This window comes from Myotis nattereri (assembly GCF_964212035.1).
Source record: "Myotis nattereri genome assembly, chromosome: 15".
NCBI classification, from domain to species: Eukaryota; Metazoa; Chordata; class Mammalia; order Chiroptera; family Vespertilionidae; genus Myotis; species Myotis nattereri.
The window spans coordinates 37451195-37595373 of record NC_138090.1 but is presented as its reverse complement, the minus strand read 5'-3'; the positions used below and the strand labels follow the sequence as shown (position 1 = coordinate 37595373).

At 43.8% G+C, this 144179-nt stretch overlaps 1 protein-coding gene across 3 annotated transcripts; it reads left to right on the top strand.

Moving 5' to 3' along the window:
* The first annotated feature begins 46146 nt into the window (after window positions 1-46146).
* ZFP30 (ZFP30 zinc finger protein) lies at window positions 46147-105476 on the top strand. Of its 3 annotated transcripts, none has more exons than XM_081106679.1 (4): window positions 46147-46257; window positions 84959-85085; window positions 87366-87461; window positions 103119-105476. In XM_081106679.1, the coding sequence occupies exons 3-4, from the start codon at window positions 87425-87427 to the stop codon at window positions 104471-104473; spliced, it is 1392 nt and encodes a 463-aa protein (XP_080962805.1). In that variant the 5' UTR covers window positions 46147-46257; window positions 84959-85085; window positions 87366-87424; the 3' UTR covers window positions 104474-105476. The 3 variants fall into 3 exon arrangements, with proteins under 3 accessions (XP_080962805.1, XP_080962804.1, XP_080962806.1); XM_081106678.1 differs by lacking the exon at window positions 46147-46257 and adding an exon at window positions 46389-46536; XM_081106680.1 differs by lacking the exons at window positions 46147-46257; window positions 84959-85085; window positions 87366-87461 and adding an exon at window positions 89827-91007.
* Window positions 105477-144179: the final 38703 nt, after the last annotated feature.

The following is a 144179-nucleotide window of genomic DNA, read 5'->3' as shown; positions in this document are numbered from 1 at the left end:
CATCAAAATGTTCTCTGTATAATCTACACAATGGAATACTACTCACCCAGCTATAAAAAAGAAATAACTTACCATTTGCAACAGCATGGATGGAACTGGAGAGAATTATGCTAAGCAAAATAAGCCAGTCAGAGAAAGATAAGCATTATGATCTCACTCATATGTAGAATCTAAAAAACAACATAAACTGATGCACAAAAATAGATCCAGAGATACAGAAGCATCCAACAGACTGTCAAACATCAGAGGGAAGGCAGAGGATGGTGAGCGGGTGGGAAGAGATCAATCAATGAACTTGTATGCATATATGCATAACCCATGGACACAGATAATAGGGTGGTGAAGGCCTGGTGTGGGGGGCAAAATGAGGGACTTAGAAAGGTCAATGGGGGAAGAATGAGGTGTATATAAAACTTTCAACAATAAAAATTTTTTAAAAATGTTTTCTGTATATATGAATCTGTTTATGTTCTGCTTGTTTATTTATTTGGGTTTTTAGATTCAACTGTTGATATATATATTTATTACCATTTATTGTTCATATTTTTAATCTTTTTTTCTCCTTCTTAAAGAAGACTCTTTAACATTTCATGCAATACTGGATTGGTGGTAGTGAACTCCTTTTTTTTTTTTTTATTGTTTTATTGCTTAAAGTATTACAAGGTAGTGAACTCCTTTTCACAAGGATGCCAAAAACAGTTTATTGAGGGAAAGAATAGCCTTTTAAAAAATGGTTCGGAACAACTGGATAGAAACTTGCAAAATAATGAAGTTGGAATTTTACCTTATACCATACATATAAACTAACTCAAAATGGATCATAGATCAAAATGTTAGACATAAAGTCATAAAACCCCTAGAAAAAAAAAAACAGGACTAAATCATTGTGACCTTTGAACTACACCTGGCTTCTTTTATATTAATAATAATTAAAAAAACACACACAGAGAGAAAATAAATTGGTTTTAGTAAATAAAAAATTTTGTGCTTCATGGAACACCATAAAAAAGTGAAAATACAATCTATAAGAATATTTTTGAATCATATATTTGTTATGTTGCCAAAGGAGGAATGCACATGGCCAGAGTGGTGAGGGATTACAAATTTATTGGATCATACACACACCAAGTGGCTCACCCTGAATGGCTCTAGCACCCAGTGACAGGAGTCAGTGGCTTTTAAAGGACTTCTGGCAGGCTTTTCCCTGGGCGGGGACTTCTTTATGCATACCCGGAGGAGAGAGAATGGAATGTGGTCACCGAAATGAAATGTGGTATTCAGCAAAGGGAATGTGCATAGTGAAGTGACCTGAAAAGCCAGTTCCTGGGGGAGAGGTATCAACTCAATTGCTGGATCAAACCTAACATTCCAGCCTTTTGTTTTATGGAATATGGACGGAGGTCATATTTTCGGTAATTACTTCCTGCTGAGGTGGAATGTCAAGATCACAGGAAAATGGACTTTGATAGTAGTGGGCTGGACAAGGGATGCAGGAGCATGATCTCCCTGAGAGACTTGTTGGTGAAGGTTCCAGAGCGATCCTGTTGAGTGACTTGGAAGGTAAAAGCTGGTCCTGAGGCTGCCACAGCATCACTTGTCTGATTTTGCTGTTTTTCTGGGTCTGGAGCTGAAATACAACTGAGACCTAGATGTTATTTTTAGGGGGAAAAAGAATAGGGGTCATAGTTGCCTCACTAGTGATATGAAAGGGGAGAATAGGTTACCCTGGGGGTGAGGTTCTTGTTTTCCCAGTTTTGCCCTTTGCTGGGCATCCACATGTTTCTTGTAGGTCCTGAGACAGGGTTTCAAAATAGGTAGAGCAGTGGTTAAGCTCTCTATGGCAGTTCCAACCTCTGCTGTGATGCCCAGGGTTATTAGGAAGGGACTTTCCTTTTGAGTCAGATATGATGGGTTACAGGGACAGATTGGGGGCTACATCTACATTTGATGGGAGACGAGAGTACAGGTTTCTGTACAGCTGATGAGGAGACAGATGTGTTTTCCCCACAGAAGAAGAAAAATCCCTGATCATGGAGACAAGCTGAGAGGCGTAAGGAGAAGAGGTGGACTAAAGGGTATGAGGTTCTTTTTTCTAGTTCCGCACACCAAGCTGAGAGGGTAGTCACCATGGCACTAAGGGGTGATAGTTGAGTGGTTGAGATTTTATTGCAGTGAAAGTGGGAAGGGATGCTAGAATTGGGCTGTTATCCAAGGGAAAAGAGAAAGGGAAGGAAAGGAGCAGTTGAGGCCAGGGGCCAGGACGATTGGATAAGAAGTAAGACAGTGCATTCAGACCAGCCAAATTTAGTACTTTAAATTTCCTGAGGTTATAATCTGCCGCTTGCTGGCTTAACTTCTTATTTTTACTGAACCTTAATCCTTGCTGTTTTTTTTGAATATTCTGGTTTGGCTTAAGACAGTGGTCGGCCAGCCATGATCCGTCCTGACTGGGCGAGATGGCCCCGATAGGCCCTGATTGCTGGCTAGGCCTAGGGACCCCACCCATGCAAGAATCTGTGCACCTGGCCTCTAGTTTTTGATAAAAACTCTCAGAAAAATGGGAATAGAGGGAGCATATCTCAACATGATAAAGGCCATATATGACAAACCTATAGTTAACATCCCCTAAGAACAGGAACAAGACAGGAATGTCCACTCTCACCACCATAGATATATATATATATATATATATATATATATATATATATATATATACACACACACATATATATGTATATATATGTATACATATATGTATACATATATATGTATATATATGTATACATATATATGTGTATATATGTATACATATATATGTATACATATATATGTATATATATATGTATACACATATATATGTATGTATACATATATACACATATATATATTTAATCTTTTATTTTTTTTAAATTAAATCTTTATTGTTCAGATTATTACAGTTGTTCCTCTTTTTTCCCCCCATAGATCCCCTCCACCCGGTTCACACCCCACCCTCTGCCCTTACCCCTGCCACCCACTGTTCTCATCCATATGTGTACAATTTTTGTCCAGTCTCTTCCCACACCCCCCACACCTCCCCCCCCAAGAATAGTCAATCCACTCCCTTTCTATGCCCCTGATTCTATTATATTCACTGGTTTATTCTGTTCATCAGATTATTTATTCACTTGATTTTTAGATTCACTTGTTGATAGATGTGTATTTGTTGTTCATAATTTGTATCTTTACCTTTTTCTTCTTCTTCCTCTTCTTAAAGGATACCTTTCAGCATTTCATATAATACTGGTTTGGTGGTAATGAACCCCTTTAGCTTTTTCTTATCTGTGAAGCTCTTTATCTGACCTTCAATTCTGAATGATAGCTTTGCTGGGTAAAGTAATCTTGGTTGTAGGTTCTTGCTATTCATCACTTTGAATATTTCTTGCCACTCCCTTCTGGCATGCATAGTTTCTGTTGAGAAATCAGCTGACAGTCGTATGGGTACCCCCTTGTAAGTAACTAACTGTTGTTCTCTTGCTGCTTTTAAGATTCTCTCTTTGTCTTTTGCTCTTGGAATTTTGATTACGATGTGTCTTGGTGTGTTCCTCTTTGGATTCCTTTTGTTTGTGGTTCTCTGAACTTCCTGGACTTGTAAGTCTATTTCTTTCACTAGGTAGGGGAAGTTTTCTGTCATTATTTCTTCAAATAGTTTTTCAATATCTTGCTCTATCTCTTCTTCTGGCACCCCTATAATTCGGATGTTGGTATGCTTGAAGTTGTCCCAGAGACTCCTTACACTATCTTCATATTTTTGGATTCTTTTTTCTTTTGGTTTTTCCATTTGGGTGTTTTTTGCTACTTCGTATTTCAAATCTTTGACTTGATTCTTGGGATCCTCTAGTCTGCTGTTGGAACTCTGCATAATATCCTTTATTTCAGTCAGTGTATGCTTAATTTCTAGTTGGTCATTTTTCATAACCTCGAGGGTTTCACTAGATTTCTTGAGGATCTCACTAAATTTATTGGAGGTTTCTAGAAAATTCTTAGAGTTTTTAGAAAACTCTAAGGAGGTGCTAAATTAGCCTCTGCCTGAAGCTACCCAGAAGGAGCTATGGAGAGATTCCCTTTTTTGTTTGGGGTTTGGAGGTGCCAAGATGAGGCCCAGCTGTGAAGCAATGCAAGCTGCTGTGGGGCCTTGGACTTTCTTTTGGAAGTTCTGGGTCTCTCTAATTCAGCTGCAGTTTGTTAGGTAATTTTCAGGTTGCAAACCTTATAAGTGTGGTTTTGAACTCTATATCCAGTAGTTTGCTTTCTTCCATTTCTGTCATTTGTGACTTGTTTCTTTGTCTCCGCATTTTTTATGCTTCCCTGTTTTGATAGAGTGGCTTTCTGTGTTAGGTGTTCTATAGGGCTTAGTGGCTCAGCCTCCCTAATCACCTGAGGTGGACACTCTTGGTGCACCCCCTTGTGGGCTTTGTGCACAGTCATGTTGTAGTTAAGTCTTGATTGTTGTAGGTATCACTGGGAAGAATTGACCTCCAGGCTAATTGGCTGTGAGAATCAGCTGTGTGTGCAGTGGGAGAACTTCTGAGCTGGAGACACTCTTCTGGGGCAAGACTTGCTTCAGTGGGGCTTTGGTGCTCACTGAGTCTGCCCCCTGAGTGTCCCTTATGGATCTGAGGAGTTGTAATATGGATGGTCCCACCCTGACCACTGGGTACACTGGCTCTTGGATCTCTAAGGAGATGCTAATTTAGCCTCTGCCTGAGGCTACCCAGCAGGAGCTATGGAGAGATTCCCCTTCTTTGTCTGGGGTTTGGAGGTGCCCAGATGAGGCCCAGCTGTGAAGCAATGCAAGCTGCTGTGGGGCCTTGGGCCTTCTTTTGGAAGTTCTGGGTCTCTCTAATTCAGCTGCAGTTTGTTAGGTAATTTTCAGGTTGCAAAGGGCCAGGCCTTTCATATGCAAAAGCCTCTGTGCACAGCTTGGGTGGGGCAGGGTCTCAGGGGATCAACAGGGCAGAGCAAGCAGCTATGGCTGCTCCCCTGTCCGATCCTAAGAGGCCCCGCGTCTCAATGTCCCGGTAATCGCTGTAAGCATCTCTGAGAGAAAGCTGCCCTCAAGTTCTGCCTGATGCCAGACAGTCCAGTTTCTCCCCGTATGAATCTGGGTCCCCAGAGACTCATCTGGAACTGGAGTTCAGAGCAGTCGGGAGCTTGAGACTCCCTCCTGATTGAAAAAGACAACCGCATCCTCAGCTGCCAGCCGTCTCCATGTGTGCCACATCCTCAGCTGCCAGCCCTTTCCACGTGCACTGTGTCCTCAGCTGCCAGCCCTTTCCATGTGCACTGCGTCCTCATCTGCCAGCCCTTTCCACGTGCGCTGCATTCTCGTTGCCAGCCCTTTTGGCATGCACCTCCGTACCTCTGCACTTTACTTCCACACCTCCTCTGGGTCTCAGTACTTTTCTCTTTCCTTCTAGTTGTAGAATTTCCACTCAGCCAGCCTTCTTGTGGTCCTGGATGATGTCCGTTCCGTCTTTTAGTTGTATTTTTGAAGTGGTTGTACGAGGCAGCAATTTCCGGTGTTTACCTATGCCGCCATCTTGTTTTCTCCCTATTTTAAAATCTTAACTGTTTATATTATTACAGATGTCCTCTGCCCCCCTCCCCCCTGCCCAACTTTCTTCCACTCCATTCCCACCCTGCCCCGGGCCTTTACCACCTATTGTCTGTGACAATAGGTAATGCATATATATATATAAGGTCTTTTTTATTTATTTATTTATTTTAATAAATTTTTATTGATTTTAGAGAGGAAAGGAGAGAGAGAGAGAGAGAGAGAGAGAGAGAGAGAGAGAGAGAGAGGGAGAGAAACATCAATGATGAGAGAGAATCATTGATTGGCTGCCTTCTGCATGCCCTTTACTGGGGATCAAGCCCGCAACCTGGGCATATGCCCCTGACTGGAATCAAACTTGGGAACCTTCAGTCTGCAGGTCAATGCTCTATCCACTGAGCCAAATCAGCTGAGGTCATATAAGATCTTTTTTAAATCTCTTCCCATCGCCTACACAACTTCTCTCTGAGAATCACCAGTCTATTTCATTTCCATGCCTGTGATTCTATCTTATACAGCAGCTTATTCTGTTTATTAGATTTTTTATTTGTTTATTTTGTTTTTTAGATTCAATTATTGATATGTATGTATTTGTTGCCATTTAGTTGTTCATAATTTTTATCTTTACCTTTTTCTTCTTCTTTCTCTTCTTAAAGAATACCCTTCAACATTTCATATAATGCTGATTTGGTGGTGATGAACTTCTTTAGCTTTTTCTTATTTGTGAATCTCTTTATATGACCAATTCTAAATGATAGCTTTGCTGAGTAGAGTAATCTTGGTTGTAGGTCCTTGCTATTAACCACTTTGAATATTTCTTGCCACTCCCTTCTGGCCTGCATAGTTTCTGTTGAGAAGTCAGCTGATAGTCGTATGGGCATTCCCTTGTAGATAACTAACTGCTTTTCTCTTGCTGCTTTTAAGATTCTTTGTCTTTAGCCCTTGACATTTTAATTATGATGTATCTTTATGAGGTCCTCTTTGGGTTCCTCTTGTTTGGGACTATCTGTGCTTCCTGGACTTGGAAGTCTATTTCTTTCACCAGGTAGGGGAAGTTTTCTGTCATCATTTCTTCAAATAGGTTTTCAATATGTTGCTCTTGCTCTTCTTCTGGCACCCCCATAATGCGAATGTTGGTACTTTTGAAATCATCCCAGCTGCTCCTTACACTATCTTCATATTTTTGGATTCTTTTTGCTCTTCTGGTTGGGTGTTTTTTGCTTCCTCATATTTCAAATCATTGATTTGATTCTCAGAATCCTCTACTCTGTTGTTGAATCCCTGTATGTTATTCTTTATTTCAGTTAGTGCTTAATCTACACTAATAAAAGAGAAACATGGTAATTCGCGTATGATCGCTACCCTTTTCATTGGTTAATCAGCGAGATATGCAAATTAACTGTCAGGCAAGATGGCGGCCGGCAGCCAGGCAGCTTGAAACTAACATGAGGCTTGGTTGCCTCAGTGATGGAGGAAACCAATGTTCCCCGCCTGTGGCTGCAGGCCTCTGAGCTAGCAGTTTAAGAAACTCTGTAACAAATACCACCGGACTTCAGCCAGCAGATTCGCAACATTGTAAGCAAAGGCCAGAAACCTACTTTCAGCTGGAGGCCTAAGAGCTGGAGCCAAGCCTCCAAGCTAAAGCTGGCCCAGAATAAAAAAAAAAAGAAAAGAAAAAAAGGAGCAGTTGGGAGGTTCAGTCACCCCCAGCCTGAAAACAGCCCTCAGCCCCTCACCCAGACTGGCCAGGCACCCCAGTGGGGACCCCACCCTGAAGGGGGTGTGACCACCTGCAAACAGCCCTCAGTCCCTCACCCAGGCTGGCCAGGCACCCCAGTGGGGACCCCCACCCTGATCCAGGACACCCTTCAGGGCAAACCAGCCGGCCCCACCCATGCACCAGGCCTCTACCCTAGATAGTAAAAGGGTAATATGCCTCCCAGCACTGGGATCAGTGGAGCCAAGAGGCCTCCCGGCACCGGGATAAGCGTGACAGGGGGCAGCGCCCAAACCCCCTGATCACCCTGCGGCTCTGTGTGTGACAGGGGGTGGGGCCACAACCTCCCTATCCACCCTGCTCTGTTCATGACAGGGGAAGGTGCCCGAACCCCCTGATCAGACCTGCTCTGTGCCTGATGGGGGGAGCTCCCCAACCCCACCTCCCCCACGGGCCCTGCTCTGTGTGTGATGGGGTAGAGCCATAACCTCCCCATTGGCCCTGCCCTGAGTGTGAGAGTGGTGGCGCCCCAACCCCCTGATTGGCCCTGCTCTGTGGGTGATAGAGGGCGGTGCCCCAACCCCCTGATGGGCCCTGCTCTGTGTGTGACGGGGGCAGCGCCCCAACCCCCTGATTGGCCCTGCTCTGTGCGTGACAGGGTACAGAGCCCCAACCCCCCTGATGGGCCCTGCTCTGTGAGTGTTGGGGGGCAGTGCCCCAACCCCCTGATTGGCCCTGCTCTGTGCGTGACCGAGGGTGGCACCACAACCTCCCAATCTCCCTGCTCTGTGCATGACAGTGGGTGGCGCCCCAACTCCCCAATCGGCCATGCTCTGAGCCCGACCAGGGGCTGCATCTAGGGTTTGGGCCTGCCCTCTGCCACCCGGGAGCAGGCCTAAGCTAGCAGGTCGTTATCTCCTGAGGGGTCCCAGACTGCGAGAGGGCACAGGCCGGGCTGAGGGACCCCCCCTCCCCTCCGAGTGCACAAATTTTTGTGCACCGGGCCTCTAGTTAATTAATAATAAATTGATGCTTAATTTCTGACTGGTCCTTTTCCATTTTTTTTTTTAAGATTTCTTAACCTTATAACTGGTTTTGAACTCTATTTCCAGTTGTTTGCTTTCTTCCATTTCTTTCATTCGTGACATGTTCTTTGCTCTGCATTTTGTTTTTAGTTATGCTTTTTTCATTTTTTTATATATTTTATTGGGTTTTTTTCAGAGAGAAAGGGAGAGGGATAGAGAGTCAGAAACATCGATGAGAGAGAAACATCGATCAGCTGCCTCCTGCACACACCCTACTGGGAATGTGCCCACAACCAAGGTACATGCCCTTGACTGAAATCAAACCCAGGACCCTTGAGTCCACAGCCTGATGCTCTATCCACTGAGCCAAACCAGTTAGGGATTTGCTCTGTATTTTGGCTGCTTCCCTGTGTTTGTTTCTATGTATGGGGTAGAGCTGCTATGTCTCCTTGAGTTGGTAGAGTGGTCTTGTGTAGTAGGTTTTCTATAAGGCCTAGTGGCTCAGCCTCCTTAGTCTGGGAGCTCTGGGTGCACCCCTTTATGGGCTGTGAGCACAGTCTTGTTGTAGTTGAGACTTGTAGTTGAGACTTGATTGCTGTTGGTGTCAGTCGGAGGAATTTACTTCCAGGCCAATTGGCTGTGAGGACCAGCTGTGACTACAGTGGGAGAGCTGCTGTACAGGAGACACCCGTGTGGAGAAAAACTTGCTTCGATGGGGCTTTGGTGCTCACTGTGTCTGCTCCTTGAGTGTGTTACTTGCAGATGTGTAGAGTTGTAATCTGGTATGGTCTGACACTGACCACTGGGTACACTGGCTCCTGGGTATCTAGGGAAGGGCAAAGTCAGCCACTGCCTGGGGCCACCCAGAAGGAGCTACAAAGAGATCTGTAGAGTCCTCATTTTTGTATCAAGTTTGGAAGTGCCCAGAGAAGCCCAACAATGAAGCAACATAGGCTGGTGCTAGTGCCAGTAGTTGGGCCTTTTATTGATAGGTTTGGGGCTCCCTGACCCAGTTGCAGCTTGTTTGAGAGATTTTAACCTGATCAAGGGCAGCCCATTCATATGTAAAAGCCTTTGCACACAGCTTGGGTAGGATTGTAAATTGAATGAAGCAGGGTCTTAAGGAATCACCAGGGCTGAGAAAACAGAAATAGCTGTCAGTCAGCCCTGCTACCAGGGAGGTTCCAGCATAGGAACAATGAACCCTGTGAGTACCTCTGCCTGGGAGACAGCTGCCCCTGAGTTCCTGCCCTGATGCCAGACAATCCAGTTCCTCCCCACATGTGTCTCTGTTCCCCAGAGCCTTGCCCTGGTGCTGGAGCTCAGAGAAAGTGAGACCTTGTAAGTTCAATTTGTGGTGCCAGGCGTTTAAGAGGAAAAGCCGGGTCTCCAGCACCCTCAGTGTTCTTACTGCCCATAGGAACTTCTTTTCCCTGCTCTGGGACCTTGAGCTGGGTGTCTGGTGTGAGGCTGGGACCCCTTGCTCCTCTGGGTAGCTTCTGCAGAGATGATGTCCTTCCTAATTAAAAAAGCAGTACATGTGGATACCAGGCCAGCCCATTCTGCACCTCTGCACCTCCTACCAGTCTCCGTGTGCTTTCTTCTTTACTTCTCTAGTTGTAGGACTTCCATTCAGCCAGCTTACCAGCAGTTCTGGATGATGATTGGTCTGTATTTTAGTTGTAATTTTGTTTTTTTGTTTTTTGTTTTTTGTTTATATTTTTTATTGATTAAGATATTACATATGTGTACCCTCTACCCCCCCCCCCCCAGCTCATGCCCTCACCCCCCCGTTGTCCGTGTCCATTGGTTAGGCCTATATGCTTGCATATAAGTCCTTTGGTTGATCTTTCCTCCTTGCCCCCACCCTCCCCTACCTTCCCTCCAAGGCCCGACAGTCAAATCAATGCCTCTCCGTCTCTGGATCAGTCCTTGTTCATCAGTTTATGTTGTTCATTATATCCCACAAATGAGTGAGATCCTGTGGTATTTATCCGCTCTCCAGTTCCATCCATGCTGTGGCAAATGGTAAGAGTTCCTTTTTCTTCTTCCTCTTCTTAAAGAATACCTTTCAGCATTTCCGGCTGGTTTGGTGGTGATGAACTCCTTTAGCTTTTTCTTATCCGTGAAGCTCTTTATCTGACCTTCCATTCTGAATGATAGCTTTGCTGGATAAAGTAATCTTGGTTGCAGGTTCTTGCTATTCATCTCTTTGAATATTTCTTGCCACTCTCTTCTGGCCTGCATGGTCTCTGTTGAGAAATCAGCTGACAGTCATATGGGTACTCCCTTGTAGGTAACTGACTGTCTATCTCTTGCTGCTTTTAAGATTCTCTCTTTATCTTTTGCTCTTGGCATTTTAATTATGATGTGTCTTGGTGTGTTCCTCTTTGGATTCCTTTTGTTTGGGGTTCTCTGCGCTTCCTGGACTTGTAAGTCTATTTCTTTCACCAGGTGGGGGAAGTTTTCTGTCATTATTTCTTCAAAAAGGTTTTCAATATCTTGCCCTCTCTCTCCTTCTGGTACCCCTATAATTCTGATGTTGGTACGCTTGAAGTTGTCCCAGAGGTTCCTTACACTATCTTCATATTTTTTGAATCTCTTTTCTTTTTTCTTTTTCGGTTGGGTATTTTTTGTTTCTTTGTATTTCAAATCTTTGACTTGATTCTTGGGATCCTCTTGTCTGCTGTTGGATCTCTGTAAATTATTCTTTATTTCAGTCAGTGTATGCTTAATTTCTAGTTGGTCCTTTTTCATGTCCTCCATGGTCTCACTATACTCCTTGAGGGATTCATTAAATTTATCCGCGGTTTCCATAAAATTCTTGACAAACCTTATAAACGTGGCCTTAAACTCTATATCCAGTCGTTTGCTTTCCTCCATTTCTGCCATTTGTGACCTGTTTCTTTGTCTCCGCATTTTGGCTGCTTCCCTGTGTTGATAGAGTGGCCCTGCGCACCAGGTGTCCTGTAGGGCCCAGTGGCTCAGCCTCCCCAGTTACCTGGGGTGGACACTCTTGGTGCACTCTTGGTGCCTTGGTTGTTGTAGGATCACTGGGAGGAATTGACCTCCAGGCCAATTGGCTGTGGGAATCAGCTGTGTCTGAAGTGGGAGAATGGTCCCCCTCTGACCACTGGGTACAGTGGCTCCTGGATCTAAGGAGGTGCTAATTCAGCCTCTGCCTGAGGCCACACAGCAGGAGCCACGAAGAGGCTCAGCTGTGAAGCAATGCAAGCAGCTGCGGGGCCTTGGGCCTTCTCTTGGAAGTTCCGGGTCTGCCCGGCTGGGCTGTAGTTAGGTACATTCACATGCAAAAGCCTCTGCCGCAGCCTGGGTGGGGCGGGGTCTCAGGGAGTCAAAGGGCGGAGAAAGCACCTATGGTGATTCTCCGCGCCCGGAGTCGCGCGTCTCAGTGTCCCGGTAACAGCTGCAAGCACCTCTGAGGGAAAGCCACCCTCAAGTTCACCCGCTGTCACCTGACAGACCAGCTTCTCCCCGTATGAGACCTGGGTCCCCAGAGACTTGCTGGAACCGGAGTTCAGAGCAGTCGGGAGCTTGTGATTCAAAAAGACAGCCGCGTCCTCAGGTGCCACCCCCTTCCCGCGCGTGTGAGCCGCCGCCGTACCTCTGCACTTCACCTCCGCAGCTCCTCTGGCTCTCAGCGTGCTTTTCTTTTCTTCTAGTTGTAGAAATTACACTCAGCCAGCCTTCCTGTTGTTCTGGACGATGTTTGCTCCGACCTTTGGGGTATTTTTCAATTGTTGTGGGAGGCCACAATTTCCCGGTGTTTATCTATGCCGCCATCTTAGTTTCTCCCCCTAGTTGTAATTTTGATGTGGTTGTGAGAGGCAGCGAGTACAGGCATTTACCTATGCTGCCATCTTCCTGGATGCCTTTTATTTTTTTCTTGTCTGATCACTATAGCTATAACTCCCAGTAATACACTGATGAATAGTGGCAAAGGTAGATATCCCTGTTGTGGTCCAGATCATAAGGGAAACATTTTAGTTATTGTCCATTGAGTATGACATTGGCTGTAGGTTTGTCATATACAGCCTTTATTGTATTGAGGTATGATTCCTCCATTCTGACTTTGCTGAGAGTTTTTACCATAAATGGGTGCTGGATTTTATCAAATGCTTTTTCTGCATCTATTGATATGATCATGTAATTTTTATCTTTCATTTTGTTTACGTGATAAATCACATTTATTGATTTCCACATATTGAACCAAACTTACACCACTGAAATAAACCCAACTTGATTATGGTGTGTGATTTTTTAAAAATATATTGCTAGATCCACTACAATTTTCTAATATTTTGTTCAGGATTTTAGCATCTTATGGTCGTCAGGTATATTGGCCTATAATTTTATTTCTTTGTTGTGTCTTTATCTGGTTTTGTTTTCAGAATAATTTTGGCCTCGGAAAAAGGGCTTAGAAATCTTCCCTTTTCTTGAAGTTTTAGGGAAAGTGTTAGGAGGATGGGTGTTAGTTCTTACTTGAAGGTTTGGTGAAATTCACCTGTGAAGCCATCTGGTCTAGGAGTTTTGTTAGCTGGAAGTTTTTTTTTATTACTCTTTGATTTTATTAATTGTAATTGCTCTATTCATGTGTTCTGCTTCTTTCTGATTCAATTTTGGAGGAGTGTATGTTTCTAGGACTTTATCCATTTTTTCCCAGGTTGTCAATTTTGTTTGTGTTCATAATATTTTCATACCAGCATTTGTATTTTGGTGATGTCAGTTCTTACCTCACCTCGTCATTTTGATTTTATTTATTTGGATCTGCTCTCTTGTTTCTCAATGAGGCCGGCAAAGGTTCATAAGTCTTGTTTATCCTTTTAAAGAACCAGCTTTTGGGTTCACTAATCTTTTGCACTGTTGTTTTTTTAATTTCTGTGTCACTTATTTCTGCTCTGCTCTTTATTGATTCCTCCCTTCCCCTTACTCTGAGCAACCCTGCTGTTCTCTTCCCAATTCTTTTAGGCATAAGATTGTTTACTGGAGTTTTTTCTTGCACTTGACATAGGCCTTTACTGCAATGAAGTTTCCTTTCAGGACTGCTTTGGCTGTGTCTTATAGATATTTTTTTGTTCATTTTTGTTTGTTTCCCAGTAATTTCTGATTTCTTCTTTGATTTCATTGGTAACCCATTCCTTATTTAATAACATGCTATTTAGCTTCCATGTGTTTGAATATTTTTGAGCTTTTTAATCTTGGTTTATTTCTAATTGCATGCCATCATGGTTGAGAATATGTTGATATGATTTCAATCTTCTTAAATTTATTGAAACTTCTTTTGTGTCCTAACATGTGGTGGTCTATCTATGAGAATGTTCCATGTGCCTTTGAAAAGGATGTATATTCCGCAGTCTGAGGATAAAATGTTCTTTAAATATCAATTAAATCTATCTGATATAGTGTGTCACTTATTTTTTTATTTTTTTAATTATTACATATGTGTCCTTATCCCCATGTTACCCCCTATTTCCCCCACTCATGCCCTCACCTCCCCGTTGTCCATGTCCATTGGTTAGGACTATATGCTTGCATATAAGTCCTTTGATTGATCTCTCTCCCATACCCCCACCCTCCCCTACCTTCTTTCTGAGGCCCGACAGTCCAATCAATGCCTCTCTGTCTCTGGATCTGTCCTTGTTCATCAATTTATGTTGTTCATTATATTCCACAAATGAGTGAGATCATGTGGTATTTATCCTTTTCTGACTGGCTTATTTCACTTAGTATAATGCTCTCCAGTTCCATCCATGCTGTTGCAAATGGTAAGAACTTCTTTTTTACTGCAGCATAGTATTCCATTGTGTAGCTGTACCACAATTTTTTAATCCACTCATCTACTGATGGGCACTTAGGTTGTTTCCAAATCTTAGCTATAGTGAATTGTGCTGCTATGAACATAGGGGTGTATATATCCTTTATTTTTTATTTTTTAAAATAAATCTTTATTGTTCAGATTATTACAGTCGTTCCTCTTTTTTCCCCTCATAGCTCCCCTCCACACGGTTCCCACTCCAACCCATGCCCTAACCTCCCCCCACTCCACTGTCCTCATCCATAGGCATAAGATTTTTATCCAATCTCTTCCTGACTCCCCCCAGACCCCAACTCACACACACTCCCTTTCCCCGGAGAATTGTCAGTCCACTCCCTTAATATGCCCCTGATTCTATTAGATTCACCAGTTTATTCTGTTCATCAGATTTTTTATTCACTTGATTTTTAGATTCACTTGTTGATAGATATGTATTTGTTGGCACTTTGTTGTTCATAATTTTTCTATTTACCTTTTTCTTCTTCCTCCTCTTAAAGAATATACTTCAGCATTTCATGTAAAACTGGTTTGGTGGTGATGAATCCTTTAACTTTTTCTTATTTGTGAAGCTTTTCAGTTCTAAATGATAGCTTTGCTGGGTAGAGTAATCTTGGTTGTACGTTCTTGGCATTCATCACTTTGAATATTTCTTGACACTCCCTTCTGGCATGCATAGTTTCTGTTGAGAAATCAGCTGACAGTCGCATGGGTACCCCCCTTGTAGGTAAGTAACTGTTTTTCTCTTGCTGCTTTTAAGATTCTCTCTTTGTCTTTTGCTCTTGGCATTTTGATTATGATGTATCTTGGTGTATTCCTCTTTGGATTCCTCGTGTTTGGGATTCTCTGTGCTTCCTGGATTTGTAAGTCTATTTCTTTCACCAGGTAGGGAAAGTTTTCTGTCATTATTTCTTCAAATAGGTTTTCAATATCTTGCTCTCTCTCTTCTTCTGGCACCCCAATAATTCGGATGTTGGTACACTTGAAGTTGTCCCAGAGGGTCCTTACACTATATTCATATTTTTGGATTCCTTTTTCTTTTTGCTTTTGTGGTTGCGTGTTTTTTCTTCTTCGTATTTCAAATCTTTGACTTGATTCCTGCTATCCTCTAGTCTGCTGTTGGATCTCTGTATATTATTCTTTATTTCAGTCAGTCTATGCTTAATTTCTGATTGGTCCTTTTTTATATCTTTGAGGGTTTCACTAAATTTCTCAGAGGTTTCTAGAAGATTCTTGAGTAACCTTATAAATGTGGTTTTGAACTCTATATCAAGTAGTTTGCTTTCCTCCATTTCTTTCATTTATGACATGTTTCTTTGTCTCCACATTTTGGCTGCTTCCCTGTGTTGATAGAGTGGCCTTGCGTGCTAGGTGTCCTATAGGGCCCAGTGGCTCAGCCTCCCCAATCACCTGAGGTGGACACTCTTGGTGCACCCCTTTGTGGGTTCTGTGCACAGTCTTGCTCTAGTTAAGCCTTGATTGCTATTGGTATCACTGGGAAGAATTGACCTCCAGGCCAATTGGCTGTGAGGACCAGGTGTGTCTATAATGAAAGAATTGCTGAGCTGGAGACACCCTTATTGGGTAGTACTTGCTTCAGTTGGGCTTTGGTGCTCACTGAGTGTACCCCTTGAGTGTGTCGCTTATGAATATGGAGAGCTGTAATCTGGTATAGTCTCACACTCACCACTGAGTACACTGGCTCTTTGATCTCCAAGGAGATGCAAAGTCGGCCACTGCCTGAGGCCACCCAGCAGGAGCTACAGAGAAATATGCAGATTTCTCCTCTTTGTTTGGGGTTTGGAAGTGCCCAGATGAGGCTCAGCTGTGAAACAATGCAGACCACTGCTGCTGGGCCTTAGACCAGGGGTGGGCAAACTTGTTGACTCGAGGGCCACAATGGGTTCTTAAACTGGACCAGAGGGCCGGAACAAAAGCATGGATGGAGTGTTTGTGTGAACTAATATAAATTCAAAGTAAACATCATTACATAAAAGGGTACAGTCTTTTTTTTTCAATAGTTTTATTCATTTCAAACGGGCCGAATCCGGCCCGCAGGCCGTAGTTTGCCCACGGCTGGCCTTAGACCTTCTTTTGGAAGCTTTGGAGCTCTCTGACCCAGCCACAGTTTGTTAGGTTTTAGGTTGCAAAAGGACAGGGCATTCATATGCAAAAGCTGCTGCACAAAGCTTGGGTGGGGTTGTAAATTGGATGGGGCGGGTTCTCAGAAAATCACCAGGGCGGAGCAAACATCAATAGCTGCCAGTCAGCCCTGCCCCGGTGTGGTCCCCAGGTCTCTGTGTCCTGCTGCCCTGTGCAGGAACAATGATTGCTGTGAGCACCTCTGAGAGAAAGCCACCCTCGTGTTCTGGCCTGATACCAGACAGTCCAGTTTCTCCTGGTATGAATCTGGGTCCCCAGAGTCTTGCCCAGAACTGGAGTTCAGAGCAATCAGGAGCTTGTATCTCCCTCCCGATTGAAAAAACAACAACGCACTCATTTGCCAGCCCGTTTTGCACGTACCTCCGCACCTCCACACCTCCTACCAGTCTCAATGCGCTTTCTTCTTTCCTTCTAGTTGTAGAACTTCCACTCAGCCAGCTTTCCCGTGGTTCTGGATGATATTTGTTTTGTCTCTTAGTTGTAGTTTTGATGTGGTTGTGAGAGGCAGCAAGTACAGGTGTTTACCTATGCCACCATCTTGGTTGTTCTAGTGTGTCATTTATAGTAGCTGTTTCTTTGTTGATTTTTCTGTCTGGAATGTCTATCCATTGATGACAGTGGGGTTAAAGTCCTCTACCATGACTGTACTGATGTTGATCTTTCCCCCTTAAAGTCAACCAAAAGTTTTTGTTACATATTTAGGTGTTTCCTATATTGGGTGCATATATGTTTATAAACATTATATCCTCTTGGTTAATCCATCCCTTTATTATTATGTACTGACTTCTTTGTTTCATTTATGGACTTTGTTTTGAAGTCTGTTTTTTCAGATATAAGCATGGCTACCCCAGCTTTTTTTTTTTTTTTTCATTTCCATTTTCATGGAGTATTTTCCCCCATCACTTCACTTTCAGCCTGTAAGTATATCCTGTTTTGATGTGGGTCTCTTGTGGACAGCATATATATGGGTGTTTTCTTATCCATTCAGCATCTAAACCATTTAAATTAAGGTTATTATTAATAGCTACTTACCTATTGCTATTTTTATATCTAGGTTCCTCTCTTCATTTCTTCCTCTTTTTAAAGCAGTCCTTTTGCAATGCTGATTTGGTAGTAAGGAACTCCTTTAATCTTCATTTGGGAAGCTCTTTATTTTGCCTTCTATTTTAGATGATAGCCTTCTTGGTTAGAGCAGTGTTGGTTGCAGGTTATTGCCTTTCATTACTTTGAGTACTTCATGCCAATCCCTGCTGGCCTGAAGTGTTTCTGTTGAGAAATTAGTTGTCAGCTTATGAAAAGTTCCTTATAGGTAATTGGATGTTTCTCTCTTGTTGTCTTTAACATTCTCTCTTTGTGTTTAATCTTGGCTATTTTAATTAAGATGTGTCTTGGTTTGGGTCTATTTGTTTTTATTTTGTTTGGGACTCTGTGCTTTCTGAACCTGTGTGACATTTTTCTTCACCACATTAGAAAAATTTTCTGTCATAATTTCTTCAAACAGGTTCTCTATTCCATACTTGCTTTCTTCTTCTGGTACATATATGCTATGGATGTTGTTACTTTTCATGTAGTCCCAAAGTTTCTTTCCTGCTTTGTAACTACTTTGTCTTTTATCTGTTTTGTTGGAGTGATTTTTTTTCTATTTTGTCTTCTAAATCAATGATTTGATTCTTTGCCTCATCCAGCCTACTTCTTATTCCTTCCCAATGTGGCTGTCTCTTTGTGTTTGTTTCTGTGTTTTTGACAGCACTGCTATGACTCCCTTCTATAGTAGGTGTCCTGTGGCTTCCAGTGGTGTAATCTTTTTGGTCTCCAGACCTAGGTGCTCTAGGAATGTCTGTTGGGTTGGGTTGTTTGAACTCTCCTATTGTAATTGGGTCTTGATTACTGATGGCTCTTTCATGGTTTTTGATAGACCCTCAGGCTGGCTGACTATGAAGCTCAACCCAGACCATGAAATGTCAACTGCTGTTCAGGTGTAGCCTTGAGGTGTCTTGATTGGCTCAGTGGCACAGTCATTAGCCCTTCAGGCTGGGTATCTATTACCATGTATGAGATGCTGTGCAGCCCCTCAAGGTGGGGTTGTTCCCAGTAGGGTCTGCAGCTGGCCCTGATCTGCTTTTGGATGTGTTGTTTGTTTATCTAGTTGGGTTGAGCTCTGGTGTGATCTAAGACCCACCACTTGTGTGGATTTTAGGTCATTTAGGTAGGTTTCAGATAAAGGTCACTGTCAGAGATTGTGTATAACTGGCCTTGGGTTGCCTGTGTTTAATTACCACTGCATTCACTGTTTGTGTCTATGTCTGCTGGACCTGTGTGTTCATGGGAGGGACTAATCTGTGTAAATGGTCTGTATAGCTTAGAGCTGGGGGCAGATCTGTTGTTGGACTGAGGCTCCCAACAGTCTGCTTCAACCTGTCAGCTACTCTCCTCCTCACTGAGGTTGCCTGGTCTTTCTCTAGAGCAGTGGTTCTCAACCTTCTGGCCCTTTAAATACAGTTCCTCATGTTGTGACCCAACCATAAAATTATTTTCATTGCTACTTCATAACAGTAATGTTGCTACTGTTATGAATCATAGTGTAAATATCTGATATGCAAGATGGCCTTAGGCAACCCCTGTGAAAGTGTCGTTCAACCGCCAAAGGGGTCGCGACCCACAGGTTGAGAACCACTGCTCTAGAGCCTTCTGAAGAGACTCTTCAGGATGTGTCAAGGCTAGCCTAGCTCAGGCTAGTGTGCCTCTGCTGAGATATCATGCACCCAGGCACTCAATGAGAGGGAATTTGTCTCTGATTCAAAGCCAAACTCCTCAGTCTCTACTAGAGACTTCAACTCTAATTTATTCTAAGGGGGTTTGCTGCAGGTTAAGGTTGGGTTCATCCTGAAGTCCTCTTTACAGGAGTAGTCTTCCCTCTCATCCCCCTGGATTCAGGGAAATTGATCAAAAGAGTCTCTGGTTGAGGATGTTGCATGCCCAACCCCTTGCCTGCAGGAGGAGGCTAATCACTTCCTCCCTTTCACAGACAATTGTCTCTGAGTGTCTCCCACAGAACTGTGCTCAGCGGGAGTATCTGGGGCTTCACACAGCTGAACTGGACAGTCTCTTGTTAGGGGCTGTATTCATAGCTTGCAGGAAGGGGAGACATGCCCTATCTACCCCTCCTTCCTGAGGCTGCCTCTCAGAACTCACAGGGAGCTTGGATCAGCCTCCCCACAATGAAGTCACAGAACCCAGCACTCATCTGTCTGGTTCCCAAATAAAACCTCCCCAGGGGATACAGTCCAAAAATTCCAGCTCTGCTGCATGAAACCGGTACCTTTGCACTGCCAATTCAAGTGAGAAGGCTAAAAGGGGCTACTTCCAATGTAACCCTGATATTTGGGGAGCTAGCAATCTGAATCCATGCCAGCCAGCCCAGTGTACATTCTTGATAACCTATAATTAAGTTACTACCTCTTTCCCAGAAACTGGTCTTGCAGAACCTGTTACAGAGGCCATAAAACTGAGAATAGTGCACTGCCCCGGAGGGAGGGTTATTAACGCTGGCGCCAGGCCAGACTATCAGATATGGCCTGGAGACCCCCAACACCTGGGGGCTTCTTGCAAAGCCTGTTCAAAGGACCAGAAGTATAATCCATATTTGCTAGACAAAGACCCCAGGAAGATATAAAAGAGAAGCCCCTGCATGTTACTTTACTCAGATTTGGAAAGCTATTCCCTGAGTCCACTGGCATAAACGAAAAGTGTCACTCCTTTTCTTTAAAGCATTGCTTGGTTTTTCTTTGGTCTTCTGCAACACAAGCAGGAAAGATTAGAAAATACGTATCATGCAGGACTGAGATCTCTCCACATGGCTGATCTCAGCTAAGTGGGGGCTAAAGTGCCCAGCTCTGCTTGTGCTCCAAACTCTCTGTAGTGCAGACCAAAAATCCCTGCCCGGCACTGCTACACCATGCCACTGACCCAGCAGGATGGAGAAGTCCAGGAAGCTCCCCAGGTTGGGGGAAGGGTTCCACCCACACAGTTCAAGGTGGGAAAATCTTCCCCTTCTCCCAAGCCAAAGAGTTTAGTCACTGAATGGGGCCCTGGACAAATGCCTTTCAAGAGAAAAGGTCCCTCAAAGTCACTGCTGGGTGCAGCCTCCTGCTGGACTCAAACACTGAAGCACAGCCTTTCCAGCAAGTCAGAGCCCGAGCAAACTTCTTAGGCTGGGGCCACTAATAACAGGAGTACTCCTTCACTGGGAAGTTGTGGCCCCAGTCTCCCAGGCAGACAAAATTTCCCTGATTCCCTCTAAACCAGTGGTTCTCAACCTTCTAGCCCTTTAAATACAGTTCCTCATGTTGTGACCCAACCATAAAATTATTTTCATTGCTACTTCATAACTGTAATGTTGCTACTGTTATGAATCGTAATGTAAATATCTGATATGCAGGTTGGTCTTAGGCGACCCCTGTGAAAGGGTCGTTCGATTGCCGAAGGGGTCGCGACCCACAGGTTGAGAACCGCTGCTCTAACCGATGCTATGTGGTGTTAATGTAAAAAACAAACAAACACATTCAAACCTGTAAAGAATTTTTGTGAGTTTATTTGAGCCAAACTGTCAATTGCCAGGAATCAGAACCTCAATGAATTGAGATAATGCTCCTGAGAATAATGGGTTGTCATCTATTTGTATACATTGCAATCAAAGGAGGGACGTAGGTGGGTTACATGAAATCCATTGGAGATAGAATAGAGATGTGGGAGAAAGCAAAGTGGGGAAACCTCTGGGACTGGATAAAAAGTAAAATGATAGACATGTACTTAGGGGGGTGTAGGAACAATTAAGATGATAACAATGAAGGAATTTGTGGTATCTGTCTTGGCACCCAGGCACATTAGGTTGTTTCCCAAGGGGTCCGGGAAAAGGGAAATTACAAGTTACCCAGACATTTTAAGGATATGTTATTATGGATGCAAAAAGACAGATAGGCTCAGTTAAGGTAAAGGTTGGCCTTGTCACAGTGAAGATACCAGCCTAAGACGTAACTGTCCACCATAACTGCTTTAGTTAAAGTTTAATTTCAGACCATCCTTTGTGGTTATTTCAGGTCTTTGAGTTTGCAAGACCACCATGCAAGCCTTCCCTGAGCTTGTCAGGTTAGCATGTTGCCCCTTTTGTCCATAGTGGGGTCTTCTTCCAGTTTCTCCTGCTCTGTGTTTGGGATCCTATATGGGATTGAGACCCCACACTCAAAGAAGAGAGAGCTTTGTAGCTCATATTCGTCTGTCCTCCCAGCCACTTCATCTGTCCAGAGGGGCTTCCCCTTTCCATGACTCTCCTCCTCTGACCACTATCAACTATATTTCACTTGATTTTTCAATTTTATTGCATAGAATTATAGCTGTACAGTTCCTGGCTGTGAGCAAGTGTGCAGCCTACAGATATTCTGCAGCCATCTTGCCTCTCCTCCATGAGATTATTTGAGCCAAACTGATGAGACAACTACAGGAAAGCAAAATACCAACAGACTGAGACAATGCTTCAGAAAATGGCAATTTAACAATATATTTAATAGATCGAATCAAAGGGGAAATATAAGAGAGTTACGTGCAATTGATTGGTTATAGATTAGGGAGGCAGATTGTGCTAGGGTGAGGGACTGCAGCATGGAAGGGTTACAGAATGTTACAGAATGTGCTGGGAGGGGGGACTGACGTATGGAGGATTGTGTCAGGGTTAGGAACCATAGAAGAAAAATTGCTAGATTGTCTTAGAAAAACAATGTGTTATGATACGCTCCAGCCAGGTGTGACTCTGTTTACCCCCCCTTTGTTCTTATGAACTTTCTATGAACTTCTAGGGTAACACTGTTGTGCTATAAAGGATCATACTGCACCCTTGATCTCTGCCACATGCTCCGAGTCTCCCAGAGGGGGAGATAGGCGCTGTGGTCAGCTGGCCAGCTTAATAAAGGCTCTTAAATTTGGATTCTGAGTCGGTGGTCTATCTCATTGAGCCAACCCATAACATTTGGAGGCCCACAGCAAGATACCCGGCAGGGAGGAGAGGGACCCCTTATTCAAGGCAGGAGGCTCTCCCCCGGCAAGGGTGAGAGGGACCCCTTGTTTAGGGCTGGAGGCTCTCCCCTGGCAGGGGTGAGAGGGACCCCTTGTTTAGGGCTGGAGGCTCTCCCCTGGCAGGGGTGAGAGGGACCCCTTGTTTAGTGCAGGAGGCTCTCCCCCACTTGTCGCCGGGCACTCAGCGAGATACCCCACACCTGTGGAGAATGACTACCAAGGAGGCCTCCAGTCCACCCAAAAACTTTCAATTCGGAAACCGAGCCACCTGGACTCTCGAGAGAGGTAAGGACCGGTCATTAAACTGGAATTGGGACGTCCCACGGAAGGACCTATACGGAGGGCTGGACACAGAGGTACTCCTGGTCCTGACCCGCGGCCACGACGGTGGCTGGGGTCCCTGGTTCGTGCGGCTGTAGGCTGCACTGGGTTTGTCTGTCTGGTATTTGTTTGTCTTGGTGTTTATTGTCAAAAAGTTGTCTGCTTCTGTGTACAACCTGCTGCACTGTTTTTTGAAAAATTTTCAGGACTTCAAGTAGCAAGCTGCAGGTTCCGGGCAACCTTAGGTTGCATTTGGCTGATTTATTTTGTCTTTGTTCTTTGTTGTCTTTGTCTTTGTCAAATGGGATAGGGTCAGTCATCTTCATCGACCCCCTACCAGTCTGGCCCACTCCGAGTGAGTGGAAGGGAAGCTTGATCACCTCCCGGGAAGCTACAGAGCTCCCTCAGGAATTGGGAAATCGTTAGGAATTGGGTGGATTGTTTAAACTCTGAGTGAATGTCTGGTGAAAGCGTGTGAGTGTGGAGGGAGGGGGCCTGCCCTCTCCTCTCCTTTGTGTGGCTCCACAACTTCGGTTACAGAGTCCGAGTGGGCCCCAACCTGCGGTTCCACGATTCGTCATATGGCATAACGGTGACTCACCCCCATGTGGAGGTGACCAGGCCCGGGGTTTATACGGGTGCACCTTAGCTACGACGAATCTAAGCTCCCAAGGGAAGCGGCCAGGCGGGCATCTGCGTGAGGATCTGTGAAAACAGGTCACCACCTCCCTTGTCTGTCTCTCACCACCGATCATCATGGGGTCGAGAAAAAGTTTGTTTGTTTGGGACTAGCCAAATTACTACAGAGAAGGAGGACTAGATACAGCTCCAGCCTGGGCTGATCTACTAAGAAAGTGTAAATCATTACTGGTCTATGTAAAGTAAAAGCTACTTTGATTTATTCTGCTTTCTGTTGATGCGCTTGGCTGAACGTTTGGGCTGGCCCCTTTAATAGTCTTCAAAGCCTCTTGCAGCTGTGAGAATTATTTTTTCTCAGAGTCTTTTGCTCACTGTTAAAGGGAATCAGCCCACTTAGTTAATAAAGATTTCTGTCTATTAGTTGCTCTTACCTGGGTTGTAATTTACTGTATTAAACTGAAGTTCTGGGGTAGATTTAAAAGTTATAATGTTAATGCTTTTGATTTACAGTGATTCTGTGAATGGGAGTGGCCCACTTTCCAGGAGGGGTGGCCGGATGCAGGGTCTTTTGATCTGACTGCTGCCTACCGGGTCCATTATGTCATATGCAGCCGCCCAGGGCATCCTGACCAAATTCCTTATATTCAGGTTTGGGTTGACATATTGTCCAAGAAACCCCGGTAGATGAGGGCATGCCTCCCGAGGGGAAAATTGGGACAGAGACAGACAATTCTTTTGGCCGGGCCCCAGAAGGGAAAGGCTCCCCCGGTCCTTCAGGGAGAGCAGAAAGAACCCATTAGCCGGCTGCCCCCTATGATCCCCAGGCACCGGATCTGGGTGAGCCCTGGCCTCAGGCCCAGGCCACGCCACCAGCTCTTGACAGAGAGAGAGAGGGGAGAACCTGCAGGACCTTGCGACATCCGCCAGTCCTGCAGTTTCTATGTTGCCACTACAGCAGGCCGGCCCTCTAGATCTGGGGCTAGACAGGCAGCCCTCTGGGGATGCAAGGCAGATGGAGGCGCTATTCCCAAGCTCCAGACCAGATTGGGGAGTGAGTGATCAAAAAAGGGGGGCTAGATGCCTGAGCTGCCTGCAATGGCCCTAAAGAAAAAAAAAGAAGCAGCAGCAGCAGCGAGAAAGTACTTGGGCCTTTGGCTTGCAGGCTATAGCAGTTAAGCCATAAGCCAGTGACTGGTACTAGCCTTCCTACAGCCCCAGAAATAGAGTAGCAAGCCTGAGGTCTATGAAAACTGCAGATAGAGCTAGTAAAATCTCCCTGCTTGCAAATGTACTGAAAGGGTTTAGTACCTGTTGCTGCTGGAAGAGGAGGGGCTGATATCCCCTTCCAGTACACTCCCTTCAAAGAGGCCTGGTCGCTGCTCTGCCATAAAGGGGACTGGTGGGAAGACAAGGAAAGCAGGGCCCTGTAACTAATAAACAGAGTTAAGAAAAGGGCACTCTCCCTGGACCTGGGAGCCATCAGGACTTGGAAATTCTCCAAGAGAGGAGAAGTCTGAGTCAGAGACTAGCCGAAACCTCGTTGGGTTAGAAGGACCGGAGGCTGCATATTGAACTTATAGACTACAATTTGCTAGGCAGAGGTCCAAGCCCAGTTGTATAGGGGTTAAGCTACCTATGTACAGCAAAACAACTTTCTCCTGTGCCAGAATACATTTTAAAGAAATTGGACAAACTGCATTTGTAGCTAGAAAGAAGAACTGGCCTATGTGTAAACTGTCCTGGAAGAAGGCTATGTAGCGTGAACCCAAAAAGTAAAGGGTGTCTAGCTGCTGAGAGGGCAGTTGCCCAGGTGGGCAAAGAAGAATACCCATTAAATTTTGGTTTCTATTGAGAGAGAGTTGACAGTTAGCAACCTGTATACTGTCTTACAGGCCTGTGCGACCATGCCCATGTCAGGGGTGGCACAAAACCTCAACTGTAGGAAACTGGGGAAGGCCTGTCTAGAACAGAGGGGGTTAATGAAGTGATGAATACTAGCCCTCTGTTACAGGAATTACAGACCCTGTGATGTCCTGTGACATATAAGACCCTGTAGGGAAATAAAGCTCCTTTAGTCCGTTCTGAAAGAACAAATAAAAAAACGGATTAAAGGCTGTGTTTCCCTCCAAGCAACCCAACTGGAACCCCTATAGTGACAGGGGAAAGGAGGCTCTCGATCAGTATCGCCAGACTCTATTGGGGGCATCCGAGCTGCTGCTTGGAGACCCACAAACCTCTCTAAGGTGACAGAGACAGTCCAGGGGCTTAACCCTGATGCCCCGAAAAGTCAGAGGGCTGTCAATGTTGCATTTGTTTCCCAGTCGGCCCCAAATATTAGGAAAAAATGACAGAAGTTAGAAGGCTTTGAGGGGAAATCAATCTCTAAGTTGGTTGAGGTGGCCCAGAAGGTTTTTGACAATCGGGAGGACCCGATGGCAGATTTAAACACCCGGATGGCCAAGGTCCTCCTGGCCCTGAGCGAGGAGGGAGGCCCAAGGGGCCGGAGAGACAACAAGGGCAAATAAAAGCCTCACGGAAGAAAAGGAGTCCAACCCAGGCTTGGGAAAAATCAAAGTGCATTTTGCAGAAAGGAAGGACATTGGAAAAGGGAGTGCCCTGAACGTGCCTGGAACCGACTCCCTCCCATGCTGGTGGAGGAGGTGGATTGGGGTTGTCGGGGCTCAGCTGGCCCCCAGGAGCCCAGAATGACCCTGACAGTGGGGGGCCAAAAGGTGGACTTCCTTGTGGAACTCATAGCATTCACTCAGGCCCTCTGGTGGGGAAAGGGAAAAAGAGCAAACATTTCAGCTTCCTGAAAACAGCTGCCTTGAACCCTGCCACACTCCTCCCTGACGAGAAGGCAGAGGCCCCTTTGCATGACTGCGAGGAGACACTGACTACCCTCACTTCCCTCCGCGAGAACCTTGTGGACCAGCCCCTGCAGAATCCGAATGAGACCCTCTACACCGACGGGAGCAGCTTCGTAGAGGAAGGTACCTGGTATGCGGTATGTGGTATGTGGGGCGGCAGTAGTGACATGAGGAGGAGCCAGGGGAGATCTAAGAAGCCCTGGTGAGCGCCCCGGCACTCGTCCTGCCAGACCTACCCAGGGACTGCAAGGACATATCTCCTCACACTGCCCTTACAGAAGGTCAAGGAAATGGCTAAAAGACCAGTAGGGCCCCTGGAAGTTCTCGTAGCCCTGCCAGCACGAAGTCTCCTAGAGAAGCCTACTCATCTGCCAGAGGAGCAGTGGCTAGCTGAGAAACTAAGGGCCCGGGAAGGAGAGGCTGGATGGCTAATTCTGCCAGATGGGAGGCCTATAGTGCCAGAAGCCCTGGGGCGGACCATTGCTTCCCAGGCCCACTAGAGCACCCACCTGGGGGGAACGAAGCTATCAGTACTACTGGGAAGAGAATTTTACATCCCAGAGCTCCAGAAAATATCCCAAGACTTGGCTAGAGGGTGCCAAGTGTGTGCCCGGGTGATTCAAGGGCTCCCTGTTGTAGCCGCGCCAGGACAGCGATTCTGAGGTCAGAACCCTGGAGAACACTGGGAAGTGGACTTCACCGAGATACCAGGAGGACAAGGAGGGTATAAATACTTGCTGGTTTTCATTAATACCTTCTCTGGCTGGCCTGAAGCATACCCAACCAAGGCAGAGACAGCACAGGTAGTAGTTAGAAAACTCCTCACTAAAATTGTCCCCCAGTTTAGCCTACCACTATATATGGGGTCCGACGATGGCCCGGCATTTATCGCCAAAGTTGCAATCCATAGTTAAGGCCCTGAGAGTTACTTGGAAATTGCATTATGTTTATAGACCACAGAGTTCTGGACAGGTAGAGAGGATAAATCGGATCTTAAAGAAAACATTAACTAAGTTAAAATTAGAGACTGGCGAAAACTGGGTAAGTCTCCTTCCTTTTGCCCTCCTCAGAGCTAGATGTACTCCATATATAAAAGGACTCACCCCTTTTGAAATTATGTTTGACAGGCAGCCACCTCTTCTTCCCCGCCTAAGGGAGGAAAAAAAAAATTGCCTGGCTGTCTATCCAAAATTTGTTTAAGTCCTTATAGGCTTTGCAGAGCAGCGCCACGTCAGCACAACGGGTGATGAAAGCCATACGGGAGGAGGACGTGCTGAGATCCAGTCCAACACAGCCTGCCTTCTCTCTGGGTGATCTCGTCTGGGTGCAGCGCCACAACCCTAGCAGCCTGGAACCTAGATGGGATGGACCCTACCAGGTGGTGCTGAGCACTCCAACCGCCATCAAAGTCACAGGTAAGAGGCACTGGAAATTGTAACCCCGTCCTCCTCATGCCTCTTACCTGGTGAACTGACCAATGGGAAGGAGAAAGACATGGGAACTAAGACTCTATGTCAGCGGCCGAGCCAATTCTTCACCATCAAATGCTGGACTCTTCCCCGGTGGCTCGACCCCTACATTGCCAAATGCCTCCTCAATTTCATATCGTAGAGGAGGGCACTGAATCAAAGATTTGATTCGGGCATAAGACCAGTAGGGAATGTGCTAGGGTGATGGACTGCAGCATGGAAGGGTTACAGAATGTTACAGAATGTGCTGGGAGGGGGGACTGACGTATGGAGGATTGTGTCAGGGTTAGGAACCATAGAAGAAAAATTGCTAGATTGTCTTAGAAAAACAATGTGTTATGATACGCTCCAGCCAGGTGTGACTCTGTTTACCCCCCCTTTGTTCTTATGAACTTTCTATGAACTTCTAAGGTAACACTGTTGTGCTATAAAGGATCATACTGCACCCTTGATCTCTGCCACATGCTCCGAGTCTCCCAGAGGGGCAGATAGGCGCTGTGGTCAGCTGGCCAGCTTAATAAAGGCTCTTAAATTTGGATTCTGAGTCGGTGGTCTATCTCGTTGAGCCAACCCATAACAAGATGAATGCAAAGTGGGGAAATCTATGGGACTGGATGAGAAGTAAAAGAAATAGCCCTAGCCATTTTGACTCAGTGGATAGACATTGACCCTCTGACTGAAGGGTCCTGGGTTCGATTTCATTCAAGGGTATGTATCTAGGTTGCAGGCTTGATTTCCTTGGTGGGGCGTGTGTGGGAGGCAACCAATGGATGTGTCTCTCACATCAATGTTTCTCTCTCTCCAGCTCTCCCTCTCCCGTCTACTCTCTCTAGAAATCCATAGGGGGGAAAAAGTCAATGGTAAAATATCCTTGGGTGAGGATTAGCAAACAAAATAAAACAGATACTTCTTTTACTTGGGTAGGATATAGGAGAGTGAATAGTCAAAAATTTGGTCTCTGCTCTAGTGGGAGGTTGTATTTTGAGGGGTCTGGAAAAAAAGAAATTACTTTGACATTCCAAAGGTATGTTATTATTGATGCCAAAAAGACAACATACAGGGCCAGTTAAGGTAAAGATTGACCTTTGTCAGGAAAAATACAGGCCTAGGGCATAACTACCCATCATGAACTGCTTTTGGTTAGAAAGTTCTAATTTCATAATATCCTAGTAGTTACTTTTGGTCTTTATTTTTGTAAGGCCACCATGCAGGCCTCCCCTGAGCTTGTCAGGTTTAGTATGTGGCTGTTTCTTCACCCACAAAAACAAGGACCAGAAGTGCCAGCATATCAAAACCATCCCAGAAATAACACAGAATAGGGTTATAGAGGAGAAAAAATTTTACCACTACCCATCTTAGGTTTTCAGCTTGGATTCCTTATGAAAAAGACAGATTAACAAAAGAAAGACATTATTAATATTGGAGAAACCTGTGGATAAAAAGGGGCCACATACTAAACCTGACAAGCTCAGGGAAGGCCTGTGTGGCAGCCTTACAAAATAAACACATAGGATGGCCTGAAAATAAAACTTATTAACTAGGCCTAGCCAGTGTGGCTCAGTTGATTGAGCATGGTCCATGCACCAAAAGGTCACCGGTCCTATTCCCAGTCAGCGGACATGCCTGGTTTGCAGGCTCAAACCACAGTAGGAGGCATGTAGGAAGTAACCAAATGATGTTTCTCACATTGCTGTTTCTCCCTCTCTTCCTCTCACTCTCTAAAATAAATAAAAATCTATGTAAAAAAACAACAACAGTACTAACTACAGTTTATGGTGGGTATTCATGTCCTAGGCTAGAATCTTTCCTGACAAAGGTCAATTTTTCCCTTAATTAAGCCTGTCTATTGTCTTTTTACATCTATAACATACTTTTAAAATGTCAAAGTAATTTCTTTTTTCTGGACCCCTCAAAGCACAAGTACCACATAAGAACAAAGACCAAAACCACCCTCATTGTTATTGATTTAATTGTTGACTGTTAATTATCCTGCACCCACCTATGTAAAAGATATATATGTCAATCTTTTTACTTTTTATCCAGTCCCAGAGGTATCACTGCTTGCTTTCTCCCACCTCCGTAATCTCTATCATCAATGGATTTCATGTAGCCCACTTATGTCTTCTCTTTTGTTTGTAATTTATAAAATAAGGTGCAAAACTGCCATTCTGGAGCATAATCTCAATTTCCAAGAAATTGTCAGCAGTTTGGCTCAAATAAATTCAAAAAAATTCTCTACAGGTCTGAATGTTTCTTATGTTGACATTTACTTGGCATAGTGTGACAAGATTCCAAAGAAATTCACCCAGGACCTGGACCTGGTGTTAGGATCCGGCAAAGAGCCCATTGAGCCTGCCGGATCCCTGCCACATTGGGTGGACTTGAGTGAATTATCTTTTGGATCCAGGACCTTGTGGTAGAGGTTCTGACTTTATTTGAGCTGTATTTTTAAAATCTTGAGGTGTAACTAGGTTAAAGGTTGACAGAACCCTGGTTAACAGAAGACAGGAGGAAAAAAAATGGGTCACTGGTTTAACTTTGTCTTTTTAATTGGAGCTAGAGGCCCGGTGCATGAAATTTGTGCATGGGGGGCAGGTGGGGGGGGGTCCCTCAGCCTGTCCTGCACCCTCTCCAATCTGGGAGCCCTCAGGGGATATCCTACTGACAGCTTAGGCCCACTCCCTGTGGTTCTCTGCTGTCTGTGGGGCCCGCTCGGTTTAATTTTAGAGCTGGCATTTTTTTTTTCTTATTTTTGCATGCAAAAAAATTTAGATAGCCAAAAACAACTGTATTTTGGCCATTTAAAGTGTATATCATTTCTAGTTAGTTATTCCAGTTTCTGTAAAGCACTTGCAAGTGAAGGCTTCCTATCAGAAGTACTAACGAGGGTGGGTCAGGGAGTTTCTGGCCTTGGAGGCAAGGGCATGTACCTTGGTTGCAGGCACATCCCCAGTAGGAGGTGTGCAGGAGGCAGCTGATCGATGTTTCTCTCTCATCAATGTTTCTAACTCTCTATCTCTCTCCCTTCCTCTCTGTAAAAAAATCAATAAAATATATTTTAAAGTAAATAAATAAAAACAGGCTAGTCCTGGGCTGGGCTTGCTCTTCAGTCAGCAAGCTAAAAAAAGAAAGAAAGAAAGAAAGAAAGAAAGAAAGAAAGAAAGAAAGAAAGAAAGACCTCCCCCACAAAGGAACTAAATGTTCATTACAAGATGTTCCAAATGCAACTTCAGGCTTTTTCTAGTCACCAATATCCTTTACGCATGAGCTGTAATTAAGCCCAATATACAAGATTACTTTTTAAAGGGGGCTTATAATTCCATGTGTGAGCTCCTGTAAATCTATCCTTCCAGTAAAGAAACCAAGTGAAAAGGTGGAAATGTATACAAGATCTCAGCTATAAATAAGACAGTTATCCTAGACATCCTGTGATTCCAAACTCAAATACCTTATTATCAGCCATTTCTGTAGATGGCCAATATTTTCCAGTAATAGATTTATGCAGTGCCTTTTTTAGCATTCCAGTAAAGAAGTCAAGCCCTAGCTGGTTTGGCTCAGCAGATAGAATGTCAGCCTATGAACTGAAAGGTCTCCGGCTGGATTCCAGTCAAGGGCACATGCTGGGGTTGTGGGCTCAATCCCCAGCAAGAGGCATGCAGAAGGCAGCCAAGCAGTGATGTTTCTCTCTCCCTCTCCCTTACTGTCTGAAGTCAATAAAAAATATATTTTTTAAAAAGAGGACACATTCCTGGAAGATGGCGGCTGGCAGGATGGAGGTGAGGGAGAGGATGTGAGTGAGAGGGTAAAGGGAGAGTGTGTGTATACGTGTGGTGTGTGTGTGAGTGAGGGACAGTTAGATCCAACAGGAGTGCCAGGGGCCAGTGGACAGGGAGAGACTCCCCGGGACAGGGAGAGACAGCTGCCACTGCAGGCACACCCAGGACTGCAGGACTCGGGCACGGAGCCCACGCCATCTTGAAGGGGAGAGCGGCCATCTGGGAACTCATCGACACCACCACCCAGACAGGCCTTGGACGCTGACCCAGCAGCCACTCCAGCCAAGGTCCAGCTGTCCCACCCGCAGACTCCCAGACCCTGGGATCTCCACCTCCAGGAAGCATCACATCCGCAGTGGTGAGTCCAGCCTCCTCCTCCCCAGCGGCAGACCTCCCCAGGCCACATTCACGCGTTTCTGAAAGGCGCGCTGCCCGCCTCTCCGGGCGGTGTGGGAGGAGGAGTCTGGCCACTGGGCTCTGAAATCCCTCCCCGCCCGCCATAGGGCCTGGCCTCCCCAGAGCGGGTCCGAGTGTCCCGACCCGCTGCGTGGTGGCGGGCGGCGGGCCGAGGGGTGGGGCAGGGCGGCGACCGACCACGGGGGAGGTCATGGGAGTGGAAGGCCTCACCGCCTGGCTCTTTCCTCCCTTCCCCCGTGGGCGGCTCCCCGCTTGCCCGCGCTGGGGCCGGGGGTCCATGCGGCCCTTGGGGCCCGGTCGGGGGGACCGGGGCCTGCGTGGGCCGACCGCCGGGCCCCATGGGGGGGGACATTGGCTCCCCGGCCCACGGCGGGAGCCCGGCGCAGGCTGCCACCCGCCAGCTGCCCCCCGGACCGGGCCCAGTGCAGCAGCGGCGGCAGCGGAGTGGGGCGCGTGCACTAGCTCAGGGAGGCCGCCATGCTGCAGTGCACCGGCCCCATGGGCTGGGCCTGCTCTGAGTGGATGCCGCTCCTCCAGAGCTGGGCCACTCCACCGGCCGCACCCCGTTTGCTGGGCCTGTCCCGCCCAGACGTGCTGGAGTCCCAGTCTGCCCGCAGGCCAGCTGCAGGTGATGTGAGGGAGGGCCATCCTGCCTTGTGGCGAGTTCGAGCGGCAGCAGCAGGAGCCGGACAAGGACTGCGCTCTCCATCTTGCCTTGGGTCCTCCATCTTGGGACAGAGCCATGTGCGCTCTCCATCTTGCCTTGAGTCCTCCATTTTGGGACGGTGCCATGTGCTTCCTCACAGGAAGAAGCCGCTGCTAGCCACACCCAGGATTTCTCTGGACTAACCAATAATAATCAAGGGAAGTGCACGCCATCACTATGACCACATCCTGTACCGACCCGCGCCTGGCCAATCAGCGGGGCCCACAGTCCCCTCTCCTGCCCTCACTCCACCCCCCTTTAAAATCCCCTGTCCCATCAGGCCTCTCTCTCTCTTGGCCACTGGAGCTTACCGTTGCATCGGTGAGTGTGGCAGGGGAGCCAAACCTAGGTTTGAAATAAATGACTCTTTGCTTTTGCATCGGACTGACTGGCTCCCTGGAGGTCTTGGGAACTTTGAAATCTGGGCACAACAGTTTCCAGTGTGCAAACTTCTGGAGCCCACCACCCCACAGGCAGCCCCTGGAGGCCAATGCAGGCTCCCGCTGAGTGCAATACTGTGCAGATGGGGTGTACTGCCCCACAGGAGAAATTCTCTCCTGAATAACTGCCAATAGACACAGTCTCACAATTTCAATGCCAGGGTCCTTTAAGGTGCATCAGAGCTTTGCCTGCACCGCCAGAGCCGCAGTCTCCAGCTGACAGGCATCTGGAGACCACCACCTCACAGGCAGTCCCTGGGAGCCGCTGCGAGCCCTCCACTCGGTGCGAATGTACAGACAGTGGCGCACTGCCCCATTGGAGAAATTCTGAATTCACTCTCCTGAATAACTGCCAATAGACGCTGTCGCACAACTTCAACCCCAGGGCCCCTCAGCATAAATAGGAGATCCATGCTGCAAATGCACCACGGGTACCCCTGTGAGCTGCCACTGGGAGCCTGTGTATCCATCCACAGGCACAGCAGCAAAAACTGAGTCTTCCCACTCTACAGCTGCAGAACTCTGGATACTATAGTCGTGTTTTTTCAGTGCTCAGGCCTCCTGAGCCCACCGGGCCACAGGCGTGTTCTTATCCTATCAAGATTGCACTGTCCCAACAATAGAAATTCTGAATACCCTCATCCTGGATACCTGCCCACAGACACCTTGATTGCTTGGCTTCAACAGCGCCCTTCAGAGTGTGCCAGGGTGCCACACTGGCAAGCACACCATGGGTGCCCCTGTGAGCTACCACTGGGAGCGTGGGTATCCAACCACAAGCCCAGCAGCAAAAACTGAGTCTTCCCACTCTACAGCTACAGAACCCTGGACACCACAGTTGTGCCAGTGTGCAGGCCTCCTGAGACCTACCACCCTGACAGACAGCTCCTGGGTACCTCTGAGAGCCCCTGCTGGGCACAGGTGATTTTAGCCAAGTACGCAAGGCAGCAAAAATTGGAACATATCCCTCCCCAGCTGCTGACATCTGAACACCGTGGTTACACCTTACCAGCTCGCAGGCCTACATCAAGAAAACCCAAACAGCTTAAGTAGGGAGCTAAGCTAGACTACCAAACTCAGGAGATCCAAGAAATCACACAAGCAGCGCCCTCCTCAAAAGAACCGGGGTAGCAAAAATAGTCAGATCTAGGACACAGAAACAATTAAAACGTTAGAGCAAAACATGGGGAGACAAAAAAGCAACCCCCAAAGGAAAGAAAAAGAGGAATCACCAGAGAGGGAGTTAAATGAAACCGAGGCAAGTAACTTCTCAGAGACAGAATTCAGAGTAATGGTCATAAGAATGCTCAAATGGCTGGATGACAAATACACGCAACTCAATGACAAATACACACAACTCAATGAGAATTATAAGGAGCTGAATGAGAACATCACCAATATGAAAAGGAACCGAGAGGAAATGAAGAACGACATAGCTGCAATAAAGAACACAAAGGAAGGCTTGAACAATAGACTAGAAGAGGCTGAGGACCGCATAAGAGAGCTAGAAGACAAGGTAGGAAAATACACACAAACACAGCAACAACTGGAAAGAAAAATTAAAAAGCAAAAGCAGAGCCTAAGGGAGCTTTGAGACAACATGAAATGAAACAGCATCCACATAATAGGGGTACCAGAAGGAGAGGAAGAGAAGCAAGGAATACAAAACCTGTTCGGAGAAATAATGACAGAAAACTTCCCCGATATTGGCAAGAAAAGAACCATGCAAATCCAAGAAGCACAGAGAGTCCCAAACAAGATGAACCCAAAAAGACCAACACCAAGAAACATCATAATTAAATTGGCAAACATCAACGACAAAGTACGAACCTTAAAAGCTGCCAGAGAGAGACAGAAAGTTACATACAAGGGATCTCTCATTAGAATATCAATGGATTTCTCAACAGAAACACACCAGGCTAGAAGGGAATGGAATGAAATATACAAAGTGATGCAAACCAAGGGACTGAATCCCAGAATACTATACCCAGCAAGGCTATCATTCAAAATTTAAGGTGGAATCAGGAGCTTCACAGACAAAAAAGGACTAAGAGAGTTTATTATCACTGAACCAGCAATGCAAGAAATGCTAAAGGGACTGCTGTAAAAAGAAGAAACAGAAAGGCAAGAAGACACACAAACATTAAGAATAAAAGTGACGACAAACAAGTACTTACCAATAATAACATTAAACGTAAATGGATTAAATGCCCCAATCAAAAAAATATAGGGTAGCTGAATGGATAAGAAAACACGACCCATATATCTGCTGTCTACAAGAAACCCACCTGAGAACAAAGGATTCACACAGACTGATAGTGAAGGGATGGAAAAAATTTTTTCAGGCAAATGGAAATGAGAAAAAAGCTGGGGTTGCGATACTTATATCTGACAAAATAGACCTCAAAGTAAAGACCATAACAAGAGATAAGGAAGTCCGCTACATAATACTAAAGGGAGCAATCCAACAAGAAGATATAACTCTGGTAAATATATATGCACCCAATATAGGAGCCCCCAAATACATAAAACAACTTCTAGAAGATATCAAGGGAGAGATTGATAGCAATACAGTCATAGTGGGGGACCTTGATACCCCACTGACATCACTAGATAAATCCTCTAAACAAAAAAATCAGTAAGGAAACAGCAATCCTAAATGATTCACTAGATAAGATGGGCTTAATTGACATCTTCAGAATATTTCACCCCAAAGCAACAGAATATACATTCTTCTCCAGTGCACATGGAACATTTTCAAAGATAGACCACATATTAGGACATAGGCAAAGTCTCTTCAAATTCAAGAGGATAGAAATCATAACAAGCATCTTCTCAGATCACAGTGGCATAAAACTAGAAATCAACTACAATAAAAAACAATGGGAAAAAATCAAACACTTGGACGCTAAATAGCATGCTATTAAACAATGATTGGGTTACCAAAAAGATCAAAGAAGAAATAAAAAGCATCCTGGAAACAAATGACAATGAAAACACAACAATCCAAAATCTATGGGACACAATGAAAGCAGTCCTGAGAAGGAAGTTCATAGCTCTACAAACCTACCTCAAAAAACAAGAAAAAATGGTAATAAATTACCTGACCCTGAAACTTAAAGAATTAGAAAGAGAGCAACAGGAAAAGCCCACAGTAGCCAGAAGGAAGGAGATAATAAAGATTAGAGCAGAAATAAATGATATAGAGACCAAAAAAACAATACAAAAGATCAATGAAACCAAGAGCTGGTTCTTTGAAAGGATAAACAAGATTGATGAACCTCTAGCCAGACTCACCAAGAAACAAAGAGAGAGAACCCAAATAAATAAAATCAGAAATGAAAGAGGTGAAGTAACAACTGATCCCACTAATATACAAAGTATCGTTAAAAAAATACTACGAACACCTCTACTCCAACAAAATGGACAACCTCGATGAAATGGACACATTCCTAGAAAAATACAAGCTTCCAAAACTCAACCAGGAAGAATCAACAAACCTGAAAAGGCCAATAACTACTGATGAAATTGAAACAGGAATCAAAATACTTCCAGCAAACAAAAGTCCTGGACCAGAGGGCTTCACTGGGGAGTTTTACCAAACATTCAAAGAAGAACTAAAACCAATCCTTCTCAAACTATTCCAAAAAGATCAAGAGGAAAGCACACTTCTAAGCTCTTTCTATCAAGCCAGCATTACCCTAATCCCAAAACCAGATAAAGACACCACAAAGAAAGAGAATTTCAGGCCAATATCCCTGATGAACATAGATGCTAAAATCCTCAACAACATTCTAGCAAACAGAATCCAGCATTACATTAGAAAGATCATACACCATGACCAAGTGGGATTTATTCCAGGGATGCAAGGCTGGTACAATATCCGCAAATCAATAAATGTGATACACCATATAAACAAATTGAGAGACAAAAATCACATAATCATATCAATTGATGCAGAAAAGGCATTGGATAAAATCCAACACCCTTTTCTGATAATAAAGCTCAGCAAAGTGGGAATAGAAGGATCATACCTCAACATAATAAGAGCCTTATATGAAAAACCTACAGCCAACATCATACTCAATGGGCAAAAATTAAAACCATTTCCCTTAACAACAGGAACAAGACAGGATGTCCCCTTTCACCACTCCTATTCAACATAGTACTGGAAGTGCTAGCCAATGCAATCAGACAAGAAGAAGAAATAAAAGGTATCCAAATTGGTAAAGAAGAAGAGAGAGAACCAAGATGGCGGCATAGGGTGTAGACCTGTGCGTGCTGCCTCACACAACATCATTGAAACTACCAACTATAAGACAAACAACCACCATTCAGAACCATGGGAACGTTGGCCCAGTGGAAGTTCTACAACTGGAAGGAAAGAAAGAAGCGCAGTGAGACTGAGTAGGAGCTACAGAGGTGCCAAAAACAGAGGTACAGAGTCGCGTGCCAAGCAGGCTGCAACTGGATGTGCAGTTTTTTTTTCAATCGGAAGGGGTTACAAACTCTCGAATCCTCTGGGCTTGCTCGGGGCAGGTCTCTGAAGCCCCAGGCCCCACGGGGAGAGGCGGCACGGCCTTGCAGTGGTCGGAAAGCAAGGGAGGCTCTGGCGCATAGCTCCTCTCTGGCACTGGGGGGACACGAAGTCCCGGAGTCCCAGAGAGGAGAGGAGCTGCAGAGACGCCGCCATTGCTATTTGCTCCTCCCTGGCGACTCCCTGAGACCCCACCCTACTCAATTTACATACCATCCAAGCTGTGCCAGAGGCACAAGAGGAAACGCCTGTGCTTTTACAAGCTCTCGAATCCACTGAGCTGGTTCAGGGGGGATCATGAGGCACCAGACCCTACGGGGAGAGGCAGCACAGCCTTGCAGCAGTCGGAAAGCAAGGGAGGCTCTGGTGCACAGCTGCTCGCTGGCACTAGGGGGCGCGAAGTCCCAGAGTCCCAGAGAGGCGAGGAGCCTCGGAGACGCCATTGCTATTTGCTCCGCCCTGTGACTCCCTGAGACCCTGTCCTACTCAATTTACATCCCCATCCAAGCTGTGCCAGTGGCACAATAAGACCCACCTGTGCTTTTTCAGCCTAACCCAACAAACTGCAGACTTCAACTCCTCACACTCATGGGAGACACACTCAAGAACAGACCCAGGAGAACCAAGATATCAGCATAAGGTACAGACCTGTGCATGCTGCCTCCCACAACAACATCGAAACTACCAACTATAGGACAAACAGCTATCATACGGAACCATGGGAAAGCTGGCCCAGTGGAAGCTCTACAACTGGAAGGAAAGAAAGAAGAGCATTGAGACTGAGTAGGATGTGCAGAGACACCAAGTACAGAGCCCAACCCAACGAACTACAGATTTCAGCTCCTCGCATAGAAAGAAGAGCATTGAGACTGAGTAGGATGTGCAGAGGCACCAAGTACAGAGCCCAACCCAGCAGGCTGCAGATTTCGGCTCCTCGCATATGGGAGAGATGTGTTCGGGGGGGCGGAGTCGAGTTTGAGGGAGGCTGGGGCTGGGCCCGGCCTGGCCGGTGATGTGGAACCGTTGTACCAGCAGGCATACAAGCATGTCCACTGGTTCCAGTCTCACGTGGGACGCTGTGGGATGGCAGACGGGTAGTCTGTGCACTTGGTGGAGGGCGAAGTCCGAACAAGCATGCCGGATGTTCAGCCACCAGGAACTCCTGGAGATTTTGTTTGGCGGGAGCAGCCCGGCAGGGGACAGAGTGCCAAACTTCATGTTGCCCCAGTGAGGCCGGAATGGCCCCGGTGAGGTTGGGACGGCCCTGGTGTGGTTGAAACGGCCGCAGTGAGGTCGGGACAGCCTGGGCAAGGTCAGGACGGCCCTGGTGAGGTCAGACGGCCCCGGTGAGGTCGAGATGGCCCCGGTGAGGCTGAAATGACCCCAGTGAGGTCAAGACAGCCCCAGTGAGGTCGGGACGGCCCCGGTGAGGTTGAAATGGCCCCTGTAAGGTCAGGACAGCCCCAGTGAGGTCAGAATGGCTCTGTTGAGGTCTAGACTGCACAGGTGAGGCTGAAACGGCCCCGGTGAGGTTGGATGGCCCCGGTGAGGTCGAGATGGCCCCGGTGAGGTCGAGACGGCCCCAGTGAGGTTGAAACAGCGCCAGTGAGGTCAGGATGGCCCTGGTGAGGTTGTGATGGCCCCAGTGAGGACAAAACGGCCTCAGTGAGGTCGAGACGACCCTGGTGAGGTCGAGACTGCGCCAGTGAGGTTGGGATGGCCCCGGTGAGGCCGTGAAAGCCCCGGTGAGGCCGAAATGACCCCAGTGAGGTCGGGATGGCCCCAGTTAGGTTGGGACGGCCCTGGTGAGGTAAGTATGGCCCTAGTGAGGTTGAAACAGCCCCGGTGAGGTCAGGATGGCCCCGGTGAGGTTGAAACGGCCCTGGTGAGGCTGGGACAGCCCCGGTGAGGCCAAAACAGCCCCGGGGAGGTTGAAACGGCCCCGGGGAGGTTGAAACGGCCCCAGTGAGGTCGGGATGGCCTCGGTGAGGCCGTGACGGCCCTGGGGAGGTCGGGACGCCCCGGGTGAGGTTGCAGCAGCCCCGGTGAGGCTGAAATGCCTTCGGTAAGGTCAGAATGGCCCCGGTGAGGTTGAGACAGCACCTGTGAGGTCTAGATGGCCCCGGTGAGGTGGGGACGGTCCTGGTGAGGTTGGGACGGCCCCGGTGAAGCCAAATCTGCCCCAGTGAGGTTGAAACAGCCCAGGTGAGGTAGGGATAGACCCGGTTAGGTCAGGACGGCCCCAGTGAGGTTGGGACAGATAATGGGGACCAGTATAGACTGATGAACAGGGGTAGATGCAGAGGCAGAGCAGCATTGAACAGACTGTCAAACTACAGTGGGAAGCCTGGGTTTGTGGGCGGTTAAGAGATCAACTGAAGGACTTATATGCATGCATATAAGAATAACCAATGGACACAAGACACTAGGGGGCAGGGGAGGCTGGGGGAATGTCAAGCGGGGGGGAAGGAGACATATGTAATACTCTTTATAATGCTTCAAGAAATAAAAATTATTAAAAAAAAAAGAAGAAAAAAAAGAGGAAGTGAAATTGTCCCTATTCGCAGATGACATGATACTGTACATAGAAAACCCTAAAGACTCCATCAAAAAACTACTAGGATTAATAAATGAATTCGGCAATGTAGCAGGATACAACATTAATGCCAAGAAATCAATGGCCTTTTTATACACCAACAATGAACTTACAGAAAGAGAGATTAAAAAAACAATCCCATTTACCATTGCACAGAAAAAATTAAGATATCTAGGAATAAACTTAACTAAAGAGGTAAAAGACCTATATGCTGAAAACTACAGGATGTTGAAAAAAGAGATAGAAGAAGACATAAATAGATGGAAGAACATACCATGTTCATGGATTGGTAGAATCAACATCATTAAAATGTCCATACTATCCAAAGCAATCTATAAATTCAACGCACTTCCCATTAAAATACCAACGGCATATTTCACAGACCTAGAAAGAACTCTCCAAAAATTCATCTGGAATAAAAAAAGACCCCGAAGAGCTGCAGCGATCCTGAGAAAGAAGAACGAAGTAGGAAGGATCTCAATACCAGATATCAAGCTATATTACAAAGCCACTGTTCTCAAAACTGCCTGGTCCTGGCACAAGAACAGACCTATACATCAATGGAATAGAATAGAGAACCCCGAAATTGACCCAAACCAATATGCTCAATTAATATTTGACAAAGGAGGCAAGAACATACAATGGAATCAAGACAATCTCTTTAATAAATGGTGTTGGGAAAATTGGACAGATACATGCAAAAAAATGAAACTAGACCACCAACTTACACCATACACAAAAATAAAGTCAAAATGGATAAAGGACTTAAATGTAAGACAGGAAACCATAAAAATACTAGAGGACTCCAAAGGCAACAAAATCTCAGACATATGCCGAAGCAATTTCTTCACTGATCCAGCTCTTTGGGCATTGGAAACTAAAGAGAAAATAAACAAATGGGACTACATCAAAATAAAAAGCTTTTGTACAGCAAAAGAAACCATCAACAAAACAACAAGAACCCCCTACTGCATGGGAGAACATATTTGCTAATGTTATTTCTGATAAGGGTTTAATCTCCAACATTTATAGGGAACTCTTACAACTTAATAAAAGGAAGATAAACAATTCAATCAAAAAATGGGCAAAGGACCTAAATAGACACCTTTCAAAAGAGGACATTCAGAAAGCCAAGAGACATACGAAAACATGCTCAAAGTCACTAATCATCTGAGAGATGCAAACGAAAACAACAATGAGGTACCATCTCACACCTGTCAGAATGGCTATCATCAACAAATCAACAAATGACAAGTGCTGGAGAGGATGCAGAGAAAAAGGAACTCTCCTGCACTGCTTGTGGGAATGCACACTGGTGCAGCCACTATGGAAGATAGTATGGAGTTTCCTCAAAAAGTTAAAAATGGAACTCCCATTTGACCTAGTGATCCTACTTCTAGGAATATATCCCAGAAAACAGAAACACCAATCAGAAAGGATATATGCATCCCTATGTTCATAGCAGCACAATTTACCATAGCTAAGATTTGGAAACAGCCTAAGTGCCCATCCATAGATGAATGGATTAGAAAACTGTGGCACATCTACACAGTGGAATACTACGCTGCTGTAAAAAAGAAGGAATTCTTACCATTTGCGACAGCATGGATGGAACTGGAGAGCATTATGCTAAGTGAAATAAGCCAGTCAGAGAAGGATAAATACCACATGATCTCACTCATTTGTGGAATATAATGAACATCATAAACTGATGAACAAGGACTGATCCAGAGACAGAGAGGCATTGATTGGACTGTTGGGCCTTGGAGGGAAGGTAGGGGAGGGTGGGGGTAAGGGGGAGAGATCAACCAAAGGACTTATATGTAAGCATATAGGCCTAACCAATTTACACGGACAACGGGGTGGTGGGGGTGAGGGTATGAGCGGGGGGGGGGGTAGGGGGTAACGTGGGGATAAGGACACATATGTAATATCTTAATCAATAAAAAATATATTAAAAAAAAGAAGTGGAAAGAAAAAAGGACAGTCAATACCTCTTTGCTTTCAGCTGACAAGATTACAAGTTTACTTGGGCAGTAATGTATCAGGAATATACAGAGAATCCTACCTATTGTTTTAGAATTAAAAGCTGAATTAACTGATGTTAAATTTTCTAGAAATTCCACTCTAATCCAATATGTGAATGATTTAGTTTTATACTCTAGAAAATTATTAGATTCCCGAAAGAACACAATATACCTGTTACAACAGCTAGTTATAAAGAGACATGGATATCAAAGAATATGCTCTTATTCTGTTTACCCCAGGTAAAAAAACTTTGGTAATTTAATATCTAAAGATGGGCTACTAATTAACCCTGAATGACTCAGAGGAATCATATCTTTCCTCTTCTAAAAAAAAGAGCAGCTGCCCTGACTGGTTTGGCTCAGTGGATAGAGCATTGGCCTAGGGATTAAGGGGTCCCAGGTTTGATTCTGGTCAAGGGCATGTACCTTGGTTGCCGGCATATCCCCAATGGGGGATGTGCAGGAGGCAGCTGACCAATGTTTCTCTCTCATTGATTTTTCTAACTCTCTATCCCTCTCCCTTCCTCTCTGTAAAAAATCAATAAAATATATTTTAAAAAAATTGAATTGACCTGATACAATTTAGTGTATATTATATATATATATATATATATATATATAGAGAGAGAGAGAGAGAGAGAGAGAGAGAGAGAGAGAGAGAGAAAGAGAGAGTCTTTATGTGATTTGTGTTCATCTGTATATTATATGGGGTGCATTTTCTGCCTCCAAATGACATTACTAGGATATAATCCTTTAGTCACAGAAAGAAATTAAATACTAATATAAATTAAATAGAATCTTGTAGTCTGGACAAAATACTTAATATTAAAACTGTTTTGAGAAGTAGATGAGGAGAAACCAAGATGGCGGCATAGGTTAACGCTGGAGATTGCTGCCTCGAGCAACCACTTCAAAAAACAACTAAAAGACGGAACGGACATCATCAAGAACCACAGGAAGGCTGGCTGAGTGGAAATTCTACAACTAGGAGGAAAGAGAATATCATACCCAGACTCAGAGGAGGCGCAGTGCTGAAGTGAAATACTAAGGTGTGGAGTGCACGCGGAGCGGGCTGGAAGCAGAGGGCACGGTTGTTGTTTTCAATCAGGAGGGAGTTTCATACTCTGAGCTCCAGATCCGGGCGAGTCTCTAGCGATCCAGACTCAAACAGGAGAAGCGGGACTGTCTGGCTTTGGTCGGAACTCGAAGGCAGCTTTCTCTCTGAGTTTTGTAGCGGTTGCTGGGACTCTGTGAGTCAGAGCCCCTAGGGACAGAACTGAGAGCAGCCATAACTGCTCGCTCCGGCCGCCCTGTAGATCCCCAGGATCCCGCCCAGCCCAAGCCCTGTGCAGAGCCATTTGCTGGATAGCCTCAGGCAAACCCTAGATTAGCACCGCCCTAGAGATCCAGCACAGAAGCTCTCCCACTGCAGACACAGAGGACTCTCATAGCCAGTTAGCCTGGAGGTCAAATCACCGCCGGTATTGCTGACAACAATCAAGGCTTAACTACAACAAGACTGCGCACAAAGACCACTAGGGGGTGCACCAAGAAAGCATAAAAAATGCGGAGACAAAGAAACAGGACAAAACTGTCAATGGAGGATATTGAGTTCAGAACCACACTTTTAAGGTCTCTCAAGAACTGTCTAGAAGCCGCCGATAAAGTTATTGAGATCCTCAAGAAATCTAATGAGACCCTAGATGTTATGATAAAGAACCAACTAGAAATTAAGCATACACGGACTGAAATAACGAATACTATACAGACTCCCAACAGCAGACCAGAGGAGTGCAAGAATCAAGGCAAAGATTTGAAATGCAAAGAAGCAAAAAACACCCAACCGGAAAAGCAAAATGAAAAAAGAATCTGAAAATATGAAGATAGTGTAAGGAGCCTCTGGGACAGCTTCAAGCGTACCAACATCAGAATTATAGGGGTGCCAGAAAATGAGAGAGAGCAAGATATTGAAAAGCTATTTGGAGAAATAATGACAGAAAACTTCCCCCATCTGGTGAAAGAAATAGACTTACAGGTCCAGGAAGTGCAGAGAACCCCAAACACAAGGAATCCAAAGAGGACCACACCAAGACACATCATCATTAAAATGCCAAGAGCAAAAGACAAAGAGAGAATCTTAAAAGCAGCAAGAGAAAGAAACTCAGTTACCTACAAGGGAATACCCATACGACTGTCAGCTGATTTCTCAACAGAAACTTTGCAGGCCAGAAGGGAGTGGCAAGAAATATTCAAAGTGATGAATAGCAAGAACCTACAACCAAGATTACTTTATCCAGCAAAGCTATCATTCAGAATTGAAGGTCAGATAAAGAGCTTCAGAGATAAGGAAAAGCTAAAGGAGTTCATCACCACCAAACTAGTATTATATGAAATGCTGAAAGGTATCCTTTAAGAAGAGGAAGAAGAAGAAAAAGGTAAAGATACAAATTATGAACAACAAACATGCATCTATCAACAAGTGAATCTAAGAATCAAGTGAATAAATAATCTGGTGATCATAATAGAATCAGGGACATAGAAAGGGAATGGACTGACTATTCTTGGGGGGGAAAGGGGTGTGGGAGATGCGGGAAGAGACTGGACAAAAATCGTGCATCTATGGATGAGGACAGTGGGTGGGGAGTGAGGGCAGAGGGTGGGGCGGGAACTGGGAGGAGGGGAGTTATGGGGAGAAAAAAGAGGAACAAATGTAATAATCTGAACAATAAAGATTTAATTTAAAAAAAAACTGTTTTAAGTTTAACTGATGTCTTTTAAAATTATTACCATAAAAGTGTGTTTTCCTTCCTCAGGTTTACAAAATTTATGTTATAATATTTTGGTTATTTTTTTTTTTACAACCTTCCCAAAGTTTAAATTTCAAGAGACTTATTTTTATTTTTTAAAAATATTTTTTTATTGATTTCAGAGAGGAATGTAGAGGGAGAGAGAGAGAAACATCAATGATGAGAGAGAATCATTGATCAGCTACCTCCTGCATGTCCCATACCAGGATCAAGCCTGCAACTGGGGCATGTGTCCTGACCAGTAATGAACTGGTTCATAGGTGGATGCTAAACCACTGAGCCACGCTGGCCTGGCTTTAAGAGACTTTTTAAACCAAGAAATGACTGGGCTCTAGCTGGTTTGCTCAGTGGATAGAGCGTTGGCCTAGGGATTGGAGGGTCCTGGTTTGATTCTGGTCAAGGGCACATGCCTGGGGTTGTGGGCTTGACCACCAGTGGGGGGCATACAGCAAGCAGCCAATCAATGATTCTCTCTCATCATTGATGTTTCTATCTCTCCCTCTTCCTTCCTTTCTGAAATCAATCAATCTATATATCTATATCTATACCTATATCTACATATATATAACTATAAAACAACAACAGTCAGTAATGAAGAACACAATATCCAAAATGAAGACTGCATTACGAGTCAACAGTAGATTAAATAAAGCAGAAGACTGCACAGCAATTCACAGGACAAGGTAACAGAAAATACTCAAGCAGGAAACAGCTACAACCACGAAAACACAACCCTGTTTGCAATCACACACTCAGGCACACAGGGGACCACACCAAGATCTCAGCAAGGGTCACAAAGTACAGGTTAGAAACGCTGGGATATCGCTGTCAGGGTCACAGTTACAAGATCTGGACTGGACACCAGGTCCCAACCTGGGATTGGGCTCCAACCTCATTATACCCAGTCCTCTTTCTCCTCCTCTCCACCCTTGTCCTCCAAGCCCTCAGCTGATGAGACCCAAAAACCTCCTGGGCCCCCAGATCTCTGGTTTCGCACCCCTCCCCCGCCACCCCCAAAGCGCCTGCGCACTCTGGGCAGGGAAAAAAAAAAAAAAAAAAGGCAACTCCCAGGAGCCTCAGTGCTTGCGTTTTGGGGCCTGGCGATACTCGCTGCCTTCGCGGGTTGCAGAGTCTAGAAACCAGAGGAGAAACTGGAATATACAACTTTTCTGATTTTTGACTCAGTTCCAACAGGAGAGCACGCTTGGATTATCCTCGGTAGCGCCAGTCCGTCACGGGGTCATTTTTACAGGCAGGTATAAAAGGAACTGCACACCCTAGCCCTTCCGCCCCCGGCTTCTCTGCTAGGTCTGCCCCGCCTGGACCTCCCCATTCGCCCCGTGGAGCCGTCCCGGAGGAGCTGGGGGACTTGCCCCTGTGCACTCGGGACCGAGGCAGGCACCCTCCGAAATCCTGCGACGCGGACTTGAGGACCCGGCGCTCCTCGGAACCAGGCGAGGCGCGAGTGCGGTAGCAGCTTTTCTGAAGAAAACCAGCGCCGGACTGTTAAGTCTCAGCGGCCGAAATGGGGGTGGGTCCTGGAGCCTCAGGCCACCGTGCGCTTCCTCCCGAGCGAGGATCTGCAGTCCTGAGAGCCAGAGGGCGGGGAGCTCGGGGCGCGGAGGGCGCTGGCGGGGTTTGTGAGGAAGCCTGCAACGCTGGCAGCGCGAGTGAGGCCCTGCGCACCTCCATAAATCCTCAGCCACCGAGGCCCCGGGTGTAGGAAAAGGCTGGAGAGGGCTGGTGGAACCCCATAGTGAAGGGCGGGGGCTGGAGGTCGGGGTGGGGAGGAGGGCAGTTGTGTCTGAGTCTACTGAGAGCTGCGCACTCCCGCGCGGGTAACCGGGCCTTCTCCCATCTTCCTCTCGTTTTCATTTGTGCCTGCAGGTACGATGGTCTAGGCCAGTGATGGCAAACCTTTTGAGCTCGGCGTGTCAGCATTTTGAAAAACCCCAACTTAGCTCTGGTGCCGTGTCACATATAGAAATTTTTTGATATTTGCAACCATAGTAAAACAAAGATTTATATTTTTGATATTTATTTTATATATTTAAATGCCATTTAACAAAGAAAAATCAACCAAAAAAATGAGTTCATGTGTCACCTCTGACACGCGTGTCATAGGTTCGCCATCACTAGTCTAGGCCTAGGCCCTAGGGCGTTAGTGGTCAGCAAACTCATTAGTCAACAGATCCAAATATCAACAGTACAACGATTGAAATTTCTTTTGAGAGCCAAATTTTTTAAACTTAAACTATATAGGTAGGTACATTGTTATTAACTTAATTAGGGTACTCCTAAGGCTTAGGAAGAGCCACACTCAAGGGGCCAAAGAGCCACATGTGGCTCAAGAGCTGCAGTTTGCTGACCACAGGTAGGGGACATAGAGGTTGGGTTTTGACCGAGTCAAGAAAATCTGGTCCCCAGCCCTGCTGGTCTCCAGAAAAGGCCTTTTGAAGTGAAAGAGTCGCTGCTGCGCCTCTAAAAGTCAGGTTCTGTCTGATTATGTGCTGCTTCGTTGTTTCCGTGAAATGCACTGATTATCAGGACACAGGGCTTTTTTATTTCCTTCCCTTGAAATATCTTGCTTAAGAATATTCTCTTTAATATGGGCCCTAAAATTTCTCTACTTAGTCACTGGTAGGGACCTAATTAATGGCTTTCCTTTTCTAGTGTCCACTTACTGCCTTTCTATATTTAGTTAACTGTGTACTGTACATTCAGTTGCTCTAAGTAATATTTTTCTAAGGACTCTGATGACAGAAATACCCATTCTGGGTGTTAATGTTCATCCTTTGTTTTCAACTGTGATTTGTTAAAGAGTAGTTGTCCCAAGTAGATCCTGGGAAAAGATGTGGGGTAAACATTTATCTAACGCGTTCCTTGAGATAAACTTTAACCTTGCAGGTGTGGGACATTCAAGCAGTTGTTAGCGAAGAGGCTACTCTATGCAAGCAGGACCAAGGGCAGGCCTAGGACAGAAAACACCAGAAGCTTTAATTTTAAGCATATGCAAAATAATTCAATTAACTGCCAGAGGAATTACACCACATGAAACATATGCAGTTGCAAATCACACAGCGCTTTATTACACAATTCCTGATGCTGCGGGTGCAGGCTTAAAGGCGGACCCCGTCTGGGATCCCGTCCAGATGCAGAGGGCTGGTGTTCCTCACCCCAGAGCTCGGTTGCATCTCAATCGGGAGGTACTGGGCCTTCTGTAGTCTGGCAGGAAGAGGAGTGTGGAGTGGTGCTGACAAGAGGACGTGCCTTTGTGGCTGTCTCTACAGGTGAGCGCCGGGCTGGTCAGGATTCCTATTACATCAATGCACATATGTTAATCTCAAACAGGGCTAGGGGCTACATGTGGTTATCTAGGGAGAGTACAGCACTCACTCAAATGGTTATCTTGACAAGTCACTCCGAGTCAGTTACTGAAGTTCAAATCCTTATCTATGAGGGACACACACTTCAGGGCAGTGGGGAATGTGTCCTTAATATCACACTAAGTTTCAAGGAAAACATTTTAAAACCTTCTTAACATTTTTCAGACATTTTTAAAGCATTTTTAAACATTTCTATATATTACTACAACAGTAGTTTAGGATTTAGATATCTTTAATCATTCTAGAGTGGGGATTTTTTCCCTTCAAGGGAATTCATAAAGTGGAAATTTTTTTATACCAGCAGGATATGGCTAGAAGTTTGATAGCATGAGTTTTGTTAGGTCGGAGAGAGCTCAGGATCGGATACATGCAGATGTGTGATGAGATAATGGACCCTCCCTGGAATTTCTAACAGATCAGTGTGCCAGACACAGATACCGGCTTCTCCCTGATGACCCCCACATAGATACTGACTCCTTCCTGAATACCCTGCCGACCCCCTGTGGCGGAAACTTCCTGAGCTGAATACCTCAGCTCATGTCCCCGCCCCTCACCCAACTGCAGTATAAAAAAAGCTCCCCCTCCCTGTTGGTGCAAATCCACAGGCTCTGTCTTTGGGGTCGTGGGTCGCCCGGGGGCGCAGAATAAAACCTTTCCTTTCTTCCTTTTCTGATCGAGTCTCTTTATTTCCTGTGCTGCCTCCTGAGCCACCTAACCTAACAAGTTTGTTTTGTTTTGTTGATGTCAAAAACATCCAGACCTGTAGAGAATTTTATGAGTTTATTTGAGCCCAAACTGCCAACCTGTACTGGGAGTTTGGGCTCAAAAGATCCCAAATGCTCCAGAGAGTATAAGTTTTGCAGCTCAAATTCTGGGTGAAATCACACAGGAAGTTTCCTGTATTTATACTATTTTACCCTCTTTGTCTCCCCAATATGGGGTTTTTCCAGTTCCCTTTGCAAGTTCTTAAAGGGCCCTATGTGCTGGCGCTTTGAGACCTTGACCAAAGGCTTGGCCTGATGCCAGCACCGATAACTTCATCTGGGGAAGGTTTAATGGCCTCTCTGAAATGGGAGTAGTCTTATTTTCCTTATTATTTAAGCCAGCAAGCTTTTACAGAAGCCAGAAATAGCAGGGTTAAAATTTCAAACAGCAGTTTTTATATAAGATGGATGCTTCATTCCTTTTGTTAAGTTGTATGAGTTCCTTATATATTTTGGATATTAACCCTTTATCAAATGTATCATTGCTAAGTATGTTCTCCCATACAGCAGTTTCACGGTATGCACTGCCCAGGCACCCTTTTTGTTTTGTTGCTGGTTTCTTTTGCTGGGCAGAAGCTTTTTATTTTGATATAGTTCCATTTGTTTATTTTCTCCTTAGTTTCCTTTGCCCTAGGGGCTGAATCCATAAACATATTGCTAAAAGAGATATCTGACATTTTGCTGCCTGTGTTTTCTTTCAAGATTTTTATGGTTTCCTGACTTAGAGTTAAGCCTTTTATCCATTTTGAGTTTATTCTTGTATATGGTGTAAGTTGGTGGTCTAGTTTAATTTTTTGCATATATCTGTCCAATTTTCCCAACACTGTTTATTGAAGAGACTGTCTAGACTCCATTGTATGCTCTTGCCTGCTTTGTCAAGTAGTAATTTAGTGTAATGGTTTGTGTCGATTTCTGGGTTCTCTGTTCTGTTCCATTGATCTATGTGCCTGTTCTTGTACCAGTGCCAGGTTGTTGTTGTTGTTGTTTTTTTTTAATTTAAATTGTTTATTGTTTAAAGTATTATGTATATCTCTTTTTCCCCCCCATCGACCTCTCCACAGCTGCTCCCACTCCCCACCCCCGCACATGCCCTCGCCCTGCTACTGTCTGTGTCCACTGGTTATGCTTATATGCATGCATACAAGTCCTTTGGTTGATGTTTTACCTTCTCCCTCCCCTGCCTTCCCTCTGAAGTTTGATGGTCTGTTTGATGCTTCTATGTCTCTGGATCTATTTGTGTTATCAGTTTATGTTTTTCATTATATTCCACAAATGAGTGAGATCATGTGATACTGATCTTTCTCCAACTGGCTTATTTTGCTTAGCATAATGCTCTCCAGGTCCATGCATGCTGAAGCAAATGTTAAGAGTTCCTTCTTTGCCCTAACCGGTTTGGCTCAGTAGATAGAGTGTCGGCCTGCGGACGGGAGGGTCCCAGGTTCGATTCTGGTCAAGGGCATGTACCTTGGTTGCCGGCACATCCCCAGTAGGAGGTGTGCAGGAGGCAGCTGATCAATGTTTCTTTCTCATTGATGTTTCTATCTCTCTATCCCTCTCCCTTCCTCTCTGTAAAAAAATCAATAATATATATAGATATTTTTAAAAGGAGTTCCTTTTTTTTTTCTTTTTTCTTTCTTTCTTTTTTTTTTTTTTTTTACTGCAGCGTAGTATTCCATTGTGTAGATGTACCACAGTTTTTTAATCTACTCATCTGCTGATGGACATTAAGGCTGTTTCCAAATCTTAGCTATTACAAATTGTGCTGCTATGAACATAGGGGTGCATACATCTTTTCTGATTGGTGTTTCTGATTTCATAGGATATATTCCTAATATTGGGATTACTGGGTCAAACAGGAGTTCCATTTTTAATTTTTTTAGGAAACTCCATACTGTTTTCCACAGTGGCTGCACCTGTCTACATTCCCACTAGCAGTGAAGGAGGGTTCCTTTTTCTCCACATCCTCTCCAGCCCTTGGCGTTCGTTGATTTGTTGATGATAGCCATTCTGACAGGTGTGAGATGGTACCTCATTGTTGTTTTGATTTGCATCTCTCGGATGATAGTGACTTTGAGCATGTTTTCATATGTCTCTTGGCTTTCTGAATGTCCTCTTTTGAAAAGTGCCTATATAGGTCCTTTGCCCATTTTTTGATTGGATTGTTTGTCTTCCTTTTGTTAAGTTGTTAGAGTTCCCTATAAATGTTGGAGATTAAACCCTTATCAGAAATAACATTAGCAAATATGCTCTCCCATGCAGTGGGGGATTCTTGTTGTTTTGTTGATGGTTTCTTTTGCTGTACAAAAGCTTTTTATTTTGATGTAGTCCCATTTGTTTATTTCCTCTTTAGTTTCCAATGCCCTAGGAGCTGGATCAGTGAAGAAATTGCTTCGGCATATGTCTGAGATTTTGTTGCCTTTGGAGTCCTCTAGTATTTTTATGGTTTCCTGTCTTACATTTAAGTCCTTTATCCATTTGACTTTATTTTTGTGTATGATGTGAGTTGGTGGTCTAGTTTCATTTTTTTGCATGTATCTGCCCAATTTTCCCAACACCATTTATTAAAGAGATTGTCTTGATTCCATTGTATGTTCTTGCCTCCTTTGTCAAATATTAATTGAGCATATTGGTTTGGGTCAATTTCGGGGTTCTCTATTCTATTCCATTGATGTATATGTCTGTTCTTGTGCCAGGACCAGGCAGTTTTGAGAACAGTGGCTTTGTAATACAGCTTGATATCTGGTATTGAGATCCCTCCTACTTTGTTCTTCTTTCTCAGGATCGCTGCAGCTATTTGGGGTCTTTTTTTATTCCAGATGAATTTTTGGAGAGTTCTTTCTAGGTCTGTGAAATATGCCGTTGGTATTTTAATGGGAAGTGCGTTGAATTTATAGATTGCTTTGGGTAGTATGGACATTTTAATGATGTTGATTCTACCAATCCATGAACACGGTATGTTCTTCCATCTGTTTATGTCTTCTTCTCTCTCTCTTCTCAATGTCCTGTAGGTTTCAGAGTACAGTCTTTGCCTCCTCGGTTAAGTTTATTCCTAAGTATCTTAATTTTTTTGTTGCAATGGTAAATGAAATTGTTTAGTTTCTCTTTCTGAGCACTCATTATTGGTATATAAAAAAGCCATTGATTTTTCGGTGTTGATTTTGTATCCTACTGCATTGCCAAATTCATTTACTAAATCTAGTAGTTTTTTGGGGGAGTCTTTAGGGTTTTATTTGTACCATATGTCATTTGTGAATAATGAGAGTTTTACTTCCTCTTTTTTCAATATGGATACTTTTTGTTTCTTCTACTTGCCTGATCACTGTGGCTAGGACTTCTAGTATTGTATTGAATAAACATCGTGAAAGCGGCCATCCCTGTCTTGTTCCTATTAGGGGAAGTAGTTTTAATTTTTGCCCATTGACTGATATCCACAATAGGTTTATCATATATGGAATTTATCATGTTGTGATATGCTACCTCTATTCCCATTTTGCTGAGTTTTTATCAAAATCGGATGCTGGATTTTGTCGAATGCTTTTTCTGCGTCTATTGGTATGATCCTGTGATTTTTGTCTTTCCATTTGTTTATGTGATGTGTCACATTTATTGATTTGCAAACATTGTATGAGCCTTGCATCCCTGGAAAAAATCCCACTTGGTCATGGTGGATGATCTTTTTAATATATTTCTGGATCTGTTTTGCTAATATTTTATTGAGGATTTTAGTATGTATTAGGGAATATTGGCCTCTAATTCCAATTCTTTTTATCTGGTTATGGAATTAGGATAATGCTGGCCTCATAACAAGAGCTTGGAAGTGTTCCTTCCTCTTATGTTTTTCAAATAATTTGAGGACTATAGGTGTCAGTTCTTCTTTGAATGCTTGTTAAAACTCCCCTGTGAAGCTGTCCGGACCCGGGCTTTTGTTTGCTGGGAGTTTTTTGATTACTACTTCTATTTCATCAGTTGTTATTGGCCTCTCCAGGTTTTCTGATTCTTCCGGCTTCAGTTTTGGGAGTTTGTATTTTTCTAGGAATTTGTCCATTTCATTCACATTGTCCAGCTTGTTTGCATATAGTTGTTCATAGTATTTTCTTACAATCCTTTGTATTTCTGTGGTGTCAGTGGTTACTTCTGCACTTTCATTTCTGATTTTATTTATTTGGGTCCTCTCTTTTGTTTCTTGATGAGTCTGGCTAACACAGTGGTTCTCAACCTTCCTAATGCCGCGACCTTTAATACAGTTCTTCGTGTTGTGGTGACCCCCAACCATAAAATTATTTTCATTGCTACTTCATAACTGTAATTTTGCTACTGTTATGAATCGTAATGTAAATATCTGATATTTAGGATGTATTTTCATTGTTACAAATTGAACATAATTAAAGCATAGTGATTAATCACAAAAACAATATGTAATTATATATGTGTTTTCCGATGGTCTTAGGCAACTCCTGTGAAAGGGTCGTTTGACCCCCAAAGGGATCGCGACCCACAGGTTGAGAACCACTGGGCTAACAGGTTCATCAATGTTGATTATCCTTTCAATCATCCAGGTCTTGGTTTCATTGTGTGTGTGTGTGTGTGTGTGTGTGTGTTTTAGACTCTAATGTCATTTATTTCTGCTCTAATCTTTATTATTTCCTTCCTTCTACTTATTCTGGGCTTTTCCTGTTGTTCTCTTTCTAGTTCTTTAAGTTGTAGAGTTAAATAGTTGATTGTTAATATTTCTTGAGATAGGCCTGTAGTGCTATGAACTTCTCTCTCACAAATGCTTTTGCTGTGTCCCATTGATTTTGGGTTGTTGTGTGTTCATTTTCATTTGTTTCCAGGAAGCTTTTGATATCTTTCTTGATCTCACTGGTTACCCATTCATTGTTTAATAACATGCTATTTAGCCTCCACATGTTTGAATGTTTTGGGGTGTTTTTACTGTAGTTGATTTGTAATTTCATACCAGTGAAATCTGAGAAGTTGCTTTATATGATTTCAATCTTCTTGAACTTACAGAAACTTGTTTTGTGTCTTAACATGTGCTCTATCTTTGTGAATGATCCATGTGCACTTGAGAAGAATGTATATTCTTCAGCTTTGGAGTGAAATGCTTTATAAATGTCAATTATATCCATCTGATCCAGTGTGTCCTTTAGAGTCACTGTTTCCTTGTTATGTTTTTGTTTGGAAGAACTCTCCAGTGAAGTTAGCGGGATGTTAAAGTCCCCTACTCTGACTATATTGTTGTCCATCTCTCCTTTAAAGTCCTCTAGAAGTTTTTTATTATTTAGGTACTCCTATATTAGGGACATATATGTTTACCAGGGTTATATCCTCTTTTTGATTGATCCCTTTAGTATTATGTAGTGATCTTTGTTGTCTCTTGTGATGGACTTCATTTTAAAGGCTGTTTTGTCAGATATGAATATTGCTACTCTAGTTTTTTTTTTTTTTTTCCATTTGCGTGGAAATTTTTCCCCCATCCCTTTACTCTCATCTATCCCTTTACTCTCATCCTTTTGTTCTAAGGTGGGTCTATTGCAGGACAGTGTTAAACACTTTCTGACTAATTAGGTCAGTCAAAGACTTAAGGCCTCCAGAGACCTGCCTTTGCCTGCTGACTGATTGGATTCAGTCTTGAGTAGCCCTGAGGCAATCATCCATAGGTGTGGTGATAATTTTGCCAACAGGGTGTGGCAGTTGCTTCTGCCTGGTGGCTAATTGTTATTCTCAGTCTCTCACTGGGCCTCAGAAATTCCACACCAGGGGTCCTCAAACTACGGCCCCGCAGGCCACATGCAAATACAAATATTGTATTTATTCCCATTTTGTTTTTTTACTTCAAAATAAGATATGTGCAGTGTGCATAGGAATTTGTTCATAGTTTTTTTTTAAACTATAGTCTGGCCCTCCAGCGGTCTGAGGGACAGTGAACTGGCCCCCTGTTTAAAAAGTTTGAGGACCCCTGCTCCACACCATGGCGCAAGGTGTTTTCCCATAGGGTGGGGTGACTGGGCTGTCCCTTAGAAAACCATCTGGATTGCAAATGTCTATGTGAGAAAGTTGGCCTGTGCAGTGTGAGGGAATGACTCAACCAAGGAAACCTGGGTGTCTGCATTCTGAGCTCCAATCCCAGAGCCCCTAACCCTGGCTTCTGCTCACACAACTCCAGTCCACTCTGCCATTCTTCTGTTGGATCCCAAGGTGAGTGGCTCTACAGGGAATTTTGTGTTGGCCTTTTAAGTGGATGCCTGAATTTCCAGCTGTCTTTCTCTGGTACACAGATACACTGTTGCTTTTCACAGCCAGGTGTTATGTGGGCACCTTTCTCAGTTTTGATGCTCTCTATTTAGGGGCCCAGCTTGAGGATTAGATATCAGATTTCTCAGTGGCAACCCACACACAGCTGAGATATCTGTCTGGAACTTCAGCTGCTAACTATGGGAGTCCATCCAGCCCTTTAACGCCTCCACCCTTCCTACCAGTCTCTATGCAGTCTCCACTTTCCATCCTTGGTTAGCAGGGTTCTCTCTAGCTAGTCTTCAGTGGATTATTCAGGATGGTTTTTTTTTTTTGTATTTTAGGTGTAATTCCAGTTTGGTCCAGAGAGCATGTGTGTAGCATCCTCTTACTCTGCTGCCATTTTTTCTCCTTGAAAAATCTTTGATCTCCACTGTAGATGGAGGCCAATGTCAGAGACATAGGCAGATGTCCATTTGCCATTAGGTACCTGAGAAGGTAAGGTGCCTTTTAATACTGTTGGAGAGAGTCTTTAAATAATGTCTTTCTCAATGGACAAAAATCTCCTGGTTGTAAGTTGTGGTCTTTGAAATATTCTTCTCCTGGGAGTACTGTGAGATGAATGTTACTAATTTATAAGTCCCTATTACCTTGTTAATGAGTCCTTGATAATAATGCAGAATGTCTACTTTTAGTTTTTCTTAATTTGGAAAGCAAAAAGATTTTAAAATTAGCAATATTTGTAACAGAATTATAAGAACAGTAATCATCCTCAATGAAAGGTTAACATAGCAGTGTGCAGGCAGGCTAAATAGCCATCTCAAATAGTGATTAAAGAAAATTGAATTTATTTAAGGAGGGGGTTGAGGGATGGGATATCTGAAGGGAAGGGCTGCACAGCACCAAGCCAAGGGGACATTGGCAGCACCCAGTAGCTGGAATTTCATCCTTATATTCGGTCACTGGCGGGAAGCTCTTTTCTTCAATGGTTCTGAGGGCTGAGCTGGTAGGCTTGGAATGTGGATGGAATGCAGGTGTGCAATCAGATGTTTTCAGGACAGTTTCAGTTCCTGATAGGTTTGACTCCTTGTGTCCAGCAAGTTTTTCCTGGTATTTTGCTCTTCTGTGGTGGGAATCTTACAAATGGCCCTTACGGATTTTATTTTCCTATAGTCCTAACACTCTGTTAATTTAATCCTATAACCAAACTTTTGTTTATCCTGATAATTTGCCAGTATTTTCATGCATTCAGTTATTCCTTAGATTTCTATAACTCTTTTTTTAAATATATTTTTATTGATTTCAGAGAGGAAGGGAGAGGGAGAGAGAGATAGAAACATCAGTGATGGAAGAGAATAATTGATTAGCTGTCTCCTACATGTCCCCTCCTGGGGAAAAGCCAGCAACCCAGGCATGTGCCCTTGTCTGGAATCGAACCTGGGACCTTTCAGTCTGCAGGCCGATGCTCTATCCACTAAGTCAAACTGGCTAGGGCTATAAGTCTTTATACAGTTAAAAGATATGGCATGCTTAGATATCTGTAATTTAGAGTAAGTCGGAGAGTCTTTTTCGTAAGATGTAACATGCATCAGAGTAAAACAATGACTGTTGATGAATGACAAAACTTAAAGTGGCATGGTTAGAGATTTGATTATTAAAGAAAACTTGGCTTTTTTTGGAAAGATATAACATTCCAAGATAATAATTTTTGGTAAATAATAATAATGTAAAGTGACCTAGAGAATATTATAAAGTCTCTCTTTCTCTCCTCTCTCTCTCTCTCTCTCTGTATATATATATATATATATATATATATATATATATATATATATATATATACACACACACATATATATATATAGATATAGATATCGTATCTAATAAAAGAGAAACATGGTAATTGGCATATGACCGCTACCCTTCCCATTGGCTAATCAGGGCAATATGCAAATTAACTGTCAGCCAAGATGGCGGCCGGCAGCCAGGGAGCTTGAAACTAACATGAGGCTTGCTTGCTTCAGTGACGGAGGACTCCAACTTTCCCCGCCTGCTGCTGCAGGCCTCTGAGCTGTAGCAACTATGTAACAAACATAGAAGCTAAACAAAACCCCAGAAACCTGCCGGGCTTCAGCCAGCAGGATCGCAACATTGTAAGCAAAGGCCAGAAACCTACTTTCAGCAGCGGAGGCCTAAGAGCTGGAGCCAAGCCTTAAAGCTAAAGCTGGCCCAGAATAAAAAGAAGAAAAAAGAAAAAAAGGAGCGGTTGGGAGCTTCAGTCACCCCCAGCCTGAAAACAGCCCTCAGCTCCTCACCCAGACTGGCCAGGCACCCCAGTGGGGACCCCCACCCTGAAGGGTGTGTGAACAGCTGCAAACAGCCATCATCCCCTCACCCAGGCTGGCCAGGCACCCCAGTGAGGACCCCCACTCTGAAGGATGTGTGACCAGCTGCAAACTGCCATTATCCCCTCACCCAGGCTGGCCAGGCACCCCAGTGGGGACCCCCACCCTGATCCAGGACACCCTTCAGGGCAAACCAGCCGGCACCCACCCATGCACCAGGCCTCTACTCTATATAGTAAAAGGGTAATATGCCTCCCAGCACCGGGATCAGCGGAGCCGCGAGGCCTCCCGGCACTGGGATCAGCGTGACAGGGGGCAGTGCCCAAACCCCCTGATCGCCCTGCGGCTCTGTGTGTGACAGGGTGTGGCGCCCCAACCCCCTGATCAGCCCTGCCCTGAGTGTGACATGGTGCGGCACCCCAACCCCCTGATCGGCCCTGCTCTGTGGGTGATAGAGGGCGGCGCCCCAACCCCCTGATGGGCCCTGCTCTGTGCATGACAGGGGGCTGCGCCCCAACCCCCTGATTGGCCCTTCTCTGTGCGTGACAGGGTACAGAGCCCCAACCCCTCTGATGGGCCCTGCTCTGTGAGTGACAGGGGGAAATGCCCCAACCCCCTGATTGGCCCTTCTCTGTGCATGACAGGGGGTGGCCCCGCAACCTCCCCATCGACCCTGCCTTGAGTGTGACGGGACGGTGCCCCAACCCCCCAATCGGCCCTACCCTGAGCGTGACTGAGGGTGGAATCACAACCTCCCGATCGCCCTGCTCTGTGTATGACAGGGAGCGGCACCCCAACTCCCCAATCGGCCCTGCTCTGAGCCCGACCAGGGGCTGCACCTAGGGATTGGGCCTGCCCTCTGCCACCCAGGAGCAGGCCTAAGCCATCAGGTCATTATCTCCTGAGGGGTCCCAGACTGCGAGAGGGCACAGGCCGGGCTGAGGGGCCCCCCTCCCCCCTGAGTGCACAAATTTTTGTGCACCAGGCCTCTAGTATAGATATATAGATATAGATAGATTGATTCAATACACAATTTTAATAAAGAACAAATAATACGCATGATTTTAAAACATTGTACATGGCTTATTAGAAGTGTGTATTGAGCATTGATGATAATTCATAAACTCCCAATGTCTGAAGTACCTCTCCTGGACACCCCCATAGGGAATTATTAGGGAATCATTACTTTTGGCTTGCTCGGTGTCACTGAGAGCTCACTGTTTGAACTTGGCTTTGAATCTTTGTAAGTTCCTTCCTAGGGCAGGTTGAAATCTTTAGAACATCAATTTTAATAAAAATGTATGTACATAAATAGAACAATCATTTTTCATTTGGCAAAGCTTCCCATGTAATTTCAAGCATATTAAATAGGCTTGCTTTAGTTTAAAAATATTTCTTTTATAAGGAGAGAGAATATCCTTGAGGTATTTCAGGGCCCATTGGAGTGACTCAAAGTCATCTTTCAGTTAAAAAGTCTCTTAAAATATAAACTTTGGGAAGGTTTTCGAATATACTTAACCAAAAGATTATATCATAAACTATTTGTAAATCTAGGTAAAACAAACATTTTATTGTAATAACTCTAAAAGACATTAATCAAACTTTAACTGGTTTAAATATTAAATATTTTGTCCAGACGACAGAATTCTTCTTAATTTACATAAGTATTTAATCTTTTAGGCCAATAAAAGATTATACCCTAGTAATACCATCTGGAGGTTGAAAATTCACTACATATAGTATACAAACACATATCACATAAATACCTATATATAATTTGAATTGATTTTTTTCACAGAAAAAACTAATTTTTAAAAAATTTGCCATTGATAATTCTTAAGAAGACTGGAAAAGGGGAGGGAAGGTCCTAATTACCAAGCAGGAAGACCTGTTGAGACTCTCAAAAAGCCTCAAGGGTTGTGAATGAGCTGTGGAAATAGTCGTGGCTCCAGTCTAAGGAATTAAATAGCAGTTGAGAGCCACCCTCGTGTGTTCCTTTTTTTTTTCTTTATAAACTTAAAACTTTCACAAACTTTTATAGCCTTCACAATCTTTTACAAATCTTTCTACAACTTTCACAAACCTTCTGTTAGGGTCTTCAAAGGAAGTACACACAAAGCCGAAAGGGGTAAAGAATTATAAATTTATTAGGTCATCTGGGATCCGGGTGGGCTGAGCCCCAAAATTGTGTCAGCACCCAGGGACGGGGAGTCAGACATTTTAAAGGACTTTAGGTGGGCTTTTTCTGGGCAGAGAACTCGGTCTGGGGTAGGGGGTCCGGATCCTTGGAAAGTCCTGAGGGAAAAGATAATGGTCTTAGCAAGTGGAATGTGGTCTAAGCAAAAGGGAATGTCTGTTGTAAAGTGGTCTAAAGGTCGGTTCTCAGGGGAGGGAGTATTGATTCAATTATTTGATCAGACCTTACATTTCAGCCTTTTTGTTTTATGGAATAGGGATAAAAGTCATATCTTCCATACTTACTTCCTGCTGAGGGGGGATATGGAGGTCATAGGGGGATGGACTTTGTAGTAGGCTGGAACACTGTATATATTCCTCATGGTTGGAGCAAAGGGTTGCAGCAGTATGATTTCCCTGAGAGACTGGTTAGTGAAGGCTCAAAAGTGGTCCTGCAGGAAAGATGGAAAAATGGCGCAGAATACATGGGCCAAAAATGAGGATGGGGAATAGGAATGTCAATGGTCCTATGAAAGGAAGTAACCAGGTATACCAATTTATATTCTTTAGGCAGCAGTCCCATGAATTTGATTGACATTCTCTAATCTTTGCAGCCCTTTCTATTACTTTTTGGGCAACATCCCTGACTGAGCCAGACTGAATGACATAAAAACATTAAAAACAATACTTTTAAAGATAACGAACTGAACTAGAGAGTCTAAAATCCACAACTGCTTATATGGAGTCTATTGCAATACATTTTTCCCTCTAAAAATCACCCTTTTTAAAAATTTATATTTTTATTGATTTCAGAGAAGAAGGAAGAGGAAGAGACAGAAACATCCATGATGAAAGAGAGTCATTGATTGGCTGCCTCCTGTAAACCCCCCACTGGGGATCGAGCCCACAACCTGGGCATGTGCCCTTGACGGGAATCAAACCTGGGACCTTTCAGTTCGAAGGCCAACTCTGTATCTGCTGAGCCGAAGCAGCGAGGGCTAAAATCACCCTTATTTTTATTAAAGAGCCAAATTAAGACCAATTTATTCATTGCATTAAGTCTAGGTATTATATGTCCTGATTATTTGCATGAACACAATAAGAATAGCAATCTCATGATTGAGCTTTAATTAGCCCCTCAGAGCAAAGAAGCTGAGTCACCTAGTTGCCATCAGGTTTTTCTGCAATACCTGTAGACTTGGGTGAATTCCTCAAGTTCTTGAGGTCCCCAATGATGTCTTGAGGTTCTTTCCTTGCCATATCTCAGGAAAGCAGTTTTTGTTCCTTATCTGAAAACACTGCCATTAACCATGTGATCAAGCAAGGTACCAGGCTTTTTCTTGCAAGTGGCTTTTGATTGGCTTTGATCAGTTTTGAGGAATGCTTTCTCGTGGTGCCCAGAGTCCAGGTGCACATCTTTTTCAGACATGACATTCCAGTCAAAATCTTGGTTAATAAAATCACAATTAGAAACTGGTCTTAATGAATTCATGTATTGCCATGATTCACTCATAAAGAACTGCCAAATTCTAGAGGGATCAGGAAGGAAGAAAAATATGTAATTTACCAAGTTGTTTTAATATATACCAAAATGAGGTTTATTCTCTTAACTTTATTTGTCAGCACATGGCACTAATTGGATTTCCACTATCTTGTCTCCCTGAGTAGGTTGATTTAAGCTATTTGCCCTCTGGCTGGGGAAGAATAGTGCAAATCAAGGTAATTGTCTTTGGTTTAGGGAAAATAGGATTTACTAGATGGCTGTGGACTGCTTGGCATCTAGACTTTCTAGATGACTGCAAACTTCTTTTGAACTATCTCAGTTTCCCTATTCTGCTTGTCCTGGCTTACTGGCCTTGTCATTTATATAACCTCCTTTTAAAATTTCTCCTTATAACCCATCTATAACTTTTACAAACCTTTCTACAATTTTCACTTCTTACAGCTTTAACTCACTTTTCTTTTCCTTCAGAATGCATGTCCAGGCCTCATGCCTTCTGTTACCAAAACCATATAATTTTTTTCCAATTTAATTAGAATTCTTAACTAGATTGACATTTATGAACACTCTTGCTTTCAAGAAACACACCTTCAACAAAGCGTAAAACATTAACAGTTCTAGTTCTTCATAGATTTCCTGTAACAAAAGCTAAAATCAGGTAAACTTAAAATTTGTTGAAATACATAGATGTTTATCAGTTAACCCAGCAATGCTCCAAAGCTTTTAAGTGACCAAAGACTGGAAAATTATGTATAGGCATATGAGGTTGGAGAAAAGGCAGGGGGAGGAGGGAGCAGGCCCCACAGCCTATTCCTAGGCCTCCAGCTGCAATAGAAGATAATGCACTTTGGCCAGACCTCGTGGGAAGGTTAAGATTAAGGAGGAGACATCCCAGAGGAGTGTTTTTGGGAAGGACAGAAAAAGAATTCCCCATGGTGTAAGTTAGGAAGAGGAGGTAAGCAACAAAGGAATACCTGGGAGACTAGACTAGATGGAGGATGTCCCCACTGTCTAGTCAGGCTCTGGAGGGAGGAAGACAGTCTAATCCAGGGGTGGGCAAACTTTTTGACTCGAGGGCCACAATGGGTTCTTAAACTGGACCGGAGGGCCGGAACAAAAGCATGGATGGAGTGTTTGTGTGAACTAATATAAATTCAAAGTAAACATCATTACATAAAAGGGTACGGTCTTTTTTTTTAGTTTTATTCATTTCAAACGGGCCGGATTCGGCCCGGGGGCGGTAGTTTGCCCACGGCTGGACTCTAATCCATGTGAAGGGCATTCCTGTGATGAGGGAGACTGTGGGGCCTAGTCCTGGAGCCGAGGGCCTTACTGGAGAAGACTTCTGGCCTAAAGCTAGGTCTTTGTCAGAGATGGAAAATGGCAAATCGGAAATCTGGAAGGGTGATCCAATTGTTACCAGAGATGAAATGAGCTGGTGTTGAGTGTGGGTTCAACAATGAGAAGGAGAGGTTCCCTATCCAGTGTCCTCCTTGGCTGGTTTGGGAGGGCCCATAAGTGAGAGAGGCCTAGTCAAGGCCAGTGATCATGTCACCTGAGTAGGATTCAGAGGTAAGCCAGGTCGAGCTGCCACTGCTTACCATTCTCTGAGTAGTAGACTTGGGGTGCCCAAAGCCAGGGTGATGACTTCCCCTTCCCCATGGAATCCTCTGGGTTTGGGCACCAAATGATAGGGCTGCCAAAGGAGGAATACATGAGGCCAAACATTGTAATGATAACCGGAACGGTGAGCTGAGGTGTTTGTCCCGGGATTGTGTCGTAACACTGAAGAATGAGCTACACAAACCAGAGATTTAAGCAAAAGTGTGGAAAATTCATTATAAGCAGATTCAGACTCCCTTCAAGGGGAGGGGAACCCAATAATGGGCTGCCCGTTAAAGCCTTATAGTCCAGGGGTATATACTATAAGGATTTTTTTTCGATAGATGGAGTTACACATATGTTGATATATATGCGATTTAATGTGTATGCTATTTTGTTGTATTGACAACAAGCTTCAAAACTTCATATGTCAAATTTTCTGAAGGTGTTAACATCATAGATATTTTTACGCTTAAAAATGTTGAATTTCGTGCCAAAAAAAGAGCATTTGTGAGAAATTTTAATTCATTACTTTATTTTGAAGAAAAGTGCTTGCTGAAAGTTATCGTATATTTTGGGAAGCTTATGGTGAACATGCTCCATCTAAGATATTTGTGAACACTGGTTTAAACACTTTAAAAGTAATGATTTCGATGAGAAAGACAAAGAATGTCCAGATCAACTGAAAAAGTTTGAAGATCAACAATTACAAGCATTATTGTATGAAGATGCGTGTCAAACTCAAAAACAACTTGCAGAAAGATTAAATGTTACTCAGCAAACAATTTCTGATTGTTTACAAGCAATAGGAAAGATTTTAAAGGAAGGAAAATGGGTGCCACATCAACTGAATGAAAGACAAATGGAAAAACCGAAAAGTCATCAGTAAAACGTTGCTTCAACGGCATGAAAGAAAGTCTTTTTTTGCATGGAATTGTGACTGGCAATGAAAAGTGGATTTATTTTGAGAATCGCAAGTGCTCAAAATCATGGGTTGATCCAGGTCAACCATCAACTGCAAGGCCAAATCGCTTCAGAAAGAAGACAATGCTCTGCATTTGGTGGGATCAGGAAGGTGTGGTGTATTATGAGCTTCTAAAACCAGGTGAAACCATTAATACTGATTGCTACCGACCACAGATAATCAATTTGAACCACACTTTGATCGTAAAACGACCAGAATGGGCCAGAGGACACGGCAAAGTAATTTTGCTTCATGATAATACACTATCACATACTTCAAAACCAGTTAAAGACACATTAAGATCTTGCCTGGGAAGTATTAACCCACCCGCCATATTCACCAGATCTTGCTCCTTCAGATTACCACTTGTTCTGATCGATGGCACACGCACTTTCTGAGCAGCACTTCAAAACGTACGAAGAAGTAGAAAATTGGGTCTCTGAATGGTTTGCCTCAAAACAAGAAATGTTCTATTGGGATGGTATCCACAAATTACCTGAAAGATGGGGGAAATGTGTAGCTAGCAATGGACATTACTTTGAATAAAGCACTTTTGATGTTTCTCTTGAAATTATCTGTTTTCTTTGATTACAAAATCCGCATTATTAACTGGTCCACCTAGTAACCTGCGAGATTTAGGGTTCCCATAATGCCTCTTTGTGTGCGACCACAAAAGAGGATTTGCGGGACTTAATCGCACTTAATCGGCTAGATCTAGAGTGAGAAAACCTGTTAGTGTGAATCCACTAACAGATTTGACCTACTGGATTGTATGCACTTACCAGTGAGGTCCTACCAGGCACCCATCCTGCCTCAGATGTGGGGAAGCCTGTACTAACTCGTGTCTCTGATTGAAAGTGTCTAAGATGGTTCCAGTGTTTCTGAAGTACCCATTTAGTTTCTTAAAGGAGTTTAAAAAGAAGGGCCTCTAGGTCGAGAGCTTGGAGCATTCTTCAGTACCCGTAGCTTTAGACTGGCCAGTACCCAGAGCCCAGGGAGAGTACAAACAGCTCCAGCCTTATTTCTATGTGTGCTCTTACTATTAAAAGATTTATTTGTTTCATTCTGGTCTCCCCTATCTGTTAGTAATGAGGGATTTATGTGGAAAGCAAGGACTAGGACTTTATATTCACTGGTAAGGTAATTTCCTTGATAATAGATTGGAAAAGGACTAAACAAATCCTACATTAAAAGAGGTGACGTTTTTCTTCAGAGCCAGGAAATCTTTGTTCTCTGTCAGAGGGATGAGGCCTGGGCAAGGAAGGAGATGGCGATGGTATTTAGAGGTGGTATTCCCTGTGTGCAAGTAGGACTTGTAACCTGGTGGAGACAAATTGAACAACAAGAATTATGACACGTGATCTAGTGAAAGGAAAGGTGTTTTAGTGTTTAATGATTCCAAGACCAAGGATGGGAGAAAAGCAAGTATTAGTCTGGAGAGTTGTAGCTAAAAATTTAAGAAAACTAGACAAACAGAGGCTTCAGTTCAATTCATAGGTGTAAGACAAAACTTTGAAACAATTAATTGGAATCAACTGACAATTATGGAGTCTATTGAAATATAATTTTTCTCCCCCAGATTGCCCCCATTTTTATTAAAGACCAATTTATTTATTGTATTAAGCCTAGTTTCAGTTTGGCCTGTTTACATGAACACAACAAGAACAATAATTGACCTTATAGGCTCTTTCAGAATCTGCTTTTCTGGAATTTTATGATTGAGCTTAATGAGCTCCTCAGGGCAAAGAAGCCGAGCCACCCAGCTGCCATCAGGCTTGCCTGCAATACCTGCAGATTCGGGGTTCAGTCCTTAAGTTTTTTAAGTTCCGATGGGTGTCTTGAGGTCTTTTTCATGCCATTTCTCAGGAAAACAACCTTCGTTCCTTACCTGGAAAGATTGCCACAAACCAAGTGACCAAGAGAGGTACTGGGTGGTTCTTTAAGGTGCTTGCATTGGCTTCAAGTCTTCTGGTGACACCCAGAGTCCAGGCATGTCTCTTTCAGTGACACCCAGTAAAAGTTTTATTTAATAAAACTATTATTGGAAACTGGTCTTATTGAACCCATGCAAAGAAACACATTGCTATGACCTATTTATTATGGACTGCCAAATTGGAGGGATTAGGTAGGGAGAAAAATATACAATTTACCAAATTGTTTTGTTTCCTCATATTTGAAAATTAAAGTGTAAAAATTAGGAATACTTTTAACAAAAGTCACAAAACCTGAATTTTGGTTTTTTTATATAAATGAATTTATATGAGAGACCTTGACTGTATTTTGAAAAGCTAATCAATCAAAGCAATTAAAGTATGTATCTCTATTGAAAAAGCAAAGCAAGTAAACCCATTCATTTGGCCCATGAAGCATAGATGGGGCCCCCAGCCAATTCGAAGAGAAGGCTCGGTGAGGTTCCAAGGCATTATACACCCTCTGTCTTTAGGTCTTAAAAATTGTTCCGTTGAATATTTCGGTATAGATTAATTCCTAAGATTTCCTATTATTTTGTTGTAGTCTTTTCAGAAATTATGAGAAGTATTTGGCAACTTTACCTTGCCAAGCTTTGAGACTGCTGGCCTTTCTGCCAAGGGAGGAAAATGGCCTTTTATTATTATTTTTTTCTTTTCTCCTTCATCCCTTTCTTTCTGTAGGGAGGTTTTTATTTTTAACCATTTGCTTTGTGTCCTTGGCTGGGGAAGGTAATGGTTTGTTAGTTACAAGCTGGCTGCAAACTGCTTACATTGTGTGGCTTTGTTTTAACTTTTTAAAAACATTTTCCCTTATAAGCTTTTTATACTTTTTATAAACCTTTTTATAACTTTTGGGAATAATTAGTTTTTTAAATGCATTTCTATGCACCATGCCTTTTATTACCAAAATTATATGATTTCCAATTAATAATTTTTAGAAGCCTTAATTCTTAACCAAGAAAAGCAAACAACCAGCATTTCTTTGACACCCATGAACATATTTTAAACATTCTTAGTTTCAAAGCACATTTTCAACAAAGCAAAAGACAGTACTAGGTATAATAGCTTCAAATCCACCTTACAGACTTTTTGCAGTATAGATAAAAGCAAGCGATTTAGCAGTCAAAGCTGTAATGAGTTCACTTGATCTGTACAAATGGCCAAGTTTTTCCCAGAAACTTGGATTTTTAAAGATGACCCAGAATAGAGTTTTTGACCAGGTATTTGCATTTTAAAGGTCCTAAGGACAACAGGAGACCACTGCAGAAAGTGCTGATGGGCCTTGAGCACTGTTGTAAAGCCAAACGCTGCAGTCCTCCTTCATCCTGTCTGGTGATTTAATGCCCTAATGTAAGGAAAACGCCTTGATTTATTTTTCCATCTGGCCTTAAATACTTGCCAGCACATGGTGTTGTGTGAACACCAGGGGCAGGCTGTGCTCCTCAGGCAAGGGCATTCCTTCCTTTCCTCCCCTAACATTGTATTGAAGACCCAAGTCCCCTCTGGGCCCCACAAGGAGCTGGAAAAAATCAGGTCTGTGGTGGTCAGGTCCAAGGAGGCATTGAGGAGATGAGGGAACCTCTGTTCACTCATGGCTGGGTCCATCTGTGGTAGGGGATACCAAGAATGGCAGATCAACTAGCCTGGTCAGGATCCAAAGAACTTAGTGTCCCTCTACCCCCAACCTCGGGTAAGAGGAGGAAAAAGGAAGAAAAGTTTGAGCAAATCTCTGGTAATAGAAATTCTAACAAGGGAACAGGCCAGGGTTGGGCTATATGAGTGGGTCAAAGTGTGCTGCTTGTGGAGGGAACTCACAGGGCAGTGAAATTTTTGGCCATTTCCCTTCTCTTACATGCCTCAGTTTCTCTCCCCAGCTCTCTAAACAGCCGTGAGGACCAGCTCTTATTTGCACTTCCTGGACAGGTCAGAGTTTAATTACAGTTGTATTCTGGAGTCCCTAGGAGGCACCTGCATGTCTTAGAGTTCAACCCCAGACACCTCTGTGAGGTCCATACTCACGTAAGGATGTTGGAGATTCTCAAACCAGAGAGAGGTATTTGCCTCTTTGATCTTGGGAGCCTGGGTAGGGACCCAAGCACTCATTTTAGTCATTGGTTGGACTTTGTCTTGTAACTGGCAGGAAGCCTATTTCTAACCCAGTCTGACAACAGGTTATCCTTCCATGGGAGCCTTTTTATGGTTTTTATCTGGCTGTCCCAGGCCTGCTTTTAAATGGCCCGAAGGCTGGAGACTGCATTTGGAAAGTGAAAGAGAAAAATGCCCACTGGAGATGGCAGCCTGATTAAGTGGCAAATGGGCACCTGGAAATGCCTCCAAAATTACAAAGGAAACATCAAAAGAAGCGATAGGGTCCATAGGCTCACAGTTTGATGTGGAGATATTGATTCCCGGATGAGTCCCCAAAGCTGATAACCAGAACGTTGAACCGAGGTGTTTTTCCCGGGGTCGTGTTCGTGATCCGAAGAATGAGCTATGCAAAAGTGTGGAAAATTTATTATAAGCAGATTCAGACTCCCCACAAGGGGAAGGGGTCCCAATAATGCACTACCCATTAAAGCCTTGTAGTCCAGGGGTATATATTTGCCACAAGCCTGCTCTATGTCTACCTGTGTCGTCACCTGATTGATTCCCTCAATTGTTTTTGCCCAGCAACAGACCTGAACTTTCCCAGTTTCTATGTATTGTTTTTCTATTCCTATGCTGAACTTTTTCTATTTTTGTGTGTTTGTACATTTTGTTTACTGTAGGCCCTCCCTTGGTTTCCCATGCCTCCCGCTTTGAGTCCAAAACAGTTTAGGATTTCTGCTTGGTTGGTTTCTGTGGTTAGGCTGGCTTAAACTGCCATGTCTGCCCTTGTTTATGTTTTATCTGCCTTTGTTTTCCACTGACCCTTGCCCTATCTACCTGTGTTTCAAGTAAACCCTCTCAGTAAGGGATTATAAATTTACTAGAGGCCCGGTGCACAAAAATTCCGGCCTGTGCCCTCTCCCAGTCTGGGAACCCTCAGGGGATGACCACCTGCTGGCGTAGGCCCGCTCCCCGGGGAATTGGGCCCAAGATGGCAATCAGACATCCCTCTGGCAGCCGGGCAGCCCTCAGGGGATGTCCACTTGCCAGCAGGGAGCAAGCCTAAGCTGCAGTCAGACATCCTTAGCGCTGCTGAGGAGGCAGGGGAGGCTCCCACCACCACCGCTGTACTGGCAGCCATCAGCCTGGCTTGTGGCTGAGCAGAGCTCCCCCTGTGAGAGCGCCCTGACCACCTGAGGGCAGCTCCTGCATTGAGCGTCTGCCCCCTGGTGGTCAGTGTGTGTCATAGTGACCAGTCATTCCCAGTCCTTCTGCTGTTAGGGTCAGTTTGCATATTACCCTTTTACTATATAGGATAGAGGCCTGGTGCACGGGTGGGGGCCAGCTGGCTTGCCCTGAAGGGTGTCCCAGATCAGGGTGGGGTCCCGCTTAGGTGCCTGGCCAGCCTGGATGAGGGGATGATGGCTGTTTGCAGCTTGTCACACCCCCTTCAGGGTGGGGGTCCCCAATGGGGTGCCTGGCCAGTCTGGGTGAGGGGCTAAGGGCTGTTTTCAGGCTGGCGGGTGACTGAAGCTCCCAACCTCTCCTTTTTTTCTTTTCTTTTTTTATTCTGGGATTTATTTACCTTCTATGGCTGTCACTGGAACTGAGAGCCGGCTTTAGCTCTGAGGCTCGGCTCCAGCTCTGAGGCCTGGCTGGCTGAAAGCAGGTTTCTGGGGTTTGTTTAGCTTCTATAATTGCAACATTGTTTCTTAGAGTGCGGCTCAGAGGCCAGCAGCGGCAGGCGGGGAACCTTGGCTTCCTCCATCACTGGAGCAAGCAAGCCTCCTGTTCGCTTCAGCTGCCTGGCTGCCGGTCACCATCTTGGTTGGCAGTTAATTTGCATATTGCCCTGATTAGCCAATGGGAAGTGTGTCGGAGGTACGGTTAATTACCATGTTTGTCTATTATTAGATAGGATTTGGTCATCTGGAAAACCAGATGGGCTTAGCCTAAATAGGGTGCCAGCAGTGAGGAACTGGGGAGTCAGAGGTTAAAGGACTCTAGGCAGGCTTTTCCAGTGGGGAAGACATGACCTCCATCCCTATTCCATAAACAAAAAGACTGGAATGTTAGGTCTGATCAAATAATCGATTTGATACCTCCTCCCCTGGGAAACTGACATTTAGATAATTTCACAATTGGCATTCCCTTTCACTTAGACTATATTCCGTTTGCTAAGACCAGTATCTTTCCAATCCGGACTTGCCCAGGATCCAGCCCCACCCAGAGAATTTCCTACTGAAAAAGCCAACCTAGAGTCCTTTAAAACCTCTGACTCCTTGGTACCTGGATCCTGGCACCATGCTGGGGCCCAGCACATCTAGTTTTCCAGATGACCTAATAAATTTATAATACCTTATCATGTTTGGCCTCATGTATTCCTCCTTTGGCAACCCTAACACCCACTCAGAAAGAATTATCCTTATAAATTTCTCTCTTTTTTCCTTTAAAATGCATCTTTATACTTCATATTTTCTATTAGAGGCCTAGTGCATGAAAATTAGTGCACTCGGGGGAGGGAGGGTCCCTCAGCCAGGCCTGCGCCCTCTCACAGTCTGGGACCCCTTGGGGGATGTCCACCTCCCGGCTTAGGAATGGGCCTAAACTGGCAGTCAGACATCACTCTGGCAGCCCGGGAGCCCTTGGGGGATGTCTGACTAGCCATTAGTCAGATATCCTTAGCACTGCCATGGAGGCGGAGGCAGGAGAGGCTCCTGCCACCACTGCTCAGCTGGCCAAGCCGGCTTCTGGCTGAGCGGCGCTCCCCTTGTGGAAGCTCACTGACCACCAGGGGGCAGCTCCTGCATTGAGCGTCTGCCCCCTAGTGGTCAGTGCACATCATAGCAGTCGGTCATTCTCGGTCGTTCTGCTGTTAAGGTCAATTTGCATATTACCTTTTTATTATATATAAGATTACCAAAACCATGTAATTTCTTTCCAACTTATTAGAATTCTTAATTTTTAGTGGCCACTAAAAAGTAAGCAATGAGCATTCTTTAGATTGGCAAGTACGTTTTATAACTTCTAGAAACATGGTCTCCTCCATTGGCAAACACATATTTTTAAGAGATATATTTATAATAAAGTGTAAGACATTCATTAAAAGCTCCAAATCTATTTTCTAGTTTTTTGTTATAAAAGACCAAAAGTAGGTGAATGTAAGACTTGTCTAGCAATCAGCGTTTAACAGTGGAAATTTGTTAATTGATCTGCTCAAATGGTTATGATTATTTCCTTTCAATAAGGACGACCTCCCAGAAACTTGCATCTTTAAGAGATGTCCCAGATAAGAGTTCTTGAAGCAAGCTTTTCCTAGGAAAGCGCTTCTCAACCTGTGGGTCGCGACCCTTCTGGGGGTCAAACGACCCTTTCACAGGTGTCGCCTAAGACCATCAGAAAACACATATATAATTACATATTGTTTTTGTGATTAATCACTATGCTTTAATTATGTTCACTTTGTAACAATAAAATTGGGGGTCACCACAACGTGAGGAACTGTATTAAAGGGCCGCGGCATTAGGAAGGTTGAGAACCACTGTCCTAGGACATTGTCTTTATAAAGCCAATTACTTATATGCATGTAAAGCCAAATAGGGGAGGTTTGGGGGAAGGTAAAAGGATTTAGTGGCTTTGATGTTCTGGAGCCACACCTCTGGGCCTGTAAGACAGGACTGTCATTTTTAATACCTTAAAAACTGGCAAGTGCTGGCAAAGGACTAACAATTTTATTCATCCATTTTTGGAATGTTTCTTTCCATTTGGGTATATTTTTCTCTCAGGCTCTGTAGTAACAACAGAGATCTAGTTTACAGGTAGCATATAGCTGAGAGTTTTTTTCTGAGATCCATGTATGGAAAAGACACACTGATTTAATGAGGCCTCATCCTTCATTCACTTCCCTTGGAAATGGCAAACCAGGTCTAACTGCAGGATTGTATTAAGCTTAATGTTGCTATTAACTGGCCAAACCTCTTCATTGTCCACTTCCTAGGGGGGGTGGGGGGGGTGGGGGGCAGGCTATGTTGCAAAAGAAGCTTGAGGGATTTCAGTCAAATTTCACCCAGTTGTCATATTCACCCAATTGCATGTATACACCCCAAAAAGGGTATCTCTAGGCACCATGGACTGGTACGCTACCTACAGAGAGACATATGTAGCAAGCCAAGAGTTAGAGGCATCTCTATAAGTCTGTGGGCTGCTTTGAGCCATTCTGAGTAGGGTGGTGGTAGGAGCACTTGCTTCTGAGTCTACACGTATTCCTGAACCCTGCTCACTGTGCCAATTGTTGAGGAGTAATCGCTCCTTGAGCCTGCTTGCTGCAGAGCTATGGTAGCAAGTTCCTCATTGATCCTGCTTGACTATGCCAGCTATTGGGCCTTCGTTTTCCTGCTGGGAACTTGACCTCCTTGAATTCAGGGTATTAGACAGAGAAGTTATGAGAAGTCATGGGTATATAAGAGAGTCTTTATTGTAGACCAGGTAACCATTTCTAATAAGGAGCCATCAGACAAAACAGTTCTTTAAAGCAATCCCATAAAGCAGGCAGCCACACACCAGCTGGTTAACATTATATCTTTCCTACACAGGAGCCTACAACATAGGAACTATACAAACACAGTAGCCCTACTAAGCAGCTGCACACTGGCTGGTCTATAACATACTTTAGACCAGTGGTCGGCAAACCTCGGCTCGTGAGCCACATGCGGCTCTTTGGCCCCTTGAGTGTGGCTCTTCCACAAAATACCACATGCTGGTGCGCACATGCAGTGCAATTGAAACTTCGTGGCCAATGCGCAGAAGTCGGTTTTTGGCCTGGGCGAGTCTATTTTGAAGAAGTACTGTTGATATTTGGCTCTGTTGACTAAAGGGTTTGCCAACCACTAAGATAGACGAAATAAGTATACGAGTGTGGATGGGAGAGTTGGAAGGGGTTGACCTCAGCGAACGTACCTCAATCAGATTGAGGACGTTTTTAGCAAAGGCCAGCTTAAGAGTACCCTATTTAAGTTAATAACAATGTATCTACCTATGTAGTTTAAGTTTAAAAAATTTGGCTCTCAAAAGAAATTTTAATCATTGTAATGTTGATATTTGGCTCTGTTGACTAATGAGTTTGCCGACCACTGCTTTAGACTAACTTAGACAAAAGAGCTTCTTCCCCAAGTAGTGACATCAGTCTTTTGGGCCATAGAAGGGCATGGCTGTGCACTACAGCCCTTACTAATAAAAGCCTAAGTGGTCATCATGCTGTGATGCCCTCATGCCATCATGCTGCGTGCGCAGCGGGTGCGCACATGTGGGTGGGGCTGGGCTTGACATTGCGTGTGTGGCATGGAGGTGGGTCTCCTGGCTCCGCATGGTGAGGTCTGCCTGGAAGTCCGGTGAGGCCTGTCTTGGGGTCTGGTGAGGCCTGCCTGGGGGTTCCCAAGCTCCACACGGTGAGGCCCACCTGGGTCCTGGAGGTCCCGCCTCCTGGCTCCACATGGTGTGGAGGCAGGACCTCCAGCTCCGGCCTACCTCTTTGGGGCAATCCATCGAGGAGCCCCAGATGGGTGGGCAGGGCCTACCTCTTTGGGGCAATTGATTGTGGGGCTCCCGCACTATGGCAGGGCACAGGCCAGGCTGGGGGATGCCCCTACAAGTGCATGAATTTCATGCACAGGGCCTCTAGTCCTATCTAATAAAGAGGGAATATGCTAATTGACCCTCACACCACACAAAGATGGTGGTGCCCACTGGCAATAAGGAGGGAATATGCTAATTGACTGCCCTGCCCTCAAGGATGGCAGCACCCACAGACACAAGATAGTGGCGCCCAGTCCCCTCAGCCCCACCGGGGCAGCAGGCGCATGGCAAGGCCGGGCCTGCCCCCAGGCGGGCCCAGCCACTCCACATGCCTGCCTCCGGAATCCCTCAGTCCCCTCAGCCCCACAGCCACCCAGGTCCAACCCAAGGCGCAGGCAAGCCTCAGTTGGCAGCTGCCCAGCCACCCAAGGCCGCCCGAGGCTCAGGTAACCAGGGCTGGCTGAGGCTTGTGTTGCCGGCAGTGGCAACAACAGAGGTGTGATGGGGCATCGCCTTTCCCCGATCGCCGGGTTGCCTCCTGATCCTGAAGGCTTCTAGACTGTGAGGGGGCAGGCCGGGCTGAGGGAACCCCCCTCCAGTGCATGAATTTTCATGCACCGGGCTTCTAGTATAATATAAGGTAGCTGTGTCCTTGCTTTTGCACCTGCATCTGGGAAATTGGACTTGGCCTGGGACATCTGGCATACTCCAGACAGGGCCCCCACACTCAGATTGGCCTTGAACATTCGGCATACTTTGATTGGGTTCCCACAGGTGGGTACCCTATTAAGCTATCTCTCAGATTCTAATGGAAGTTAATAATGAAGAAAAGATGGTTAGCAAACATTCAGTCAGTCTCAAGATCATTTTCCTCTTAGGAAGTACCTTTAAAATCATCACTTCCCTTTTGTTTCAGTATCTCGTTCATTTAGTTCTAAATACATATTACCCTTCTGGAAAAAGCATATTTGGGCATCACTGATTAAAAAAACCCTGTCAGGTAAATTGGGGCAGATTTGATTATCACACACACACACACACACACACACACACACACACACATATATATGTATATATATATGTATATGTATATGTATATATATATATGTATGTATATGTATATGTATGTATATGTATGTATATGTGTATGTATATATATGTATATACACACACATATACATATACATGTATATATATATGTATATATATATAGCCAACTCTGGTTGGATGGGCGCATATATATATATATAAATATATATATATATATACACATACACTGGTGTGTGTGTATGTGTGTGTGTATACATACATATATATATGCATGTATACACACACACACACACACACACACACACACACACCAGTGGCCTGGTGCACGAATTCATGCACCTTGAAAGGAAATTAATTAGAAGAAATATTGCAATATTTCTTTCTCTATAATAGAAGCGTCAACCAAATTCATGATCGACAATGACAGATCAAAACACACACATGCGATTGGCGCCAGTGAGAGCTATATATGTATCTCACATGTGCAAGTCAACTTAGCCTTTTGTATATATAGAAGAAACTTGCTTAATTAGACCTGCTTTCTGATTTAAACTTTTTCCAGCCCAGAGAAGCACCCCAACTTCTCTTTCAGGTAATTGTCAGCAACACAGCAGTAAATATCAACATGAAATAAATTATTATTGCAGATCACGCAGGGAGAACAAAGGGTAAAATATTTAACTGCAGCAGTGTTTGACTATATTCTGCGCAGTGAGAAAACATGAAGTTATTTTCAAGGTCCACCATTTCTGACTTCTTTTCAGTTGAGTCAAGTTTCTAAACTTTCTAAATCTCCATTTTCCAGCTAATGAAAAGAAAATAGGATTCTACCGAGTCTACTATCTACCTACTCCAGGACTTCTGTGAGGATCAAATGAGATGAGGCATGGGAAAATGCTTCACAGACATTTGCTTAAAGTGTAAAATGCTTGCACCTAGCTATAAAGCAAGTCGTGTTTCTGGGCTGAAAAAACTCGGCAGTTAGGAGACAGCCAAGGAGACTAGTTGCTAGGGAGAGGAAGCCTGGCATTGCTATGTGATGTCTTACCCAGCACCCGCAGCCACTGTTTCTGGGCTGGACTGAGCTGTGGGCCACATTTTGCATCATGGGGTCTTGGCAGCGTTGGCTGTGATATGGTGGGGTGTCACTCCGGGGTGGAGGCGTGGCCTCTGTCCCACTTGGGGGAAGCCGAGTGTTTCTTTGTGGTTGCCAGGTTTGCGCTGCCATTTCTCTATAAATGGCCAGTGAGCGTCACAGCAGCTCCTGCATTGAGTGTCTCCCCCCTGGTGGTCAGTGCGCGTTATAGTGACTGGTTGGATGGGCAAAGGGACACTTAGCATATTAGCCTTTATATATATGTATCTCCTAACTAATTAAAGAGTAATATGCAAATAGACCATCACTCTAACACAGAAGATGGCCACCCCCATATGGTCAAAGACGGCCATCTTCATGTGGACACAAGATGACCAGCTGGGGAGGGCAGTTGGGGGCGACCAGGCCTGCAAGGGAGGGCAGTTAGCAGTGACCAGGCCGGCAGGGGAGAGCAGTTGGGAGGGAGAAGGCTGGCATGGGAGGGCAGTTAGAGGTGACCAGGTCAGCATGGGAGGGCAGTTGGGGGCAATTGGGCATGCAGGGGAGCAGTTAGGCATCGATCAGGCTGGCTGGGGAATGGTTAGAGGGTGATCAGGTTGGCAGGGGAGTGGTTAGGGGGTGGTCAGGCTGGCAGGGGAGTGGTTAGAGGGTGATCAGGTTGGCAGGGGCGTGGTTAGGGGCAGTCAGGCAGGCAAGCAGGCGAGTGGTTGGGAGCCAGCAGTCCTGGATTGTGAGAGGGATCCCAGATTAGAGAGAGTGCAGGTGGCTGAGGGGACCCTCCCCCTGCACAAATTTCATGCACCTGGCCTCTAGTATATAATAAAGAGATAATATGCAAGTTAACCCTCACACCCTCACAAGATAGCTGCCTGTGACCAGGCTGGCAGGGGGGTTAGTGAGGGACAACCAAACAACTGAAGAAGCAGGCTGCATGGGGCGACTAGGCTGGCAGGAAGGTTAGTGAGGGATGACCAAACAACTGAACAGCAGGCTGCTTGGGGTGATCAAGCTGGCAGGGGGGTTAGCGAGGGATGACAAAATGACTGAACAGCAGTCTGCATGGGGCGACCAGGCCAGTGGGGTGACCGTGAGGGGTGACCAGGCTGGCGGGGGGGCAGTTGGGGGTGACCAGGCCAGCAGGGGGAGTGGTGAGCAGTAAGAGGCAACCAAGCCCTAGCTGGTTTGGCTCAGTGGATAGAGCGTCAGCCTATGGATTGAAGGGTCCCAGGTTCGATTCCAGTCAAGGGCACATTCCCAGGTTGTGGGCTTGATCCCCAGTGGAGGATGTGCAGGAGGCAGCCGATCATTGATTCTCTATCATCGTTGATGTTTCTATTTCTCTTTCCCTCTCCCTTCCTCTCTGAAATTAATAAAAATATATATTAAAAAAAAGAAAAAAAGAGGCGTCCAGGGTGGTGGGGGTGCTCTGCAGTTGCAGGTGACCAGGCCGGGGGGTGGGGAGCAGTTGGGGGCTATTAGGCTGGCAGGGGGGCCAGTGAGGGGTGACTAGGCCAGCAGCAGGGGCAGTTAGGGGTGACCAGGCTGACAGGGGGAGCAGTTAGGGGCACATCAGGCTGGCACGCAGAGTCATTGAGGGGCGATCAGGCCAGTGGGGGGGGGGGGGGGAAGGGGCAGTTAGGGGCAACCAGGCAGGCAGGCAGGTGAGTGATTAGAAGCCAGTGGGAGGGATGTCCCAGATTAGAGAGGGTACAGGCTGGGCTGAGGGGACCCCCCCCCCTCCTTCCTGTGCATGAATTTCGTGCACCGGGCCTCTAGAGTGTGTGTGTGTGTGTGTGTGTGTGTGTGTGTGTGTGTGTGTGTGTGGAGAGAGAGATGTAGATCTATCTATCTCTATGTAAACTTATATAGAGATAGATAATCTTATAACATTCCCTACTTGACAGAAAACAAGTTTTTTTAAATATATATTTTTATTAATTTCAGAAAGGAAGGGAGAGGGAGAGAGAGATAGAAACAAATGATGAGAAGCAGTCATGGATCGGCTGTCTCCTGCATGCCTCCTTCTGGGTATTGAGCCCACAACCTGGCTATGTGCCCTGACTGAGAATCAAACTGTGACTTCCTGATTACTAGGTTGACACTCAACTCCTGTGCCACACAGCTGGGCAGAAAGGAAACAAGTTTTGATTTAAAAACAGACATTGGTTATATATTCCTGCCATTTGTACAGAAGCTTTACTATGAAGAAGAAGGCAATTAGTTGGGTGTGGTTAAGAACAAATAAAGTATCCTCAGTATCTACAGGGACCTTGGTGGCTTCCTTTTTTATGATAATTTCAACTTCTCCCAAACTATCAGTGAGATGGGGAAACACCTTGGAGGAACCCTTTGCTTGCTTTTGTGTTTTTTTTTTCTTTTACTAAATCCTATTTCAGGTTCCTATAATCATTAAAGTGGACAGACTTCTCTACAGGGGCTTTCTTGGGAACCTTACTTAGTAATCTGTTGCTTTGCTCTCAAAAACCAGTAGGTATATTATTGGAATAGGTTAGAACAGCCAGGATCACATGTTCTAACAGTTAAATTTTCTTGTGAACCCATCAGGGTTATGGAGAAAATTGGGAGTAATTGCTGTTTCCTCTCTAGCTGAGATCAGTTGTTTTTTTTTTTTTTTCAAAGGGAACTGTTATAATTCCTACTCTCATTTTCCCTTTAGTCAGTAGGGAGGGATAGTGGAGGAGACAGAAGGGTAAGGAAGAGGGAAGGGAAAAGGTAAGTCTGGACAAGAAAGCTCAGTAAAGGATATAGTGGAGGAGCTATAAAAGGAGGGAAGAATGGGGTGTAGGCATTTATTAGTTACAGAATAGTTCAGAGACAGTCTCTAAAATTTCTTACTAATTTCTTTTTGTTGTTGTTGTTAATCCTCACCTGAGGATATTTCCATTGCTTTTCAGAGAGAGTGGGGATGGGAGAGAGAGATACATTGATTCGAGAAAGACACATGGATTGGTTGCCTCCTATACACTCCCCGACCAGGGGCAGGGATTGAACCCAGGTTGCATACCTTTGACTGGGGATTGAATGCATGACCCTTCAGTGCATGGACCAATGCTATAACCACTGAGCACACCTGCCAGGGTCTTATTAATTTCTTTTTAAACATAACTTATCTTTGCTTCTCCTTAGAAGCTTCTACTTTCCAAATCAAGATAACATTCCAATTTATTCATTCAGTTTAATTCTAGAGCCAGCATTTTTCTAACTTTTGCATGCAAAAAAATATTTTAGGCACCCAGACAATTGCATTTTGTACCGTTTAAAGTTGATATTATTTCTAGTTAAATCTTCCCATTTCTGTAAACCACTTGCCAAGTAAAGGCTTCCTATCAGGAGTGTTAATGAGGGCTGGGGTCTGGGAATTTCTGCCTTTGCCAACACAACTTCCCATGTTAATTTTAGGGTTTTGTTTTGAGATACCTGCAGAGTCTGAGCAAATTTTTTTTTCATTTTCTTTTTTTATTCAGTAAATTTTCTAGAGATGTTATGTAGTGGGTCGAAGTGTGCTGCTTATGTGTTGAGCTTTAGTTATAGTTGAATTGGAATTTCCCTATGGTGCTGTCATGAGAAATTACCTCTGAGACCTCCATAAATATTCCTAGTTGCCTAAAAACACCTGAGCTTCGGGCTGGAGGAAGGAAGTGTCGCTTTATCCTTGGAGCTGAATGAGTTTAGCTCTCATTTATATAGCGAAGGTTTTTGCTCAGACTCTCAGTAAGCAATTCCAATAGAAAAGACAAAGTTAAAACCAGAGACACATTTTTTTTCCTTCTTTCTCCTGTTAGCCTGGGTTCTGTTGACCCTTAGCCTTAATTCCACCTTGAGAATTTAAAAATACAGCACAAATAAAGTCAGAACCTCTACCACAAGCAAGGGAAGGTCCTGGGATCCAAGAGACAACTCACCCAAGTTCACACTATGGATGAGAAAATGGTTGGCTTAATGAGCCTTTTGCTGGATCCTAGCACCAAGTGCAGGTTCGAGGGGTGGTCTGCATGAGCTTCTTTGGAAAACTAACACACTATGCCAAGTAAGTACCAACATAAGAAACATTCAGACCTGTGAAGAATTTTTGTGATTATTTGAGCCACCTGATAACAATTGCTGGGAAGCAAAATCTCAGTGGTGTGGACAAAATGAGGCTACACACTAAACCTGACAAGCTCAGAGAAGGCTTGTGTAGGGGCTTTGCAAATTCAGAGACCTAAAATAACCACGAAGGATGGTCTGAAATGAAAACTTTTTAAAACTAAAAACAGTTTATGGTGGTTAGTCATGTACTAAACTAGAATCTTCCCTGACAAAAGTCAATATTTACCTTAACCAAGCCTGTCTTACTGTCTTTTGCATCTAAGATAACATTCCCTTTTCTAGACCCCTTAGGGCACAACCAATGCACCAGGGTGGAGACCATAAATCCTCTCATTTTTTTTATCATGTTAACTAGAGGTAGAGTGCACAACATTCATGCACTTGGGAGGGAGGGATCCCTCAGTCTGGCCTGAGCCCTTTAGTAGTCCAGGAGCCCTTGGGAAATGCCCAACTGATGGCTTAGGCCGCTCCTGGTGAACTGCAGTCAGACATCCTTAATGTTGCGGGAGAGGCTCTTGCCACCATGGCTGTGCTCACCAGCTGTCAGTCTGGCTTCTGTCTGAAGGGCACTCCCCCTGTGGGAGCACACTGACCACCAGGGGGCAGCTCCTGCATTGAGCATCTGCCCCCCTGGTAGTCAGTGCATGTCATAGCCACCAATTCCACTGTTTGGTCGGTTTGCATATCACCCTTTTATTATATAGGATTGTTGACTGTTTACTATCTTGTACCTACTTATGTAAAAGATGTATGTGTTTCTCATTTGACTTTACATCCAATCCCAGAGGTTTCCCTCCACCCTCCCACCCCTTTGCTCTCTCCCACCTCCCTAATCTATCACCACTGGATTTTATGTAACCCATTTGTGTCATCTCTTATGATTGTAATGTATAAAATGAGATGCAAAACTGCTATTCTCTGAAGCATTATCTCAATTCATTGTCAAGGAAGAAACATTCAAACCCAAGTTTTAAAAGGAAGATTTGGTTTAGATGGTATAGTCAGGAATGGGAGGAGATAGATATGCTCAGGGCAGGTATGGACAGCCCATTCTTAAGTTCAGATCAGCCTCCCCATAGTGGGGGACTAACTGGAAGCCCTCCTGCTAAAAGTGCCTGGATATGTGCTTCCATGCAGGAGAGTCTCTGTTCCTCATTGATCCTCATGTAATTGATTTCCCTGTGGTTTTGTGGAGAGCATATTTTGTCTAAACTATCTCTTACCTCTCATAACTTATTTGAGTTTTGGCGGGTGAAGGGTTTGCATGGAGAACTAGTGTGGGTTTTTAAAATTTGGAGGTCTGAGGCAATTCTTTTCCCAGCTCTGGCTTTTGTGGACTCTACTTCCCCAGTGAATTACCCATGAGGAAATCTGACCAGTTCTTGCAACTTTAAAATCATGGCTCATGTAAGTTTGTGTTTCTCTCTTTATGAAATGTAATTTTTTTCAGGTTATGTAAACATTTTCATTAATTATCTGAAACTTTCTAACAGAGCCCATTCAACAGCTTCTCCCTAGTCTCTTCCAATCTAGTGAGGGATGGAGCCCAGCAGTCCAGGCTCCTCTTGTGTGCCCCTCTCTTCTTCATCAGTGTCCATTTGTGAAGTGACCAAATTATTCAGTGGCTCCTGTGTGTTTGGTCTTTGTCTAGAGCAGAGGTAAAGCAGAAATGAGGTTTCTAGAGGGAGATATTTGATCTGAGACTCTTAGGACTAGAGAACACTTTAGAGTAGCAATGTCCTAAAAAATGATAATGTGAGCCACATATGTGATTTTAAATTTTCTAGTAGTCACACATTGAATGCTCTATAGAATGATAGTGCCTTCTTCATGCAGTAGGCAGCATAGCATATCAGTCTCATTAAAAGTATAGAGTAATATGCAAGGCATTTACATAATAAACTTTTTAGTAGTCACATTTAAAAAAAGTAAAAGGAATGTGCAGTTAATTTTAATGTTTTATTTAACCCAATATAGCCAAAATAGCATCATTTCAAAGTGTAATCAACATAAAATTATTGAGGTATTTTACAATTCTTTTTTCATTTGAAAGTCATCAGTGTCTGGTGTGCATTTTATACTTACAGCACATCTAAATCTGGACTAGCCACAATTCAAGTGCTCAATAACCATATGTGTCTAAGCTAGCATACAGTGGGGCCTTGACTTACGAGTTTAATTCGTTCTGAGACGGAGCTCGTTAAGGAGCTTGTTAAGGAGCTTGTTAACTCAAATTACTCTATCAACTCAATGCAAAAAATCAGCCGAGAGACAGCTGGTATCTCAAAAAACTCGTTAGTCGGGACACTCGTAAGTCAAGGCCCCACTGTATTGGACATTGCAGTGTGAGAGATTTTGTGTATTTACTAAGTCTGAGATATATATAAAATGGAATTTTTTTTTTTAACAGTCATTTGAATCTTTATTTCCATTACTTGAAGAATAGGAAAGGAAATTCAACTTGTAACCCATAACAGCACTTCTTAAAACAACCCATTCCTCTCACTTCAATATGTCTCAAGTCCACAGCTGACTCAAAGCCCCAATCTCAAAATCATCACCAGGAATTCTCCCTAAACTTTGTTCTTTATGGTTCTTGGTTTTGCTTCTCTTTCCCTTCTTTTGCTTTTGCTTTTCTTTTTTTTTTCTTTTTTTTTCTTTTAATTAAATCTTTATTGTTCAGATTATTACATTTGTTCCTCTTTTTTCCCCCCCCCCCATAACTCCCCTCCTCCCAGTTCCCACCCCACCCTCCGCCCTCACTCCCCACCCACTGTCCTCATCCATAGGTGCACGATTTTTGTCCAGTCTCTTCCCGCATCTCCCACACCCCTTTCCCCCCCAAGAATAGTCAGTCCATTCCCTTTCTACGTCCCTGATTCTATTATAATCAACAGTTCATTCTGTTCATCAGATTATTTATTCACTTGATTCTTAGATTCACTTGTTGATAGATGCATATTTGTTGTTCATAATTTGTATCTTTACCTTTTTCTACCTCTTACTCTTCTTAAAGGATACCTTTCAGCATTTCATATAATCCTGGTTTGGTGGTGATGAACTCCTTTAGCTTTTCCTTATCTGTGAAGCACTTTATCTGACCTTCAATTCTGAATGATAGCTTTGCTGGATAAAGTAATCTTGGTTGTAGGTTCTTGCTATTCATCACTTTGAATATTTCTTGCCACTCCCTTCTGGCCTGCAAAGTTTCTGTTGAGAAATCAGCTGACAGTCGTATGGGTATTCCCTTGTAGGTAACTGAGTTTCTTTCTCTTGCTGTTTTTAAGATTCTCTCTTTGTCTTTTGCTCTTGGCATTTTAATGATGATGTGTCTTGGTGTGGTCCTCTTTGGATTCCTTTTGTTTGGGGTTCTCCGCGCTTCTTGGACCTGTAAGTCCATTTCTTTCACCAGGTGGGGGAAGTTTTCTGTCATTATTTCTTCAAATAGGTTTTCAATATCTTGCTCTCTCTCATCTTCTGGCACCCCTATAATTCTGATGTTGGAACGCTTGAAGCTGTCCCAGAGGCTCCTTACACTATCCTCGCATTTTTGGATTCTTTTTTCATTTTGCTTTTCCGGTTGGGTGTTTTTTGCTTCCTCGCATTTCAAATCATTGACTTGATTCTTGCGCTCCTCTGGTCTGCTGTCGGGAGTCTGTATAATATTCGTTATTTCAGTCCGTGTATGCTTAATTTCTAGGTGGTTCCCCAATATACGATCGAGGGTCTCATTAGTTTTCTTGTAGATCTCATTAAGTTTATCGGCGGCTTCTAAACAGTTCTTGAGAGACCTTAAAAGTGTGGTTCTGAACTCTATATCTTCCATTGACAATTTTGTCCTGTTTCTTTGTCTCCGCATTTTGTTATGCTTCCTTGGTGCACCCCCTAGTGGTCTTTGTGCGCAGTCTTATAAACCTTGATTGTTGTAGCTAATACCAGGGAGGGTTTGACCTCCAGGCCAAGTGGCTATGAGAATCAGCTGTGTCTGCAATGAGAGAACTTCTGTCCTCTAGGGAGGTGCTAATCTAGCCTTTGCCTGAGGCAATCCGGCAAATGCCTCTGTGCAGGGCTTGGGCGGGGCGGGTCGCACAGCATCAATAGGGTGGGCCGGAGAGAGCAGTGATGGCGGCTCTCAGTCCTGTCCCCAGGGGCTCTGCCTCTCTGAGTCCCAGCAATGGCTGCAAACCTCGGAGAGAAAGCTGCACTCGCTCTGACCGAAGCCAGACAGTCCCGCTTCTCCCGTTTGAGTCTGGGTCCCTAAAGACTCGCCCAGATCTGGAGCTCAGAGTCTGCGACTCCCTCCCGATTGAAAACGCCAACCGTGCACTCCGCCGCCAGCCCGCTCCGCGCACTCCGCACCTCAGAATTTGACTTCAGCACTGCGTCTCCTCTGAGTGTCCGTATGCGGTTCTCTTTCCTCCTAGCTGTAGGACTTCCACTCAGCCAGCGTTCCTGTGGTTCTGGGTGATGTCCCTTCTGTTTTTTGGTTTCACTTTTGAAGTAGTTGTTCAAAGCAGCAAACTCCGGCGTTAACCTATGCCGCCATCTTGGTTCTCCTCCCCATGGTTACTTCGGAATATTGTATATTAAAAATATTCAATAAAGGATGTTATAATTAGGAAAAATGCTAATGATAGAACATAATGATGAAGTTAGGTCTGGAAGAAATTTGTTTATGTAAACTCTACTTTTTAAAAATAGATATTTTATGGTTCATTTGGGGAAAAGAATTCTATCAATTTTTTTCTCAAATCCTTAAAGGAATAGAGGTTAGAGTAAATCACACTTATTGAGAATTTTTAGGCCCATTGTAAGCAATGTTCTTATGAACATTATTTTAATTAATTGGGAAATTCTGATAATTACCTGAACAGATATAAAAGTAGATATCCCACAGTACAGAGGCAGTTTTGTCTATTGCATTGGTGGGCAAATTATAGCTTGTGAACCAGATTGAGCTAATTATATTTTGAAATAATTTTTTAAATGAAGGGAAAATGGGAGGAAATACAACAGAGACCATATGTGGCATGCAAACCCTAAAGTATTGGCCCTTTTCAGAAATAATTTTACAAATAATATATGAATTTGTCATTTCAGGATTTGGTGATATTCAGAGATGTGGCTATAGACTTTTCTCAGGAAGAGTGGAAATGCCTGAACTCATATCAGAGGAATTTGTACAGAGATGTGATATTAGAGAACTATAGCAACTTGGTGTCAGTGGGTAAGCTTATCTGTATCAGATAATTTAGAACTTAACAGGACTGGATTTCAGGGCTATCTTTTTAAAAATTGGCTGAATATCTTTGTGGTTTTGAAATAGGCACCTTTACTATTAAGCTGTTAAATAGCACTGTCAATTTCCCCATAATTTAATGATCTTTATATCTTTCTTTGCCTTTTGTGTAATTGCCTATCTTTAAAGACTGCTAATTGTAAATTCTTAAACACAGTAAAACTGTTACTGGGAACCCCCCGGGTTTTCTCGGGCTGCCTTATGCAATGTCCAATAATGAAGGCAGGGTTGAATCATATAAGGCGTTTATTAAGAAGGCCAGTCAAGCAAGAAGCCGGGAGCTTACAGGCATCCAAAACCTGTCTTACAGCAAGGAGCAGGGGGGACAGGATTATATAGGAAAAATGGATTGGGCTGAGGTTGGGAACAGAATGCAATTGCATTCAGTCCTGGGGGTCAGCAGAATTCAACTGTTGTTCTTGGTTGTCAGGCAATGAAATGATGTCTTGGCTCCTGGTGGGGTCAGCCTGATCATGCTTAACAGTTCTGCTTGCTTTCTGGTATAGTATACATTGTTCACAGCTGAATCACCTCCTCAATCACTTTGTTTGGGATCAAAGGGAGTAAGCAGGTGCATCGGCCTGAGAAATGAAACTTAGAAAAGAAAAAGAAAAAACTTAACCCTCTATTCCAGTGGTTCTCAACCTTGACTGCACATTAGAATCACCTGGAAATCTTTTTAAAATCCTGATTTCTGGGCCTCATCCTCTGGAAATTCTGTTTCTTTGTTATGGGGTGGGTCCACAGCATAACAAGGTTGAGAACCACTGCTCTATTCCATATAAGAAACTTAACTCTCTATTCTTATATGTATATGTATTCTAGGATTTCAAATTGATATGTTTATCTTTCACATTAATTCAGGTGCTCTATCAGATTATAAGTCCCTCCGTATCAAGACCATTGTTAAAGAAATCTGGTTTCAATACTGCTGTAGCTAGTCTTATTATTATTATCTCTTACTAATTTTAGAGAGAGTAAGGAGGAGAAAGAGAGAGAGAGAGAGAGAGAGAGAGAGAGAGAGAGAGAGAGAGAGAGATTGATGATGTGAAAGAGAAACATTGATTGCCTCCAGTTCATACAACCTAGGTATGTGCCCAGACCTGAAATCAAACCCACCACCTTTTGGTGTATGGAATGATGCTCCAACCAACTGAGCCACACTGGCCAGGGCTGTACCTAGTCTATTAATCTGCTAACTTGCAGTGTGAGTAGGAAGACAAAGGTGTCTAACTCTATATACCTATTGGAAAAGCTTATATATGATGGTGGATTGAATCAACTGTTAAAACTCAACTGAACTCTTGCAATTTACTACAATGGACGTATCTTTAATTTATGATTAATACTTTAAAATGCATGAATTTTGCATTTACCATTAAATGAATATCCTGGCAAGAAATTAATTATTTTCTTCTTAGCAAAATAGCAAAAATAGTACCTAATAAATATATTTAATGTCTACTTGTAGGGAGCGGCTATAGGGTCAAGCCTTGGATTGACCTGTGCCAGGGCCACAAACAAGTCCCAGCTTGGAGTCCCTCTTAGCATAATTAAGCTTAACATTATAGCCCTCCCTAGTTCCTTCCTAGGTAGCTAATGGGTGTGGGAGGTGCAGCAAGTGCTGCCAAAACAAGGTGAAACTCACAAGAACATTGTAAACATGTTGACCACTACCCTTGTTTTGATCTGACTATAAAATAAAGCCTTGGCTTGCAGGCTGGATCTGTCTGTGTCCTCATTCAGGCATGGGAGATCCGCAGAGCCCCAGCTGTATTTTCTTTGTTTTCTTTGATCCTTCACCATGCCCCCTCAGGTTCACCCTTGGCTGTGCTGGCATGGCACACCTACTCAGTACTAGGGATTCATCAAAGCGCTTCATGTTTATTAAACCTCACAAGAATATTATGGGTCAACATTGTTATTATTCCCTTTTAACAACTGAGAACACTGAGGCCCCGGCTACTCAGGTGATAGTAGGATTTGAAACTAATGCTCTCAATCATTAACTTCCTCTTAAGAGATAGCCTGTATGGTTTAAATTAAAATAAAATGATGTTTCTACCTCTCTGTCCTTATGATCCTGAAATAACTCAAATATAAGTAATTTTTAATCCCATTATTCATTATAGTTCTGAAGCTTGATAAAGTAAATACTTTCTTTATTATGTTCCTTTATTTTTCTTTTCTTTTTTTTTTCCAATGCAGGATGTTCCATTTCTAAGCCAGATGTAATTACCCTATTAGAGCAAGGGAAAGAACCTTGGATGGTGGTGAGGGATGAGAAAAAAAGATGGAGTCTGGGTGAGTAAGTGCTAATCAGGCAGAGGTAAGCCATTATGGCATGGTATAGTGCTGCTGGTTGGGAAGGAAACACATCCCTTAGGTGTTGATTATGAAGAAAAGACCTGAAACCTGGGAAGAAAACTTAGATTGCAGCATAATTCACCGAAGAAATTATACCTATACTTCCATTACCACGTATTTCTTCACTCATATTTCCCTCTAATTTCAATGAGGGAAAGTTTTCTTCCCAAATGACAACCATTTTACCTGTATTTTGGATCATATCCTTTTTAGTTCATCTTTTGTATTTAGCCTATTTAATGTATTTATTTCTTCATTGCCCTTTTTTCATAGCTTTATAGTAGGAAAGTCAAGCAATAAACACAAGCAAATGCCTTACCAGATATCATGAAGTGATTAAGTATTATGAACAAAAATTAATAGAATAAGAATTATGATGGGAGAATGGGGTAATATTGGATAGGGTAATTAGGGAAGGGGAACCAATTGGAGGAGGCTCCAACTTGTCAAAGATGGGATCATTTGAGCATCTATACACATAACTGCAATGTGTTACAACAAAATATGCTTTAATATGTTTAATCCCATAAATTCTTAATGATAATAACAGCAACTTGTTCATTACTGGGAACTACTAGAGATTTAACTTATTTGGAAGATAGGAAATTTAAGAAAAAGAAGCATTTCTCTTGTCTTTCTTATAAGAACTGTTCTTATAGTAAAGAATGTTTTTATTAATAAAATGTTCAGTGAATAAATGAAGAATGATTGAATATTTCCATTTTGGAACCTATAATGAACTATTGGATCTAGGCATTGAACATTAATGCTGATCACATCACAAAAATAAAGACAAACAGACATTATATTTCTTCTAATGTATGGACACAATATTACCTAGGAAATAACTTTGTCAACAAAATTGATACTATGTCTGATCAAATTTCTAAAGCCAATTATCAATTAATAGGAAGATATAATCAGCAAAATTCAGAATATGGGAAAAACTACAGAGCCAAAAACAATTTCTTCAACAAATAAATTGTAAAAGAAATCAAAAGATAGCAGGAGAACCTATAGATTAAAAAGGATGTAAACAACATATTAACCAGTTGTACTTTATGAGATTTGGATCAATTATGATTTTAGAGATAGTTGAAAGTATGATTTTTTAAAAGTTGGTTTCAGAGAGGGAGAGAGAGGGAGAGATAGAAACATCAGAGATGAGAAGGAATCACCAGTTGGCTGCCTCCTGCGCACCCCACACTTGGGATCAAGTCTGCAATCCAGGCCTCCTGGTTCCTAGGTCAATGCTCACCCACTGAGCCATGCTGGCTTGGCTGATTTCTGATGATATTAAGAATTGTTCATTATTTAGTTTTGGATAGTGATATTATGATTATGTTTTTAAAAATACTTTTAGAGATAAATTCTGAAAGAAGTGCAAAAAATACTTTTAATATATGGAATTTGTTCTTACCATTTGCAACAGCAAGGATGGAATTGGAGAGCATTATGCTAAGTGAAATAAGCCAGTCAGAGAAAAATAAATATCACATGATCTCACTCATTTGTGGAATATAATGAACAACATAAACTGATGAACAAAAACAGATCCAGAGACAGAGAAGCATCAGACTGTCAAACCTCAGATGGAAGGTAGGGGAGGGTGGGGGTAAGGGGGAGAGGTCAACCAAAGGACTTTCATGCAAGCATATAGGCCTAACCAATGGACACAGACAACAGGAGGGTGAGGGCATGAGGGGGGGGGGGGGATGGGGGGGGGATGTGGGGATAAGGACACATATGTAAAAACTTAATAAATACAAAAAAATATAAATAAATAAAAAATAATGTGAACAGAATAGGCTAGGATTGGGCTTGGGTTAATGAGGCTGGGTCATAGATACATGGATGTTTATTATTCCTTTTTGTGTATGTTAATAATGCTCTTGTAATAAAGTTTTCTTTTAAAGTTATTGGAAGGCCCTGACCGGTTTGGCTCGGTGAATGGAGGGTCGGCCTGCGGACTGAGGGGTCCCGGGTTCGATTCCGGTCAAGGGCATGTACCTTGGTTGCAGGGTATCCACGGTGGGGGGTGTGCAAGAGGCAGCTGATCGATGTTTCTCACTCATTGATGTTTCTGACTCTCTATTTCTCTCACTTCCTCTCTGTAAAAAATCAATATTTTTTTTAAAAAGTTATTGGAAGATAAAAGAAAAGGGAAATGAAAGGTATGGCAGTAGTAAAAATAAGTATACACAACTCGGAGAACTTTGCCATAAAAGCATGCATGGGATAAAGGAAATGCATTTTTTTTAAGGTGTGTAATATTAGAACACATATATAGGCTGAAGGCAATGATTTCAAAGAGAGGAAAATTGAAGGAGTATGAAAAGAGGATTGTTGCCGAAACTGGTTTGGCTCAGTGGATAGAGCGTCGGCCTGCGGACTGAAAGGTCCCAGGTTCGATTCCGGTCAAGGGCATGTACCTGGGTTGCGGGCACATCCCCAGTAGGAGATGTGCAGGAGGCAGCTGATCGATGTTTCTCTCTCATCGATGTTTCTGACTCTCTATCTCTCTCCCTTCCTCTCTGTAAAAAATCAATAAAATATATTTAAAAAAAAAAAAGAGGATTGTTTTGTAAGCAATGACCTTTAGTAGATGGGAAAGAGTAGGAGCCAATTTATGAAGGAAAATTATGCCTATGGTAAGGATATGCACATAAATTGGTTGGATAATGTGGTGAAGAGAAGAACTGTTTTTCTTTCAATTGCTTCTAATTCCTTGGTGAAATAAACAGCAAGATAACAAGCAGAATGTGAGGATTATTTAGTATTTTATTGTAATTCAGTATGGAATGTTTAGTATTTGATCAGTATTGATCCTCAGAAGTAGAATTCTGTGGTCATAAGGTTTTAATGTTTACAGAACTCTTGATACATTAACCCCAGTGTCAATGTGACTAAAAACGCCTCTGTCATAAATATTTTGTATTCCCATACCAAATTGTATAAGCAAACAAAAAAAAATTATTAAAGACATCATACCTCAGGAAACATTAATTTTATGACCAAGTAATTTGCTTCTCATTTTCTTTTTAATTGAAGCTGATACCCTGCAAATAGAAATAACATTTCTCGGGGAGAGGAAAGATGGCGATCGGCAGGAAGGCAGGGAGGGAGAGGGTGTGAGAGAGTGAGGGAGCCATAGAGGAGTGTGTGGACGTGTATGGGTGTGTGTGTGAGAGTGAAATAGGGACAGTTAGGTCCTGCAGGTTTTTCAAGGGGCTGCCAATCCGGGCAGTCTTAGACCGCAAAACCCCGCTGCCGCCGCAAACACTCCGGGGAGGACACCAGCGGCGCGGAGACCACGCCATCTTGAAGAACGGAACTGCTTGAGGCTGGGATCCTAGCCTTGCCACCACCCAGTCTGGTCTAGGTAGCAAACCGGAACCCCACAGCCACTCTGGTAGAAGACCTGAGACTACAGCTGCAGACCCAGGGACACCAAGACTCCAGGAACCCTGGCCACAGATTTCTGTGAGTCACAAAACCAATCCCCCTCCCCAGCCGCCCCCCGGGGCAGCGGCATAGGAACTGCCAGACCCCGGCTGCACAGTGGGGCTGTCTGCACACAGTAGCAGCAGCAGCAGCAGCTCTGCCTGACTTTTAGCCTTGGTGTCGGAGGCGGGAAGTTTATTTCCCACGACCAGCCTCCGCGGGCAGACTGTGCTGAGTTTTAGCCTGGGTGCGCATCGTTGGTGAGACTGTTTCCTGGGACCAGATCCCGCGCCCACGCAGGGCAGGGAGACAGCGCTGTTTGAGTCTGGATGTGTGCGAACTTGGGGAATCTATTTCCCACGACTAGGCTACGCACCCAGGCAGGGAGACTGCTGAGTTTGGGCCTGGGTGCGCATTGTTGAGGACACTGTTTTCTGCGACTGGGTCCTGTGCCCACTCGGGGAGACAGCGCTGAATTTGGTCCTGGGGGTGCAGACCTAGGGAGTTTGTTTCCCACAACCAGACCCTGCACCCTAGCAGAGAGGCTGCGCTGAATTTGAACCTGGATGTGCGAACCCAGGGAGTTTGTTGCCCTCGCCCAGGCTCTGTGCCCAGGCGGGGAGAGGGTGCTGTATTTGAGCCTAGGTGTGCAACCTTGGGGAGATTGTTTTCGGAGACCAGGTCCCAAGCCTGTTATGCCCAGAGTTCGGGGTCCCCAATAACCAACCACCAGGGAGCCTTTTCCGATGCAAAAGCAAAGAGTCTTTATTCAAACCCGGGTTTGGCTCCCAGCCTCTATCCGACGCAGTGGCGAGATGAGCGAGAGCGAGCCCCAGGAGAACAAAGGTTATATAGGGCTAGTCATTTGGGTGGGCTTAGGTAAGTGACGTAGGTTACAGAGATTGGTCATTTAGGTCAGGGTTTTTTTTTTAGCAGGGTCTTACAGTACAAAAGTTAGGAAGTGACCAACACATTCTAAAGTTTGAGCCATTCCCCACCATTTCCTGATTGGTCATCAGGGACGCATAGGGAGTATCCTGTGGTATAGCCTTATTAGGACCTTGGCTGTGTTCCTGGAGCTTCATTGGTTCACTCAAGTGGTGGTTGGGGGTGTTAGGACATTACTGGCATTCCTGTGGTCACTCTCAGAAAAGGGAGGGGGTTTGGGCTGAGGGCCCAGCCCTACAAGACAAGATGGAGGAGCAGGAGGAGAGTCTGTTTCTGCTTTGTCCTTTCAGTCCCCCCTTGTCTTGGAACTCACGGCTCAGTCATGAGACGGACTGCATTTCCATCTCGTCTTCCATTGCTAGAGGCCGGTATTGGGCTTGTAAGACCATTAACTGAACAACCCCTATGCATTCCTTGACAAATTGGACTAGTTTGTTGATGATACAAGGGCCAAAAGTTAGCAAGATCAGGAGGATTACAAGGGGTCCGACGAGGGTGGAAATAAGAATGGTTAACCATGGGGACCAACTAAACAGGGATTCATATCAAGACTGAGACCGCTGTCTCTCTAGCTTTCGCTTCTGCAATCCTTCCCTTATGAGAGCCATAGACTCTTTAACCACACCTGAATGGTCAACATAAAAGCAACATTCCTCTCCCAAAACTGCACATAAGCCCCCCTGTTGCATGAATAGCAAGTCTAGTCCTCTTCTGTTCTGGAGCACTACTTCAGACAAGGAAGTGAGAGATTCCTGTAAATGGGTAATAGAAATTCTTTCTATGTCTAAGTCAATGGCTGCTCTTAGGGCTCCATAGTTCTTGTCTTATATGACAAGTGAGGATATTCCAGTCCCTGCTCCCGCTAGTCCTAATCCCAAGAGGGCTGCCATAGTTAGGGCAGTGACAGGCTCCCTTCTACTTCGGGGATTAGCGGCATCGAATTTATCAAGTACTTCTTTCTCTGAGTGGTACATCAACTTGGGAATTAACTGCACGAGTATGCAAAAGCCCTCCTTCTGGGAATTAAGGGCCAGGGAGTGGACACAAGGAGCGAGGCCACTGGAACAGGCCTACCATGCATTCTCAGGAGGCAAAAGATATGCTGCCTCGTCAGGGGTAGCTAGAGTTTAGTTGCAGAGATGCAACCGCTCAGAGGGTACGTTGCCTATGCAAGCCCCCTGCCCCATTACTGCCTGAAGGGTTAGTCTTGCAGCAGCTTGCTGCCACCTGCAGGAGCTGACAGTCATGGCTGTTGTATAATTGCCCTTAACCGCGACACCCTCATAATACGGTGTGGTTCGACATCTAGACAGAGCCAGCAAGATTTGGTTAGGTCGGGCCTGGAGGCGTTTAAAACATAATAGGCTCCTATGACCATGCTTAAAAGAGGGTCTGCTTCAGACGGTGAGGCATGACCCGGGACCAGTTTCCCCGTGGTAGGCATAGGTGGGGTAAAGGGCTGTGATGCCGGGGCCCAGGTTCCTCTGGTTGTGGACACTCGGGGTGTAGTAGGCCGAGGCTGAGGAACTAGTACCTTGTTGGGCCCCACTCCCACAGGGGAATTATAGTGAAGGGGGCTGTTTTGGACTCGGAGGGTAAACAACATTCCAGGGTCTGCAGAATGCAAGTTCCCCCTGCAAGTATAAATTCGGGATCTCCAAGTCTTTCCAGTGTCCCATCCAGTAGCCGCTCTTCCCTCTTTTGTGAAGGAGATGCTCACGGGGTTGCAGTGGCTACGGCCATGCGGGGGTGGGGGGGGTGGGGGGGGGGTCAAGGTAGAGAAGGCGGCCATCCGACGGTGATTAGGTCACCCTTTTTTGGGACCTCCCACCAAATGTGTCCGGTTGACACGCACGACCAGGAAGCACAGAAATAGTCTCCAGTGCCTCCACAGGGGTCATTTTCCCAGTTCCGAGCTCACGAATGCCCGGGGCAGACATAAAAATAGAGGGTTCTTAATGGTTTTGAGTCATCATCCCCTTGGCGCATTGCAGCAGACAGGCAGATCTGGGTCCCCCAGAGTCCGTTGTTCATTGGGAAGAGAGTTTGGAGGTCTACTCGCAGCTCAGGGAAGCAGGTATTTTTGGGGTGGATCCAAGAAGTCTGATTAAGAACTACCCCTGAGTTAGTGTCTATAATTTGCCAGGTAACATTATAGGGAGTGTGTGGGCTCTCAGTGGCAGGAGTGATCGCGAGCAAGGTTACCAGCAGCAGGCAGGTCGAGCGCGCAGTAGCTTGAGCTTTAGCAGGTTGCGTTGGTCCTGGTCGATGCTCCATTGCACGACGAAGTCCTTCTGGATCGCAGAGGGGTCGGCTGGGCGAGTGTGGGTGTGATGAATCCAGGTTGTGATGCTGTCTACCTTGAGAGCGGTGGGTGTAGTCAGCACGACGACGTAGGAACCCTTCCAATGTGGCTCAAGGGTCTGCCTGCGGTGCCTCTTGACGTACACCCAGTCTCCCAGCTTGTACAGATGAGGCGTCGGGGTTGGGCCAGCCTCTTAGACAGCGTGGAGGCACGGCCAGATGTCCTCGTGCGCCCTCTGCAGTCCTCTTAAGAGAAAAGATATCTCCTGATTTTCAAACTCAACAAGTTCAGCTTTGAGGTTAGGGATAATGCGGGGGGGAGGGGGGGGCTACCAAACATGATCTCGTAAGGGGTGAGACCCAGGGTGTAAGGAGAGTTCCTCACCCGGTAACGGGCATATGGAAGGAGAGCCACCCGGTCCCCGCCAGTCTCCATGGTTAATTTGGTAAGAGTCTCTTTTAGAGTTCTATTAATTCTCTCTATCTGCCCTGAACTCTGGGGCCTATAAGCACCATGTAATTTCCAATCTGCCCCTATGACCTTGGCTATTGCCTGTGTTACCTGTGAAATAAAAGCTGGTCCGTTGTCGGATCCTATCATAGCAGGAAAACCATACCTGGGTAAGATGTCCTCCAGTAGCTTCTTGGCCACAGTGTGGGCTGTTTCATGCTTGGTTGGGTACACCTCTACCCAGCCAGAGAAGGTGTCTATGAACACTAAAAGATATTTATAACCATACTTCCCTGGTTTGACTTCAGTGAAGTCGACCTCCCATTGTGATCCCGGTTTGGTGCCTCTGAGCCTGGTTCCTTGTTCGCCTGACCTGGCTCTCGCGTTTGTGAGTTGGCAGGTCTTGCAGGAGGTCACAATTCGATTTATTTTGGAGTCCTGTTGGTGAATCTTGATTCTAGCATGCTGGACTAAGTCTTTTAATTTCCGGGCTCCCAAGTGGGTGGACCAGTGCATGCGTTCTAACACTGTGACCCCAAGCCAGTCCGGTAGTATGAGTTCCTTGTCTGAGGTGTACCACCATCCCTTCACCTCCTGGGCGAGGGGAAGCTTCCTGATCCACTGCAGCTCTTCCTGAGAGTACCCGGGCTGGTCTGGTAGAACTGGGTCCCCGGGGTCTGGTAGTTGTAAAGCCATGGTGGGGACCGAGGTGAAGGCCGCTGCCTGATCAGCCTTTTGGTTACCTCTTGCCACTGGGTCATCTGCCTTCTTGTGCCCTTGGCAGTGGATAATGGCTAGCTTTGCGGGAAGCCATAAGGCTGCAAGCGGGTCGAGAATTTCCCGTTTGTTCTTTATTGTCCGTCCCTCTGCTGTTAATAGCCCTCTTTCCTGGTAAATTGCCCCGTGGACATGAGCTGTAGCAAATGCATAACGGCTGTCTATGTAAACGTTAAGCCGTTTCCCAGCCCCCAGTGTCAGTGCCTTGGTGAGAGCTATGAATTCTGCTCACTGGACTGACTTCCCAGGGGGCAGTGCCTCTGCCCACAGTGTCCATGTTGGTGACCACTGCTGTACCCGCGTACCTGCACCCATCCCGCACGAAGCTGCTTCCATCTGTGAACCAGATGGCCTCTGCGTCAGGGAGGGGCCGATGGGTCAAGTCCTTCGGAAGTCCATGCACCTGCTCCAGGATCCCTGCACAGTCATGTAGTGGGGCATCTAGGTCGGGGTCAGGCAGCAGGGTAGCGGGGTTGAGGGCCGCTCTGGGATGGAACCGTACTCTAGGAGGGTTGAGCAGCAAGCTTTGATAGTGGGTCATGCATGCGTTGCTCATCCATCTGTCAGGAGGCTGCTTTAGGACCCCCTCAATGGCATGCGGGGTCATAATCCAGATTTCCTGTCCCAGGGTCAATTTGTCGGCATCCTTGACTAAGAGCGCGGTTGCCGCAATGATTCTTAGGCACGGCGGCCAGCCGGTGGCTACGGGATCCAGCTTTTTAGACAAATATGCTACCGGGCAGCTCCAGAGGCCTAAAACCTGAGTTAAAACCCTTTTTGCTATTCCTTTGCACTTGTCTACAAAGAGGGGAAAGGGTTTCGTAATGTCCGGCAGGCCCAGGGCTGGAGTAGCCAGAAGGGCTTCCTTTATCTGATTAAAGGCAATTTCCTCTGTCTCAGTCCATTCAAAGGCCTTCCCTTCCTTGGTAGCTTCATATAGGGGCCTGGTTATCTCAGCAAAACTTGGTATCCAGAGGTGGCAATAGCCAGCTGATCCAAGGAATTCCCTTACTTCCCTCCGGGAGGTGGGAGTAGAGATTTTCAGGACTGTCTCTTTCCTAGCGTCTGACAACTGCCGCTGTTCACCCTCCAGTATGTATCCCAGGTAACTCACCCTCTCTTGACATATCTGAACTTTCTTCGCAGAGGCCCGGTACCCTAAGGTCCCTAGGGTGGCCAACAGGTCTTTGGTCCCCTGCTCACAGTCTTCGCGGTATCGGCAGCAATTAGGATGTCATCTACGTACTGAAGGAGGGTGAGACTGGGGTGCTCTCTCCTGTACTCACCGAGGTCTTCATGTAGTACCTCGTCGAAGATGGTAGGCGAGTTCTTGAACCCTTGGGGCAATCGCGTCCAAGTTAATTGCCCACTGTAGCCTTCCTCTGGGTCGTGCCATTCGAAGGCAAACAGCGGTGGCTTTGAGGCGCTAGCGGCAGGCTGAAAAAGGCATCCTTCAAGTCCAATACAGTGTTCCAGACTCTAGAGGCTGCCAAAGAGCTTAGGAGAGTGTACGGGTTAGGAACGGTTGGGTGTATATCCATGACTCTTTAATTACTTCTCGGAGGTCCTGGACTGGTCGATAGTCATTCATGTGGGGCTTTCTGACTGGCAGGAGGGGGGTGCTCCAGGCAGATTGGCATGGAACCAGTATCCCTAGGCTTCGCAGTCTCCAGATGTGAGGCTGGATCCCTTCCAGGCCTCCTGGGACATAGGGTGCTGTTTGACTCTTATGGGGCCTTCTCCTGGTTTTAGCTCTACCAGGGTTGGGGCCCTGTGAGCGGCCAGTCCTACTCCCCCGGTCTCTGCCCAAGCTGTGGGGAATTCTTGTAGCCATCTGTCCATATTGTTCTCTACTGGGGGTGCCCCCTGGTGGAGGCAATATTCATCCTCCAGTCTCAGTCAGAACCTGGATGGGGTGGCCTTTACCATCGGTGACCTGGGGGCCTCCTTGTCTGAAAGTTATTTGGGCTCCAATCTTGGTTAGCAAGTCCCGTCCTAATAGGGGTAGGGGCATTCCAGTATTACCATAAAGGAATGGGATACCCTGCCAGTTCCTAGATCTACTGTTCTTCGGGTAGTCCATGAATACTGGCTTATGCCGGTTGCCCCTTGAACCCAGGACTTTTTGTTGGCTAGTTTCCCTTGAGGTGTGCGTAAGACCGAATGTTGTGCTCCAGTGTCGACAAGGAAGTCAACAGGGGTCCCCTCCACTCTAAGAGTTACCCTGGGCTTGGGGAGGGGGTCTGAACCCCAACTCCCCTAATCACTCAGTCCTTCCAGCTCCAAGCCCTCCACCTGGTCCATCTTGTTTCCCTTTTTACCGGCCTTCTTTGGGCATTCTCGGACCCAGTGTCTTATCTCTTTGTAATAAGCACACTGGTTCTGTTGCAGCTTCTTTTTCCCGCCCCGGGCGACCCCCTTACCTCCTTCTTGGTCATCGGCAAGCTGGCAAAGGCGGTGGGTCCGCTCCTCAGGGGACTCCATGGTGGTGGCTAGCAGAATCTTGGCCAGGTTTCAGGTCTGCTTGTCACTGGCAGCTACCATGGTGCGGGCTTGCCTATCCTCAGGGGACTCCCAGTTATACACTTTCTCGGCCACTTCCAGCAAGTCCCGAAAACTCTTTTCTAATCTGTCTATTCTCTGCAGTTTCTTTCTAATGTCTGTGGCTGACTGGTTTCTAAAACTCATGATTACAGCTGCCTTATTCTCAGGAGCTTCTGGATCCATGGGGGTATAGGTGCAGTATGCCTCCATGATCCGTTCTAGACAGGCAGCTGGAGACTCATCCCTTTCCTGCTGTACATTCCCTACCTTGGTCAAATTGGTAGGCTTCCTAGCAGCCATGCAGAGACCACCCCATTAGAGTCTGGCAGTAGACTCAGAGCCTCTCACCTTCTGCCGTGTTGAAGTCCCAGTCAGGCCTAGTTAAGGGGAAAGAGACATCTATCTGGGCCTGGTTGGTGGTTGGGTTCCCGTCTAGGCCGGGAACCACCTTCCAGGCCTCGTTGAGGATTCTCTCTCTCTCCTCCGTGGTGAACAGGACTTGTAAAAGCTGCTGACAGTCGTCCCATGTGGGCTGATGGGTGAAAAGAACAGAATCTAACAAGTCAATAAGTCCCCCCGGCTTCTTGGAGAACTTAGGGTTCTGTGCCTTCCAGTTGTAGAGGTCACTCGTGGTGATGGGGTTGATTGCCATCCGCATCCAGGGGTCCAGCAGCCCGTAAGGGCAGGGTCATGATTGTGGAGTCGGGTGCTGCGACAGACAGCTCCCGCTGAGCTCTCTGCTGGGTGAGAGGCGGTCCTCCTACCGGAGCTGCGGCTGCTCCTGGAACTCCGCCCCCGGCCACTCCCAGAACTGCCCCCAGCCGCTCCCGGGACTGCATCAGCTTCCCGCGGCGGGGCAGGACTGAATCTCTCTGGCATCCTGGGGAGCTGATACGGGGGAGGAAAAATTAACTCTTCTCCGGTTCCCCCCTGCAAAACCAGGTAGAGGGGAGCTGGAGCTGACGGCAGGGTGGCTTTCTTCTCCTCCTCCTTCTTCTCCACTTCCTGCAAGGCAAGAATGGGTTCCGACTCCGGAGGGTGCGGAGCCAGGAAAGGCTTGAGCCAGGAGGGAGGGTCCTCCACGAGGTCCTGCCAAGTAATAATGTAAGGGAGCTGATCGGGATGACCCCCCTTTGGCCGAGAAATGATCTCTCTGACCTGGCGAATGGTGGGGAGGTCGAAAGTCCCCTCCAGTGGCCACCCGGCATTGAGAGCCGGCTACTCACTGGAACAGAAAGCCTGCCATCGACCCTTCTTCACTTCTACACTGAGGTTGTTAGCCCTTCCTTTAACCTCTTTAAAATGATCAACCATAATGCTTAAAGGAGTAGTTTGAGTCTGTCCCATAACGTCCGTCCAGTGAGTCCACAAAATTAGACAAAAGAACACAGAAAACAAACAAACAAAGACACCCAAGAACAGCCTTCTGACCCCGCGGAAGAAAAACTGAAAACTGGACGATGGCCGTGTGCCAACCAGCGGGAGCGACCCGCCTAGTCCCAGAGGTTTGAGGGGAACCTACTCCCCTCGTGAGGGGTTTTCACACCCCTCCAGGCAGAGGATCAGGGCATCCCCCAACTCCTCCCGCCCAAGGTCCTCCAGTACGTCCACCTAGACCGTTTCGGGAACCACAGATTTCAGAAGCGAGCTCGCACAGAACAGGACAACACACAGACACTGCGGTCAGTCAGACTCCCCGGATCAGGGTCCCTCGTGGGTTTTGGGGATCCCGGACGAGCCCCCAAATGTTATGCCCAGAGTTAGGGGTCCCCAATAACCAACCACCAGGGAGCCTTTTCCGATGCAAAAGCAAAGAGTCTTTATTCAAACCCGGGTTTGGCTCCCAGCCTCTTTCCGACACAGTGGCGAGATGAGCGAGAGCGAGCCCCAGGAGAACAAAGGTTATATAGGGCTAGTCATTTGGGTGGGCTTAGGTAAGTGACGTAGGTTACAGAGATTGGTCATTTAGGTCAGGTTTTTTTTTTTAGCAGGGTCTTACAGTACAAAAGTTAGGAAGTGACCAACACATTCTAAAGTTTGAGCCATTCCCCACCATTTCCTGATTGGTCATCAGGGACGCATAGGGAGTATCCTGTGGTATAGCCTTATTAGGACCTTGGCTGTGTTCCTGGAGCTTCATTGGTTCACTCAAGCGGTGGTTGGGGGTGTTAGGACATTACTGGCATTCCTGTGGTCACTCTCAGAAAAGGGAGGGGGTTTGGGCTGAGGGCCCAGCCCTACAAGACAAGATGGAGGAGCGGGAGGAGTCTGTTTCTGCTTTGTCCTTTCACGCCCACGTGGGGAGACAGCACTGAATTTGAGCCTGGGGCACAAACCCGGTGAGTTTGCTTCCCATGACCAGACCCGGCACCCACACAGGGGGGCAGCACTGAATTTGAACCTGGGTGCTTGGACACGGGGAGTTTGCTTCCTACAGTGCACACCCACGTGACCAGACCCCACACCCACACTGAGCGGCAGTGCCACCTGACTTTGATTCAGGGCAAGCACACAGATAAGGCTGTTCTCCACAGAGTAGGAGTGGGCCTCCTGCCAACACAGTGCGACTGTGAAACCTGATCTCCCAAGCAGATTGGGGACCCTGAATCTCCACGCAAGAGGCAGCAATGAGCACCAGGGACTAGACCAGGGGTGGGCAAACTTTTTGACTCAAGGGCCACAATGGGTTCTTAAACTGGACTGGAGGGTTGGAACAAAAGCATGGTTGGAGTGTTTGTGTGAACTAATATAAATTCAAAGTAAACATCATTACATAAAAGCATATGGTCTTTTTTTTTTTTTTAGTTTTATTCATTTCAAACAGGCCGGATCCGGCCCGCGGGCTGTAGTTTGCCCATGGCTGAACTAGACTCTGTTTCTTATTGCATGCACCTGGGATCCCTGATTCTCAGAACAATCACACTAAGAGCTAGAGACTCCAATTCTTGGCGCATGAGCACAGAGGGACCCTGATTCTTGGTGCAAGATAGCACCAAGCAACATAGACTCTGATACTCAATTCTTGGCAGGGACACAGGGAGCCTCTGACTCCTGACACGCACTAGGAGACTTTGATTTTTGGCACACCCCAGCAGGTTCTCTGTTTCAATGTGGTGCTGGCAGGGTCCCTGATTCTAGGTGCGCACACGAGGCCACACTAAGCGTCTGAGACTCTGACCCAGGGTGAGCGTGGCTCCCACCAACCCACAGCAGCCACATGTCTTGGTGTCAGAGCTCTTCAGTGACACTTGGGGGGCACAAAACTCCCACTGCGCATGGCCCAGGCCCCTGCAACTTGACATTTGAACATTCTGGTGATAGTCAGAATGGGGAGACAACAAAACAATCCCTAGAGGAAAGAAAATGAGGAGTCGCCAAGAAAGGAAATTAGTGAAATTGAAGCATGTAACATGATGCAGCATTAGGAAGGTTGAGAACCACTGTTCTAACTCCTAATCATTCCTTCCCACCAAAGTTAACCACTATCCTGACTTATAACAACTCCATAGATTAGTTTTACTATTTCCTGGCTTTATGAAAATGCAGTCATACAGTATATATGTTTTTTATGTCTGGCTGTGTTTACTCACTATTATGTTTGTGAAATTGAATTATGTTGTCTGCACTTGTAGATTATTTTCATTGCTAGACAGTATTTTGTTGTATCAATATGACATAATTTACTTGGCAATTCTTCTGTTGATGAACACTTCTTTCCAGTTTGGGCAAATTAAAAATAATGTTTCTGTATTATGCATTTTTAAAAATACCTTTTTTTTAAAGTATTCAACTCTTATTGCAAAAATTTTGAGAAAATGTGTAACAGTTTTGCATAGTTAAAGAAATTCAAATGAAGATAAGTAGAACCTCTCATTACCTTGGTTGTGAAAGCAGGAGAAAGTTTATTCATGACTATGCAAAATAGAAAATGATCTGCAGTGGAGATATCTGAAAGTGAAAGTAGAGAAGTAGTTGGAAGGATAATCACATATAAAGAAATCACCATTTTCCATTTATATATTTGATTGAGATAGCTTAGATGTGCTTTTGTTTCCCATCACTATAGGAAACAATGAAAAAGAGTGTTTAATCAGTGTAGTACACTACAAGATTGAAGGCAAGGCAACATGGCAATACTTTTAGCTAATAATGGGGATTGACTATACCAGTGGTTCTCAACCTTGGCTGCACATTAGAATCACCTGGGAATCTTTTTAAAATCCTCATTTCTGGGCCTCATCCTCTGGAAATTCTGTTTCTTTGTTATGGGGTGGGGCCACAACATCAGTAACAAATAAACAGAATTTTCAAAGGATGAGGCCCAGAAATCAGGATTTTACAAAGATTCCCAGGTGATTTTAATGTACAGGGAAGGTTGGGAACCACTGGACTAGACAATTACTATGTCCTTTGGATTTGTTAGTCAATGATAATCAAAAGATTGTTTCTGCCCTTGGGAAGGTTTAAGGTAAAAAAAAAAAAAAAACTAGGAAAACTCATTAATATGTAACAACTAAATTGAAAAAGTGTTAAGCATGTAACAAATTTCTGAGATGGGAAAAATGCTTATAAATTAGATGAAGTCAGCAGGGATAATTTTTCTGATTTAACATAAAAAAAATCCAACCATGTGGAGAACCTACATCAGCATTTGGGGGAATTTTAATGGTCAGCAAATATCTCTAGGAAATGGAAAGATCATGACACAGGACTTAAGGAGGAAGGGGACAGTCAGTGTTTTGAAATATCTTATGGTAAACAGGCCATGTTATTCATGGTAAGATGTTTATAATTTTAAAATACATATATATATAAATATACAAAGATCATGAAAATGTTTCCAATCCAGTTTGAACAAGTAATAATTAAAAATTTCAAGTAGACATTCTCAAACTTTGATTTCCATCCAAATATTCTGATCTTACCATTCTTTTTTATTCCCCCTAACTTTCTTCAAATTACATAATTATTTTAGAGTTTTCTAGCCCATTTACTTCAACAGCTTTCTTTTCTATTTTTTCTTTTCATCTTTTCCCTATTTTAAAGTTTTTCTTAGCTTATTTATTATTATTATTTTTTTTTTAGAATAAGGAAATAGCATGCATTTATATTCTTTTTTTTTTCAGATTTGGAATCCAAAAAGTTATCTCAAAAGGACATTTATGAAATGAATTTATCTCAGTGGGAGATAATGGAAAACATTAGAAGTTGTAGCCTGGAAGACTGCCTTTTCAGAAAAAAATGTGAATATAAAAAGTTTGAGAGTCAAAAAGGTCCTCAAATGGGATATTTCAGGCAAGTGAAAAAAAACACCTCTGAAAAAAGGCCCACTTACAGAAAACTCAAATCTCTTCCTTTATATCAGAGAATTGATAATAGAGAGAAAACCTATGAATGTGGGGAATGTGGAAAGGCTTTTAGAGTACGCCAACAACTTACTTTCCATGAGAGAATTCATACTGGTGAGAAACCCTATAAATGTAAAGATTGCGGTAAAGCATTTAGACAGTGTGCCCACCTTAGTCGACATCAGAGAATTCATACTCCTGACAAACTTCTTGAATGTAAAAAGTGTGGAAAGATCTTTACATGTAGTGCAGATCTTCGAGTACATCAGAGAATTCATATTGGTGAGAAGCCCTATGAATGTAAGGAATGTGGGAAGTCCTTTAGAGTGCGAGGACAACTTAATCTTCATCAAAGAATTCATACTGGTGAGAAACCCTATGAATGTAAGGAATGTGGGAAGACCTTTAGACAGTATGCACACCTTACTCGCCATCAAAGACTTAATATTGCTGAGAAGTGCTATGAATGTAAGGAATGTGGTCAGGCTTTTCTGTGTAGTACAGGCCTTAGAATACATCACAAACTTCATACAGGTGAAAAACCCTATGAATGTAAGGATTGTGGGAAAGCCTTCAGAGTGAGACAACAACTTACTCTCCATCAGAGAATTCATACTGGTGAGAAACCCTATGATTGTAAGGACTGTGGGAAGACATTTAGTCGTGGCTATCATCTAACTCTCCATCAGAGAATTCATACTGGTGAGAAACCTTATGAATGTAAAGAATGTCAGAAGTTCTTTCGTCGTTATTCAGAACTTATTTCACATCAGGGTATTCATATTGGAGAGAAGCCCTATGATTGTAAGGAATGTGGGAAAGCATTTAGACTGTTCTCTCAACTTACTCAACATCAGAGTATTCATTTTGGTGAGAAACCTTATAAATGTAAGGAATGTGAGAAGACATTTAGACTGCTCTCACAACTTACTCAACATCAGAGTATTCATACCGGTGAGAAACCCTACGATTGTAAGGAATGTGGAAAGGCCTTTAGACTTCATTCATCACTTATTCAACATCAGAGAATTCATTCTGGAGAGAAACCATACAATTGTAAGGAATGTAAGAAGGCATTTAGACAACACTCACACCTTACTTACCATCAGCGAATTCATAATGTAACTAAATAGTTGTAAGAAAGCTTTCCATTGTGAATTTTGTGTTAAGGAGCATTGGAAATGTTTTTAAATGTAGAGATCTCTTTTACTTCATGCTCACAACTAACTTAAGAGGTTTTATTTTAAAGGAAGGATGTGTTCATGAACATGAAGAAGACATTCATCACCATTTAAATCATGTTAAACTTGAGGAAATTGATTCTAGAATGAAATTCTCTTAAAGGAGTGAATGTGGAAAAGAAATTGATAAAGTAATGTTTTTTAGTAGAGTATTTTGCAACACATGAAGTTAATGGGACTAGGCAGGATTCTTAGTAGAGGTTAAAAACATTAGATGAAAGATTGATAGGAACTTGATTGTGACTAGGTCAGCTTGACAACATGTGAACTCACTGATCAATTTTAACATCATCAAAAATAAGACAAAATATATTGTTCCTCTTAATGAGGTAAAATAAGACATCTTGCTAAAAAATATTGAACCTGAATCTAATTAATCATTAAGATCTAACTCCCAATTCAGAGATAATTCAGGGAATAGAACAAATTTTAAAAGCAATTAAGTATAAAATATGGATAATTCTTCAAGAGAGATTTACCTGGTTTCTCAACCAATAAAACGGCACTGAAAATGGGGAAGTGAAACTCATAGATACTAAGTCTTCAGAGGTGTATGAATCAAATGTAAATAACGTTAAGAAATTTTTATTATTAAGTGATTATAAAATGTTTATGTAAAAATGTCTGAAGTGGATATAGGCAAGATGGTATGATGTCTGTGATTTTCTTTAAAATACTCATGAGAAAAAAGATGGATAACAAGTTTGTCGAAATGGTGGTAAGCCCTGGTTGGGTAGCTCAGATTGTTAGAGTATTGTCCCAATATGCCAAAGTTGCAGATTCGTTCCCCAGTTAGGGCACATACAAGAAGCAAACAATGAATGCATAAATAAGTGGAACAACAAATCAATGTTTCTCTCTCTCCCTCCCTCCTACTCCCTTCTCTCTCTCTGAAATCTGTAAATAAAAAATTTGTAAAAGGCGGTTAGATACTTGGATACATGGCTATAGTATATATATATATATATATATATATATATATATATATATATATTGCTATTTTCTCTACTTCTATGTCTAACATTTTCTATAATGTTCCCTTAAAAGTAAAATTATGCAATATTATAATCAGTGTGAAGTTAGTAATTTTCAAGTGAATTATTTTTTAAAATGCCTATATATCAGAACTTGTGGTTGTTTCCAAAGCTTTAAACACTGGGGTTAAACATGCTCTAATGTATTGGGGAAATTAAGAATGAGGGTCCAGATTTTAGTTAGTTAACCTATTGCTATATATATATATATATATATATATATATATATATATATATATACTATAGTGCCTGTCCCATAGTACTTAATATGTTTAAAAAATGAGTAAAAGCAGTTACCACTAAATGTGGAGATAAATGAAATAGATCTGCATTGTATAATAAGGTAGTTGCTAGCACTCTGACTGGATGGTTCAGTTGGTTGAAGCGTCTTCTCATATTCCAAAAGATTCCAGGTTCTATTCCCAGTTAGGGCAGATACCTAGGTTGTGGGTTTGGTCCCTGATTGGGTGCATACAGTAAGCAACCAATGGGCGTTTCTAAGATCAATGTTTTTCTCTCCCTCTCTTTCGCCCCCCCCCCATTCCTCTCTTTCTAAAAATCAATAAAAATATACCCGAAAAATACGATAGTTGCTATCATCATGTTGACCACTAGAATTTAAACTATTAAAAACTTGAAATGTGGCTATTTCAAATTAAAATGGTGTTAACTGTAAAATACACATGGGTTTTGAAGACTTAGTTATAAAAAAATAGTGTAATATGTCCATTTCTCACAGCATTTCTTTGCTGTGTTTGGAAGAAATGATCTTCAGTGGATTGGGTCATTGTATAATACAGAATCCAGTTTAAGTGTTTTTCTGCTTTCAAGTAGCATGTTCACATATTGAGATCTTTTTTGTTCTACCCTGAGTCATTGTGGATTGTTTTTTTTCCATAAAAGATGGCCTGTGGTTGCAGCTGAGTAGTTTTTTTCAGACTTTTTTTAGCCAACGGTGCTTTCTCATTTTGTATTGTTTCTATCTTGTTCAAGTTTGTAGTGCTTTAAGTAGTACAATTCTCTTAAAAACTCTTTTCTCTGAGTTTTGTTAGTGTTTATTCAGTTAGACAAAAGATGAATAGGATCTTCTCTGTATTGGGTTCAGTATGACGCTGCTATGAAAAACATGTGACATTATTAGAAGCCCTACTGTTTCACAGAAAGGATAAAAGTTGGCTTCATGTTTACCCTGAGACTGCATTTTCTTTTTTTTTAATGGTTTTACTGCTTAAAGTATTACAAAGAGTATTACATATTTCTCCTTTTTTTTCCAGCCCTTGACAATCCCCTGGCCTCCCCTACCCCCCAGTGTCTTATGTCCACTGGTTATGCTTATATGCATGCATGCAGGTCCATCGGTTGATCTCTTACCCCCCCCATTCCACCCCCCCCCCAACCCTCCCCGGCCTTCCTGCTGTACTTTGACAGTCTGTTCGAGGCAGCTCTGCCTCTGTATCTATTTTTGTTCATAAGTTTATAATGGTCTTTATTATCCAGAAATGAGTGAGATCATGTGGTATTTTTCCTTCATTGACCGGCTTATTTCACCTAGCATACTGCTCTCCAGTTCCATCTATGCTGTTGCAAATGGTAAGAGTTCCTTCTTTTTTACAGCAGCATAGTATTCCATCTTGTAGATGTACCAGTGTTTTCTAATCCATTCATCTACTGATGGGCACTTAGGCTGTTTCCAGATCTTAGCTATGGTGAATTCTGCTGCTATGAATATAAGGGTCCATATATCCTTTCTGATTGGTGTTTCTGTTTTCTTGGGATATATTCCTAGAAGTGGAATCACAGGGTAAAATGGGAGTTCCATTTTTAGTTTTTTGAGGAAACTCCATACTGTCTTTCATAGTGGCTGCACCAGTGTGCATTCCCACCAGCAGTGCACTAGTGTTCCTTTTTCTCCACATCCTCTCCAGCACTTGTTGTTTGTTGAAGTGTTGGTGATAGCCATTCTGACAGGTGTGAGATGGTACCTCATTGTTGTTTTGATTTGCATCTCTTGGATGATTAGTGACTTTGATCATGTTTTCATATGTCTCTTGGCTTTCTGAATGTCCTCTTTTGAAAAGTTTCTATTTAAGACCTTTGCCCATTTTTTGATTGGATTGTTTATCTTCCTTTTCTTAAGTTGTATGAGTTCCCTATAAATGTTGGAGATTAAACCCTTATTGGTGATAACATTGGCAAATATGTTCTCCCATGTAGTGGGCTTTCTTGTTGTTTTGTTGATGGTTTCTTTTGCTGTGCAGAAGCTTTTTATTTTGATGTAGTCCCATTTGTTTATTTTCTCTTTAGTTTCCAATGCCTTAGGAGCTGTATTGGTTAAGAAATTGCTTTGGCATATGTCTGAGATTTTGTTGCCTTTGTATTCTTCTAGTATTTTTATTGTTTCCCATTGTACATTTAAGTCCTTTATCCATTTTGAGTTTATTTTTGTGTATGGCGTAAGGTGGTGGTCTAGTTTCAATTTTTTGCATGTATCTGTCCAATTTTCCCAACACCATTTATTGAAGAGACTATCTTGGCTCCATTGTATGTTCTTGTCTCCTTTGTCAAATATTAATTGAGCATATTGGTTTGGGTCAATTTCTGGGCTCTCTATTCTATTCCATTGATCTATATGTCTATTCTTGTGCCAGTACCAGGCAGTTTTGAGAACAGTGGCTTTGTAATACAGGTTGATATCTGTTATTGAGATCCCACCTAATTTGTTCTTTCTCAGGATCACTGCAGCTATTCGGGGTCTTTTTTTATTCCAGATGAATTTTTGGAGAGTTCACTCTAGGTCTGTGAAATATGCCGTTGGTATTTTAATGGGAAGTGTGTTGAATTTATAGATTGCTTTGGGTAGTATGGACATTTTAATGATGTTGATTCTACCAATCCAAGAACATGGTATGTTCTTCCATCTGTTTATGTCTTCCTCTATCTCTTTTTTCAACGTCCTGTAGTTTTCTGAGAAGATGTCTTGTACCTCTTTAGTTAAGTTTATTCCTAGGTATCTTAATTTTTTTGGTGCGATGGTAAATGGGGTTGCTTTTTTAGTCTCTCTTTCTGTAAGTTCACTATTGGTGTATAGATATGCCATAGTTTTCTTGGTGTTACTTTTGTATCCTGCTATATTGCCGAATTCATTTATTAAGTCTAATAGTTTTTTTGATGGAGTCTTTAGGGTTTTGTATGTATAATATCATGTCGTCTGCAAATAAGGACAGTTTTACTTCTTTTCCAATTTGGATGCCTTTTATTTCATCTTCTTGTCTAATTGCAATGGCTAATACTTCCAGTACAATGTTGAACAAAAGTGGCGAGAGTGGGCATCACTGTCTTGTTCCTGTTCTTAAGGGAAATGGTTTTAGTTTTTGTCTATTGAGTATGATGTTGGCTTTGGGTTTGTCATATATGGCTTTTATTATGTTGAGGTATGATCCTTCTATTCCCACCTTGCTGAGAGTTTTTATCAAAAATGGGTGTTGGATTTTGTCAAATGCTTTTTCTGCATCAATTGATATGACTATATGGTTTTTTCTCTCAATTTGTTTATGTGATGTGTCACATTTATTGATTTTCGGATATTGTACCATCCTTACATCCCTTGGATAAATCCTACTTGGTCATGGTGTATGATCTTTCTGATGTACTCTTGCATCCGATATGCTAAGATTTTGTTGAGGATTTTGGCATCTATGTTCATGAGGGATATTGGCCTGTAATTCTCTTTCATTATGTTGTCTTTATCTGGTTTTGGTATGAGGGTGATGCTGGCTTCATAGAATGAGCTTGGAAGTGTTCCTTCCTCTTGAATTTTTTTGAAAAGTCTGAGGAGGGTAGGTTTTAGTTCTTCCTTGAATGTTTGGTAAAACTTCCCTGTGAAGCCATCTGGTCCTGGGCTTTTGTTTGCTGGAAGCTTTTTGATGACTGCTTCAATTTCTTCCATAGTTATTGGCCTATTGAGATTTTTAGATTCTTCCTGATTGAGTTTTGGAAGGTTGTATTTTTCTAGGAATATGTCCATTTCCTCCAGGTTATCTAATTTGTTGGAGTAGAGTTGTTCATAGTATTTTTTAACAATCGTTTGTATTTCTGTGGGGTCTGTTGTTATTTCGCCTCTATCATTTATGATTTTGTTATTTTGGGTCCTCTCTCTTTGCTTCTTGGTGAGCCTGGCTAGGGGTTCATCAATCTTGTTTATCCTTTCAAAGAACCAGCTCTTGGTTTCATTGATTTTATGTATTTTTTTGTCTCTATGTTATTTATTTCTGCTCTAATCTTTATTATCTCCTTCCTTCTGCTCACTCTGGGCTTTTCTTGTTGCTCTCTTTCTAATTCTTTGAGTTGTAGAGTTAGATGATTTACTACCATTTTTTCTTGCTTTTTGAGGTAGGTCTGTAGAGCTATAAACTTCCCTCTCAGGACTGCTCTCATTGTGTCCCATAGGTTTTGGATTGTTGTGTTTTCATTGTCATTAGTTTCCAGGATGTTTTTAATTTCTTTTTTGATCTCATTGGTAACCCAGTCAATATTTAATAACATGCTATTCAGCTTCCAAGTGTTTGCGTGTTTTAGATTGTTTTTATTGTAGTTTATTTCTAATATTATGCCATTGTGGTCTGAGAAGGTGTTTGGTATGATTTCAATCTTCTGGAATTTTGGGAGACTTTGCTTGTGACCCAATATGTCGTCTATTTTTGAAAATGTCCCATTAGCACTTGAGAAGAACGTATATCTGCGGCTTTTGGGTGAAATGTTCTGAAGATGTCAATTAAGTCCATCTGATCTCGTCAGTCATTTAAGATTGTTGTTTCTTTGCTGATTTTTTTGTCTTGGGGATTTATCCAGTGATGTCAGTGGTGTATTAAAGTCCCCTACTATGATTGTGTTGTTGTCGATCTCTCCCTTGGTATCTTCCAGGCGTTTTTTATGTATTTGGGTGCTCCTACATTGGGTGCATATATGTTTATCAGGGTTTTATCCTCTTGTTGTATCATCCCTTTAATACTATGAAGTGGCCTTCCTTATTCCTTATTATGGCCTTCACTTTGAGGTCTATTTTGTCCGATATAAGTATTGCTACCCCAGCTTTTTTTTCATTTCCATTTGTCTGAAAGATATTTTTCCATCCCTTCACTTTCAGTCTGTGTGAGTCCCTTATTCTGAGGTGGGTCTCTTGTAGACAGCAAATGTATGGGTCATGGTTTTTTCATCCATTCAGCCACTCGATGTCTTTTGCTTGGAGCTTTTAGTCCATTTACGTTTAAAGTTATTTTTGAAAAGTACTTGTTTGTAGCCATTTTTATTTTTTGTGCCTGTGTTCTTTCTTAGCTTTTTATTTCTTCTTTTTACACCAGTCCCTTTAGCATTTCTTGCATTGCTGGCTTGGTGGTCATAAACTCCCTTAGCCTTTTTTTTTGTCTGTGAAGCTTCTTATTTCCCCTTCAATTTTGAATGATAGCCTTGCTGGATAAAATATTCTTGGATTCAGTCCCTTTCTTTTTATCACTTAGTAAATTTCCGTCCATTCTTTTCTGGCTTGATGTGTTTCTGTTGAGAAATCATTTGATAATCTAATGGGAGATCCCTTGTATGTAACTTTCCGTCTCTCTATTGCAGCCTGTAAGATTCTCTCTTTGTCCTGAATATTTGCCATAGTAATTATGTTGTGTCTTGGTATGGCTCATTTTGGGTTCACCTTGTTTGGGACTCTCTGTGCTTGTGTGACTTTTTTCTTCCCCACATCAGGGAAGTTTTCAGACAATATTTCTTCGAATAGGTTTTCTAATCCTTGTTCCTCTTCCTGTTGTTCCTGTTATTCGTATGTTGCTTTGTTTCATGTTGCCGCATAGCTCCTTTAGGCTCTCCTCCTGTCTTTTAATTTTTTTCTCCAGTTGCAGTTCAGTTTGGGTGTGTTTTGCTTCTCTGTCTTCTAATTCGCTAATTTGGTTCTCCGCTTCTCCTAGTCTACTTTTGAGACTTTCCATGGTGTCTTTTATTGCAGCTATATCATTCTTCATTTCTTCTTGATTCTTACATAAGCTGTTAATTTTTTCATCCATTTCTTCTTGATTCTTGCAGAAGTTGTTGATTTTTTCCTCCATCCAGTTTATGCACTCTAGGACCCTCATTCTGAATTCTTTTTTTTGACATATTGCATGCCTTTGTTTCACTAAGCCACTTTTCTGGTGATTCATCCTTTTCTTTCCTTTGGGTTTTTTTTTGGTCTAGCCATTTTTGGTCTCACCAACTGATCTAGATGTCAAATTGTGCAGGGGCTGCTCCTTGGTTGGTAGTGGTTCCTCAGGCTGCAGTTGCCCCTCAAGTAGTCGCAGTAGTGGCTGCTCCTCAATTGGCAGCGGCTCCTCTGGTGGGTGCTTTTCGCAGCAGTGGTGTCTCCTCCGGCTGGTAGGTGAAGCTGCTGGCCCAGCTGCTGTTCCTTGGACAGGGGTGGGCTGATCAAACTGCTGCTGCTCTTCAGTTGGGGGCGGGCTGAGCATGGCTGCTGTTCCTTAGACAGGAGTGGGCTGTTCACATGGCTTCTGCGTCTTGGATTAGGGCTGGATGCACACTGTTGCTATTCCTCCGATGGGGCAGGCTGTCCATGAAGCTACCACTCTTTGGATGGGGCAGGTTGCTTGCAGGGCTGCTGGTCCTCATACAGTGTGGGTTGCTCGTGTACCTGCTGCTCCTCAGATGGTAGATGGGCTGCTTGTGTGGAGCAAGCACATGTGAATTGCACATGTGGCTCCTGCTCCTCAGATGGGGGTGGGAAGCTCACTCAGCTGCTGCTGCTGAGACTGCATTTTCATGACATAAACATATAGTTGATTTTTACCCTTAAGGGTAAAAATTTGAGAACATTTTGTTACCTGAAAACACAGTAAGGGAATCTTCTATATTTCCCTGAAATTGTACTTGAAATATGTACCAATTGCTATAATAAATATTATGTGATTTTTTTTAAAAGTCTTAATATTATGGATTATTTTTAAGAATTTTCAAGTATTTATCAAGTCTTACATCACTGGACTAATGTCCATTTGTAGTATATACAGTGGTCCTTTCAAAACTTAATTACTGTTAGCCTACTATTGACTGGAAGCCATACTGAAAACAAACATTTTACATATGTTATATGTGATAAATACTGTATTCTAAGTTAAGCTAAAGGAATAAAATGTTAGGACTATCATAAGGAAAATAAAATACATTATTGTATTTAGTGATACCATAAATTTATATCATTTGTAAGATGAATTGTTAATACATACACAAATATTGTCCTTTATGAAACAAAGCAATGTAGATGTTACACATATTACTAACTACACATCAAAAATAAAGATGTGAAAAATTCATTTATATGTATAACATTGCAATAACAAAGAAGCAACAATATGATTGTCTCATGACAGCCTGGTCTATACATGAACAAATCAAAATTTTTATGGCATACATCATTAAGAGTCATATTTATAATAAGTATTGGAAATATTACATTATTTTAAAGTCTACTTATCTGTGGTGACAGGGTGATACAGTTTCTCCAGTTATAAGAAATACTATGCAATAATGTAATTCTTTGAAAAAGTTAAAAAACTGAACTAACAATTTTATAATACATGTCAGTAACATGCCTATGTAAGGATAGGTTATCCACTTTAAGTCTTGAACACTATCTTTTACAATGATACATACTTAGGTGGTAATGATACAAAAATGAGTCCTCATTTCTGGTCAAGATAGAATAGGTAAACACTGCTTGCTTCCTCCCACAACCATATCAAAATTACAGCTAAACTACAGATCAACCATCATTGAGAATCACCTGAAGACTAGCTGACAAGTTTCTAACAATATTTAAAAAAGGAAGACAGGAGAACCAAGATGGCAGGGTAGGTAAACACCTGTACTCACCATCTTCCACAACCACATAAAAATTACAACTAAATTGCAGAACAGCTATCATTCAGAACTACCTGAAAGCTCTGACTGAATGGAAATTCTACAACTAGAACAGTAAAATTGAGACTCGTGGGGCGGTGGGGGTGGGGGGGGATGTGAGGGCATGGACCAGCTGGTCCAACACACATTGAGTGCCAATTTTATAATTAGAAAGGAGATCATCTCTGCAGAGGCTGCCTGTGAGGAGCAAGGGGTTCCAGCCCCACAGCCCAGGTTTCTAGAGCTGAGAAGAGAAGTCCCTGCAACTACAGGCTGTAAAAACCAGCAGGGATTGTGGCTGAGTGACAACAGAGGCTGCTGGATACCCAGGGCTTCCATTTAATGAGCCAAAGTATGAATATACTTGGACTCCCAAGACTGAGAGGCTTTGGGGATGTAGACATATACAGGGAAGAACTGGATTGTCTTGCACCAGGACTGGAACTCAGGGGTGTTCAGAGGGGTCATTGCTCCTGTGCTGGGACCTGCCCTGTTGCAGGGCTGACTGGCAGCCGTATCTGAGTCTCCATCAGCCTGGAGCACACTATTTGCCTTCCCTGGGGATTCCCTGAGACCCCTACCCCATCCATTTTGCAGCCCTACCCAAGCTGATTACAGCAGCTTTTCCATATGAATGCCCTGTCTTGGCTCAGGCTTCAGACTCTACTAAAATCTCCCAAACAAGCTGCAGCTGGTGACGGCATGCCCCAAACCTATCAATGAAAGACCCAAGACCTGGCACTAGCACTAGCCTGCCTTGCTTCACAGCTGGGCCTTGCCTGGGCACCTCCAAGCCCAATAAAAATAGCAAATAGTAGCCATGTACAGATCCCTCTAGCTCCTGCCAGGTGTCCCCAGGCAGTGACTGACTTTGCACCTTCCTGGAGGCCCTAGACCAGTGGAGAGCTTCAGAACATAGCAGATTACAATTCTGCACATCCATAAGTGACACACTCAAGGGGCAGACCTAGTGAGCATCAAAACTCCACTGAAGCAATTCCTGCTCCATGGGGATGTTTCCTGCACAGTGGCACTCCTACTGTAGTCACAGCTGGTCCTCACAGCCAATTGGCTTGGTAGTCAACTCCTCCCAGTGATGCCAACAGAAATCAAGGCTAACCTACAAGACTATGTACACAGACCACACAGGTGTGCACCTAGAGTGCCCAGCTCAGATGACTGGGGAGGTTGAGCTACTGGGCCCTACAGGACATCTACATAAGGCAACTGTACCAATTCCAGGAGACAGAAACAGGGAAGGAGCTAAAATGCAGAGACAAAAAGAAAAAAATCACGAATGAAAGAAATGGAAGCAAGCAAACTACTTGATTCAGAGTTCCAAACAATGTTTATAAGGTTACTCAGGATCTTCATGAGACTTTCAAGGATCTTAGTGAGAATGTCAAAGACACAAAAAAGGACCAGTCAGGAATTAAGCATACATACACTAACTGAAATAAAGAATAATTTACAGGGATTTAACAGTAGAGGTTTCCAAGGATCAAATCAATGATTTGGAATATGAGGGAGCAAAAAACACCCAATCAGAAGAGCAAAAAGAATTCAAAAATTTGAAGATAGTACAAGGAGCCCTGGGACAACTTCAAGCAAATCAAATTTGCATTGTAGGGGTGCCAGAAGTAGAAGAGAGAGAGCAAGATATGGAAAACCTATTTGAAGAAATAATGACAGAAAACTTCCCTTACCTGGTGAAAGAAATAGACTTGCAAGTCTGCAGAGAGTCCCAAACAAGAGGAACTGAAAGAGGCCCACACCAGGACACATCGTAATTGTTAGAAATGCTCTCAACTATGTCTCAGAAATGAGACAAACACTCAAAACTGGATTGGCAAGGCAAATTTACTTTTGCACAGAAGGGTGCTCCTGCCAGCTGGAAATCATGGGCAAAAACACACCGAATGGGAAGTCTGTTCAGGTTTTATTTCCTGAGACGGGGTCTGCCCTGCCTCTTACTCTGAACTCTGACCTGATTGGTCAGGGTTCAGAGCTCAGATTCCCATTGTGCAATTGGCTAATTCAGAAGAAGGGGAGGGTAAGGCAGAGCCTAAGATGGCAGCCCCCTGAGAGCCTGGAGGTCATATCAAAATGGCAGGACCTAAGATGGCCGTGAGCTCCTTTCTTTGACAGAAAAGATCCCTGGTTCATTCACACTCCTTCCTCTCCCCCTTTATCACTCTTTTCTTCAAATTTAGCTAGCAGTCTTTGACTTTCATGTTCTGCAGTATGTAGGAGAAGGAGATTATTCTGCTGATATGCTACTGGGGTTTGTTTGGTTAATTCAGTCCCAACCTTTGGATAAGGACTTTCATACATGGAAAAATGCAACATCCTATTATGGTCATAACACCTAACAGTTATTAAGGATGTGAGTATAGATGCCATCATTCCCTTCCACTTCTCAAACCATTGCTCTAGTACAATGGTCAGCAAACCGCGGCTCGTGAGCCACATGCGGTTCTTTGGTCCCTTGAGTATGGCTCTTCCACAAAATACCACGTGCGGGTGCGCACGTACAGTGTGATTGAAATTTTGTGGCCCATGCGCAGAAGTCGGTTTTCAAAATAGAGGTGAGTCTATTTTGAAGAAGTACTGTTGATATTTGGCTCTGTTGACCAAAGAGTTTGCCGACCACTGAGATAGACGAAACAAGTATACAAGACGAGTGTGGATGGGAGAGTTGGAAGGGGTCGACCTCAGCGAACGTACCTCAATCAGATTGAGGACGTTTTTAGCAAAGGCCAGCTTAGGAGTACCCTAATTAAGTTAATAACAATGTACCTACCTATATAGTTTAAGTTTAAAACATTTGGCTCTCAAAAGAAATTTCAATCATTGTACTGTTGATATTTGGCTCTGTTGACTAATGAGTTTGCTGACCACTGCTCTAGTAGATCAGAGAAAAGATCCTCAATTCCAGAATTCTCAGCTAACTCATTAGCCAAAGTTGCCAATCCCTGAGTGTAAGGCCTTAGTGATGGACTCATCCAGAGCTGTTGTTAGGGATAAATGTACAGCATTGGCCTCCTATCACTACACATTACCTCCCCCCGCTTTCTCTGCTAGAACCATATCTAAAGCTAGCTGGTTCTCCCAGGTCATTCTGCTGGTTGCATCTGACTGCTCAGCTATTCCCTTGATAGCATCCCTGGTGTAATTGACAAACTTATGTTGATTGTAATAAATATAGTTCATCCAATCTACATTTTTGTTAAGGGTTGACCACCAGAATAATACGGACTCAAAATCCTGCTGCTATTTGATTCCTAGCTTTAAACTCATCAGGGACACCCCTAGGAGCCCTAATGGAATTGATGTATATATATGTGGGTCAAATGAATCCCTGGAGGCAGTAAGGATATCCCTTCTGCCTATGTATGGTTCCCTTAGGGGAAGGATTAGGGTGAAAGGGATGGCCAATTGAACTACAATGCAAGTTCCACTTTAATCAGCCCGTAAAGTCTCAAGCAACGGCCCTCCACAATACCATCAGCCGTCTGCTCTGGCTACAGTCAGTGTAGACTGATCACTTAGCTCCTCAAAGGATCGGCCTTAACTGCACCTGGTCACATTACCCAGAAATACTGACCGCTCCCCCCACCTGGAGTGGCACAAGGTGTAGTTAATATTCGGGGAAGGGGGCTTGACTGTTTTCAGAGGCTCTTGCCTTGGACCTTTTGCAGTTGGAAACAGCACTAATAAGGTCCTACAAGATTCATTGCCCCAGGCCTGGCGGTCCTGAAAGAGGGCTGTCATGCATCCCATGCCCACAGCATCCAAGGTTCATCCAAGTGAAAACGGCACTGCTTGAGCTTCCGGCCTAAGCCTTGCAAGTATAACAGTCGCTTTTGTTTAGAGCATGGAAAAAATATTTAATCCATTCCAGCCAGGCATTTGTCCCCCATATCCAGCCTCAGTCTTTATAGTTTGGTGAAAGTCTTTAACCTCTAGTATGGTGACTTTGGTAGGGTCATTACTGGAGTTGATGAATTGGTTATCACTTATCAGTTCAACTGAGTTAGGACTCTGAATGGGGGAACAAGGACTCAGAAAGGGCATTGGCTGGGTAACCAATTGGATGCCTAATGTTCCTACGTGGCCTCTGCCTGATATGTCTGCACCAAGATGAAAGCACTGTGGAAAGGTTAATTTACTTCCTGGTTTTAGAGTTAATTGAAATTCTGACAGTCATGAGGTGGATTCCCCTGTACTAAAGATATTAGATTCCTTTGTGATGCCTGTCAAGGAGCCACCAAGAGGGCTCCCCACCGACTATATTTGTATATTGGAGCAGTCCACCCATTGTACTGAGTAGTACAATACTCCAGACCATACTCCGGGAACGGCAAGGGGGTCTCTCTTTCGAGGAGGGCAAAGGTACTTGTTTGGCAGAAAGTTGTCTTTGGCTGACAAGACTACCACATGGTATGATCTGACAAGCATCAAATTGTATGGTTAGGGGATCTGTACCATAGTTACATTAATAACAAATTGAGCTACATTAGTTTGTACCCTTAGGCTTAAGAGAATTAGAATTAATTGGATAATCAGAGTATTTTCATGGTTAGCCTGAGAGGATCTGGGTCTTGGGTGACAGCCCATTGCTTCTCCTGATCCGAAGACTGAGTTCCCTTAATCCGAGTGTAGTGGGTCTAACCCAGCCGTGGGCAAACTACGGCCCACGGGCCGAATCCAGCCCATTTGAAATGAATAAAACTAAAAAAAAAAAGAAAAGAAAAAAAAAAGACCGTACCCTTTTATGTAATGATGTTTACTTTGAATTTATATTAGTTCACACAAACACTCCATCCATGCTTTTGTTCCGGCCCTCCGGTCCAGTTTAAGAACCCATTGTGGCCCTCGAGTCAAAAAGTTTGCCCACCCCTGACCTGTCTCTGCAGTGTGAACGGCGGTCTCAGTTGTGAAGAGCACCTGATAAGGTCCTTCCCAGGCTGGCTTAAGTTTGTCCTCCTTCCAGGTCTTGATCAGGACGTGATCACCAGGTAAGGATGTACCGGGAATTCAGGAGGTTGAGTCTGGGAAAGTAGTCCTTGTAACCTGAGAGAGAGTAAAGTAGAGGGGAGGCTTAATATATAGTTTTTAAGAAATTGATCCTTGGTTTCCATGGTTAGCAGGTCAGAATTTCGACCTAAATAAGGCAATCTATAAAGCATCTCATAAGGGGATATCCCGATGTCTTTATGGGGGGCTGTTCTAATTTTAAGAAGAGCAATCGGGAGACATTTGGCCCAGGGAAGCTTAGTTTCTAGGATTAATTTGGTGATGTGTCTTTTCAGAATTGGTTCATTTTTCTACTTTACTTGAGGAGGATGGGTGCCAGGGTGTGTGGTATTCCCATGATTTTCATTAGTTCCTTGATAACAGTGGCTATAAAATGGCTCCCACTATCTGAATCTATGTTCTCAACCAATCCAAAACAAGGAATTATATTTTCTAAGAGTGCCTTAGTTACGTTACTGGCTGTATAACTTGGTAGTGGAATGGCTTCAACCCAATTAGTCAAATGATTTACTATTACTAGGAGGTATTTGAGGCAACCTATCTTAGGCATCTCAGTATAATCCCCCTGGATGCTCTGGAATGATCTTAAGCCTGGGTTCCTCCCTCCTAATGGTTGTTTCCTCAGTGCCTGCTTGTTCAATTTCCTGCAGGTAATACAGTTCTCATTAACTTACTTTGCAAAAGTATATATACCTACATACCCTTAGGCTCTTAGAACAGCATCACACATGGCCTGTGGGCCCCAATGACTTCCTTTATGCAATTGGATTAGTAATTCCCTCATAATGGGTTTAGAAAGCATTTCCCTTTTGGAGGCTCCTATCTTGGCTAACTGCTTTTCCTCCTGAGGGGTGAAAACTGGGGTAGCAAGAGGGGAAAGGACAGGAGTGAGATGAAAAATTGGGGTTACAGGCTGGAGGGCTGCTTCCTTATCAGCCACATCCATTAATCTGTTTCTTTGGGCTTCTATGGAATAGCCTTGTTGATGCCCAAGCAATGTACTACTGCTATTCAGGTAACATTAGGCTCTCTAATACCTGGGAGATTAATTCCTTGTGTACCAGATCTCATCCCTTGCTATTAATAAGGCTTCTCTCAGTCTAGATTTTTCAAAGTGTGCACTACTCCAAAGGCATATTCTGAGTCTGTGTAGATGGTTCCCTCCTTTCCCTTTAAAAATTTTAATGCCTGGTTGAGGGCAAACAGTTCACATGTCTGGACAGAGCACCCATTGGGCAGTCTCCCTGATTCCACAACCGTGGATTGCTCCCCATCTACAACAGAGTATCCATTGTGCCTTTTTTCCCTCAAGCACTCTGGAGGAACCATCTACAAAGAGTTTAAGCCCTGTAGAAAAAGTGGTTTCCCTGAGGTCGGATCTGGCTTTGGTTTGGTAGTCTATGAGATCCATGCAATCATGTTCAGGACCCAGTGCTCCTTCTTGTTAGAAATTCAGTGGGATTTAGACAGCTGTCAGTAGTAAGTATTAGATCATCTTTTTGTAATTAAATGGCCTCATATTTTAATATCCAGGAGTCAGTTAGCCACCTGTCTACCTTTTGATTGATAATGGTTCTAACTTGATGTGGAATGCTGACAATTAATGCTCCCCCAAAAGTCAGCTTTCTCCAGTTAATAGGGTGGTGGCTGCTACATACTGAATGCACTCAGGCCATCCTCTAGTAATTGGATCCAGTAGTTTAGACAAATATACAATGGGTTGCTCCCTCCCCTCCACCCCCCATGCTCTTGGATTAGAACTCCAAGGGCAGTCCCTTATCCACATGAACAATAAAATGGTAATAAGTACATATATATCAACAATTGAATCTAAAACTCAAAATAAGGGTATAAGAAATCTACATTAAACGACCATATACCATGACCAAGTGGGATTTATTCCGGGGATGCAAGGCTGGTACAATATCTGCAAATCAATAAACGTGGTACATCACATAAAAAATTACATGATCATATCAATTGAGGCAGACAAAACATTTGACAAAATCCAACACCCTTTTTTGATGAAACTCTCAGCAAAGTGGGAATAGAGAGATCATACCTCAACATAATAATAGCCTTATATGACAAACCTACAGCCAACATCATACTCAATGGGTAACAACTAAAACCATTTCCCCTAAGAACCAAACAAGACAGGAATGCACATTTTCACCATTCCTATTTGACATAGTACTGAAAGTGTTAGCCACACCAATCAGACAAGAAGCAATAAAAGGCATCCAAATTGGAAAGGAGGAAGTAAAACTGTCATTCTTAGCAGATGACATGATATTGTACATAGAAAGCCCTAAAGATTCTATTAAAAAAACTACTAGACTTAATAAATGAATTCAGTAATGTAGCTAGATACAAAATTAACACCCAGAAATCTATGGCTTTTTTAATACACCAATAATGAACTCACAGAAAGAGAAACTAAAAAATCAATCTCATTTACCATTGCAACAAAACAATTAAAATACCTAAGAATAAACATAACTAATGAGGTAAAAGATCTGGACGCGGAAAACTACAGGATGTTGATAAAAGAGATAGAGAAAGATATAAACAAGTTGAAGAATATACTGTGTTCATGGATTGGTAGAATCAACATCATTAAAGTGTTCATACTACCCAAAGCTATCTATAGATTCAACACAATCTCCATTAAAATAGCAATGGCATATTTCACAGACCTAGAAGAAACTCAACAAAAAATTTATATGGAACAAAAGACCCCAAATAGTTGCACCAATCCTGAGAAATAAGAACAAAGTTGGAGGGATCACAATACCAGATATCAAGTTATATTATAAAGCCACTATACTCCAAACAGCCTGATACTGGCACAAGAACAGACATATAGACCAATGGAACAGAAAGAGAACCCAGAAATCGACCCAAGCCATTATGTTCAATTAATATTTGACAAAGGAAGCAAGAGCATACAATGGAGTCAAGACAGTCTCGTCAATAAATAGTGTTGGGAAAATTGGGCAGATACTTGCAAAAAAATAAAACTAGATCACCAACTTACACCATACACAGAAATAAACTCAAAATAGATAAAGGACTTAAACATAAGACTAGAAACCATAAAAATCTTAGAATAATCCATAGGCAGAAAAATATCAGACATATGTCATAGCAACATCTTTACTGATACAGCTCTTACGACAATGGAAACTAAGGAGAAAATAAACAAAAATACATCAAAATTAAAAGCTTTTGCATAGCAAAAGAAACTCAAAAAATAAGACAATCCGCCCTAACTGGTTTGGCTCAGTGGATAGAGCATCGGCCTGCGGACTGAAGGGTCCCAGGTTCGATTCTGGTCAAGGGCATGTACCTTGGTTGCAGGCACATCCCCAGTAGGGGGTATGCAGGAGGCAGCTGATCTATGTTTCTCTCTCATTCATGTTTCTAACTCTCTACCCTTCTTCCCTCCTCTCTGTAAAAAAATCAACAAAATATATATTTAAAAAATAAGACAATCCACTGCATGAAAGAACATATTTGCCAATGTTACACCCAATAAGGGTTTAATCTTCAAATTTTATAGGGAACCCATACAACTTAACAAAATGAAGATAAACAATCCAATCAAAAAATGGGCAAAGGACCTAAATAGATACTTCTCTAAAGTGGACATACAGAAAGTCAAGAGACATATGAAAAAATGCTCAAAGTCACTAATCATCTGAGAGATGCAAATCCAAACGACAATGAGGTACCATCTCACACCTGTCAGAATGGCTATCATTAACAAATCAAAAAATGATGAGTGCTGGCAAGGATGTGGAAAAAGGGGAACCCGTGTACACTGCTAGTGGGAATGCAGACTCATACAGGCTCTGTGGAAAACAGTATGGAGTTTCCTCAAAAAATTAAAAAAGGAACTCCCATTTGACCCAGTAATCCCACTTCTAGGAATATATCCCAGAAAATCAGAAATACCAATCAGAAAGAATATATGCACCCCTATGATCATAGCAGCGCAATTTACAATAGCTAAGATTTGGGGACAGCCTAAGTGCCCATCAACAGATGAGTGGATTAAAAACCTGTGGAACACTGGAATACTATGCTCCTGTAAAAAAGAAAGAACTCTTACCATTCGCAACAGCATAGATGGACCTGGAGAGCATTATGCTAAGCAAAATAAGCCAGTTGGAGAAAAGATAAGTATCACGTGATCTCACTCATTTGTGGAATATAATGAACAACATAAACTGATGAACAAAAATAGATCCAGAAACATAGAGGCATCGAATAGACTGTCAATGCTCAGAGGGGAGGCTAAAGAGGGTGGGCAGGGCGGGGGGGAGGGGAAGAGTAAAGATCAGCCAAAGAACTTGTATGCATGTAAGCATAACCAATGGACACAGACAATAAGGGGGTAAAGACTGGGGGACAGGGCGGCCTGGGAGAAGACAATGTGGGAAAAATGGGACACGTAGTACTGTCAACAATAAAGAATTTAGAAAGATTATACAGCATCAAAAATATAAAGAAGCCAAAGAGGATTAAAAATAGTGGCAGAGTAAGTGGATGCTGCATGGACATGTTCCCAGGACCAAACTGGAATTATCATTAAAGTACAGAAAAACTTCCTAAATAATCAACAGAAGACCGACTGGAGAGAATCCAGATAACTAATGACTGAAAGTGGAGACTGCATAGAGACTGGCAGGAGGGGTGGTGGCGTGAAAGAGCTAGCCGACTCCCACAGATAGCAACTGAAGTTCCAGAGAGATACTCTGAGCTATAGGGTATTGCCACTGAGAACTCTGGGGTCTAATCCCCAAGCCTGGGCCCCCAACAGAGAGTACCAGACTAAGAAAGGTACCCACATAACATCTGGCTGTGAAAAACAGCAGGATTGCTGTCTGCCAGGGAAAGATAGCTGGAAATTTAGGCACCCTATTAAACGGCCAATGCAAAAAATACCCTGTATAGCCACTCATTTTGTGTCTGCTAGAGGGAGGGAAGAGTGGATTGGAGATGTGTGAGCAGAAGCCAGGATTGGGGGTTTTGGGGTTAGAACTCAGAAAGCAGAGAGAACCAAGATGGCGGCGTAAGGTACAGACCTATGCGTGCTGCCTCCCACAACAACACTGAAAATACCAACTATAAGACAAAACAGTTATCATTCAGAACCATGGGAAAGCTGGCCCAGTGGAAGTTCTACAACTGGAAGGAAAGAAAGAAGAGCATTGAGACTGAGTAGGATATGCAGAGGCACCAAGAACAGAGGTATGGAGTCGCGCGCCAGGCAGGCTGCAACTGGATGCGTGGTTTTTTTCAATCGAAAGGAGGTGGCTTTCTCACAGAGCTGCTCGCCGACACTCAGGGACGCGGACATGCGGAGTCATGGAGAGGCGAGGAGTCGCGGATACGCCCTTGCTGTTTGCTCTGCCCTGGTGAGTCCCTGAGACCCCACCCTACTCAATTTACATCCCTGCCCAAGCTGTGCCAGAGGCACAAAAGGAACCACTGACACTTTTATAGCATAACCCAACAAACTTCAGATTGCAACTCCCTGCATCCATAAGGGACACACTCAAGAAGCAGAATCAGGTTTGGAGGAAGCCGGAACCGGACCGGGCTGGGCCAGCAACATGGAACCGCTGTACCAGCAAACACACAAACAGGTCCACCAGATCCAGTCTCACATGGGACGTGGGGAGATGGTAGACAAGCAGTCCGTGCACTTAGTAGAAAACGAAATCCAGAGACGCGTCCCAGGTCGTGTCCCGGAGCAAATGGAGTGAGCAGCTGAAACTAATAACACCCACCCTGAATTGGCGAAATTACTCATCTGGTGAGATGGTTTGCAGCCGGGAAGGGCAGAACTCCCCTGGAAAGGTAAAAAACAAACAAACAAAAAAAAAAAACCCAGGGATTTGGGCAGGAAAGTTTGCCAGACCTCTGAGCCCAGAGGGTCGAAGGGAGACCGCATGGCAGACAGCCGCATCCCTTGGGATAGGCACAGCCCCTGACTGGGGAAAGGAGATCCGTGGGATTCCTGACACTAGGGGATTTGAGATCTGGGTTCTGTGATCACGGAGGACTGAGCCTAAAGGGGGTAGCCTGAAGAGCTGACCAGACCATGCAGTGCCAGTAAGAGAAGAGCTTACAGAAACTAAGCCTTCCCCATTTCCGTGGCCGGAATTTGTTTGTTTGTTTTCACTGAATCCTGTTCATAAGACATTTCGGATACAGACACTCACCTGTGCTGAAGAGAGGGAGAAGGTGCGGATGAGTGGAATCTGGGGAGAGGATGGGGAGAGAGAGGGGGCCGGGAGAGGTGGCAGCGAATTGAGTGCTGAGACACCCCTGGGCCCAGGATCCGGGCAGCCATTCTCTCTGGAGGGTGAGACTCCTCCACCTAGCCCCCAGGCAAGGAGCACAGCCACATCCAGATTCCACCCTGAAGGAGATCAAGGATTAAAATAATCTGATCAGTCCCTGGGAGTTAACAGGGTCTGGCCTATAGAAGGATTTTCAATCCCAGCAACAACACAGAGCGGGTAACTATTAAGGAACCAGCTCTGGGCAGTGGACTTCCCCACACCAGTTTTAAGTGCAATAGAGATGATAAACCCAAGCTACTGGACAGAGAGGCCCTATTGCCTCAGAGGCCAACCCAAAAACACTGCCACCCAGAGGCTGAGCCACAAACTGACTCTTAGCTAAATACAAATTAAGGCAGTCTGGGAAACAAATACGGCCTGCTTTAAAATCAGGATTGTGGTTTACAACACGGAGGAACAGTGTATTGCAGGGAAATTCAACACTCTCCTGAATACCTGACAGGACTAAGGTGAGCCAGACTGACGAGTAGAAGAACCGAAGGACCTTCACTACTGCAAATTATTTTTTCTTATTTCTTTTTTATTTTTTTCACCTTTTTCCATCACCTGATTTTACCCTTTTAATTACTACGTATTTATTTTTAACCAGTATTATTACTGCTACCATTTTACCATTTTTTAAAGTGCTGCTTTATTTTCTCTTTATTTTATTTTGGGATTAGTATTCTCCATTCTATTTTCATCGTTCCTTTAACATCAATTTTCCCTACCTCAATTTTACCTCTATGCTAAAACCCTCTCCCTCACTTTTCCCCTTTTGTTGTCCTGTTTCTCTTACCCTATTCCTGCTTTAGATTTTCCCTATTCCTTCTGTTTACCTCCTGTCAAAATTTCACCCTACTTATATATCCTATTTCCAATCCACTGCTCTAAATCCTTATACACATATCCCTTATCTTTCTTCACTATCCAATTTTTTCTTCTTTTATCTTTCTATTGTTTTGTTGCTGTTTGCTTGATTGTTGAGTATATTTTTTGTTGTTGTTGTTTGTTTTTTTGTGTCTGTGTGTGTGTGTGTGTGTTTTAGGACTGGTTGTGAGGCTGTTTTTCTTTTTCTTTTTCTTTTTTTCTGCTGTTTTTTCCCCTCCCTCCACCCCCCCTCCCCCCGGTTATTTTTGTGCTTCTGTTTTCCCTTGCCTCTCTTGATATTATTGGTTGTTTCTAGTTTGCATTCATCTCCAGGGAGCTGTTGCTGGAATTTGTTGGGATTAGTGGCGGTTCTATAGGAGTTTTCTCCTCATATACATAGTCTCTTCCCCTCTTCTACTTCATTCTCTCTTTTCGTTCTTTTTTTCCCTCTTTTCTTTCCCCCTCCTTTTTCCTGATTTCATTTTTGCACTCCTTTTTTTTTTCTTCCCTACTTTTCTTTTTTCTCTTTTATCTTTTTCTCTTCTTTTTCCTTATCCCCTAATTCTCTTAATTCGGGTGGTCACCTTTATTTGGGGTTATTAATATCGTGAATATATTTGTGTTTAGTGCCTGGTACATGGTGCCTTGTTGTGTTGTATTTTGTGCCTTTAAATCAACGCAGCAGATCCAAGCAACAGCAGCCTCCTGAGCACCACACCCTCTGTCTGAGGAACAGCAGCTGTACGTGAAGCCTCCCCCCACCAGCCAGAAGAGCCACCACAGCTGTGAACAGCACCCACCAGAGGAGCTGCTGCCAACTGAGGAGTAGCTGCTACCGCAACCACCCGAGGAGCAACCACAGCCCAAGAAGCCACTGCCACCCAAGGAGAAGCCACGGAACAACTCAACATCTAGATATGTCAGTGAGATCAAACATGGGTAGACAAAGAAACCCCCAAAGGAAAGAGAAGGGGGACTCTCCAGAAAAGCAGCTAAGTAATACAGAGGCATGCAACATGACAGAAAAAGAATTCAGAATAAGGGTCCTAGAGTGCATAAACCGGATGGAGGAAAAAATCAACAACTTCTGCATGAAGCTAGAAGAAACAGATGAAAAGGTCAACTACCTATGCAAGAAGCAAGAAGAAACAGATGAAAAAATCAATAACATATGGAAGAAGCTGGAAGAAACAGATGAAAAAATTAACAACTTAAGTAAGACCCAAGAAGAAATGAAGAGTGATATAGCTGCAATAAAAACACCATTGAAAGTATCAACAGTAGACTAGGAGAAGCGGAGGACCGAATTAGTGAATTAGAAGACAAGGAAGCAAAACACATCCAAAATGTACTGCAATTGGAGAAAAAATTAAAAGACAGGAGGAGAGCCTAAGGGAGCTTTGGGACAACATAAAACGAAACAACATACGAATAATCGGGGTGCCAGAACAACAGAAAGATGAACAAGGATTAGAAAACCTATTCGAAGAAATAATATCAGAAAACTTCCCTGAGGTGGGGAAGAAAAGTCACACAAGCCCAGAGAGTTCCAAAAAAGGTGAACCTGAAAAGACCCACACCAAGACACATCATAATTACCATGGCAAATGTTCAGGACAAAGAGAGAATCTTACAGGCTGCAAGAGAGAGACGGAAAGTTACATACAAGGGATCTCCCATTAGATTATCAAATGATTTCTCAACAGAAAACGAAATCCAAGCAAGCATACCAGATATTCAGCCAACAAGAACGCCTGGAGATTTTGTTCAGCAAGGAGCCACCCAACAAAAGACAGAATACCAAACTTCCTGTTGACCAGTTAAAGTATGATGTCCAGCACCTGCAGAATGCTCTCAGAAACTTCCAACATCGGCAAGGGAGCACCAGGAGAGGCAGCGAGAGGAGCTTCTTTCTCGCACCTTCACCCCCAACGTGGGATGTGGCACCACCTGCAAGGCTGCGACAGCCCTTGCGAGGCTGTGATGGCCCCTGCAAGGCTGTGCTGGCCCCTGCAAGGCTGGGATGGCCCCTGTGAGGCTGAAACGGCCCCTGTGAGGCTGAGACGGTCCCTGTGAGGCTGAGACAGTTCCTGTGTGGCTGAACACAGGGACACGTCATGGATGGAAATAGCTACATTTTCCATGTGTATGACCTGGCAATAAAAAGCGTACACCTATGGATGAAGGGAGCTATGGGGGAAACAGGTGGAACAACTGTAATAATCTGAACAATAAATATTTATTTTTTTAAAAAAAGAACTCAGAAAGCAGACATCCGCGTTTCCTGTGTTGAGTCATTCCCTCACACTTGGAGGTCATCTTTCTCATGCATACATTTGTTATACAGGCAGCCTTGTCTGAGGGGAAGAAAGTTGACCCTCCCTATTGGAAAACACCTTGCCCCATGGTGTGGAATTCCTAAGGCCCATTAAGGAACTGAGAACAACAATTAGCCTCCAGAGAGTCAATTACCCCACACTGTTGAAAAAACTCTGGTCACAAGTGAGGATGATTGCTGGAGGGCAATTCAAGATGGAATCCTATCAGTCTGTAGACAGAGGCAGTCTCTGGAGGCTTTATGTCTTTGCCTGATTTAATTAGTCAGAAACAGCATTTGATACTATCCTACACTGGAGATTGAGATGTGTAGCAGACCATAGTCACAAACCCAAACAGGCAGCCAAAATGAGGAGATGAAAAAAACAAACAAAAAAGAAAGCCCCAAATGAAAGAACAAGAGAATTCTCCAGAAGAGATAAATGAAATGGAGATGATAAATTTATCTGATACAGAGTTCAGAGTAATGATGGTAAAGATGCTCAACAACATGAGAAAAGATACAGTAAATATGAAAATAGAAATAAGGAACGGCATAGCACAAGTAACACACTGGAAGGAATACACAGCAGATTAGGGAAAGCTGAGGATTGAATCAGTGAATTAGAAGATGGGATTAAAATATCACTCAACCAGAGAACCAAAAGAAATAACAATAAAAAAAATATGAGGACAGCTTAAGTAAAATTCACACAAATTCAGGAGGCACAAAGAATCCCAAGCAAGAAGAATCCAAACAGACCCACACACATCATAATTAAAATTACACAAATTAAAGACAAACAGTGAATTTTAAAGGCAGCAAAAGAAAAGCAAACAATTACCTACAAAGGAGCTCCCATAAGGCTGTCATATGATTTTTCCTCAGAAACTCTACAGACCAGACGAGAATGAATGGTATGAGGTACTCAAGGTAATGGAAAGCAAGGATCTGAAATTAAGATTACTATATCCATCAAGGCTATCATTCAAAATAGATGGTGAAACAAAGAGCTTCCCAGGCAAAAACAAAACAAACAAACAAACAAAACTACATTACTGCCAAGCCAGCATTACAAGAAATGCTAAAAGGACTGCTGTAATGAGAAGAAATAGAGAGAGAAACCTAACCATACAGAATTAAAATGGCAATAAATAAGTACCTATCAATAATAACCCTAAATGTAAATGGATTAAATGTTCCAATCAAAAGGCATAAGGTAGCTGAATGGATATGAAAACATGACCCAACTATATGCTGTCCACAAGGGACCCACCTCAGAACAAAATGGTGAGAGTAAAGTGATGGATGAGAGTAAAGGGATGGAAAAATAATTTCCTTGCAAATGGAAATGAAAAAAAAGCTGGAGTAGTAATATTCATATTCAGTAAAATAGACTGCAAAATGAAGTTCATCACAAGAGACAATAAAGGTCACTACATAATACTAAAGTGATCGATCCAACAAGAGGATATGACTCTGGTAAACATATATGCACCCAATATAAAAGCACCTAAAAAAAAACACCCATAAAACTTCTAGAGGACTTTAAGGGAGAGATCAACAATAATACAGTCACAGTAGGGGATTTTAACATCCTGCTGACTTCACTGGAGAGATCTTCTGACAAAAAATTAACAAGGAAACAGTAACTCTAAAGGACACACTGGATCAGATGGATATAATTGACATTTATAGAACATTTCATCCCAAAGCTGAAGAATATACATTCTCTAGTGGACATGGATCTTCACAAATATAGAACACATGTTAAGACGCAAAACAAGTCTTTACAAGTTCAAGAAGATTAAAATCATATCAAGAATCTTCTCAGTTCACAGTGGAATGAAATTATAAATCAACTACAGTAAAAACACCCCAAAACATTTAAACACATGGAGGCTAAATAGAATGTTATTAAACAATGAATGGGTTACCAACAAGATCAAGAAAGAAATAAAAAAAATTCCTGGAAACAAATGAAAATGAACACACAACAATCCAAATCTCTGAGACACAGCAAAAGCAGTCCTGAGAGGGAAGTTCATAGCACTACAGGCCTATCTCAAAAAACAAGAAAAATTAATAATAAACTATTTAACTCAACAACTTAAGGAATCAGAATAGAACAACAAGAAAAGCCCAGAGTAAGTAGAAGGAAGGAAATAATAAAGATTAGAGCAGAAATAAATGATATAGAGACTAAAAAAACAATACAAAAAAACCCAATAAAACCAGGAACTGGTTGTTTGAGAGGATAAACAAAATTGATGAACAATTAGCCAGACTCATCAAGAAACAGAGAGAGGGGACCCAAATGAATAAAATCAGAAATGAAAGTGGAGAAGTACCACTGATAACACAGAAATATGAAGGATTGTAAGAAAATACTATGAACAACTCTATGAAAACAAGCTGGACAATATGGATGAAATGGACAAATTCATAGAAAAATACAATCTCCCCAAACTGAAGTCAGAAGAATTAGAAATCCTGAATAGGCCAATAACAACTGATGAAACAGAAGCAGTAAAAAACAAACAAACAAACAAACTCCCAGCAAACAAAAGCCTGGGTCCAGATGGCTTCACAGGGGAGTTTAACCAAACATTCAAAGAACACCTATCCTCTCCAAACTGTTGCACTGTAAATCAGCGAATGAGATACAAGATGCCTTAATGAGACAATTAATTAGGAATCGTTTATTGCACACGGCCCAGAGTGAGGTGTCTTTTCCAAATCTCTGAGCACCACATACAGGAAGTTTCCTGTATTTATACTTTTCGAGCCTCTTTGTTTGCAGATATTACAAATAACTCTGTGTATGTTATTGTTACAGACAGTTGTAACCTTGAATACATAATGAGTTAGTACTTGACATAAGAATATGGGAATTATTATCAGTATTAATCTGTTTAATGTTTGTTCTCCCACGTCCCGCGTGATTCAGGGTTCAGGATCTGGAATAGGAGCCACACACAAATGAAAGAGAAGAGACAAGAGATAATTTGGAAATACTGGGGGGCCAGGCGGGCAAGTCCAACTCAAGGGGAAGGACTTTCACTGGTGGTCAGGCCTCACCCATAGCCCTTAGGCAGGCACTTTCCAGTAACAGGCAGACTAGCCCATCAGCAAGGATTTACATAATAATAAATGGGGAAGTTGCATCAGCTACCATTGTCTGGACTAACAGTGGGTGCACAGCTCTGACCTTTGCCAGGGCTTCAAGGATCACCAGCCTTCTGGGTTCCTTGTCCACATCTCTCTGCTAGTGAAGACAATAGGCAGCTTCCCACATTAGTCCATTATGTTAGATGGCTAGCTTGCAAGGTCAGACAGTTGTTGAGGGATTTTTAATGAACCGAAGACACAGGCGATTGATGCCGGGCAGAGGGCTACAGCTCGCTCAGGCATGTAGCAACTCTGCCCTCAACCACTGCTTTTATTGGGGTTGGGCACGAGGTTAGTGCATCAGCAGTTGATCAACTAAATTTTGTTTTGTTCTCTATTACAATAGCGCATTGAAGACAGCTTGCAGCTGTGCACTCCCTTTCTGCTCTACCCACGATTATTTAATCTTATCCTTTCTCAGGGAGGTAAATGTTCCGGGAACTCAAGATTGTGTGCAATCTTGACCCAGCGTGACTCACTTGCAAGTCACGCGGTGAACATTCACTTCTTCTTGGCAGGACTTCAGATCCTTATTTACAAATGTCCAGCTACAGACAGTTAAGTTTATCTTTTTCTATTACTCAAAATAAAAACAAAGTCATTTTATAGAATAAGGGACTGTCTTAAAGTGACAGAGTTTACAATGACAGAGTTTACAGGACTAGGGACTATCTAATAATAGCAGAGAGTTTCAAACAGCAGTTTCTTATACAAGATGGAGGTTACTATGCTTCAAAACTATTCCAAAAAATTCAAGAGAAAGAAACACTTCCAAGCTCTTTTTATGAGGCCAGCATTATCCTAATTCCACAACCAGATAAAGACACTACAAAGAAAGAGAATTACAGGCCAATATCCCCGAAGAACATAGATGATAAAATCCTTAACAAAATATTAACAAATTGAATCCAGCAATATAATAAAAAGATCGCATATCATGACCAAGTCAGATTTATTCCAGGGATGCAAGGCTGGTACAATATTCACACATCAATAAACGTGATAAATCACATAAACAAATTGAAAGACAAAAATCACATGATCATATCAATAGACACAAATAAGCATTTGACAAAATCTAAAACCCATCTATAATAATAAAAGTGTAATATGCTAATTAGATCAGACATCCTTCTGGATGAAGCTGGGGCTGCAAGGGAAGCCTGGGTCCCAGGTGCCTACCAGCAGCCAGAGGGAAGCCCAGGTCCCAGGTGCCTGACAATGGCTGGAGAGAAGCCCGGGTCCTGAGTGCTGGAGGGAAGCTCAGGTCCCAGGTGCCAGAGGGAAGCTGGTGCCAGCAGATGAGGGAAGGAAGGCCTACTCTTGCATGAATTTCATGCATCAGGACTCTAGTTTTTGATAAAATTTCTCATCAAAGTGGCAATAGAAGGAGCATGATAAAGGCCATAAATGACAACCCAATAGCAAACATCATACTCAATGGGCAAAAACTAAAAGCATTTCCCCTAAGAACAGGAACAAGACAGGGATGTTTGCTTTCACCACTCTTCTTCAACATAATATTGGAAATCCTAGCCACAGCAATGAGACAAGAAGAAATAAAAGGCATCCATATTAGAAAGGAGGAATGTAAAACTGTCATTATTTGCAGATGACATGATATTGTACATAGAAAAACCTAAAGACTCCAACAAAAAAACTACTAGATTTAATAAATGAATTTGGCAATATAGCAGGATACAAAATCAACACCCAAAAATAAATGGCTTTTTTATATACCAATTAGAGGCTCAGTGCATGAATTTGTGCACAAGTGGGGTCCCTTGGCCTGGCCATCAATCAAGGCCTATGGGGGAAGGGAGGGCTGGCAGGGGCAAGGAGCCCCGGGAGGTTGGCTGGCTGGGGGAAGGGGCCGTGGAGGTTGGCTGGCCACCATCCACCTATTGGGGCCAATAGGGTGGCCAGCCAGCCAGGAGAGGGGTTGTGGGGGGAGGGCAGATGGGGAGAAGGGCCACAGGGGGGCTGGCTTGCCTGGGGGTGTGGCCATGGGAGGGCCGGGGGAATGCACTGACCATCAGGGGGCAGCTCCTGCACTGTGCATCTGCCCCCTGATGGTAAGTGTGCGTCATAGCATCTGGTCGACTAGTTGCTCCAGTCATTCTGGCCATTCAGTCATAACAGTCTCTTAGGCTTTTATGTATATACTAGAGGCCCGACGCACAAAAATTTGTGCACTCGGGGGGCATCCCTCAGCCCAGCCTACCCCCTCTAACATCCTACTGATGTCCCTGTGGGGAGCGGGTCTAAGCCGCAGTCTGGCCTCCCTCTGTGGAAGATAACTGGATGATCAGGTATATCGATACTTTCTGAAGGCAGCACAGACTCCTTCCTTATTTCTTTCCTCTGTGGTTGGAGAATAGGGGACTAAAAGGTGGAGACAGAACTGTGGCCAGGCCTGGGGCTCTTGTAGGCAGCAGAAAGAAGGAGAGGGCTGGGGAAAGTCTAGACAGTTTTCTTCAATTGTCCTCCCTTCCTCCAGGCCCCTCGCTCTGTTCTTTCCTTGTCGTGGTGGACACTTGGGCCTCAGACTGATAGGAGCCCAGCGATGGTTGAGTTCAGCCCCCTCAATTCTCAGCTGAACATACAACTGCCTCACATCCCAAGTGGAGCTGTTTTCAAGTGGCTAAAGTGCTGGCAATTCATGCCTCCCAGCCTTTCCCCTCTTGGGTTTCCTCCTTGGGTCAGTTGCAAACTTCACTGAAGCAACTTTGCCCTGGTAGTTCTGCACTGGCCCCTTCCCAGGCCCGGCTGGGCACTCTTCCTTGAGGTCTCTGGGTCCACAGTCTGAGCTCAGGGAGGTCACCCAGAGCTCATTCCCCTGGACAGGTGGGGCAGGGGGGCTAGCTTAAAGAGCTGGAGGAAGATGGCAGAATAATAATTGGTATGAAGCAGCTCCTGCTTAGCCAGACTTCCTAAGCTCCTCACCAGGCCCAGGCTGGGCCCCTTCCCCACACCAAGAGGATCCCAGCTGAGGTCCCCTCCCTGCACCCAGTGCTCTCCTCCCTGTTCTACCACTGGGGGAAGGGAGCAGCTCACCTGGTCTGGACCCTGCCAACTTAGCAGGCTGAGGCACAGGTGGTGTAGCCTAGGGTACTGGTGGCTGTGACCCTTCTCCCCCTCCCTGAAGCATGGGGAGGGGTTGCATCAGCTCACAGCCACCCCTGGGCACCATGCATGGAGACACCGCTCTCCATTGAGCCACCATCCGCAGGACTGGTGGAGGTTGGGGTGGCCTCGGGCTCCCACTGGCCCCACTGAAGCCAGACTCGGGTTGGCCAGCCACCTCTGCCTCCCAAGGGCTGCTTATGCCCCACCGGCCTCATCGCCCTCATGAATTGCCATGATCTGACTGTCCCATCCCAAGAAGTGGCCATCCCGATCACCATGGCTCACTCCCCGGTGCAGTTGGGCCTGCCCAGCAAGCATGTAGGCAGGAGCTGGGCCTCTGAGGGGAAGGAGGAGAGATGCGCAGGCCAGGGTAGAAGTGGGGAACTTGGCGGTGTAAACACAGCCCCCCCATGTTGTGCCAGCCCCTTGCTCTGCATTACCAAATCCCTGGGTGCCCCTGCCCAGCACTGTGCTCTCGGGCCTGGGGTGGGGGTGAGGGAACTGGAGCTGCAGCCTGAAGGCAGCCCTCGCTGGCTTAGAATAGCAGTGGTTGATCAGGGAGGGATGTGGGGTGCCAAATTCCGCCTTTCTCTCTCTCTCTCTCTCAGGGCCTCCATGTCCCAGGTGGGTGGGCGGGGGCTCAGGCGAAGACAAGCGATGCTGATCACTTTGCCTGAGCCCCCGCCTGCCCCCGGGTCACACATGGGAGTGGGCCCCATCCCCGGCAGGTGGGCAGGGCTCAGGCGAAGTGATCAGTGATCGCTTTGCCTGAGCCCCCAACCCCAGGTCGCACACGGGGGCCTGGATGGAGGCTCACGCTGTCCCGCCCTGCCTTCAGTATGCAAATTAGCCGCCATCTTTGTTGGTGGTTAATTTGCATATCACTCTGATCAGCCAATGGCGGGCATAGCGAAGGGATGGTCAATTACCATGTTTGTCTATTATTAGTGTAGATAGATAAGGAATTCTCAGAAAGAAAAACTAAACAAACAATCCCATTTACCATTTCAAGAAAAAAAAAATAAGGTACTTAGAATAAACTTAACCCAGGAGGTAAAGTCATATACTCAGAAAACTAAAGGACATTGAAAAAACAGACAGAAGAAGATATAAACAAATGGAAGAAAATACCGTGTTCATGGATTGGTAGAATTAACATCATTAAAATGTCCATACTACCCAAGGCAATCCACAGATTCGTTGCAATCCACATTAAAATACCAACAGCATATTTCACAGATCTAGGAGAAATACTCCAAAATTTTACATGGAATAAAAAAAGACCTTAAATAGCCACAGCAATCTTCAGAAAGAAAAACAAAGCTGAAGGAATCACAATGCCAGATTTTAAGTTTTGCTACAGGGCCACCATAATCAAAACAGTCTGGTTTTGGCACAAGAGCAGGTTTTTAAATCAATGGAATAGAACAGAGACTCCAGAAATTTACCCAAACCATTACGCTCAACTAATATAGGACAAAGTAGGCAAGAGCATATAATGGAGCCAAGAGATTCTCTGCAATAAATGGTGTTGGGACTATTGGACAGATACATGCAAAAATATGAAACTAGACCACTAACTTACACCATACACAAGAATAAACTCAAAATGTATAAAAGACTTAAATGTAAGTCAGGAAACCATAAAATTCCTAGAAGAAACCTTAGGCAGCAAAATCTCAGATATCTCTCGTAGCAATACATTTATGGATACATCTAGGGCAAAGGAAACTAAGAAGAAAATAAAGAAATGAGCTATATCAAAATAAAGAGCTTCTGCACACCAAAAACAAAAACAAAAACAAAAAACCATCAACAAAATGAAAAGGGAGCCCACTGTATGGGAGAACATATTTGGCAATGAAATATCTGATAAAGGTTTAATAGCCTAAATATATAAAGAACTCACACAACTTAACAAAGGAAGACAAACAATTAAGTTAAAAAATGGTCAAAAGACCTAAATAGACACTGCTCCAAAGTGGACATACAGAAGGCCAAGACACATGAAAAAATGCTCAAAGTCACTGATCATCAGAGAGTTGCAAATTAAAATGACAATAAGGTGTCACCTCACACCTGTCAGAATGGGTACCATGAACAAATGACAAGTGCTGGCAAGGATGTGGAGAAAAGGGAACCCTAGTACTCTGCTGGTAGAAATTTAGACTGATGCAGCCATTATGGAAAATAGTATGGAGATTCCTCAAAAAATTAAATATTGAACTGCCATTTGACTCTGTAATCCCACTTATAGGACTATATCCTAAGAAACCCAAAACAATAATCAGAAACAATTTTTGCACCTCTATGTTCATAGCAGCACAATTTACAATAGCTCAGATCTGGAAATAGCTCAAGTGCCCATCAGTAGATGAGTAGATAAAATAGCTGTGGTACATTTATACCATGGAATACTATGCAGCAGCAAAAATTAATTTCTTACCCTTTGAAACAGCATGGAGGGACCTGGAGAGTATCATGCTAAGTGAAATACGTCAGTCAGAGAAAAACAAGTATCACATGATCTCACTCATATGTGGAATCTAAGTAACAAAATAAACTGATGAATGTAGTGGATCCAGAGACATGGAAACAGGGAACACAGAGCAGAATCTTGGAGGGAAGTTGGGGGAAGGTAGGTTGATGGGAGATAATCAACCAAGTACCTTGTATGTATATATGCATGGCCCATGGACACAGACAATGAGGCAATGAGAGCCTGGGGCAGGGGTTGGGGGCCGGCTGGAGGGGGTCAATGGGCGAAAAAAGGGGGACATATGTAATACTTTCAATGATAAAGAATTATTTTAAAAAAGAAATCTAATGAACAAAATAAACTGATGACTAAAATAGAATCAGAGGCATGGAAACATGGAACAAAGGGAAGTTGTGTGGGGGCTGCAGGAAGACATTAACCAAAGAGTTTATATGCATTACCTATGGACACATACAATAGGGTGGTGAAGGCCTGGGGTGGGAATTCAGTAAAGGGGACTAGTGGGAGGGGGAAAGGGGTACACCTATAATACTCTCAACAATACAGATGTTAAAAAAGCTATGGTAGCAATACTTATATCAGACAAAATAGACTTTAGAACAAAGGCTATAACAGACATAGAAGGACCCAGCAATTCCATTTCTGGATATTCAAAGAAATCCAGAACACTCAAGTCATGCACAACATCTGGACACAGGTTTGTGCAACAGAAATTTAATATTTCAGGTTTTATGGCTCTTACAGCTTTTTCTATAACAACACTGCATTTTCAATGGTGCAATTGTTCCAGACTTTCATGATGTTCTCTCTATTGAGGTTCTTTTCCATGGCACTGAAATTCTTCCCATACAGTATCATGTATAGTAAGTGTTAAAGATCTTTTTGACCCCTTATCTAGAGGCAAAATTAGAGACATGTTTGGGGTAAAGTAGACCACTTCAATGCCTTCAGGATTGAGCTAATGAAATCTGGGTCGCCGCTGACATTGTCCAATATCAAAAGAAGTTTTAAAAACAGTCCCTGGCCCTAGCCAGTTTGGCTCAGTGGACAGAGGGTCAGTCTGCAGACTGAAGGGTCCCAGGTTTGATTCTGATCAAGGACACATGCCCAGGTTGCAGGCTTGATATCCAGGTGGGGTGTGAAGGAGGCAGCCAATCATTGATGTTTCTACCTCTCTTTCCCTCTCCCTCCCTCTCTGAAATCAATAACAATATATAGTAAAAAATATTAAAACAACCCCACAAAATAGTCCCTGACCTGGCCAGTATGGCTCAGTTGGAGCATTTTCCCATACACTGAAAGGTTGAGGGTTCAAAACCAATCAGGGTACATACCTAGGTTGCAGGTTCGATCCCCGGTCAGGGCATGTGCGGGAGGCTACCAAATGATTCTTCACTCTCACATCTATGATTCTCTCTCTCTAAAATCAGTAATAATTTTTAAAAAGCATGTCCTCAGGTGAGGATTAAAAAAATAAAAATAAAAATAAAAATAAAAATAAAAAGATAGTCCTGGCAAGATACTTCCTAACGAGGAGAAACTAAGATGGCGGCATAGATAAACACCGGGAAATTGCTGCCTCCCACAACAATTGAAAAATCTTCTAGGAACACAAAACGGACATTGTCCAGAACTACAGGAAGGCTGGCTGAGTGTAAATTCTACAACTAGAAGGAAAGAAAAGCACACTGAGAGACAGAGGAGCTGCGGAAGTAAAGTGCAGAGGTACGGGGGCTCTCGCGCATGGAAAGGGGCTGGCACCTGAGGACGCAGCTGTCTTTTTGAATCCGGAGGGAGTCACAGCTCCCGATGGCTCGGAACTCTGGTTCCGGAAAGTCTCTGGGGACCCAGGACTCATACGGGGAGAAACTGGACTGTCTGGCAGCGGGCGAACTTGAGGGCGGCTTTCCCTCAGAGGTGCTTACAGCCGTTACCGGGACACTGAGACGCGCGACTCCTTAGGGCAGGGCTAAGGATCTGCCATAGCTGCTTGCTCCGCCCTTTGATTCCTTGAGACCCCGCCCCACCCAGGCTGTGGCAGAGGCTTTTGCATATGAATGCCCCGGCCCTTTGCAACCTGATAATTACCTAACTGCAGCCGGGCCAGACAGACCCAGAACTTCCAAGAGAAGGCCCAAGGGCCCACAGCGGCTTGCATTGCTTCACAGCTGAGCCGCATCAGGGCACCTCTAAACTCCAAAAAAGGAAGGGGAATCTGCAGTTCTCTTTGTAGTTCCTGCTGTGTAACCTCAGGCAGAGGCTAAATTAGCACCTTCTTAGATCCAAGAGCCACTGTACCCAGTGGTCAGAGGGGGAGCATCCAGATCACAACTCCTCAGATCCATAAGGGACACACTCAGGGTGCAGACTCAGTGAGCACCAAAACCCCACTGAAGCAAGTCTTGCCCCAGAAGGGTGTCTCCAGCACAGAAGTTCTCCCACTGCAGACACAGCTGATTCTCACTGCCAATTGGCCTGGAGGTCAATTCCTGCCAGTGATCCTACAACAACCAAGGTATAACTACAACAAGACAGTGCACAAAGCCCACAAGGGGGTGCACCAAGGGTGTCCACCTCAGGTAACTGGGGAGGCTGAGACACTGGGCCCTACAGGACACCTAGCACGCAAGGCCACTCTATCAACACAGGGAAGCAGCCAAAATGCGGAGACAAAGAAACAGGTCACAAATGGCAGAAATGGAGGAAAGCAAACAACTGGATATAGAGTTCAAGGCCACGTTTATAAGGTTTTTCAAGAATTTTATGGAAACCGCCGATAAATTTAGTGAGTCCCTCAATAAGTATAGTGAGACCCTGGAGGACATGAAAAAGGACCAACTAGAAATTAAGCATACACTGACTGAAATAAAGAATAATTTACAGAGATCCAACAGCAGACAAGAGGATCCCAAGAATCAAGTCAAAGATTTGAAATACAAAGAAACAAAAAATACCCAACCGAAAAAGAAAAAAGAAAAGAGATTCCAAAAATATGAAGATAGTGTAAGGAACCTCTGGGACAACTTCAAGCGTACCAACATCAGAATTATAGGGGTACCAGAAGAAGAGAGAGGGCAAGATATTGAAAACCTATTTGAAGAAATAATGACAGAAAACTTCCCCTACCTGGTGAAAGAAATAGACTTACAAGTCCAGGAAGCACGGAGAACCCCAAACAAAAGGAATCCAAAGAGGACCACACCAAGACACATCATTATTAAAATGCCAAGAGCAAAAGACAAAGAGAGAATCTTAAAAGCAGCAAGAGAAAGACAGTCAGTTACCTAAAAGGGAGTACCCATACGACTGTCAGCTGATTTCTCAACAGAAACCATGCAGGCCAGAAGAGAGTGGCAAGAAATATTCAAAGTGATGAATAGCAAGAACCTGCAACCAAGATTACTTTATCCAGCAAAGCTATCATTCAGAATAGAAGGTCAGATAAAGAGCTTCATGGATAAGAAAAAGCTAAAGGAGTTCATCACCACCAAACCAGCATTATATGAAATGCTGAAAGGTATTCTTTAAGAAGAGGAAGAAGAAAAAGGAACTCTTACCATTTGCCACAGCATGGATGGAACTGGAGAGCGGATAAATACCACATGATCTCACTCATTTGTGGAATATAATGAACAACATAAACTGATGAACAAGGACTGATCCAGAGATGGAGAGGCATTGATTGGACTGTCGGGCCTTGGAGGGAAGGTAGGGGACGGTAGGGGTAAGGGGGAAAGATCAACCAAAGGACTTACATGAAAACATATAGGCCTAACCAATGGACACGGACAAGGAGGGGGTGAGGGCATGGGGGGGGGGTAGAGGGTAACATGGGGACAAGGACACATACTAATATCTTAATCAATGAAAAATATATTTAAAAAAAGATACTTCCTAACTTCAGAGACAAAGCATTAATGGAATCAATTTATGTTTGTGTTTTTTTAAAAAAAGATGCCCCAGCTGGTGTTGCTAGGTTGGTTGGAGCATGGTCTCATGCACTGAAAGGTTGCCAGTTCAATTCCCAGTCAGGGCACATACCTAGGTGTGGACTTGATCCCTGGTCGGGACACATGAGAGAGGCAGCTGATTGATGTTTCTCAGATATCAATGTCTCTCTCTCTCTCTCTTTCCCTCTCTCTAAAAATTAGTAAAAACATCCTCAGGTGATGATTTGAAAAAAAAAAAGAAAACACAGTTAAAAAAAAAAAAAGATTCTCATTGTTTAGGCCTTTTTGTTGTACAACCAAAATAGTGGCAGCTGGTATTTATCTTTTTCTTTCAAGGCTCAGGGGTTAGCGGCTTTATAGATAAGGGCAATGCTGATTATTAACCCGAGTGCATTTGCACAAAACAGTAGAGGTTAGCTTATTTCTTCCTGCGTTAAATTCTGGTGCTCACTTCTCTTCCTTACTAATAAATGTCCTTTGTGGCACTTTCTTTTTTTTTCAGAATAGGGCATTTTCATTTGAATTAAAAATGTATTCTTTACTCTTTGAAAAAGAAAATAGCCTGTCAAAAATTTTATGGAATTGCATTGAATCATACCAATACATGCAGAGAAAACATTTGACAAAATCTAGCATGCATTTATCATAAACTAGTAGCCCTGTGCACAAATCCATGTGTGAGTAGCTCGTTGCTGCTTGCCTCAGCTGGCCACCCCGCCCACAGCCACTGGTAGCTCTCTGCCACTGGTAGCTCTCTGCCACTGGTAGCTCGCTGCCCCGCCCTCCTGTAGCTCTCCACCACTTGTAGATTGGTCGTGGAGTTATGGCGTCCAGGCTAATTTGCATATTCCTCTATTATTATATTGGATACTCTCAGCAAAGTGGGAATAGAGGGAACATACCTCAACATAATAAAGGCCATATATGACAAACTCACAGCCAATATTATACTCTATGGGCTCAAACCACAAGCATTATCCTTAAGGTCAGGAACAAGACAGGGATGTCGGCTTTCTCCACTCTTATTCAACATAGTACTGGAAATCCTAGTCACAGCAATCAGACAAGAAGAAATAAAAGGCATCTAGTTTGGAAAGGAGAAGTAAAACTGTCATTATTTACAGATGACATGATACTGTATAAAGAAATAAAGATTCCACCTAAAAACTACTAGAACTGATAAATGAATTCAGTAAAGTAGCAGGATAAAAAATAAATATCCAGCCCTAAATGGTTTGGCTCAGTGGATAGAGCATCGGCCTGCGGACTCAAGGGTCCCAGCTTCCATTCCGGTCAAGGGCATGTACCTTGGTTGCAGGCACATCTCTGGTAGGGTGTGTGCAGGAGGCAGCTGATGGATGTTTCTCTATCATCAATGTTTCTAAATATCCTTCTCCCTTCCTCTCTGTAAAAAATTAATAAAATATATTAAAAATAAATAAAATAAATATCCAGAAATCAGTTTCATTTTTATACACCAATAATGAACTACAGAAAGGGAAACCAAGAAAACATTCCCATTCCCAATTGTTAAAAAAAACAAAAAACAAATTTAACTAAGGATATAAAAAACCTGTACTCAGAAAATTATAAGACACTGAAGAAAAAAAATTAAACAAGGTTACAAATAAGTGGAAACAAACTGTGTTCGTGGATAGGAAGAATAATATCACATCATTAAAATCTTCATTCTACCCAAAATAATCTATAGATTCAATAAAATTCCTATCAAAATACCAATGGTGTCATTCACAGTGAAAGGACAGAGCAGGACTGATGGAAGCCGCAGGGTGTATAAGTTACTCAGCCTGCCCTTATCTCGGCCAATGGGAAAGCGGGGGAAACTAGCCCAAGGCCAAAAGTATGCTGGCCACCCCCCCGTCTTTGTGTAACCAGACCCTAGCTGCACCCTGCACCATCCCCCCGACCCCAAGCCCTATAAATTCTTTGTTCTCTTGGGATTCGGGGCTCTCTCTTGCACCCAGTAATGGAGGCAAGGGGGGGACCAAGCGAGCTTGTATAAGAGATCCTCTGCTTTTGCATCGGACTGGCTCCCTGGCGTGGTTTCTTGGGGATCTTGAAATCTGGACATAACATTTTGGGGGCTCACCGGGATCCCCAACACCATCGAGGGGACCCCCAGTCCAGAGGGCCTGACTGACCACGGTAGGTCTTGTTTTGTTTGTGTTGTGTGTTTTGTTTTGTATCTATCCGGTGTGAGCTCACTTCTGAAATCTGTAAATGCCTGTAAATGCCTGTAATAATGATCTGAGTGGATGCACGGGATCAACAGGCGGGAGGAGCCGGGGGACGCCTCGATCCTCCATCTGAAGGGGTATAGCTTTGCTTCCGCGGAGTCAGAAGGTCTGTAGGAACCCCCTTAATCTGAGACAGGCAGGAGGAGTCAGGGGGCACCCAATCCTCCATCTGAAGAGGGGAAATTTTGCTTCCGTGGAGTCGGAAGGTCTGTAGGAACCCCTCAATCTGAGAAAAGGCGGGTCGCTCCTGCTGGTTGGCGCGCAGCCAACGTCTGGCTTTCGTTTTTGTTTTTCTTTTTGTTTTTTTTTGCTTCCATGGAGTTGGAAGGCTGTATTTCTTTGGGCCCTTTAGTTGTTTGTGTTTCCGTTTTATTTTGTGGACTTGCTGGATTAATAATTTCAAGGAGATTTGGGGAGAATTAGAGCTCCCTCAGGAATGGGGAAGTTGTTAGGAATTGAATGGATTGTTTAAACTCTGAATGAATGTCTGGTGAAAGTGTATGAATGTGGAGGGAGGGGGACTGCTCTCACCCCTCCTTTGTGTGGCGGTGGGGGGGCCGCCTGAGTGAGGGTCTGTGGAAACAGGTCACCCCCTCCCCAAGTATTCTAAAATTAAAATCCTTCTTGTAATTGAAAAGCGTTTACAAATTTATAAATGCATCGGGATTTCTGTGCACATGTAAAGGGAAAAGTCCAGTTTAAAAACGAGTGCACATAGTTTTGAGCTGGACTTGACTTTTTGCTGTGTACAGAATAAAAACCCGAGACTGTTTTGGTCTTAAAAAAGGCGGAGATGAACCTGACAAAGAAATACAGGCAGGTTTCCCAAGGCGATTTAAAGTAGCTCTTTTGAAATTTCCCACCCTGAGGCAAATACCACCAGGAAGTTGATAGTCAAGTTTACATGTGAATAGCTATGGTTTTGTTTCTTGACTTCCCCAACAGGAAAATTGTGACCATTTTAGCAGCTATGCCAGGCTTATTGGCTGGAAACTTAAAACTTTTAAGTGCAAATCATCTAAA

Coding starts and splice junctions, on each gene's coding strand:
- ZFP30 (XM_081106678.1), top strand. Junction 85,086..87,365: donor TAGCAACTTGGTGTCAGTGG/GTAAGCTTATCT, acceptor TTTCCAATGCAG/GATGTTCCATTTCTAAGCCA. Junction 87,462..103,118: donor GAAAAAAAGATGGAGTCTGG/GTGAGTAAGTGC, acceptor TTTTTTTTTCAG/ATTTGGAATCCAAAAAGTTA.